The sequence below is a fragment of the Podarcis filfolensis genome (assembly GCF_964270895.1).
Source record: "Podarcis filfolensis genome assembly, chromosome: 1".
Lineage (NCBI taxonomy): Eukaryota > Metazoa > Chordata > Lepidosauria > Squamata > Lacertidae > Podarcis > Podarcis filfolensis.
The window spans coordinates 10433728-10554404 of record NC_139604.1 but is presented as its reverse complement, the minus strand read 5'-3'; the positions used below and the strand labels follow the sequence as shown (position 1 = coordinate 10554404).

Genomic DNA, 120677 nt, shown 5'->3' with positions numbered 1-120677 from the left:
TCCAGTCTGTAAATCTCAATGCCAACTGGAGAATCACATTACAGTACCATTTTTATTAAATTGTGGGTGGAATAAAATGGAGGTAAAGGGGAAGTTGATAGGAACCAATAACTTTTAAGTATGTATGGTACCTTCCACAAAGCTGTAACTCACAATTTTTTAACAGAAAAACCACCTTGGAGTGATTAGTGAATAGCACCCAAATGGAATTTGTATTAATTGCCACAAAAGAAATCACAGAATTATTCTTTATTATGAAAATTGCTCCATTTACAGCCACTGATCCCACCATATATTTTTTTTAAATAAAGGAGCTACACAAAAGCCATGATTCAGATTTCCAGAAATTATCGGCATTGTCTGTATTAACTTGTTAATTCAACTAGAATATTTTTCATATCTCCCACATCTGTGACAGACATAGTGAAGGACAGCACCTGTTTTATCCAAGATGTCAGCTAACATTATCCACATACACCAAAGGAAAAGTCACAAGAACAATGGCATGAATGTTTTGTGGCTCTCTTCTTTAAACAATACTTCAACAAAAAAAACATTTGAACAAAAAAAAAAGTGTTTCCTTCCAGATACTCTAGGTCCCTGCATACTAAGCCAACATCTCAGGCATGACCAAGTATATACTTATTCCGACAGACCACATTGCTAGCCTTCTGTAATCTGTGTAATGAAACTGCTCCAGTCACATGAATTGTATATTCAGTACATCTTAAGTCTTGGACTGCCATGGATCAGAAGAAGTAGGAAAGCCATGAGTTCTGTAGACAGATCTTAGTGGATACATAGACCCAGGCAGTTTAACTTAGAAAGACACTGTGTGGTTCCATAGTGCACTTCAACCCTCCAGACAGTCTCTATCAAGCAGCATACTTCCGGACTATGCTTTTATATGAATTCCATGTAGATGCCACACTACACATTGCCTTTGTGAAGAGATGGGAAAAAACACTTTGCCACTTTGAAGGGCAAACATTTTTTCTCCCAGAGCTGCCTTGAAAACCTTATTTTTGCTTCTTATAAATTTTCTTTTCCCCCATTAATATTGGCCTCTGCTTTTTCTCTTTTTTAAAGGCCTCAGAACTGCATCCACCGCATAAAGATTCTCAGTCCATCGTAAGTGCATTTCTGTGAAGAAGACTAAAGTTGTGTTCATCAGGGTCTTCTATATTTAGGTGAATTATTTAGGTGAGCTTCTCGTGTTGAATCTGGTAATAACATGCCTGCAAATAAGGTTTTTTTAAAAAATGACAATTAGCATTCTTTTATGTGGGTTGGATCCAGATTAAGCTACTTTATTATTTTTATTTAACAGGATTTACAGTGGTACCTCGGGTTACATACGCTTCAGGTTACATACGCTTCAGGTTACAGACTCTGCTAACCCAGAAATAGTACCTCGGGTTAAGAACTTTGCTTCAGGATGAGAACAAAAATCGTGCAGCGGCGGTGTGGCAGCAGCGGGAGGCCCCATTAGTTAAAGTGGTGCTTCAGGTTAAGAACAGTTTCAGGTTAAAAACAGACCTCCGGAACGAATTAAGTACGTAACCAGAGGTACCACTGTATATACATCTTAATCATCAAAACCTTTAAGATGTTTACATGAAATACAATATTACCAATAAAATCAGTTATCAGCAAGTTAGCACAGCTTTGTGGTTTTCAGATTTCCTAGTTAGCAGCTATTGCTGATTACAAAGATTAAGGACGTTGTATTTGCGATCAAAGCAGGTGAGAGATCTGACTGATAGTTCAAACAAGTCTAAATATAAATGGTGTATACAGAAAAAAATAGATAAACAATTAATGTCTTAAATAAGGATATTATTTATAGGCTTGCCTTCAGAGTAGTGAACATAATGCCTTGCTCCCCATGTTGGAGATATGGATCCATGAGGTCCTCAATCAAATGCACTTCAGAACCCAAATTCCTGATCCTGCCACAAAAAGCGAACAGCTGTTTAAGTCAACCAGCCACTATTTCACAAGACTTCACCAAGAGTACAGAGTGCACACCTAAAGTAAAGGGACCCCTGACCATTAGGTCCAGTCGTGGCCAACTCTGGGGTTGCGGCGCTCATCTCGCTTTATTGGCTGAGGGAGCCGGCGTACAGCTTCCGGGTCATGTGGCCAGCATGACTAAGCCGCTTCTGGCAAACCAGAGCAGCGCACAGAAGCGCCGTTTACCTTCCCGCTGGAGCGGTACCTAGTTATCTACTTGCACTTTGACGTGCTTTCGAACTGCTAAGTTGGCAGGAGCAGGGACCGAGCAACAGGAGCTCACCCCATCGCAGGGATTCGAACCGCCGACCTTCTGATCAGCAAGTCCTAGGCTCTGTGGTTTAACCCACAGCGCCACCCACATCCCATACGCCACCCACCTATCACCATTGAAATACAAAAGGCAGGGTAACAAGATAGCTATTCCCCAGAGCAAAGGTATACCCCCCCTCATGTAACAGATGAAGAAGTATTGTGCTACTGCCACTGGATCAGAGCCAACAGTGGTGTTATCTCAGCCCCATGTAATCAATAAAATGTGAGTGGGACACACTGATTTAGTCCACTTAGACCCAGAACTTTGTTTAATTAAGCATTTCACCTATCTTGGCTCAGTTGCCAGAACATAAGATTCTTAATCTCAGGGTCATGGTTTAGAGCCTGACTTTGGGCAAAAGATTTCTGCATTACAGGGGTTTGGACTAGATGTCCCTTGTGGTCCCTTCTAACTCTACAATTCTATGATTCTATGAGTATTCATTGCAATTGCAAATGACAAGATTCACTGCATTTGCAAAAATTAAACAGTTGCCCACCTGGCTCGTAGCACCACATACAGAAAAACAGGAAACAAATCATCCATCGACCAAAGGAAATCCTCATGAAGACTCTCAAGGACGTTCTGTGAGATTTCCTCAAAAGTCTGCTGGATCACCTTCAGTTTGTCAGCAGGTGTAAAAGTTGTACTATTAGGAAGACATTTTTTTTAAAAAAAGCAAAATTAAAGCATTTGTGATGCTGGCAAGGCAAATTCTTGAAAGATTTCAATAAGGCAGTAAAATAGTTGCGAGCGAATTCTGTTTTACCCCATTCTCTAACAAGAAAATCAAACACACAACCCAAGTTTCCACTTTGAAGAAAACAGTAGTTTCTGATACCTTGATGCACACAAAGGATTTACCTATACAGAGAGGAAGCAGTCAAAAAGCCAGTACAAGAGAACTGCACCTTTTAATTTGGCACATAAATGAAAGCAAGAAATAGGCCGAAGAACAAAACTCTGGTGCTTTTCATAAGCTTTGGACTACAACTCCCATCAACCTTATCCGTAGTGGCCAATGATCAGGGATGTTGGAAGTGGCAGTCCAAAATATCCAGAGGGCTCCAGTTGGAGAAGGCTGCTCTACACAGTGACACATTAAATTGTGATACATTATATGCTTCGAACTCACTTGGCAGCAAGTCCCTCTGTGTACAATGGGGCTTAAAGGTAAAGGTAAAGGGACCCCTGACCGTTAGGTCCAGTCGTGGCCGACTCTGGGGTTGCGGCGCTCATCTCGCTTTATTGGCCGAGGGAGCCGGCATGCAGCTTCCAGGTCATGTGGCCAGCATGACTAAGCCGCTTCTGGCGAACCAGAGCAGCGCACGGAAACACCGTTTACCTTCCTGCCGGAGCGGTACCTATTTATCTACTTGCACTTTGACGTGCTTTCGAACTGCTAGGTTGGCAGGAGCAGGGACTGAGCAACGGGAGCTCACCCTGTCGTGGGGATTCAAACTGCCGACCTTCTGATCGGCAAGTCCTAGGCTCTGTGGTTTAACCCACAGCGCCACCCGCGTCCCTCACAATGGGGCTTGCTTCCAACAAATGTGTTACCACCGAAGCCTAAGACCAGAATCCTCAGATCACCAAGTGGAAGTAGTGCTACTGACTTGGACTAAAAGACAGGACAATAAAGAGTCAATGTTCAAGATTACCTGATCTGTTGTAAGCACTCCACTGCTGAAGCAAAACAGGCATCTTTTGTATTTGGCAATACCTAAGCATAAGAATGAAAACCTATGATTATGATTTCTAACAGCGTATTGGATAGAATAATTCATCACACCAATTTCAGAAGTAATCAGAGATGCTGGATTATGACTGCAATAAATTTCAACTTCTAGAGCACCACAATAGTTCAGTTTCTGCATGAATTCCAGTTTCGAGAAGGCTACTTCAAATGGGGGTGGGGAGATGATATTTTCAACAGTGCACATCAGGGCTGTGAGCTTTATGCTTTAGTTTGTCTTACATTTAGGGATGCTTGAGGAATTTGATTTCTGTGAACTGCAGTGCAAACAGACCCGATCCTCACCTCCCAGATTAATGTTCCTACTAGAATGTGACATAAGTAAAGTTTCAATTCTGAACACCTCTGAATTTAGCGACTCAATTCTTGGTTTCGGGGGGTGGGGAGAAGTGTTTTCACATGCATAGGTTAGGATAAAACCTATTTTAGCCATGGGTACATTGCGAGAATTTTTAATACTTTATTTTATGATAAAATATGTACTGTATTCAAACGGATTGTTTGTAGGGTTTTTTTTTAATGTGCGTAACGTGAAAACAAGACAGAACAGACTTATGAATGAACACATGCAAAACTGACAGGGAGTTTGATTGCTCTGCCCATCCCTACTTCTATATCGTCACTATATTAAAAATAGAATTAAAGTTGTGATTCTGGCCATGTGTAAATTTGATCAATTAAAATGAAAGAAGAGGATCAACTTGAACAATTATCTAGTTAGTGATGGACATCTGCACTTGAGAAATGCAACTCTCAAAATCCTTCAGTGAATATTATCATCTTACAAAATACTTTGGGTCCCCATTTTATGAGAACCAAGCCAAGATATAATTGTGGCTAGGAATATCAAGTTGGTGACATGCTGCTGCCCTGTTCTTTCTGAGCCATGTCCAAAAATCTCAGCTTCATCATGGTTGCACACTGGTGCTCTACAGACGCAAGCAGTCAGGATGGGCACAAAATGATATCATCAGGCTGTGCTGGCCCAAAGGCACCTAGTCTGCAAAACGAGCCAGTGTGGTGTAGTGGTTAAGAGCAGTAGTCTCGTAATCTGGGGAACCGGGTTCGCGTCTCTGCTCCTCCACATGCAGCTGCTGGGTGACCTTGGGCCAGTCACATTTCTCTGAAGTCTCTCAGCCCCACTCACCTCACAGAGTGTTTGTTGTGGGGGAGGAAGGGAAAGGAGAATGTTAGCCGCTTTGAGACTCCTTCGGGTAGTGATAAAGCGGAATATCAAATCCAAACTCTTCTTCTTTCTCACTTTCTCCCTGTTTAGCAACAGCACTGTAGCCTGCCTCTGGTGTGCAGAATGTACCAACTGGACACCTGCACTTTATAAATTCCATACGGAAGGATTATTGCTTTTGCTTTAATAGAGAAAGTGCAGCTTAACCACATGCAGAATATGAACATCTAAAAGGAAACCACAGAAAGCCTCTACCCAAATCAATGAATAATTAGATTGCACTGTATCTTTTAATGAAGCAATGATTTGGGGATCATTAAAAAAAAATCACTTAAGAGAAATAATGACAGAAAAGATAACGATAAATATTACATGTCCTTGGAGCCATGCATCTAGAAGAACTGTACACTGTAAACTGTAAAAATGATTGACATATAAATGTCAAGTGCTAACCAAAACAGCAATGTATTAAAACTGACACACACAGTGACTGCAGTCTAGCTTTATTCAATTCAAAGGCTATCAAAGATATGCAGTTAAGAGAACTCCAGATGAAATATAGCATACCTTTTTATTTTCACCAAGAATACAGGTTTTCGTTGGCCAAAATTTCCTGAAAGAAGTACCACGAGTATAGTTAATTATTCCCATCATGGAAGAAAGGATGTTAAACAAAAGAATTTGTTTTCTAACACAGTTCCTTACAAATATATAATTGAGGTTTCAGGTTCTTAGTAAAGGTAAAGGGACCCCTGACCATTAGGTCCAGTCGCGGATGACTCTGGGGTTGCGGCGCTCATCTCGCTTTACTGGCCAAGGGAGCCGGCGTACAGCTTCCGGGTCATGTGGCCAGCATGACTAAGCCGCTTCTGGTGAACCAGAGCAGCGAACGGAAACACCATTTACCTTCCCGCCGGAGCGGTACCTATTTATCTACTTGCACTTTGACGTGCTTTTGAACTGCTAGGTTGGCAGGAGCAGGGACCGAGTTCTTAGTATAGTGGAATTTCCTCATATATCTGGATCAGTCAACTCCGGGAATCAAAGCAAAAACTTTTTGGCTCATCTTAATGCAAGCTTCCTGGACCTGGTGCCCTCCAAATGCCATCAGACTGGAACTTCCACTGATGCTGCTGGGAATTGCTGTCTGAAACATCTGGGAGGACACCAGGTTGGGGAAGGTTGGCTTAAGAGCAAAGATAAGTGAAGAATGCACATTTCTTTGTGGCATGGCCATAAGAAAACCAGCCTTCTGCCCAAAAGACTTTGGAAAACTCTAAATCTCCTTTGTGAGAGGTGACAATTAATCCCCCGACAGTAACAAACAAGAAACAAATACAGTGGTACCTCGGGTTACATACGCTTCAGGTTACAGACTCCGCTAACCCAGAAATCATATCTCAGGTTAAGAACTTTGCTTCAGGGACTTCCGGGTTAGCGCGATCGACTAATGGCGGATTCCCTCCGAGCTCCGGAGGGAATCTGCTCAGTAGGGGACGGGTCCTGCCACAGCGGCGACGCGGGGACCCTCAGAAACCACAGGCGCTGAAGCCTGTGGACTTGGTGACTCGGCGGGCACCATTTGCGCCCCCCGACCCGCGAAGGAGCCTTTTTAAAGGCTTCGGAACGGGGGACAGGGAGCGGCGCGGTGCTGTGAGTTGACTGCTTCCCCTACGGAGTGAAGCCGCATGCCATGGTCGGAGAGCCCTGACTTCTTCCTTTGAACATTTGGACTAAAAGTAACAACCCGTGAGTAATACGGAAATTGGACTTAAAATTTCTTTTTTGGATTTGGCACGATCGGGGAAGGCACAAAGAGGAAGTCCGTCTCCCCGCCTTGTAAACATCTTAAAGCAAGGACTAGATAACTAAGGTTGAGAGAGCACCCTCTTCTCAAGAGGATAAAAGTAATTAATTTCACGTTTTGGCAGTATAAGTGAATTTGCTGGAGGATAAGAGTTAATTTTGAGAGTGGAACCGTCACCCCCCCCCCAGGACCCGGGTGCGATCCGTGAAGAACTTTGCTTCAGGATGAGAACAGAAATCGTGCTCCGGCAGCAGCAGGAGGCGCCATTAGCTAAAGTGGTGCTTCAGGTTAAGAACAGTTTCAGGTTAAGAATGGACCTCCAGAACGAATTAAGTACTTAACCTGAGGTACCACTGTACTGCATTCTCTAGCCAGGAGAAACACATTGAAGCATGCTTACATTTGCACCCCCAAAAAGCTCAAGAGAGCCATGTCTGGTTGTTTGTTCAGACGCAGGACACACTCCCAGTAAACATCTTCCTCTCGCTCATTGTCTAAGGCGTACAGCATGAACAAAGGGGGGTAGAGTCGCGGTAGCAACACAGGAAGCAGCAACCCAGAGCTTGTGACCACATAGCTGAAAAGCACAAAATGAAGGAAGAGCTTTGGATGAACGAGGGGCAGCTCACAGAAATCTTTATTATACGGCTCAGCTCTCCTCAACCTGTCCTATCTTCTTTTTCTTTTTTTAAAATACTTTTATTTTGCTTTAAACACATTGTTGGGGTTCCAAGGGAAATGCCTCCCTGCTCGGCTGTGAAGCCTTGCTTTTGATGCCAAAATAAACTTTATCTGTCCAGAGTGGCACTCTCCCGTGTCTTGCTCATTCACCGGCAGAATCTGTGAGTGGGCGGTCCTTAAACCTTCCCCAGCAAAGTAGTTTCTTGATGCCCAGTCTGCGCCTCTCCTCTCGGTGCAAAAGCTTATTGCGCAAGGAGGGTGTGGGTAACGGAGGACCTCTCTCCTCCCCGCTTTGCCCAGGCACCGCCTCGCCTCCTCCGAGCCCTGAAGCTCCTCTCCACTGGAGGCGTGGTTACTCTCCTCCGCTGAGGAGGAGCTGCTTCCCACAATCTTTGGGGGCTCTCTGTAATCCCTCCGGCTTTTCCCCTCTCCCCCCTGAGCCGACGGCAGTTCCCTGACACAAATACATATAAATATAGAGAACCAAAATTACAAAAGAAAATTCCTTAGTAATAATAATAATGAAAAAAGCTAAAAATCTACAAAAAATATCAAAGTACATGGCGTAAAACATAAGTCATAATGGGAAAGAAAAAAGAAAAAGGAAAGAAAAAGAATGAGGAAAAAAAGAAAAAGGAAAAAAGGAAAAAAGAAGGGGGAAAAAGAGAGGAAGATGAGCCAAAACAAGAAGGCTCATCTATTGTATGCTTCCGTCAAGGTCACAACAGATCATTTATTCTTATCAATTCTCTCTATCTGCATTCCAAAGAATCCTTCATCTTGGTATCAGGGAACATTTGTCTATGCGGTATCATTCTAAACATAACCAGGTCTTTATTGTTGAACCCTCATCCCCTAGATAATTATCAACCTGTCCTATCAACAACACATGTTGAGGAGGAAAGGCAACCAGCCCAAGGAATGGTGGGTGGGTGTGATAGGAAATTCACTCCCCAAACTTTCTGCTCCTCTTTCCACAAAGAGCAATCCCTTCTTCAGTTCTTAAGCTCCTGAGCAGCTTAAATGTTTGCCCATGTTGGATGACATCACAGCCCCTAAATATGGAACAACTATGTTCCATATTTGTGTGTGAGGAACAACTGACACTATGAGGTGTGCACATGCACACACGGAGCTCAGGAATATCAGCACAGCAAGGGAGGACTAGTCTGTCAAGTTTTTAATTGAAAGAATCAATTAGGCCTAGGATTAAATTGGGATTAAATTTATAAATAAGAAAATGCACGATAAGGAAAGTGATGTAATATGATTATGACTGTGATTTGGTTTTTTGAAATATTGATATTGGAAACTGCAACAGATAATTACTAAGAAATTCAGACGGAAGAGACTCGAGGAAGTCGAATACTATGTTTATGAAGATGGATGGTACTTAATTGTAATTAATTAAGTGGCATTATGCTGTATTGTATGTTCTTATTTTTCCCCTTTTTTCTATCTTTTTTCTGTTCTATTTTTTTGTTTGTTTTTGTTACTGTTAATTCTTTTGTATTATGCTTATTTACTGAAAATAATAAATATTATTTGGGGGGGGGGAAGAAAAAAAGTGGAGGACTAGTCTGGACCTAGCCATTGATGAGAGAAGGAGCAGCTGTGGAGAACTTCCTTCCTGATCCTACCACCCCATGTCAAGCATTTCTAAACAGATTTTTATCTACATACCCTGGTTCCGGAGATTCCGGCCTGGAGTCATTTTTTCCACTACAGAATGATCTCCTTCCTTTGGTCTCAGTCACCAAAAGTGGGATTGAACTGCCCTCTTCAGGAAGATCAGGGAACAGGAATCTTAAAACCAAAACGTGTGTAAAATTAACCACAACTCACCAAACTGTGTCAAAAATTCTTAACAAGGGTTGTTGTAACCATTTTTTCAAATATAATTCTCTTTGAATATTTCTCTTTGATTTTCTTTTTTGCAGGGGAACCTAGCAACAAGTCAACAGCTGCTGGATGATCAGCTTTTCTGCACAAATGCATTTCTTTTTGCATGTTTGTTAAAAGAGAAAGGTGGAAGTATAAAGGTTTTACACTAAATGAGAGACAAAGTTCATTGGTTTTTTCTTACCTGACTAGCTGGAAGATGCGTTTGAGGTAGGATTTAATTTCCCTGACTGCTTCCTGCAACAGCCGCCGATTAGCTCCCACGCCTACATACGTCATTCGGTATACAGCAACTAGGGTCTCAACAAGTTTTCCCAAAGGATGTAGGGGAGTATCACACGCCTAAAAAGAAAAGAGTCAGAGAATTAGGCGACTACATAAAGAAGCAGAGTCTTGATTGCAACACTCATATTTATTTAAGGCTCTTCGTTTAAAGCAATGGCAGTTCAAACAATATACATAACCTACCCATCTTATGGGACGTGGGTGGCGCTGTGGGTTAAACCACATAGCCTAGGACTTGCCGATCAGAAGGTCGGCGGTTCGAATCCCCGCAACGGGGTGAGCTCCCGTTGCTCGGTCCCTGCTCCTACCCACCTAGCAGTTCGAAAGCACGTCAAAGTGCAAGTAGATAAATAGGTACCAGCGGGAAGGTAAACGGCATTTCCGTGCACTGCTCTGGTTCGCCAGAAGTGGCTTAGTCATGCTGGCCACATGACCCGGAAGCTGTACGCCAGCTCCCTCGGCCAATAGAGTGAGATGAGCGCCGCAACCCCAGAGTTGGTCACGACTTGACCTAATGGTCAGGGGTCCCTTTACCTTTACCTTACCCATCTTATAGAAAAGAAGAACATTTACTCTACAATATTAGAGTACAGTTAGATTAGCCTCAACCAGAGCCAGGGCCTTCTCAACACTGGCTCCGGCCTGGTGGAATGCTCTGTCTCATGAGACCAGGGCCCTGCAGGATCTGCTTTCTTTCCGCAGGGCCTGTAAGACAGAGTTGTTCCACCTGGCCTTTGGCTTGGAGTCAATTTGATTCCCTCACCCTCTTTCTTTTTTCCTTTCTCCTCCTGTGATGAGGCTGCATTTTAATGTTTCAATGTTTCAATGTTGTATTTTAAGCTTGTTTTTAAGTTGTATTCATTCAACTTGTTTTTATTATTGCTTGTTAGCCGCCCTGAGCCCGACCTTAGCTGGGGAGGGCGGGGTATAAATAAAATTTATAATTATTGTTGTTGTTGTTATCAATGCTCTAGTCTAGTACATGGGTAGGCAAACTAAGGCCCGGGGGCCAGATCCGGCCCAATTCTACATGAGCAGAATGTGTGCTTTTATTTAAAATGCATCTCTGGGTTATTTGTGGGGCATAGGAATTTGTTCATTATTTTTCTTTAAAATATAGTCCGGCCCCTCACAAGGTCTGAAGGACAGTGGACCGGCCCCCTGCTGAAAAAGTTTGCTGACCCCTGCTCTAGTATCATCTGAAAATTATACCAAAGACTGCAATCTGTAGGAGTTTATAGAAGAGCTGGGGGAAGAACTGGAAATAGTGCTCTTACAAATTTATTATTTGTGGAAAAAATCCTCACTTTATAGTAGGAATGCATGCAGGTCCCGTTTACTGAACACAATGTGTTCCCTGCTTGCACCCCAGCTTATAGATAAGAACTTATTTAACAACAGTCACAATACCTTTATGAGATATTTCTTAATGTTGTCGTATTTTTCGAGTGTGAAGGCACCAACGTGTTTTGGAATGAACTCCAAGCTCTCCAAAGTTTGCGCATGAGATCTACTTAACAGTTCTGGGCTGCAACAATGGAAGCGATAGAGTTATAAGCTATATAGGAAACATGCATGGGTCAAGTAGCTACAAACCAACCAACTGTAAAGAGCTAAATAATAAGAAAGTCTAAAAAAAAACCACACAAGAAAAGAAAAAATAATTACAAATCCTGAAAACCAGAGATACTGAAAAATGCAATAAATTATACTAGCAAAATGTTCTTAGCTCTTTCTGTCATCTTACTATTACAGGACCCATTATATTTGCCACACTCATTCCTTCCTCTCTCTCCAATAACTACACTATTGTTTCCCAATATCCCACAGGTACAGATTTTCTTAAGTGTACAAAAATAATACTTTTCTGCTTCTGTCACAGGGCTGCCCATGTAGATATCTCCCTTCCCTATTTAAAGTATAGGTGAAACTCGGAAAATTAGAATATCATGGAAAAGTTCATTTATTTCAGTAATTCAACTTAAAAGGTGAAACTAATATATGAGATAGACTCGTGACATGCAAAACGAGATATGCCAAGCCTTTATTTGTTATAATTGTGAAGATCATGGCATACAACTGATGAAAACCCCAAATTAGCAATCTCAGAAAATTAGAATATTAAATGAAATCAGCAAAACAAGGACTGCAAATAGAGCAATATTGGACCTCTGAGAAGTAGAAGCATGCATATGTACTCAGTACTTGGTTTGGGCCCCTTTTGCATCATGACATGACTCCCCAAATCAACACAGACTGTGGAAACTTCACATTGGACTTCAAGCATCTGGCATTGTGTGCCTCCCCATTCTTCCTCCAGACTCTGGGTCCTTGGTTTCCAAATGAGATGCAAAAGCTGCTCTCATCAGAAAAGAGATTTGGGGAGCCATGTCAACAGCTGGTGTTGGTCCACTGTGCTTCATTAAGTCCAGGGTCAACACAGCTGTCTACTAGGAGATTTTGGAGCACTTCATACTTCCTTCCGCAGACAAGCTTTATGGGGATGCTGACTTCATTTTCCAGCAGGACTTTGGCACCTGCCCACACTGCCAAAAGTACCAAAACCTGGTTCAATGCCCATGAGATTACTGTGCTTGATTGGCCAGCAAACTCGCCTGACCTGAACCCCATAAAGAATCTATGGGGCATTGCCAAGAGAAAGATGAGAGACATGAGACCGAGCAATGCAGAAGAGCTGAAGGCTGCTATTGAAGCATCCTGGTCTTCCATAACACCTCAGCAGTGCCACAGGCCAATAGCATCCATGCCATGCCGCATTGAGGCAGTAATTGATAATATATTAGTTTCACCTTTTAAGTTGAATTATTGAAATAAATGAACTTTTCCACAATATTCTAATTTTCTGAGTTTCACCTGTATGCCACTGTATAATGTGCTTGCCTTTAATTCTTGCCAATTGAAATGGCTCTTTCTAGCCATTTGTTCTAACCTGCTGAAAACCTTCCTATCTGCTCTGAAACATTTCCTCCTTTTTTACATCCCTCTCCTCTCTTAAGAATTTTTTCCTATAGTTTACTAATTTAAAAATAATCCTGGGCAGTATGTGATCAACTATGCTAACTAAAGGCTCTTTCTACCACACTAACATTCTGTCAGTACCTCATAGATTCATAAAACACTAGAATTGCAGAAGTTTCCACACACAAAATGGCAGATTTTTCACATGTACACTTTTTTTTAATGTACACAAAAGCTGTGAAATTACATATATTACAATATATATCCATAGCAAACTTCAGTAAGCTGTTTTTAAAAATCTTAATGTAAATTTAAAATGATGGCCAAACTTCACTTGATATTTTTTTCTGCTGTTTCTTGAAGTACAAGTGTCCCTCACTACTAACCTGTCTTTGTGTTGACGCCGATTGGTTGTCAGGGCAACAGCAATGTTATCCCAAGCTTTCCACCTGTCCCCTTGGCCTGGTTGCTCACAGCCTAGCTGATGCCAGCATTCCTCAAACACCGCCTTCCATTTTTCATCAGCAGGTACAGCAAGGTTTCCAAGCTTCCGCCTGGGGACATTTTAACCACAAGAATCGCAATTCTCAATGAAACACCTTAAGAGAGGTGTGGATCAGCAATTTCTCCTAAGAGCATGCAGATCTAGAGCATTATGGGGTGGTGCAGGGCAGAAACATTCCCCCCACTCTTCAACATCTCAAGCTTGCTGTTAATTAATAAGACACATTAGCTAATGTTGGCCGTCTGACAATTGCTGAAATTGTTTTTACCGTCCATCACTTGGGGGCGTTTCATGGGAGATGATTCATAATTGAATTGTTATTTATTATATCAATAACCAGGACAGTTAATAGTGCCCAAGCTGAAAAGATGAGGTGGTAAGGATCAAAGGATTGTGGGATAAAGACCAGAAGCATTATTTTAATAATATCTTACGGTAACTTCAAGGCCTTTGCTTAAAAGCCGAGAATCTGATTCTCTCTATGCTGCATTAGACAAGTGAGCAGCATTAACTATTTCTTAGAAAAAAATCAAGCAATAAATTCTGAACTTAAGACAGCCAACAATCCTCGCTTCAGAGGCACCTGCATACATCTATTCATGGACCCCCTAGTGAGGTAAAAAGCAGCTCCCTAAGAAGTTTGTTAAGTTTGGCAGCGAAGCCTGATTCACAGTCAGATTTGGGCATCAGTGATGTCAAAAGTAATTAACAGCATCATAAATAAAAGCCAAAGCGGGTGGGGCGGGGAGAAATAGTCTTATGCTGTCCATAAATATAAAATAGACATACATTTTGTTTAACAATTTAAAAACAACCACAGCTATGTATAATGGGTACTGTATGACTTAAAACTGACAGCCACACCAGTGCTCTTCAGAGATGACAATCATGTACTGTTGCACAAGTCTGACAGGCACCTATTCCCCAACAGCATCTCTCTGATGACTTATAAAAATGCCTGAAAACATCCATTATGAATCAAAATGGGCTGTGCAGTCCAACCACTCCACAGATGCATTTCCAGTTGTGTTTATGTAAAGGTAAACGTAAAGGGACCCCTGATGATTAGGTCCAGTCGTGACCGACTCTGGGGTTGCAGTGCTCATCTCGCTTTATTGGCTGAGGCAGCTGGCGTACAGCTTCCAGGTCATGTGGCCAGCATGACTAAGCCGCTTCTGGCAAACCAGAGCAGCGCACAGAAACGCCGTTTACCTTCCTGCCAGAGCGGTACCTATTTATCTACTTGCACTATGACGTGCTTTCAAACTGCTAGGTTGGCAGGAGCAGGGACTGAACAACGGGAGCTCACCCCGTCGCAGGGATTCGAACCGCCGACCTTCTGATCGGCAAGTCCTAGGCTCAGTGGTTTAACCCACAGTGCCACCCGTGTCCCTTTCTGTGTGTGTGTGTGTGTGTGTGTGTGTGTGTATATATATATATATATGTAAAGTTAAGTTCAGTCGTGGACGACTCTGGAGTTGCGGCGCTCATCTTGCTTTACAGCCCGAGGGATCCGGAGTTTGTCTGCAGACAGTTTTCCCAGGTCATGTGGCCAGCATGACTAAGCCGCTTCTGGCGCAACGGAACACCGAAACCAGAGCAGGGCACGGAAATGCCATTTACCTTCCTGCCAGAGCGGTACCTATTTATCTACAGTGGTACCTCGGGTTACATACGCTTCAGGTTACAGACTCCGCTAACCCAGAAATAGTACCTTGGGTTAAGAACTTTGCTTCAGGATGAGAACAGAAATTGCGCGGCGGCGGCAGGAGGCCCCATTAGCTAAAGTGGTGCTTCAGGTTAAGAACAGTTTCAGGTTAAGAACGGACCTCCGGAACGAATTAAGTACATAACCAGAGGTACCACTGTACTTGCACTTTTGGGTGTGCTTTTGAACTGCTAGGTTGGCAGGAGCTGGGACCGAGCAATGGGAGCTCACCCTGTTGCGGGGATTTGAACCACCGACCTTCTGATCAGCAAGCCCAAGAGGCTCAGTGGATTGGACCACAGCGCCACCTGCGTCCCACATTCTGTTTATAGGAACCTATATTTCTACTCACTAGAGGCCCTCACTCTTTAAGTGCCAGTGACCAATTGCAGCCCCCAAAATACAGCTGCTACGTTTCCACTTTCATTACATTGGTCACCAGCTGCTCAGATATCATATGACTTACAGAATTTTCACCACTTTTAGCCTTTTCTAAAGAACAAGCATTGTATCTCTTGACCCCGTTGTCTTCCAAGCACCTCAGACAAAACCTGTAGTGTTGCACTCAAATCTGAAATCCGCATGAGGACTTGGCAATGATGCTGTACTATTCCCCATTGCCTAACCAAGCAGAGGAGCTGGAAATAAACAACTAGAGTTGGGCAAACAAGGCAATACAGGCTGTGATCTGCAACCTACTTTGCATTCAAATCAGTGCTAGGGCTCAGGTACACGATACAATCTAAACAGAAGCCAACTCCCATTCACTCACAGGGTTTTGGGTCGCTCCTTCTCATGATCATACAAACTGGGTTTGAAATAGGTTCCAGCAATCTTTATCCCAGATCCCCACTCGCCACTGAAAATACCTTCAATAGTGTCTCCATTTGGCAAAGTCAGTCTTCCCTTTGAAGAAGGGATGGAGGGGAGGGGAGAGAAGAGAGTAAAGAAAGAATGAAATCACTCATTTTTAAAAACTGCTCTACTCAAAAAAAGCAATCCCCCAAAATATGATTTACCAACCTTTCCATTAAGGGTCCAATTATCTGAAAACTCTCCTTCATACACTGTGTCATCTTCCGAAAGCAAGACACCAGTCCCCTGCATAAAGCAGTATCACAATCATTACAAGCTCTGTTCTGAATAATTCACATAAGCACAGAGAAGTATTAGGGAAGAAAAATGCAGGAAGATGTATATTTTTACATTAGCCGTAACACAAAGATACAGAACAGTCAATGTGCTGGATCCAAACTTGTCCTTAGTGGGAAGGGCAGAGATCCAGTGGAGACTCACAATGGAAAAAGGTGGAGGAAGGAAGAAGGCAATTTTCACCTATTCTTTTTTCCTTCTGCACCTCATAGCACTGTTCTCCTCAGTCCCCCAACCCTGCAGAGCAGATTTTCATTGGGGTATAGGGGGTTGGAGGAAGAGGAGGGGTAACTAGCAAAAATTGCCTCCTCTGCTCTTCTACCATTGAGAGCACCTCAAGAGAGGAACTGCTCACAGGTAGTCTGGATCCAATCTGGCATAAACGCTATGATTACGATTACGATATCTTTATTGTCATTGTCCCTTGCGGAACAATGAAATTGAAAAACTACATAAAACTACATAAAAATACCACAAAACTACATAAAACTACATCAAAACTACATAAAACTACATAAAACATTCAAAAACCCCTAAAAACTCTAAAACCCCATTTTAAAATACACCATACTACAGAGACCCCTTATGCTGCGTTTAGAACCAGAATTGCATTAGCGTAGAAACTGTTTCTCAGGCGGCTAGTCCTGGCCTTTATAACCCTATACCTTCTTCCAGAAGGCAGAAGCTGAAAGAGATCATTTCCGGGGTGCGTACTATCATGTGCTATCTCTGCCGCTTTCTTGTGGCACCTGGCAGCATAGATTTGATCTAAGGTGGGAAGAGTGCACCCTTTTGAAAAAAGGGAGTGAATTTTTATTTTTATACGTTGAGCACCAAACAACAGAGTAAGGTTAGGGACAGCTCCTTCAACCGTAAGACACTGGTTTGTACAGTACTCACCATCATTTTATTGCTGCTAAAGGCTCCTTCATAATACAGTCCAAACTGTGTAACCACAACACCGTTGCCCTGGCCAAGGTCATCTTGCCACATTCCCATATATTTTTCTCCCCTGACGAGACAAGAAGGGATTAAGGGCCAAAGCAATCTAAATTTTAAGAAATAAGGCTCACCATACCATCTCCTGTTCTGTGACACTCTGACAACTAAACAACAGACATACTACCCTACCAGTTGATAAGCCTTTTCAGCAATTAATAGCATCACACCAGAGCTCTATAATGGGGTTGGGGGGAGGGCACAAACTAGTGTACATCTTAACTGCAGTTTATGTATCATTTTCGTATGTTTGCCATTATTATTTTTAATTGTATGTTATCACACTTTTCAGTATTTCCAAAGAGGACTTATATGAAGGTTTATGAAACATGAATGCTGAGCTAAAATATAAATTAGTAAGTTCAAAGGCAGGTGAGAGATAATTGAGATAATTTATTACGGTCAAAGACCAGCTCACATAACATAACACAATAAAAACAGCACTCATAAAATATACAATCCGAGCAGATTGCAGCAATAGCTCATGAATTAAAGCAATAGCTCACGAGTTAAACAAAGGCAGGTGATTGATGGCTGACATACAAGTTTTAGATTGCATTCCATGTCATCTTGTTAGTGATTTTATTCAAGTAAACTAGAGGGATAAGCAACTACTTAGCATAAGTTTTTAGAATGCTCAGAATCTATTTACCTTGTGATATCGTCAAATACTCCATATCCAGTCTTCTTATCCATCACCCACTGGCCAATGAACATACTGGGAGAGGTAGATGTCAGTTTCCCACTGCGCAGGAGACCATGCCCATGACGCATGTTATCCTGAAAGCTCCCTTCATACACTTCTCCAGTGGCATAGCTGAAATAAAAGAGTGTTATCTCTCTCCCCCTCTGCACACAGAAAACAACATTTTTGGCAGGAATGTGAAAACAGGACAATTATTTCCAGTGATGAGTTTAGGGGGAGGGGGGGAATGGAGATGTGTCGTATTGTGGATTATGTAGTTCTGTGCAAAAAGAGCATGAACAGATATGGTATCACATCTATGCACTGATTGTCGTGTGAAGCAACATGGGCACATGTATATTTCACTGCATGGACACAAGGCAAAATGCAACTTCCCAGGAGGTGTTCACACAATGAAATGTGTTTGTGAGTGACAACTGTCTCACATCTTCATAGGGGTTTCATGCTGTTCCTACCTGGAAAGGTTTTGCATAGAAAGCAATGGTTTGTGTGTGTGTTAAGTGGCCCTTTGAAGTGCATTGTGGGTTAAATGCTGCTCTCTTTTGGACCACACACGATGACCTTTGAAACAATCCACATGTTGTTTTGGACACTACCTGTAGATGCCTTGTCCACACATTTTGCCCTCCTTCCAGTATCCAACATAGCGGTCACACTTGTTCAGTATTTTGCTTGGTATTTTGTATTCACCGTACCTGCCAATATGAAAACAACAAGAGTCCTGAGCAACTAGAAAACAAGAATATAATACAAAGAGCAGCAATCCCATACACATCTACTTGGCAGTAAGACCCATTGAACATTGTAAGATTTACTTCTCAGTACATGTACTGAATAATACTAAAAATGTACTATGTATCTGTGAATTATGTGTAAAGGAGTAACGTTTAATGAATTATATGATATGCAATTATAAAACACCTATATATCACTTTTCTATACATGTATATCTTAAGTTGTATCTATAGAAATTTAAGGACACGTAACAGATTCAGCCAACAATTCCAAGCATGCAGTTCAAACTGTGACTGCTTTATTTTTGACACTGCACTGACTTCATGAGAGAACAAGTTCACCTCTCCAGAATTTCATAGAAATTTTGAATTGAAGGTAAAGTGATGTAAATCACTTGAGAAACAGCACTGGTATTTTCACCTGTCAAATAGAAGGCTAAATAGAAGTTTTAGGAAAGTGTCTTACAGACAAATCCCTAATACACTGTTTAAAAAAGCACACTACTACATAATACAGTAGAACTCTTCAGTTTAACACCATGGCTGTCTCAGACCGAACCCCAACCCCCACCACTGCCTGGCAGTGCACAGCTACAATCTTTCATGTTCAGGAGCTTCAGCTGCAAAGGATTACTATAACGCAACAGTTGCACAAGCACTGTATGGACATACAGTGGTACCTCGGGTTACATACACTTCAGGTTACATATGCTTCAGGTTACAGACTCCGCTAACCCAGAAATAGTACCTTGGGTTAAGAACTTTGCTTCAGGATGAGAACAGATATCGCGCGGCGGCGGGAGGCCCCATTAGCTAAAGTGGTGCTTCAGGTTAAGAACAGTTTCAGGTTAAGAACGGACCTCCAGAACGAATTAAGTTCTTAACCCAGGGTACTACTGTACTTTTATTTTAGCACCATCCAGATTTCTAACATGCCCACAAATCTGGCAAGGTGTTTGAACAGAAAAAAGCACACGGGGGGTGAAGGAGAGGGTTTAATTTTACATTGCAAGCTGCTTGTTACAGTGATTAAAATGAAACCCTGAGTACCTGAGACTTACTCCCAGGTAAGCATGGGTTGAACCCAAGTTGCACTTTGAGCAGATCCATTGAAATTAATGGATATAAGTTAGTCATGCCCACTACATTTCAATGGTTCTACATTGTAAGATCAACACTGGATATAACCCAATATATGATGTGACAACTTAAGTTAGTTTCACAAAACTCCTAAAAACTATTTTGACAGCTAAATAAATCCATCAGCCAAAGGGAGGTTATCTAACACCTTGTTGGTGGTAAGAAAATTTTAAGTAATAAACAGACTTCTCTTTCTCCAACCCCAAATTTGGTTTAACTCTTTGTACCTACCCATCTTCCAAGCCACTTCTGAACATGCCAGAATACATTCTTCCATCTGCCCATTTCAAAACTCCCCTGAAATATACAGAGTGCCATAATTAGACCAGTTGCTCATTTGAATTAGCATAACACGTTTTATGCAAGACTATTACATCGTTCAAAGGACTACTGCATTTTTTCTGGCTAGGTTTTAGAGCTCAGGGTTAAGTGGTCATAGAGTTGGCGGATTTTCATTTATTGTACTCTGCTTTATTCAGATTTACCGTATTTTTCGCTCGATAACACGCACCTGACCATAACACGCACATAGTTTTTAGAGGAGGAAAACAAGAAAAAAAAAATCTGAATGAAACAGTGGATGTATCATTTTTGTGCTTCATGCTGTGGCCACAGACATGTGATTTGACGGTGAGTTTGGGGTAGCCCAATGCAAAGATCCTGAGGATCCATGTGGATCTGTGCTTTGTAACCACATTTTTGCAACATTGCAGCCCCAGGCAACAGTGGGTGCGTGATTTTTTGGGTGCAGGCTGTAGCCATGGACATGCTATTTGATCTGATGGTGAATTTGAGGTGACCCAATGCAAAGATCCTGAGGATCCATGTGCACCCGTGTTTTGTAACCACGTTTTAAGTGGGGAGGGAAGGAAAAACACAGAAGGGACAAGGAGCACGAGAGGGGTGTGTGGAGAAGCAGCTGGCTAACAATGCAGGAGAGGGATTTAACGGGAGGGAGGAAAGGAAGGCAAAAGTTTCCCCCCACCCACCCAAGCCAGCCCTCTCTCTTTCTCTCTCTCCCACCTGCATTTTCCGGCTGCCTGCGATGCTGGACGCAGCAGCAGCAGCAGCGGAGCACGGAGAGGAGGAGGTGGTGGCTGTCGGCTGCGCTCCTAGCGAAATCAGTGGGCAGTAAGACCCTGAGGCGGAGTGCAGGAAAGCAGCAACCTCCTCTTTTTAGCCTTCCCTCCTCCGCGATCTGATTTTTGCCCCTGTACTGGGGCCACTCGGCTCCATGGACCACACATTCACTCAATAACACACACAGGCATTTCCCCTTACTTTTTAGGAGAAAAAATGTGAGTGTTATAGAGAGAAAAATACAGTAAATACTTTTTACATGCCTTTCTTCACTTGTTACCTAGCTTTAAGCAAAAAGAAAGTGAAGAAGATGTAAAAGAAGAGAACAGGGGAAAACTTCAGGTGCTTGAAATGATTTATTGCAAGTCCAATGTTAAAGAAAAAATCCTTCCTCGTGAGGCGTGTTTTTAGCAGCAATTTTCACCAAATGCAAGCGATGCTGTAACAACAGAAGTCAGTACATTTTCCATGCAATTAGTGAAAATCTCTCTCTTTTTTGGCCTGTTATTATTGGTGCTTTTCTGTTTGGTTTTAAGTAAACAGGACAGCCTCTTAACTAGTGAGCATGTACATAAGAACATTTGCACAGTTTCACCTGCCGTGTGGTTTCCCAGAAAGCCATCGACCATTGTAAGTGGCGTCCTTAAGGCGAGGATCTTTGTAAAAGGTGTATTTGGCACTCCGTGAGATAGGGGGCTCTTGCCTCTGAATGTTCCCGCTAACTCCAAAAGGAGGCAAGTCAGTCGTCCCTTTTAAGGCCTGATCCACTGCTTGGCTTATCGCTCTCAGCCATTTAGTCTGAAACAATTACAGTAAAAGTATTCAAGGTTTTGCCTACCCTTTGAGTTCCTCCTCTCTATTCGTAACTACTTTTATGGGAATACAGTGGTACCTCGGGTTAGATACGCTTCAGGTTACATATGCTTCAGGTTACAGACTCCGCTAACCCAGAAATAGTGCTTCAGGTTAAGAACTTTGCTTCAGGATGAGAACAGAAATTGTGCTCTGGCGGCGCGGCGGCAGCAGGAGGCCCCATTAGCTAAAGTGGTGCTTCAGGTTAAGAACAGTTTCAGGTTAAGTACAGACCTCCGGAACGAATTAAGTACTTAAACTGAGGTACTACTGTACTGAAGGAATCTCTTGGAGTTAGTCTGATAAGACTTATTGGTGCCACAGAATCAATAAATGAATAATATCACGGAACTGCAAAAGTTCATCTGCTCCAGCAATCTTAACCTTTTCAGACTTGGGGCCCCATTTACCTTCTGCTTGGAACAAAGGGTGAGTTTTTAATACACCACCATTTTATGGTCATCATTCTCTACGTCACTTAACAACAAACTAAACTTAAATTTAAAAATAATAATTGGCAATGAATGCACTGGCATGAACCATCTTTGGGCCAACTATGGATCACAAGTCACTATTTGAAGACCAGTGATCTAGTCCAAGTCTTCTTCTAAACCAAGATGCTACATACTCAGCTACAGCAATGTGGACCATACTTGCATGTCTTCTATACCATGGGCTACCATCTACGAGCAAACAATGTCAGTTTTGCTCCTCCCATTTGCACAGACAGGAAACAGACCACAATTCCTGTCTTAGCGTTACATTTGATCCATGGATGATTTCACTCCCAACAAACTATGATCAGCCAAGAACAAACCTCGGCTTACAGACTGTGTTGCAAAATGAACCACCATCTCTGATTTGGATGCAACACTAAATTGTGGCTTGTTTCATCCACATGCAACCAGCAAGGAGGTGAACAACTCAGATAGACACGTTTGCGGTATACCATTAACTATGGTTTGCCGTGCTGTGCAAGCAGGGTCATTGTATGTTGATTTCTTTTAGGTTACAGAGTGAAATAAGCAGAGAAAATAAGCTTACAAAGTACCGTATTTTTCGCTCTATAGGGCGCACTGGACCATAGGAGGGGGAGAACAGGGGAAAAAAATTTTTTTCTTGTTCTCCCCCTCTAAAACAAGGTGCGTTCAAGGTGCACTCACCCGAGCTTGTGGGGCTGGCGGTGGGGGGAAGCGCTGCTTTCCCCCACCGCCAGCCTCAAAGATCCCTGAAGCCTTTGGAGCGAAGCGCCCCGCTGCCCTGCAGAGGCTTTGCACGCAGCCGTCCCCAAGCTAGAAGAGCGAGACGGAGCCCTCCGTCTCACTGTTCTGGCTTGGGAACAGCCTTCCTTTGCGCGCAGCCATCCCCAAGCTAGAACAGCGAGACGGAGTGCTCCGCAGCGCTCCGTCTCCCTGTTCTGGCTTTGGGCTTAGCCGTGCAGCCTGCATTCGCTCTATAGGATGCACACACATTTCCCCTTAATTTTTGGAGGGGGAAAAGTGCGTCCTATAGAGCGAGAAGTACGGTACTCTATGTAGCTAAGGCACTTAAGATGGCTCTCAAAAGTAAGCCAAGCCCACATTCCTTGTGGGGAAGTAATGGAGGAAGACCACAACTCATGCACTAGGTATAATCTCTGGCATCTCCAAACAGGACTGGGGATGTATGCTGACTGGAGCCCTAAGAAATGCTGCTGGTCAGTGTACACAATAGAGTTAAACAGACCAATGGTTTGACTCGGTATAAGGCAGCTTCCTATGTTCCTGCCATTAACCTACCCGGCAAGTGGTGCAAACAGGGGAGGAGAGGAGAGAATGCAGTTTCTGTGCCTGCCTACCTTTTCCTGTGGTGTTGATGAAACAAGAATGAACTGTTCTTCTGGTGTAGTGACCCTCAAACCATTCCTAGTATGAAGAAAGACCAAAAAAACAAAAAGGTTCATGTAAAAAGAACATAAGAAAATAAAAAATAATTGAACAGATAACTGTAGCTAGCACAGGCAAAAATTAATACCAAAGCAAAGGGGAAAAGTCGCATTCTATTTTCTGTCCTTTTCCTTCTAGCCTCTGGCTTAAAGAAATGTTCAACCTTTCCCTAAATTCATGAGAAATGGAGAATCTCCATCTGCAACAGTAAAGTGCCACGTAATCTAACACCTTCCATCCTATTTCAGTCTCTTATCGCTAGCGATTATAAGGAAGACTGTACTCTGTACCAAAATAAAATGAAGACGTTCCAAGTTATGCAAGTTAAGTAAAGTATTTATGCTTATCTGGCATCTTTTACTTTACCTATGCCAGATCCTCAAAACACTAGATTTATTCAGCCATCCTTTTGTTTCATAAGAAATTACCAAGCTGCCAAGCCTACACAGTAATACCTCCACGAATGTCCGCCTTGTCTAGCGTCCATTCCGCCGAATGTCCGCGGCAAACCCGAAAGTACCGGAACAGGTTATTTCTGGGTTTGCTGCTCACACATGCACAGAAGCGCTAAATCACACTTCGCGTATGCGCAGAAGCGTGAACCGCTCCACACGTGTGCGCAGACATGGCGCTTTGCCCTGCGTCCTTTCCGGCTAGCGGCCGGGGCTCCGGAATGGATCCCGGCTGCAAAACAAGGTACGACTGTACTCACATCCATATGGACTAGAAAGCCTGCTTCAAGCTAAGAAAAAAGGTTGTAGGAAGCTGAATTCTGTACCAGTATCACATTGCATAAATATTCTTACCTGTCTAAACACAAGAAATGCCACAGCATTCTTCCTTACAAAAGTACACTGGAATATTTCTTAGGGGTTTAGTCTAGTTTTAAATGTATTGACTGTTTTATGTTTTTAATTATCTTATATGTAAAATGCCTTGAGATGGTAATCTAGAAGGCAATTAATAAAACAAAAATGATGAGGATGAGAATAATAATAATAATAATTACAGATTAGACTGCACTGGTTTGGATGATTTCATCATATCTGCATTTACAAGACATAATGTCCAGCCAATACGTGCTTAAATACATGCTTCACGGCCTTGGACCCTCGTACCTACGGGACCGCGGTATGTCCCACGGAAAGCCTCAAGGTCCATAAATAGCAACACCCTAGTGGTCCTGGGCCCTAAAGAAGTTAGATTAGCTTCAACCAGAGCCAGGGCCTTTTCAACACTGGCTCCGGCCTGGTGGAACGCTCTGCCTCATGAGACCAGGGTCCTGCAGGATCTGATTTCTTTCTGCAGGGCCTGTAAGACAGAGTTGTTCCGCCTGGCCTTTGGCTTGGAGCCAATTTGATTCCCTCCCCTTCTTTTTTCTTTTTCCTTTCTCCTCCTGTGATGAGGCTGCATTTTAATATTTTAATGTTTCAATATTTTAATTGTTGTATTTTAATCTTGTTTTTAAGTTGTATTATTGCTTGTTAGCCGCCCTGAGCCCGGCCTTGGCTGGGGAGGGCGGGGTATAAAAAAATTATTAAAAAATTATTATTATTATTAAAATGACCAACATGTACACCTGTGATAACTTTATCTCACTAACCACAAGCATGATAATCACATTAATGTGGGGATGGAGAACCTGTGGTCCTTCCAGCTGCCGCTGGTTTATGATGAACATCATCCTTAGCCATTGGCTGGCTGAGACTGATGGGAGCTGGAGTCAAAAAGCAGCTGGACAGGCCACAAGGTTCCCCACCCCTGCCTTTAGGGGATGCAAGTCAAGTATCACTTCAGAGACAAAGAGCACAAAAGGCCTGGAGTACCCAAGACGTTTCAAAAGAAAAACTCATCTTGTCAACAACAGCAACAAAATAATTTCTATTTGAGGGATGGACTTGACATACTTACATATTACCAGACTCTTCTGAAACAGGTTCTACCCACAATGTGGACAAGGAAAAAATATGATGAGTTGAAAACTGCAAAGAAAAGCAAAAGAGGAAAAGCATCAACCTTCCTATTAGGATTAGATTCACTCTTTGTCTGTGTTCCTTCTTCAGTGCTTCTTCCCCTTTGGAAACAGCATGACGTTAAGCCACACTGCTGAAATGCAACTGCTATATCTCTTAATGAGTTCCGAACCACCCCCAATTTGATAAGTTCAAATTGCACAGCTTGCAAAGCTGCAACCATATTTATGCCAAATAAACCAGAGCTCAGTGCACAGGATACCCTGTTCCTACCGTTCGTTTAAGGGGCAGCAAATGATAGTGCTGCTGTGTGCTGGTGATGGAAGATATTTTCCAGTTTCGCCAGAAGACAGGGAGAAACTGCACAACTATTTTTTGTCTTTCAACTTTTTTTGGCAAGTGAGAGGCAATGCGGTTCAAAGACCCAAAACATAATGTTCCAAAACCTAATGCCGGCAATATCAATGGCACTAATGAGGTGGTGGCTGGGCAGGTGGAACAGACCCAATTCTGAATTGTGTTTCGGAACCCCAATAGAGAGAGGTGGGGAGTGATCTACATTGCATAGAAGACAGAACAGGCTTGGTATCCAAGGCTCTTGTCACCCATACAAGACCCAGTCACGGAGGAAGGGGCTTCGGTACCCGGGGCGGCGGGGGTGTGGCTGGCACCCAGGGCAACCCTCCCCTCGCCCGCTTCCTCCGCCGCTGACTAGACCTAATAGACCTCCCAACAACCCAAATGGACCTCAGGTTGTCTTTGTGTGTGTTCTTCTGAAGAACATGGGGAGAGATCTGACTGCTACAGAAGTCTGAAAATAACCTTTTACTGTGAGGTGCCCCATTCAGATATAACGGGAACAATTCAGCTCTAATCATAGCTGTCAACCTTCCCCTTTTTGCGGGAAATTCCCTTATTCCAGCGCCGTTTCCCGCTGCTATCCCGGATTGTTAGATATCCCGTAGACTGTCCCCGGGACAGGTGAGGCTGCTGATCCCTTATTTTCAAATCTGAAAGTTGACAGCTATGGCTCTAATCCCCAGTACGCGCTTACCTGAGCATGGACCAAGGCATCGTTAAAGAGGATGAACCAGTTTACTGAGAATCTCCCAGCATGCTGCAGTGACAGTCCCCGATTGCTGCTCTCACAGATTAGTCGCCGTTCGGGTTTCCTCAAGGAATCCTAGAATTGAGGAGTGAGGCAGGCACACAAATTAGGTCGACTATGCCTATTATCACATGTTAATGTGTCATTAACAGTAGTGCGCACTCGTCACAGATGGAGTCTGAATTTGCATGCATCTCAGCCGTAACGGGAAATTAGGATTATTTGCTAAATGCAATACTTTCTGAAATTGGAAGCACCGCAGCCATGAAGAGAGGGGAAGGGAAGGGAAGGGAAGGAAACTACGGTGACATCACTGTGGGGAAAATGGAATCCTACAGTGGAAAGAGTTTTGCTAGCAGAGACTACAGCAATCCCCACGTACTGTCATTTTGCCAGGAAAGGTCTTCCAGAAGCCCAGCGTGTATTCAGCTTCTTTCCTTTTCCTGCTAAGATGGACAGCAAGGGTTTCATAACAAGAACTGGCATCCTGAAGGCTCTGGTATTCTGGAGATGCCTGTAGAGAAGGAACAAACAAAACAAGGTTAGCAATTCGACAGTTGCTTCCAGAGACCTATTGTAATATTTCATTACAGTAATTGCAGTTTCTGAAAATGTTATATTTAAATCAACTGAAACAACTTCTCCTGTGACTGAACACTATGAATAATATTTAAGTAACTAAAAAGAACACTAATACAATGAAGAATAAACCGCTTAGTTATTATAACAAATGCAACTGCATTTGTACTTTTTTTTTGAACTGATTAAAAATATTACCCCACCTGGAATGATTATGTTAGCAATGAGATCAAAAAAACAAACAAACACAAAATGTCTCCTGTTGAGCGAAACTTTCTTATCCAGCAACTTACCACTTCAAAACACGTAGCAAGCTTTAGTAAAGTTCTAGCGTAATTATGAAGTCGTCGGATTGGCAAGAAAAACAGAGTATTTAACACTTCTATCAATGGGAGAGCCTCCTCATTTGTCTCTGACAGATCCTGAAGCAATGCCTGGCTTTTAGTTAAGAAATCCCTACAGTATAAAGACAGATATGTGTTAATGTTTTGACAATGCTTTCAGTGCAACACTTACTATACTTATGCCTGACTCTTCTTCTGTGGAACTCAGAACATATTTATATATGGTTTCCAGGTGTCCTTCCACCCAGGCAGCTTGCAAACTGGTTTGGATCTGCTTAGCTTCAGCTGCGGAACACCACCATGTGACTTTGGGCCCAGATATACATTGTTACCTGCCCTTTCACTGATACAGAGGTCAGGCAGTATGAGTTAGACCAGGCTTCCTCAACCTCGGCCCTCCAGATGTTTTGAGACTACAATTCCCATCATTCCTGAACCACTGGTCCTGCTAGCTAGGGATCATGGGAATTGTAGGCCAAAAACATCGGGGGGGGGGGGCGAGGTTGAGGAAGCCAGAGTTAGACCTACCCCAGGTCTACTGCACTTAAAAAATACTCAAGGCTAATGTTTTGCATTAATTTCAAGGAGTCCTTAGAGCATCAAGCTTCACTTGTATAAAATCCTACAGTTGCATTCACGCATAAAAGGTAAGCCAAGAAGCTTGGCTTAATAAACTATACCGTGCAAAAGCTGCATTCTTTGTGCAAGCACCTGAACATCCCTACTCTGCATAAACAAACCAGCAAGAAGACGACTTAAGTGCTAGGTTCCAAACCAAAACTGTGGTTTGTTTCTCTCTAAAACAGGCCATGATCCGTATGTAAACAGCAAACCATGACTTACGGCTGGGCTAAGGATCACAGCCTGTTTAGGGAGCAGCAAACCACATACCTGAGCTCAAATGTAACACTAAGCTATCACTTTCCTGGCTTGTTTCCTGCTTGCACACAGTTCAGGCACAGTGTGGTTTATTACACCAAGCTTCTTGGTTTATAGCTACTTGAGAATGCAGCCTGTGTATTTTGCTATCTCTTGTTAGAAGTGATATGGATTTACTGGGAATCAAATACATAAATTACTACTTATTAACAACACTAGTTTCTTTATTTAAACTAGAGGTATCTAACCTGTGGACCATATACTACCCCCGCAATACGTTCTGGGTGTCCCCTGCCCCACCCTGTGGCATGTCTTTGAAATTTATTTTTTATTTAGATTTAAGCCATTTATATCTCTCCCTTCATCCAAAGATCGCAGAACGGTAACAGCGAAAGTCAATAAAATGTTATATCCATACATACCGTATTTTTTGGCCCATAGGGGGCACTGGCCCATAGGACGCACCTAGTTTTTTGGTGGGGAAATAAAGAAAAAAAATTTATTTCCCCCCCAGGCGCGGGGCTAGGGCGGGGGAAGCCCGAGCTTCCCCCGACCCCAGCCCCCAGAACAGGCAGCTCTCCACAAGCCGTGGGAGAGCTGCGCGAAGCCCGAAGCCTGGAGGGTCCTGAGCTCAGCGCGCCCCCAGGCTTCGGGCTTCGCGCAGCTCTCCAAAAGCTGTGGGAGGGCTGCGCGACTTCGCGCAGCCCTCCCATGGCTTGCAGAGAGCTGCCTGTTCTGGGGGTTGGGGTCGGGGGAACCTCGGGCGCAGCTCTCCCACGGCTTGTGGATAGCTTCCTGAAGCCTGGAGAACGAGAGGGGTCGGTGCGCACCCACCCCTCTCGCTCTCCAGGCTTCAGCGAAAGCCTGCATTCGCCCCATAGGACGCACACACATTTCCCCTTCATTTTTGGAGGGGAAAAAGTGCGTCCTATAGGGCGAAAAATACGGTAAATATCATAGTGTCATCATAAGCAAAGCCTCTACTATGGACATATGAATAAGTATCAGTAACAATACCCAAAAGCCTAGGTCAAAAGCCATGATTGAGTTGGCATCTGAATACCATCAGAGACCATGCTCAACCAAATTCAGTGGGCAGAGAGTTCCAGAGCTGACTGCTGCTGACCACTAGCCAAGTTTATTTCCTGCATCACCGAAGGAAGTTGATACACCCGTTGCCTATCAGCTGCATAGTGCCTCCAAAAATAGTGCCTTTCAAGTTTTCCAATGCAAATTTTAAGTGCTAAATTAAGGGTGGTGGAAAATCTAGTCAAATATTACACAAGACTGCATTGGTGAATGCAACCATTTACTGCTTTTGACTTCTTCTGTGTTGCTGTCTGCAATGAAACATCGAACTTGCAATGAATTTGTACAGCTACGAAATAAGTTAAGGTGGAAATTTGGAAAGGAAGGCTTGCAAGGCAGAGAAGAGCGACACATCAAAGCTTTGGGAACAAAGGAGTAGCTTAGTGAACTAAACAGCAGGGCCACTCTACATGATTAACGAGGTGCTGCCACAGAAGCATCAAACGCATCTACCTTGCCTAGTTCCCCGACTTCTCATTTTCGAACGAGCTTCAAGGGGGGGAAAGTGCTCTCTCTCTCTTTTTTAATCAGGAAGCTCTTTTTCTTAGCCACCAGACTAACCATCTGGATGGTTTGCATTTTTAAAGTGCTTTGAGAGCAACACTTGGAAGTCACAATACACAAGCATCAAGGAGTATCAGAACTATCGTAAGACCAAGTCTCGGCTAATGTCTCAAAGGAAATGCCGCTAAGTTGCCTGACAATGAGGAGTCCTGGTGAGCTGCTGCTTCCCTTTTATGATGAATTACTTAAAAGGCTGTACAAAGGAATAGTCACAGAAGACCATCTCATATCATTAGCCACTGACATTGGTATCTTGCTGCAAAGATCTCATTTCCTGAATCAGTCATTCTAAGCATATAACCGTTATCTGGAGAGACACAGTCCTACATCCTTTGATACCCATAATGGAAGAAATGACTAATGCTTCAATGGTTTTCAACACAGATAATAAGAATAGAGCTACCTAATAGATTCTGACCACCATATAAGGCCCTTATTACCCCACACAATACCTGACATTAGGATCCAAATGTTATATATGCTTATTACAGGCTGGTTGTTTGGGCCAGAATTTGGGATGAAACTTGGACTTCTATTAAATTTGTCTCATTTCACCTGTTAAGGGGCAGGGTCCTTTCCTGTGAGCAAAGCACTGATAGCTCACAATGACATCCTAAAAGGGTTTTCATTATTCTAAAGCGTAAGAAACTTTATTTCAGGGATTCATCTGACAAAGGGAAGGTAAGCAAGCAACTTTCATAATAATGAAAAAAACTAGGAAGCTGGGAAGGTATTATTACAATTTGTTTCCCGTCCTTCACCCTATGATTCCAGGGTGTGTTATAACAATTAAAACATAAGATTAACATTAAAATGCAATATTGGGTAAAGGTAAAGGTAAAGGGACCCCTGACCATTAGGTCCAGTCGTGGCTGACTCTGGGGTTGCGGCGCTCATCTCGCTTTATTGGCCGAGGGAGCCGGCGTACAGCTTCCGGGTCATGTGGCCAGCATGACTAAGCCACTTCTGGCAAACCAGAGCAGCGCACGGAAACGCTGTTTACCTTCCCACCGGAGCTGTACCTATTTATCTATTTGCACTTTGACGTGCTTTCAAACTGCTAGGTTCGCAGGAGCTGGGACCGAGCAACGGGAGCTCATCCCGTCACAGGGATTCGAACCGCTGACCTTCTGATTGGCAAGTCCTAGGCTCTGTGGTTTAACCCACAGCGCCACCCGCGTCCCTAAAATGCAATATTACACAATACGAAGCACAGTCTAAAACAACTTAAAATTGCAAAACTAAGGTGGGTCTTAAAAAATATACACCTCAAGAGCCAAAAGTCAGTGTGAACGGGTGCATTTTCAGGTACTGCAAGAGACACCAACCTCAGACACTAACAGACCACACCTACCTTCCTCCCTTCCTCTCTCTCTTTTTCTGTAGAACCCCTGCTAAGGATTATACAAGATTCTATGCAGCTGCACTACTAACCATTATCTTAGCACTCACAGTAAGCAGAGCTACCAGATTCACACATGGGTACATTGGTAATACACCAGGATTTGCAGACATTACTGTAACATCAAATCACCAGACTCAACATCTAGAAGGACTAACTTACATTGCTGGTTTGGAGAGAAGCGTAAATCCTCCCATCACCAGAAAGTTTGTCAAGGAAGTGCAGTACCTAAATCAGAGACATTGATGAAGAAAAGTGAGAAAGCCTAGGCATTTCAAATGTAAATCAACCTGATGAATTTGCTGGATGGAGGATCTAAGGGGCGAGTGTGAACAACCTCTTTTTGATTAATGGAAAACTGACATCACCACCCTACAGTCTCACATTGTGTTTGCAGCATGATCTTTCTCTGCAGAATAGTTGCTTCAATAACCATTAACACCTTGTCCACACTCCAGCTTCCTCCCACACTAGTATTGCCACACACACCACAAAAAATGGGTGAAAATCTATTATAGGAAGACTCACAATGTGGGACTACAAGGGTAACACAAGAACACACAATGTGCCCCCTTTGAAATAATGGTGTTAGCTTATACAATGCACCCTTCCAAGAACTTTTTGCACAATGCCCATTTCAACAGGGCTTGCACAGTGAGCATCTGCCACAATGCATCAAAATGAACAGCAATTTCACACCACGAGTTCTGGTGGATTGCACCTTAAAGATTAAATGACTGGCAAGCTTTAACATTCCATCATATCCACAATAGTACATCAATGATGCCTGAGCATTTAACATGCCCAATCGTTCCATTTCAATGTCAACTCAGCCACAAATGTGGCTGTGTGACTTTTCTCTTGAAATTTTACATGAGGGAGAATTCAGGGAGGCTTGCAATCTGAAGTGGTACAGTCCAGAACAAGCACTTGCCAACTTTACTGAATGTGTAAAGTTCAGCCCTACAGTACAAGTCAATAATTCAGGTGATAGCAAGTGTGCTGTTTCAATTCTGTCTTTCTTTGTTTCATCTTAGTTTTTCCTTGTAACACGTCGTGCCTGAAACAATAAATCTCCAGAGAATAAAAATGAGATACTTGCTCAGTGTAACTTTCCAAAAAGAGGCTTGAATGCTTCAGGACAGCCAAGTTCTTTGCCTCTTTTGACCCTTGAATAAAGCTTGTCAAAGAGGCTCCATGCTGACCGATTAGGTAACACAGCTTGCTGAACGTACTAGCCATTTCCTGCAACAGCTGCACTGTTGATGAAGCACCTAAATTATCTGCAGAGGAGATGAGCAAACAATATGCAGTGAGCTATTTGAAGCTGGGGTGTGCACTAAGGAGTGGAAACTTTTTTTAGTTCAATACATCATGAACAAGAATTAACCCAGGCTATCAAAACATGCAATAAATTTAAAGGAGATGCCAACAAATGTCATTAACAATTTTTCCACTCTCCTTGCAAAACAAAACCACACAACTTTCAAGGCTGCAATTCCTAACCCCCTTTACCTGAAATTAAGCCTTACTAAATTCAATAGGACTTGCTTCTGAGCAGACATGGTTAGGACTGTGCTGTTGTCAATTAGGATTAGAATTACAGGTAGCGACAATTTTGTGAACGACCAGCTGACGCATGGCCGTCGATGCATGGGTACTTTTGGACCTGGAAGAGGTCAGACTGGGGTGTAACAGGGCGTCGTAGGCTTATGCATGCTCTGCCAATGCGAATGGAGGGCAGGAACAGAATCCCTGCACAAAATGGTCACCACCAGTATTGATAATCATTGTACTACTTATACAAGCTCAACATCAAGCAGCCACAACATTGTGTCCAGTCTTCCCTCTAAGTTTGCCAAATGTTGGTCTGACATTATGCAAGTTTTTTCCACTATGGAATCATGGGTTTATGAATGTGTACTCTTAAAGAAGAGAGATCTATTACAGTTCTGAGTAATGCATCTGGTGTACTATGTCCAAGTTGTCCCATTTCTTTTCTAATGTTATTACAGGATATTTCTGACATAAGATCCATTTTGTTGATGATGCCAAAATGGACATTGTATTCTCCATATATTCAAAGTTATCTGACCATAAAAGGACTACTTACTTGTGGAAATTAACCCGCCCCCCATTATACAAGCATTTACGCAGCTTAATGTTCAAACTACACCCACCAAATATGTGACTTGAATTTTTTTTAAAGAAGCCAACAAACGATTGCCTTTGTAAATGTGGATCAGACCAGATCAAATACATTGTGCATTGTATCATGTTTTAAATCTTGTGCAAGCTTGCTAGGGCAGGTGTGCTCAGCTGGTGGATGAGCCCATTATTCAACTAGCCTAGTAATAGATTCCTCTATTCATTTCAGAATTTTCTAGAAGGCCAATTGGATGATGTCAAAATTAGATGCAGACAAGCCTGGCCTGAGGCAAGGGGGGGTGGGCGGCAATGGCAACATGATGGAAGGCAGTCAAAAGATAGGACTACTGCTTTATAGATACAGTGTACCTCAAGATGCGAACGGGATCCGTTCCGGAGCCCTGTTCGCATCTAGAAGCAAACGTAACCCGTGTCTGCGCGTGCCACGTTTCAGCACTTCTGCGCATGATGTCATTTTGAGTGTCTGCGCATGCACAAGCAGCAAAACCCGGAAGTACAGTGGTACCTCAGGTTACATACGCTTCAGGTTACAGACTCCGCTAACCCAGAAATAGTGCTTCAGGTTAAGAACTCTGCTTCAGGATGAGAACAGAAATTGTGCTTCAGCGGTGCGGCGGCAGCAGGAGGCCCTATTAGCTAAAGTGGTGCTTCAGGTTAAGAACAGTTTCAGGTTAAGTACGGACCTCCGGAATGAATTAAGTACTTAACCTGAGGTACCACTGTAACGCGCTCCATTACTTCCGGGTTGCCGCGGAGCGCAACTCGAACCTGCTCATCCTGAAGCACATTCAACCCGAGGTATGACTGTACAGTCAGGGCTGCCGGCTGAGGCGCACCTGGAAGGGGGCTTGTGGTGTATTAAGTATTAAAAGAGCAGTGCTGTGTCTTGAGAAACAGCAGGAGATTCATTTTAGCACAAAGACAGCTTGCAGTGCTTTCCTTATCTGAACCTCTCAGCAAAACATCATGCATATGGGCAGAGAGGGGAGAGATATCTGATTACAGAGGTTTGGGTGCATAATGAAGCAGAAGACAAGATCATGGCAGGTACTGCCTTCCAGGAACATACAAACATCAAGAGGTTGTGTTTCTAAAGAAGTCACAATCAGAAAAGTGATGCTGCTTACCTAATCCCAAGAGGGGTCTGAGAACTTGAGATTTTATAGCACTCAGTTTGGAATAGAACTGTCTCTCCATCGAAGCCAACTCATGCAGACTTGCAATGTAGCCCATAATGTTTTTGTCCACTAAAGCCAAACAGTTATTCCCACCAGCCATCACACTGCTAATGTACCCTAGCTGGAGGGAAGACAGACTGTATTAAAAATCCCCTAGAAAAGGGGTTTACAAATAACCATGACTTAATATAGAAATCAAGCTCTTCTGAGTTACACACCTTACACAATGGAACGCTCACAAAACGCAGATAGGTTTCATTAACATGGGCTATGTATACATTCTGCCGTCTAATCGGAAACCTTGTTGTATAGCCAGAAATCAAGATATAAAAATAAATATAGCAGTCAAATGACTTATTAGATTGGCCCAATTCATATGCCACAATCTTGGACTGATAAAATATGCTTTATCAGTCCAAGAACAAGCTGATGTCTCTGCCTAAACACTCTTCCCCCACCCCTGCAACACATACTCAGTTTGAGCACCAATATCCTGACTCGTTATACCACAGTTTCCTGTGATATCCAGTGTGATCACATCAGCTCCTTCAAATTGCTGCCCTCCTTTTCTTATTGCCCTGCATGCTTGAAGCAGCCTCCTGGAACACCTTTATGAAGTCTCCTCTCTTACTGTACTATAACATAGCCTGTAACGAAGCCTAAAACTTGACTAGTGATGGACAACACCTGTTCCTCAGCATCATGTTATCCCAGCTAATTTCAAAGTTTGCCATGCCATGGTCTCACTGACAAGACCAGGAGTTCAGCGAAAGTCCAGAGACTTCATCACCTTTCTTTTTTTATTTTAAAACCCCTGTACCTCTTAAAAGGAACAGGAAGGTGCAAGGAACTATGGGAAATGCAATTTCCATCATTTGTGGTGCCTGGCATACTGCTGCAGCAGGGTTGAGGGGCTAACAAGAGCCCCTTCTCAAGGCCTTCCTGCTGCTGTAAGGTTGGTTTGATCAGGAGAGAGAAGGGAGCAGCTGGAGCAGAGAGGACTTTTGCAGGAGAATTTGAATTTTTTTGGGGAAAGGGGCTTGGGCTCACTGGGGAGATGAACTCCAGCTTACACTTTTCCAAACCCTACCAATTAAGATGCCACTGCTAGGCCCTAAAGTTTTCTAGAACACAGAACTTAATTCATACCTTACTACAGTTTAGCAACAGTGTTGAATTTTTAAAGCAGCTATCTTCAGATGAAACATCACTCTCTTTCTTTTCTTCTCGACCACTATAGTATAATGAAGGTTGAAACTCTTCTCCATCTACTAGGAATAATGAATAATCTGGACCAGCTGCTATGTTCCAGATGCTTTTGTCATCGCACACCTAGAAGGAAGTAAAACAAAAAAAAAAGACATAATAATAAAGGGAAATCCTTCTTGACAATCAAGAATGGGCTTCTAAGGGGCTTTCATCAAAGGACTTTAGTGTTTTACATGCGGAAATTTGACACCTGCTTAAAGGAACAGGGGCAGGTTTCAATCAATTAAGATGCTCTTAGCTGTGCAAGAATTTGGGAAGAATTTAAAATGTAACCCTGTACAGTTTCAATAGTTAAGTGCTATGCAATGGGATTTTAACAGCCTGTATGATTTCAGTTTTCAGGCTTATTTTACCTATATCCAGCCTTCCAACATTTTCAATGGTCATGGTGAGTGCACCACCATCGTCTGATAAGAATGATGGGATTCCAGCCTTCTTCCCAACTTTGGGAGCTCCAAAGGTGTCTGGAGATCATCACCTCAGTTGCACAGACCTTTTGAGGCTCTCAGAAGCTCAGAGCAACTATGGGGATGATCCATAGTTTTGGGTAGGAGGGAATCTGGGGGTTATTTGGCTGCTGCGAAGGTATAGGGTCAAAACCACAAAAGCTTCTCCTTTCTGGCTCAGGAATTAGAAAGAGTGGTAAAAACTTGTTTGGCTGCTGTGTTTCTCAGACACGCAAATACCTGGCAAATGCTGAACCCAAACAAACCCCAGCCTTTCTTTTTTAGAGCTTAAGAGGGCTGGGGCTTATTTTTAGTGCTGTGCTTCAAGTCCCAGCTTGTTTCAAAACCAAAGCTGCAGCGGGAGGGCAAGGATCACCCCCACATTTGCCTTGCACTTCCAAGGCCCTCTGAACTGCAATGCAACTGCAGGGTCATTTCAAACTCACTATAGCTGCAAGCTGGCAGAAGCTGTAGGGAAGATTCTGCACCTTCTTCTGCTCAGCTTGCTGCTTGAAGTTGGGGGTTGTTCCCGATTTGCACTGTTTGGGAGCAGGGAAAACCGCAATCCCTATCAAGAGAAACACAGGGTGCTAGAGCCTACAATTTTTTTCTGTCCACAAAGATGAGCCAACCCCCCTACCAATATACACGATGCAAAGAGGAATAACTGCTAGTGAAGATTGAAGTCCACATAAATAACCACAAATGTCACAAATAGTACTGATTTTTTTTATATAAAAAAGACACATATAGTACCTTTGCAAGGCGAGGGACTGTGGTTGGAGAACTTAAGTGACTAAGCTGCCCAAAGGTATTGCTGCCCCATGAATATACCTGTGTAAAAAGATCAAGGGGAAGGGGTGGTGGGAAAGGATAGTCATTTTCAAATAATTAAGATTACAGTATGTTAGGAGACTACATGAATTAACAGAAGTCCATCCAGATATTTTTTCCTACCTTTTGCAGAAGCAAATCTCCTTTTAGGAGCAGGATGGTAAATGCATGAAGCTGTACAGTTCAGCATCCTATAGATCAGAGGCCAGTTCTATTGCCCACAGAAGCCATGGGCAGAATGCCCTTTCCTCACCACCCAATACTGTAACCTCAACCAGTGCTTCACAGTAGCAGGACTTAGTTCTAGAGCCCCCATCTTTGGAAGAAGAAGAAAGAACACTAAAACTGTCTGGCTTGGTCCAGATGCAATAGGAAACCATGAGCTTCTCATTGATAAACATGTGCAAACCTCAGCAAGTTGTGGGCTCATCTTTCCACTTTTGATTTTGACTCAAAGCTTCCACTTTTGATTTTGATTTTAAAGCAAACCACGGTCACATCAGAGCTGAGGAACCTGAACCTTCCAGATGCTGTTGAACTCTCAACTTCCAGGCCAGCATGGCTAACGGACAGGGATTGGGGACGCTGCAGCATCTGGTGGGTCACAAGTTTCCCATCCCTGGTTTAAACCTCTAGTTAGCGGGAGCAAAGTAGGATCAGATTCCTTAGTCTCTCCCACCAGATATATTGCACATGTTTGACTTTCTGTCTCCATCTCTTCCCACTCTGCCCTTCATTATTATATGTGTTGGGGGAAACTCTTGTGCAGCCTCTCTCTTATTATCCCCTTTCTCCCTCTCCTTCTCTTCCTCCCCCGCCTTTAAACTACTGCCACTCTATTTCCTGGCATTTCTGCCACTGTTCCTTATCTGCCTGTCATTTCCTTGCTGCTGCCCATTCATACAGGGGAAGAATTATACCAGCGCTGATCCCAAAAAACACTGAGGCATGAGGACAAGCCAGAACAAATCTGGTAGTTCATATCCTACACACAATTCACTAGCTAGTTACCTCTGCTTTTGGAGGGGTGTACACCAATTTTTTTCTACATTTCAGGAGAAGTATTGAAATAGATGTGCATGCTTTTTAAAAAAAGTTTAAGCTCAGATGCACACATTCATACAAAATATATACACCTATGTAAAAAGGCCCCGAAGTCCATTATGCGTGCTGCTCAAGTTTCCTTTTCCGAAAAGTGAAATGAGAGTTTGACCCAGGAAAAACAAGCAGATCCCACTATAACCCCTTGGAAAAGAAGCAAACAGTATTTCACCCTCATACCTGCGATTTGGCAGTGAGTGCCAAGGAATGGTGGCCACCAGCAGACAAATGAATTACTTCCTTCCCATCGAGACTTTTTACACAAAGTGGTTGGAGCCTATGAACCCACAAAACAGAATCAGGACCCACAAGGTAAGCACACAGGAAATCTACACACATTAAATGATATATTCCATAGGCTTAATAAGGAGAAAGATTTCAATGCATCTAAGGTATCGGCAGCATTATAGATGAAAATATCACGCAAATCTTGATCCTAAGTTGTTGTGTTGTGTTTGTCATCTAATGATTGCAGAGGGTTGGACTAGATGGCCCCATGGGGGTCCCTTCCAGCTCTATGATTCTATAATATAATGAAGCATTCAACAGAACATAAACAGCTATAGAAGATCAACCCCAAATATCACTGCCTATTGGCATGGAACAGATTTCCTCAGTGAAAGCTTACCTTGGCAGAGTATCACCATGTCCTAGCTGCCCTTCTTTTCCTTTACCCCAGCTCCACACCTCTGTTCGCAGAGATGGGAGAAGGGCATCAGCTTCACCACTGTAAGTTGGTGTGAGGGCCACGGTCCTCATTTTGGCTCGTCCAACTTTCCTCAAGAGCCTTGGAGAAACTTTTAACACGGGAAACAAAAATAAATCCTTAAGTGTACAGACACTAAAATAAAATATTTCAGTCAAACAAAGAAGGCTGATTCACAAAGTCATTTGGGAACATCAGGATGTTATGAAGATGTTGACTAAGCAATCTGCAACAAGCATGGCTTGATCAAACAGTGCCGTTTCATTTTAAACTGAAAAGGCAATATGTCACCTTGCAGCACCTTCAAGTTGTCACCCTGTCAATCCAGGTCAACAAACCCAAAATAAACTCCAAGATTAACACAGACACATACACTTAAGGGCAACTCACACCTGTAGCTCAGAGCGCACTGGGTAGTTAATTTGAATGAGATCTGTCATTTTGTTCTCAGAGAATGGAATGTGATTGTGAGGACAGAAGATGCACCATACTTCCTAAGTGCCACATAAGGAGGAGGAAACTGCAGCTTAACAACAAACTAGTCTTCTACAAATTTCAAGGAAGATGACGGCTGGTCATTTTCCATGGTACTTAGTTCTGTGTCTGAAGAAGAATTCTAACCTAGGTAATACCTTAAGGCTGTTTTTGGACTACAATTCTCATCATCCCTGACCACTGGATGATGGGAGTTCTAGTCCAACAGCAGCTGGAGCCAAGTATGGCAAACCTTGCCTTAAGGTTATCCTAGGTTTGCGGAAACAGAATTCAGAGACAAGAGTCAGGGCAGTAGAGTATTATTAGACCTCTTGTTTACCTACTACATGCTTAAGACTAAAGGGAAACATTAAGGAACGTTGCAAACACAGGAGACTGCATCAATACTTTTACAGCAACCTCTGCTTTACATAAACACTTGCTTTAGGTAGGAAAGGGATAATGTTAAGTAGCTTTCTTCCTTCCTCTTTAATTTCTGGCACAAGATGGATTACCAAATTGATTGTCAACCTGCCTTAGCAATTCGTAACGCAAGGCAATGCACTTGGGTAAATATTTTAAAGCACTCTGCAAATTAAAAGTGCTGCATAAATGAATAATCGTGTGCAGAATACAAGAGGGAAGTTCCTGGCCCCCTGCCCTTAGACTGCACTTGTCCCAAGAGTTCCTTAAGTTAGGGAAACTCCTCTTTAAGGGTGCAAGTGAAAAAAACTCTTACTGTTAAGACAACTGCTTATCTAAAAAATGCATGCACTGCTGTTATTAGTGCACCACAGTTTTGAGATCAACAGTTGTCTTAACAGTGACAGTATTTGCACTTGCAGCCCCTAAAGAGGAGCTTTTGTGATTTTTCTACAGCTATATGAATGATGTGCAGGTTGCAGCAGTTGGTGTTTTGTGTGTGTTTATGTATCTTTGGGAGCTCAATGTGGTGATTAGACCTATTTCAGGGGATGGATGAGTTGTTTATATGATTTTATTACCTTGCATTGTGCTTTGCTTTTAATTATTTTGGCTTTTGCATACTGCACTGTGTATTTTACTATATTTGTGAACAGCTTTGAGATGCTTGTGTAAAAATGAGTGACAAGCTTAATAAACAAGAACAAAGTAACACTATGCGTTTTAAAAAATTGATAGACAATCAATGTAAGGAAAAATATGTGTGCCCTGTCACACACAGAAATTACACATCAAGAAAGAACCAAAATCCCCAAGATGTATAACGCTGGAACCACCTGTGAGCATCTCACCTTGGGAGAGCAAACCAGGTAAGGAAAGCCTTCGACAGACTCCTTCGGATTCCTCTTCTCGAATATCCACCAAGCTGGAACTCTTCTTTCCCTGCATTGACTCCAACCTGACCTGCTCCTCTCGGCTGTCCTTCACCCCATCCAGGCTTGGAGAGCCAGCGCTTGGTGGGGATACTGTGTCACCTGGAACTGTGCCATAGAAGTTCATTACCTTCTTCAGTGACAAGGCCCCAGCTTCGCATGTAGCAGCAACTCTTACGCCAACTGCTGATGCACAAGAAACTACCAGGCTGTTAAGGGCAGATGTGCCTGGGCCTGGTGGACTGGGTAGGCAAGCGGTGAGTTCTTCTTCTTGAGATTGCTGGAAATATAGTAACAGAAACCCCACAAAATCTAATTAGAACAAGCAAACCCAGAGTAAGGAAGCTTTAAAACAAGATCATAACCTCTAGTCTTCTGCTTGATTACCATCCAAACCTGGTTTGCATGACAAGGTAAACCAAACTATGGCTTACAGGGACTGTGCAAACATGAGGGCTCTTGGGAAGTAGTTTGTTTCGCTCCTCCCTGGTTCTTTTTGGTCCCACACTGAAAGGAGCTAAGACAAGGTTTTGGCCAAAAGGCTACAGCTCATAGTGAGGAGGGACTTGGGTTCAGTGTGGGAGCAAGTAGAACCAGGAAGAGCAAAATGAAAGCAAGCTCCTTTCTAAGAGCTTGCATTTTCGCGCAGTTCCAGTAAGCCATTGTTTGGCTGACTGTGCAATGCAAACCAGGCCAAAATCATATTGAGCGTGTGTACTTTTCATAATTTTATTCAAGCCTGAATCGAGGATTGGTTATTCGACTTACATTGTTTATAACATTACATATTTGGTTAGAGTAAAGGTCTGTTCGCATTAAATTTTTTGACCTCAGTTTAAGACAACTTTTCCTTCAGGCCTATGGAAGTGGTCAGTTGAAAGAATCTGTTTCTCTGCTGCTGTATTAGTGCTTTAGGGTGTCTAATGGTTTTATTTTATATTTTTAATGAAATGCTGTGCACCACACTGAAAGCCTTGTGGCTGAAGGGCAGGTTATAAATATAATAAATCCAATTATATTAGAAAGCCAGCTATTGCAGTCACTAGCTTATTTAAGACATTAATAACAACAATAATGAAGTGAGTTAGCCAAGGATCAATACTTCAAGGGTTGTACAAGATTCAGACCCAGGTTAGAAGAAAATATGGCACAAGTTTAATTAGGAAAGAACAACAACTGTGAAATTACATCTCTGAATTCATTTCAGAGCAATTGTGCAATTGTGAAGCATTCTTCCACACTCTCCAAAGAGTAGCATTACTTTAGTATGCAGTTCGTGACTCAATGCAGGGCTCCTATTTCTTAGTACTCACATGCTATGCTTGTTTACCTCATTTGTTTTGGACAGAGTAGGTGTTAATATGATGTGTTAGGAGTCTAAGGATGCTGTATCTTATGTTTCAAGGGAGACTAGGTTAGAAAACAACTAGGTTTCCTAACAACTGGGTTAGGAAATATATCTTCCAAGGATATTCTAGGTAAAGTGGGTTATTTCCTCATAACTAATCTGAGACAGGGGGAAATGCTGTCTAATGCTCATTTTCATGAGATTGCACTCCCTGATAGCTCCCCATTTAAAAGTGTCTTGGGCTGCTTTTAGGAATGTAGTTTTAGAGCTTTCTCTAGAACGGGGCTGCCCAAAGATCTCTTGCTGCCTGAGGCAGAGCAGTAAACATCCCCTCTCCCTAAGTCAAGGTGTGCAGCATCCAAGATCAAGTAAGCTATTCTGGCACCCAAGGCAAAAAGTCTCAGAAGCACTCCTCCACCCCTTTGGCATTAAAAATACAATGATGCATTAACTAAATTTGGCTGTCCCTTCCATTGCTCTATCAATCAGCTGCCTGAGGCAGCCACTTCACTATGGTCAGCCCAGTTCCAGGAGTATATATTACACATAGAAGGTAACCATGGCTGGACTATGACTGGGCTTAGCTTGGGATTTTGAGAGGTTTTTCAAGGCTTGGCACTCAGGCCACATGTACATCTTATCCTGAAAGATTTTCCCTTTTTCTAATAGAGAAATGTTTTAGATGTGTTTTCAAGGTTTTTAGATACAGCTGGTGTGTGGAACCTTTGGCCCTCCAGATGTTGCTGAACTCCAACTCCCATCAGCCCCAGAAAACCTGACCCATGGCCAGGGAATGATGGGAGTTGTAGTCCAGCAACATCTGGAGGGCCAAAGGCTCCCTACATCTAGGTTACAGGATAAAAATCACAAACAATTTCTGGTGGTTGATTCAAGTGATTATAAAAGTAGTCCTGCTTAAATAAAACAACAACCTCTCAACAATTTCTGAAGTACACGTGTGCAATTCCACCCCCCACCCCACCCAGAATAAAGTGCTAAGGAACACTGAGCTCTAAATTCTCAGCTGGATGCCAAAGCTGAAAAACAAGAACTGCTGGGGACTGAACTTCAGTGCCCTTTATATGTAGTCAACTGCACATGTGCAGCCCTGGCTTGAAAAAGCTCTCAACTGCACACAGAACAGCAGTTCAAAACTCTGTAGTATGAACTGAAAAAGGGGTAAATGCCTTGTTCACAAAGCAGGGCTGTTTTGACCAGTCACAGGAAAAGTCAGCATAATTTTATTTGTTACAGCCAAACGGGAAATATTTAGACACAGACTGCTTGGACAGTGATCTTTTCATTATAGAAAAATCAAGATTGGCACGCCACCTAACACTGCAGCACAAAAGTATCCAGAATACAAAAAAACTAGTTTTGAGCATTACTACTGAACTCCTGGGTTTTTGTTCATTATCAAGAAAGGAAACAATCAGACATCATCTTAACCTCCCATAATACTGAGTAGCAACCAAATGACACAGGCCAATTTAGATGAGGAATCGATTCTGCTTCTCCCACTTTTGGCACTAAATGAACTCCTGGTGATTCCACCACCCTTACGAGAGTGGAAGAGGACTTTCTGTGGAAGCTGCTAAACGGGGGAATTGCCTGCCCACAGAGGTGCAGTTTCATGGTACAGTGGTACCTCGGGTTACATATGCTTCAGGTTACATACGCTTCAGGTTACACACTCCGCTAACCCAGAAATAGTGCTTCAGGTTAAGAACTTTGCTTCAGGATAAGAACTGAAATCTGGCTCCGGCGGCGCGGCAGCAGCAGGAGGCCCCATTAGCTAAAGTGGTGCTTCAGGTTAAGAACAGTTTCAGGTTAAGAACAGACCTCCGGAACGAATTAAGTACTTAACCTGAGGTACCACTGTACTGCTTATGCAATAGACTGAAGGTGCTCCTCTTTATTCTGGCCTCTGTCAGTTAAGGTATTTTATTTTGTGAGACTAACCTCCTTTGTTAAATTTATGCAATTATTTCCATTTGGAATGGCTTTACTTGTTTTATCATAGTAAAGGTTGCATCTGTTTTTATAATTGTATATGAAATTGTCAATCAGATCATAATAAAAGAACCAATACCAAACGCTGCATGAATCCTCCTGTCTACTAAGATGTTTCTGGCAGACCCCTCTCCAGGTCTGCCTCTGCAAGTGAGTTTGATGAAAACGAATAACAGGGTCTTCTCAGTTATGGCACCTTGACTCTGGAATACACTTACCAAAAAGGCTCATTTGACACCAAGTCTACATTTTGAGTGCCAGGTGAAGGACCTTTTGATTTAATAAACAAAACAATAATCCGGAAACCCCGCACAGTTTAAAAGGCCATATATTGTTTAATTTGTCAAAAGCCTGGGGGAAGAAGAATTTATTTTTCTGCTACTCTTGCTTTTCTTATGTATTTTTTCTTCTGTTTAAATTATGCAGGCTTTTGACCGCAGCTTAAGGGGCAGACGGAAGCTATGCCTCCTTCAGAACTATAGCTCTCATTTAAAGTCACAGTTCTCAAGAATCATCAGAACTTTGCAGGACAGCGTGATCATACAGCAATGAAAGCACAGCCTAGTGACTGTGGGTACCTGCTCAGGTTGCTGATCCATAGGCTTCTCATTTAACGGATGATCTGGAAGACTTGACAAGTGCTGCTTTGTTGTCACCTTGTCCATTATCAAGAGATTTCCTGGGCTAGAAATGCCACTGTCTTCCTGGGCATCGCTGTTTGAAAACACACTTGCTGCATCATACTCTGCGGCAGTGAGTGCCTGGTCTTCTGTAAGCGTTTTCTGACAATCGTCACCTTGACTGCTTGTTATACTCTTCCTCTCTAGAGTTTCTAGCGAGGAGCAAGAGATGCGGCATTCCAAGTGGGAGTCAGCTAGAACCACCCCTAATGGGCAGCAGTGGCTATCAGAGATAATGACATGGTCTTCTTTGTCGGTCATGGTGATCAGGAGTTGGCTGCAGTGATTGCATCTCTCTGGAATAGGCTTTATGTCTTGAGCAGGGAGGCACTGCACAAGAGCCAGGCTGTGAGAGGCTCCGCATGCAATCTGAAGCACAACGCGGCCTGCCAGGTACTCGACCTTCTGTGGTTTGGTAACTGGGAAAGTGTTGGTTATGAGCCCCAGCTGACAGCCACTTCCCCATGCCCATATCTCCCTGCTTAGGGAGAGCGCCAGGGTGTGCTCCTCTCCACATGCCAGCTGCAAAATCCGTATTGGCAAGGGATGGCTAGCTTCAGAGTCAGAAATACTGATGGGTTTGGGTTCCGGCACAAAGGCCTGGTTGGCCACTGCACATTGGCCGGCAGAATTTCCACCCCACATGTACACGTCGCCACCTTCAGTCACTGCTCCACAATGGAAGCTGCCAGCTGCCACTGTAACAACATGTTGTCCATTCAAAGCCTTTTCCAAGATGGGACAGCTGATATAAGCATCTTCCAACTCAACCCTCCAGGGAAGCTTTCCAAAACTGTAAACCTCACCATCTGAAACAAATACACACACACACTGAAAATACATTACAATTACTAGAGAATCAGGCTATTAATAGGCTAGTTCTCATTGGTTCTGAAGGCAAATTTACAGAGAAATCTGCCCACAAAGCAAGGTCCTACATATGAAAGAATTGATCTAGGACAAAAATCTTGAATAAAAGTTTTAAAGAGTTTTGACATCATCTTTCTTCACGAGAACATGCATGGCTCAGTTCTTGCCTTTCTTTGGCTATACCAAATTCTTCAAGTGGTAGAGAGGTATAATCCAAACGTGCAATTATATATACATTTTTTAAAAATACTGAAGACCTCTGTTTCCATCCTCATAAAATGCAATTGTGGAAAATCAATAACTTTGAAATTTAATTTTACAAATGCTATCATCATCATCATCTTAAATATTAAATAATGCTCTTAGGACCAACATTCCATACCTTCTGAGAGAAGCACACCATGGTTTATGCCAACTGCTGCCTGCAACACTATCTTCCCACTCCAACCTGGAAGTCTTTCAGGATCTGGACAACAGCAACCAGCCTGCCACGTATAGACCAGGCCTCTCTCTCGCGCTCCCTCTTGGTCTGCTGAACTATGTAGCAAAATAAATAAAATGCTGATAATGTAAGCTTAATTTAAAGTCTACACAAGTTTAATTCAGAAGAAATTGTTTTGCACATATGCATGATACATCAGCTGCACTTCATTCTCAGAATGCAGGTTTTATCCATTTGTAATATCCAGGAGGGCAACTCATTGTTAAATACCAAACACCAGTAGAAGGAAATCTTAAGAGCATGTTTGCACACCCTCAACATCGGTCTGCGTAAGTTTAAAGCATGCCTATTCCCAGTATCCCTTGTACAGATAAGACAGGGAAGCAGTGCAGCGTGAATTATATGATAGTGACTGGATAATGACCAGGGAGACATAGGTTCAAACTCCCACTCAACCATTAAGCTCAATGGATGGCTTTGGGCCAGTATCTCTGTCTGTTTGTTCACTACTGGGAACAATTAGAAGCAAACTTTTATACTTTAAAATGCTGTGAACCAAAAATGGCTATTTGTTTTCCTTTTTCCCTATCCTCTGGTTCCAAAGAAGAGTCAGAGTTTAAATAGGTGTGCTGGAATACCATCAATTATTATTTCCTTGGCTTAATATGTTATACTGGTTTAAAAGCATATTAAATCAGATTTGTGAGTAAATTCAGAAACCTTACTAGCCTGCAAAGGGCTTTTACTCTGCCTGCCTATATACAGGTAGCCATTTTTTGCCATCTCAACAGTCTGAAATATTCACTTGTTTCCAATTTGTAAGATGCCCCATGCCTACTGGATCAAAGGCGATTCTTCCTTGTCACAGGCAAGTGGATCCAAAATTTTATTAGTTTGAATTTTTTTGCACCACCCGTCTAGATGTAGCATCAAATACAAATAGGCTTACCTTTCTTCTTTAGGGTCCATCAGTCAGCAAGAAGAGGCCATTACCAAATCATTCCTCTTTGAGATAGGAACTGTTAAGACGAAAGCAAAACACAAGTTTAGTAGCTGAAGTACATGTGGAAAAGCATCTGGCCCGCCGGTTGGTTTAATCTGGACTCTGTGGCAGTTTATTTCCTGGGGTAAAAATCCTAAAAAACGCTCAGCTTCAATCCTAAAAAAAAAGCTCAACAACTTTGGGGTAAAATCATAAAAATAACCTTGGTTGGCCCTTTGGTCGGCCCTCACGGCCCTTCACTTCATCAAATCTGGTCCTCTTTGAAAAAAGTTTGGACACTACTGTCCTACAGGGTGCAAGAAAGTGCAAAAAAAAAAAGGTCATCTCAGCTTTGAACATCTACAGAAGACTGGAATGCGTAAAAGTTTCTATGCTATGCCATTAAAAAAAATTAGAAACAAAAGCTCAACAGAATTACTCTGCCCACATATTTCATGAAAGGCCTTTTCACTGCAAGTTTTTTAAAAGAACGCTCCTTCAAAACAGACCTTTTCAGCTAGCACCACTCTTATGACCAGCTGTTAAAGTGTCCAATTAGGACAGTCATAGCCCTCAGGAGAAAGTTGTGATTATTCAACACTTTCTTTCCTTATGATAAGCAAGTTTTTAACATACGTTTTCAGTTTCTAGAGATCTCTTGCATACACAGTTGCAGAACAACCACCATGGCTGCTTCTCACACTTCCATATACAAGACTATACTGTACTTACAAAGCTGGAACTGTGTGTGTATTGTACGAACCCTCTCCCCAGCAACTTGCCATGATAAAAGTAAGAAAACCATACAAGTGTTACCTCTTCCCTCATGATACACATATCCTGCTGCTGGGCAGCCATAAACACATGCCATGCCAAGAAGCAACAGAATTTCCCTATAATTCAGCGTCTCCGTTTCCTTACTTGTGAGAACACTAACATTTAGAAAAATCTGATATGAGAAACAATTCTACTGGATGCTTAAAAACAAAAAATTCTATTTACTAATGATCTCACATTGCCTTGAATATATAATTTAGCTGCTTAAGTATATAGTACCCAAAACAAAGACTCTTGTAGCACCATAAAGACTAACAAATTTAGTATGGCATACAGCAGGCATGGCCAAACTTGGCCCTCCAGCTGTTTTGGGACTACAACTCCCATCATCCCTAGCTAACAGGACCAGTGGTCAGGGATGATGGGAATTGTAGTCCCAAAACAGCTGGAGGGCCAAGTTTGGCGATGCCTGGCATAAAGCTTTTGTAGATTACAGTCTACTTTATCAGATGCTTGGATTTTAATCCTAAATACTGCTGCTCTGTGTCACTGTGGTGTTTGCACAGTGAGGTCAGCCCAGCCTATTCCCAGTACTTCTATATTCTGCTGCCTCTGGCAAGATACACACTAGTGACCATCATTACGTTTGTGTAGCTGTATTTTAAACCCAATTTTAGTTTTGTTTTGTAAGAGAATGTCTGGTTATTTTCTCTCATGTTGGCTTACTGCTTCGATGATAAAGGAAGTAATGCACACAGAACCATCACCTGAACATCGAAATTGTGTCATATTCCCCGAAGGCCTTTTAAAAACTTCCAGTACCACATTATAAAAAGAATCAAGACAACAAGCAGGAACCAACTGGCATACCTAATAAGTGCACAGTGCACCAGTTCAATTACTTGTGACTCTCAGGAAAAACTAAAGGGTTCTCATAGCAGCTTTACTCCACTCCTCCTGGCTCTCATAGGTTCTTAATCTAGTTCAAGTGCCTGCACTTGCTTCACTTCCTCCCAAGTAGCTAGCTCTGGACTTCCAATTTCACACACCACTCTTGGGGAAGTTGTGAGAGAATCCAGAAGGAGGCTGCAGAATCATCCAATATTTCCACTTCCTCAAACGGGGTGCCACTCAAGGCTGCTAGCACAAGTTTTGTTGGCTCCAGGGGTTCCCACTTGTGTTCATGGCCACCACAAGATCTTGTTCCTCTCCGACAGAAGAGATTTCCTTGGGATGAATGCTCAGTTGGACCCCTTAAGTACACATTTTAGAAGTTTAGCCCCACTGAACCCATGGAAGTATGGAACATACTTCTGAGTAAATTTGACTGATGTTGCATTGACACTGGAGAATGCAAAACCCATGGCGAATGAAAGTAGGAAAACTGAAAACTTAACAGCATTCAGAATTAAAGGAACAATGAATGCAGATTTTTAAAAAAGTTATAGGAAGAAAATGTAACCAAACATTAGACCAATTAGAGCAAGACATGTAAACTACTGGAAGCTCTTCAAATGTTGCAGTTGTGTAACACTATTCCAGAATTAAAGATGCAAGACTTCACCAGTTCCTGGCCACTTCCCTATACACTTTTTAAAAATGCTGCGCAAGGAAATTGCCTCCCATCCCTGTCTTCAGACTGAAATAAAAACTAAGCAAAAACTGCTGACTGGTCATTTAACCATGTCTTTATTCCCATGAACATCTCATTCAGCAATATAAAAGAAAACAGGATACAACATGAAGGTGCCACTAGCCTCCCTTAAATAAAATAAGGTGTCACATTTTCCATTATGGGAGCCAATCTTGAAAATCAGAACTCTTATTCTTAAGGCAATTTGATGGCAACTGCAGGCAATTTAAGAAGCTTGTAAACACTTCCAATCCGTTTTCATTCCCTTGAAGGTAAGATTGGATATACTTAATGTTTAGTTTTAATGGCTCCCAGGTCTGTATGGCATTCATTCCCAAAACAATATGGCTGCCCTTGAAGAGAATGGCATCAGTCAAGACATCAGACCAGCAAATGCTTCCATGGGGAATGGGAAGGAATCACAGTTTCTCCAGTAGCTGCAGAAAAATGCTTCTTTTCCAGCAAACAGGACTATTACACCCACGGTGCTGCAGGAATGCCTCTGGAACAGTGTATTGTTCTTATTGTATGTGAGGCAGGACAGAAGCAACTTTCGAACGTAACACTGAGATCTGCATCAAAATGTTGCAGCATAGTAGGCTCTTGTTCAGGATTCCATGCGTTCTTCAGGGATGCTCCATTACATTTTAAAATAATTGCAAATCTTTGTCCCTGTTCCTTGGGGGCCTCTTCAGTCATCTGCTCGATGCTAGCTTCCACATCTTTGCAAAAATATATTTGAAGGAGGAGGGTGGGGAAAGACTATCCCTCAGCAGCAAAGCTGGCCTTGTTCCATTTAATAAAGCAGGAACAGAGATATCACTAGCCGCGACTACGGAGAGCAAAGCAGTAGCAGCAGCAAACGCAATCTCCCCCTGGAAAAGCAAGCTGTTTGGAAAGGCCCTAAGCCACAGCTGGTAAGAGGGACCAATGCCATCACACATTGATACCTTGCCAGATAGTTGTTTTTCCACACACACAAAAAAGACCTGCGCAAGGCACAGAATGAAACATTATCTAGCCTTTCTAAGAGGCAGGCAAAAGCTGTATTCTGAGTGGCGGAGGGGAAAAGGACCAAACTCCAAAATTCAACAGGTTCACACTTGATGCTAGTTTTAAGTCTCTTGACGTTTATGGAGGAAGGAAGGGAGTGGAATCAACATCCCCTTCCCTTCACGACGGGAAAAGGCCACAGTGCTTATGAGGTGAGGGACTACATATATACATATATATATATATATATATATATATATATAGTCCCTCACCTCACCTCGTAAGCATATATACATACATACATATATATATATATATATATATATATATATATATATATATATATATATATATTTGTGGAAACGAAAACAGATAGATGGAGGTGCCCACTACAGAAAAAAGAAAATATATTTCATGCTGGTTTATTAAAGGACAGGCAGCCCGCAGCAACGATGCCAATGAGAGCAATGACGACAGGCAGGTGAGGCTGGTTCCAAATGTGAGGCGGGCGACGGCCGTTTTCTCTCATCCCTCCCCCCCCCCGCCACCCCGCGCGCCAAGCACGTGACTGAAGTTTCACTCACCCCTCGCGCGCCGAGGGGTGGGGTAGAGGAGGGAAAGGGGGCTAAAGCGGCGGTTGGGAGTTGGCGCGCGCGAGCCGCTCGGAACCCGGCGTCGTCGTCGTCGCCGCCGTCATCCTCCCTTACTAAACACTCTCTCCCCCCCCCCTCCCGTGCGTGCGTGCGTGTGTGGCGTTCCGCCCCCCCCCCCCCCCCCGCTTCTCACCTGCAACCGCGCGCCTTACGCTGTAAGCCGCCGAGCTCCCCGCCGGCTTCTAGGGACGCTCAAAGCAGCTGATTCACGTAAAGAGCGGGCGGGCGGGAGGCGGGGCCTGGTGGGCCCTGGGGGCGGGGCCAGTCTTTCGGCCTCTGCTGAGGGAAGATTAGGAAAAGAGGCTGGGAAACAGAAGGCGGGGGCGGTAGGCCGGGCGGAGAGAGCGCGCGGGGACGGGGCCTCGAGTGGGACAAACTAGTGCGAGGGGCGCTAAGAAAGCGAACTTCGGCCAAGCTGGGGTTTTTTCTCACGCGCGGCGAGGCACCGTCCTCTCACTCTACACACACACAGAGATATTTTATACGCGCATGTGAGGTGAATGCTTTAGCTGAAATTCCTGCATTGCAGGGGGTTGAGATAGATGACCCTTACTGGCCCAGAAATGGAAACAACAGGAAATACCGACAGTGGAAGAATGGAGAATGAAGCTGTTAGACTATGCGGAGCTGGATAAATTGACAGGAAAGATCAGATACTTAAGAGACCAAAAGTTCATGGAGGACTGGGGGAAATTTGTGGAATATCTGGAATATATAAGTGAGGGACAGATAACGCTAATGGGATTTAAAGAAGCACTGTGAAAAATTAAGAAATATTGTCTAAAGGGAATAGAAAAGAAAGATATAAATAATGTCAATATAAAACTAAGAAATGCGTAATTTAAATAATAACTATGGATGATTTACGGAAAAGCTGAAGGAAGTCCAGAAAAGGAATAAGTTGTGGAAAAAATTGATGTGAAACTAATATGGTTTTTTTTTGTTTTTTGGTGTAAATTAATAAAAATTTATTTAAAAAAAAAAGAGATAGATGACCCTTGGGCATAGCTGTCAACTTTTCCCTTTTCTTGCGAGGAATCCTATTCGGAATAAGGGAATTTCCCTTAAAAAAAGGGAGACGTTGACAGCTATGCCCTTGGGGTCTCTCCCAACTCGACCATTCTATTATCCAGTGCCAGATTTACCTAAAAGTTTAACAAGGTATAGTTTAGGGCCCCCAAAAAAATTAAAGGGGAAAAACAACAACTGGATGTACATTTCCAAAATATAAGATAGAAAACAAATAAAATAAAACATATACAGCAACAGTGTTTTGTGTTGTGTAGGTTCCTATGATGTAAGTAATGCCTGCTAGCTTGCTCCCTAAAATATCACTCATTTCTATATATATAGGGTGCCTACACTGCATGGACTGGTTGCATGGCAACATGTGCAAATGGCTTTAGATACCTGTTAGGTCCATAAATTACCATATAGCATATATTCAACACAGAAAAGAGCGACAATTTGTTGTTGACAAAGGATAGCTGGACATATAAAGGGCCCCATTATCTTCAGTAGCATAGGGCCTCATCAAACCTAAATCTGGCCCTGCTATTATCTCTGTGGTACGGAGGAGAGAGCTGACTGGAGCGCCCTAAGCATCCCCTCAGATACCTGTCAAGGTGTATCATTCTGCCTTTTTTCTCTGTTGTGGGAAGATTAGCGCATGAAGCAGCATGACAAGAAATTTAATAGTCCCCTCTGTGAGCTCTCAGCGTAGAATTGTAGGGTGTCAATGCAATGCAGGGGTCTCAGCTAAAGCAACCAGGGCAAATGGCCACCCAAGCTCTGCTTTAAAACCTCCAAGGGAGGAAGAGTCCACCACCTCTCGGAGTCTAACCGCTCTTAGTGTCAGAAAGTCCTTCCTGATGTTTAGTCTGAATCTCCTTTCTCGTAACTTGAAGGCATTGGGTTCAAATCCTACCCTCCGGATGTAGGGAGCGGGTGGCGCTGTGGTCTAAACCACTGAGCCTCTTGGGCTTGCCGATCGGAAGGTCGGCGGTTCAAATCCCTGTGACGGAGTGAGCTCCCATTGCTCTGTCCCAGCTCCTGCCAACCTAGAAGTTTGAAAGCACACCAGTGCAAGTAGATAAATAGGTACCGCTGCGGTGGGAAGGTAAATGGCGTTTCCGTGTGCTCTGGTTTCCGTCACAGTGTTCCGTTGCGCCAGAAGCAGTTTAGACAGGAAAGCTGTCTGTGGACAAATGCCGGCTCCCTCGACCTGAAAGCGAGATGAGCGCCGCAACCCCATAGTCGCCTTTGACTGGGCTTAATCGTCCAGAGGTCCTTTACCTTAACCAACCCCCTGAAGCAGGAGAAAGAAAGCTAGCCGCAGAACCCACCTGGGCACTGTGCTGAACACTAAAGAGTCCCGAGTTCAGAGTTAAAAACCATTGAAGCAGTCAGAGTTGAGGCACTGCTTTGAAGAAGCCCAGATTTAAAATTAACTTTAAACAAAGGGTTCAGTAAGCCAGGAGTGTGAAGCTGGCACTCACTCAGAAACCGAGTTTGGGGAATGCTGGCAGCAGGTGACTGACTTTTAAAAACACCACCTGCTCCACCGACTCAGCATTTTAAGTGGCTGTGATAGGTGAAATTATAACTACCCATCTTCAAAAACACCCTCTCACTTGGGATTTTGGTCAGTATGCAAGACAGCAGCTTGTGGGTAACCTAACCTAGGTCCTAGCACACTTGGCTTCAGGCTGTCCAGTAGGCCAAAGAATCGTTCAATGTCTCTGGCAGGTAGCGCACCACAATAAATTCAAGTGCTATCCTGGGTGGAATCTACATGCACATTTAAAAAAGTTCTGAAAATGTTTTTTTAATTTTTTTAAAAATACATTGAATTTTCCATAAGGTTCACTATCGCTATCTGGTGTCACCTTGTATATTGCACTTAAAACATTTTGTTTGCAGCCGTGTAGCTGAGTCCCGGGTTGGGGACTTCTAGGTGCAACCACAGACCCCCAAAGCCCACATTCCCAGTCCATTAATGCTGTACAGTTTCTTCCTTTTCCAATTTACAGTTCAGTTCTCCACATTTCTGCATCAGTTTCCTTTTTCATGCTGTGAAAATTCATCAGCATTTTAGTATGAGTCTTTCCTAAAATACACATTTTAGTATGAAATTCTACCCAATATACACATTGTTGCAAAATGGTTTCCCCCCAGTTAAAAAGTGCATTGTGTGTTGTTTTCACAAATAGATGCATTTTTATGAACACTTCACCCTAGTGTATGCATTTCTGTACACATTTGTACACTGCAGCATTTGAAAGACTACAGATTTCAAAGAATGGCTTTACAGTGGTACCTCAGGTTACAGACGCTTCAGGTTACATACGCTTCAGGTTACAGACTCTGCTAACCCAGAAATATTACCTCGGGTTAAGAACTTTGCTTCAGGATGAGAACAGAAACCGTGCTCTGGCGGCGCAGCAGCAGCAGGAGGCCCCATTAGCTAAAGTGGTGCTTCAGGTTAAGACCAGTTTCAGGTTAAGAACGGACCTCCGGAACGAATTAAGTACTTAACCCAAGGTACCACTGTATTTCAGTTCATGTATTCTTTTGGAAAGTATGAATTGGGTAGATTTGCCTTTAAATGCAAGCAACATCGAATGTAAATATCTCTGCTATCCCTAAAAGAGAAGAGCTGTCTCTTCTCCTGCCTTGGCAGACCACAGACTTTGTTTCAGCCCATTGCCATTTTCCAAGTGGCATTCAATCTGTAAAAATTGGTTTGCAAGGCTTGCACAACATTGCCCCAAAAGAACAGTCTTTTTTTGATCATGCAAGCACAGTGGTACCTCAGGTTAAGTACTTAATTCGTTCCAGAGGTCCGTACTTAACCTGAAACTGTTCTTAACCTGAAGCACCACTTTAGCTAATGGGGCCTCCCGCTGCCGCCGCGCCGCCGGAGCACGATTTCTGTTCTCATTCTGAAGCAAAGTTCTTAACCTGAAGCACTATTTCTGGGTTAGCGGAGTCTGTAACCTGAAGCGTATGTAACCTGAAGCATATGTAACCTGAGGTACCACTGTAACAGGAAAATGCAATAGAAAATGTGGGACAACACTTGCTTTGACATGTTGTCTAACCCAACAAACACAAATGCTTAATAAATAGCTGGTGTTTAATTTTGTTGCAAACAGATCAATAATAAGTAGATCACCTGGAAATTACCTGAGCATGCCCGCTTTCAGAAGCCATGTTTATTAAATCAAGAGAGCTGCACAAAGAATGAATTTGACAAACTGGGTGGTAGGTGGGAGAAAAAAGGTTTCTGAAGTCATGAGACCAATTGTGGCGGAGACCTTATGCAAGTCATATGAACATTCATGCCTTTCCAAGCTCTGGCAAACTGAAGGGGAAACAGATAACAAGAGAAAGGAATAAAATCAAACCGTCGGAAGACAGGAGAACATGGGAGAGGTACTATGCGGAAACGCTTTCAAGTCTAATTGCAGATGTTGCCATGAAGAGATAGAAGACTCATCACAAGACACTATTCAGCCTAATGGAGCAGATTGTGTTTTGAAGGTAAGTGGTATTCCAGTCAGGCTTTGGGAGAAGGGAAAGGGCTCATATTTTCCATGGGATGTATACGGAAATCTCTGGAGTAGAGTCTCAGGGTACACCCATTAAAATTAATTGATCCAGGTTTATTTATTTCACATTTTAAAAATACCATCTGTTTATATATAAAAACCCCTCAAAGTTGTTAGGGTTAGTAATTATTTTTAATGGTTCTACTCTGAGTAGGACTCTCAATAGCAATAATCCTAACAAAACAAGCATGAGAGAAAGCAAAATGATGCAAATTCATTGGCTTGACTAATAACGGTCGACTTACGTGCATTCTACTCAACACAGCCACGTATGCACACAGCACCAGTGTAAGAAATTGTGCAGAAATGAAAGATGTGGGCAGGAATATTTATATTTGGGTGCCTTATCTTTTGCCTTTTTGCCCTGGCCAGGCAAGAGAGCCAAACAAGATGCCAAAGCCAATGGATTCAACGCAGCCACAGTGGTTCCAGACACTTCCGGTCCAAAAAGCTGGAAGACGACGGCAACGCCGTCTCAGTGATCCTTCTCAGGAGCTGGATTTTGCTGCGAGGTTCCAGTGGGTAAGCTTGTACTGCATAAAGTGATTAATAAAAGGCATTTATTGTCATGTATGCGTTTAAATAGGGACACAGGTGGCGCTGTGGGTTAAACTACAGAGCCTAGGACTTGCCGATCAGAAGGTTGGTGGTTCGAATCCCCGCGACAGGGTGAGCTCCCGTTGCTCGGTCCCAGCTCCTGCCAACCTAGCAGTTCGAAAGCACATCAAAGTGCAAGTAGATAAATAGGTACCGCTCCGGCGGGAAGGTAAACGGTGTTTCCGTGCGCTGCTCTGGTTCGCCATAAGCGGCTTAGTCATGCTGGCCACATGACCCGGAAGCTGTACGCCGGCTCCCTCGGCCAATAAAGCGAGATGAGCGCTGCAACCCCAGAGTTGGCCACAACTGGATCTCATGGTCAGGGGTCACTTTACCTTTACTTTATGTGTTTAAAGGTAAAAGTAAGGGATGCGGGTGGTGCTGTGGGTTAAACCACATAGCCTAGGGCTTGCTGATCAGATGGTCAGTGGTTCAAATCCCCACAATGGGGTGAGCTCCCGTTGCTCGGTCCCTGCTCCTGCCAACCTAGCAGTTCGAAAGCACGTCAAAGTGCAAGTAGATAAATAGGTATCGCTCCGGCGGGAAGGTAAACGGCGTTTCTGTGCGCTGCTCTGGTTTGCTAGAAGCGGCTTAGTCATGCTGGCCGCATGACCCGGAAGCTGTACGCCGGCTCCATCGGCCAATAAAGTGAGATGAGCGCCGCAACCCCAGAGTCGGTCACGACTGGACCTAATGGTCAGGGGTCCCTTTACCTTTAGGCATTTAAATGTGCAGTCCAACCCATTGTAAATATATTTGACAATAAATGTAATACATGAGCCAATGATGATCACAGAATCATAGAAATGTAGAGATACATACAACCATACAACCTCTGCTAAAAACCTCCAAGAAAGGACAGTCCACAACCTCCTGAGGGAGACTATTCCACTGTCTTAACAGCTCTTACTGTCACTTGTTGGTGACATGCAAGTCAGACTGTGTTCGTTCCCGGCCATCTTGAATCCCATCACCTCTCTTTTTGGAAACGAACAGCTGTGGATTTGTTCCACATCATTTAATCAGCTGAAGATCAGCTGCTTATCCAGTTTGTCTGATGAATAATTTTGGGTAACTTCAAAAGTGTGTTCACTTCAATACCATACCAAATTCATCCAGTAATAAGTATCATCCGTTTCCCATTCATTGACAATAAGCCTGTGTTTCTGCTGGGTTTGAAACTCCTTTGTTAAATCTAGTACTGAATACAGGCTTTCTCTGTGCTCACCCTCATCTAAACAGAGAAGAGGTCTCCCGTTTGGAAATGCCTCATCCTACCTGAATCTCGAGAAGCTGGGTGGGAGTTCTCATTCCACAGTATACAAAGGAATCAGCAGGTGAGTGATATTTACAGAGTAAACCTTGGGTACTCTTGCACTAGTTGAACCTATAATGATTAAAATGGATCAGATTAATTGAGCACCATCAACTTAAGCATCACATGATAGATGAAGCATTACAAGAAACATTCCAGAATGCAAAGAAAATGTTTGCAGAGGAAATGAAAAGTCTGACATTTGTGCGTCTGTTCTAGGCTATAAAAAAGGTAGCTTGAAATAGTCATACTGAAGATAAGTGGTTTTGGGTCTAATTTTAGGCATTTGTAAACATTTGACGTGGGTGGTGCTGTGGGTTAAACCACAGAGCCTAGGACTTGCCGATCAGAAGGTTGGCGGTTCGAATCCCTGTGACGGGGTGAGCTCCCGTTGCTCGGTCCCTGCTCCTGCCCACCTAGCAGTTCGAAAGCAAATAAAAGTGCAAGTAGATAAATAGGGACCGCTCTGGCGGGAAGGTAAACAGTGTTTCTGTGCGCTGCTCTGGTTCACCAGAAGCAGCTTGGTCATGCTGGCCACATGACCCGGAAGCTGTACGCCGGCTCCCTTGGCCAATAAAGCAAGATGAGCGCCACAACCCCAGAGTCGGCCACAACTGGACCTAATGGTCAGGGGTCGCTTTACCTTTTTAAACATTTGCAAAATGTTTTCTGAATGTTTATTTTATTTTTGTAATATTTTTTAAAAAGTTTTCTTACACAATTATCTGAATATGATGCATACAGCAAAGTTTGCCTGACCTGGATTAGAGGACATGTTTCAACTGCAGACACTGGGAGGGAAGATTTGTTTGTGAGTTGAAGGTGGCACATAGACAAAGGTGTACCAGCTGGGCCATCAGGGCAAGGCTTTGGAGCAAAAGTCCACACACACACACGGCAATTGCAGCAGGGCTGATGACATATATTTTGAATTAAAGGAAGTAATGCACATGACCATATGGAGAATTCTCACCCTCTACAAATAATAATAATAATAATAATAATAATAATAATAATAATAATAATAAAGTAGAGACATCACCTTGCCTACAAAGGTCCGTATAGTAAAAGCTATGGTTTTCCCAGTAGTGATGTATGGAAGTGAAAGCTGGACTGTAAAGAAGGCTGATCGCCAAAGAATTGATGCATTTGAATTCTGGTGCTGGAGGAGACTCTTGAGAGTCCCATGGACTGCAAGAAGATCAAACCTATCCATTCTGAAGGAAATCAGCCCTGAGTGCTCACTGGAAGGACAGATCCTGAAGCTGAGGCTCCAATACTTTGGCCACCTCATGAGAAGATAAGACTCCCTGGAAAAGACCCTGATGTTGGGAAAGATGGAGGGCACAAGGAGAAGGGGATGACAGAGGATGAGATGGTTGGGCAGTGTTCTCGAAGCTACCAGCATGAGTTTGACCAAACTGCGGGAGGCAGTGGAAGACAGGAGTGCCTGGCGTGCTCTGGTCCATGGGCTCACGAAGAGTCGGACACGACTAAACAACTAAACAACAACAACAAATAAGACCATTAAGTTCAGGCTCTAACATTACCTAACAGAATCACTGTTTAACTCCACTGCTTCCCTGCTGGAAAACTGTGGATGTATGTTATTAAAGCACATATAAATATATTGGGCAACCTTTAAAAGTAGTGGGTGCTCTATGCAAGTACTGTTTTCATGTGTCTGTAAAACTACATGTCATATAATACTATATAACCACAATGTGGAGAACAGGGGAAAGTTTTTTATCCTGTATTCTCAAAACTCGCAGAACATTGGGTTGCGGGAGAAGTTTGATTCAATTCGCATTTAAAGGCCAACCAACCTAAATCACACTTTCTGAAATAATTCACGAACCAAAATGCAGCCGTCCTTCAAAATTTGTACTTTCAGTGCATCTATCAGTAGAAGTATCTTGCAAAAATGAAGAATATTAAACAAAACTGCTTTGCAGAAAAATGTGTATGTTAGAAAAAAATTGCACTACAATGTTGTTGAGTTTCCATGACTTCTTTTCCAATAATAATTGGAAACTGGTGTGAGAAATGTGGACCTCCTGCAAAACTCTACAAATGAGTAAAACAACTTTTAATTTATGGCAACACAACAGCGTCATATTTCCCTGACACAGTAGTCACTGATTGTTCTTTTTCTTTTCTCTTTCTATTATTTTAAATTTTATTCATTGTTTTTTGGTTACAGGTACACCAAATACACCGTTCTGTTTATGTCAAATTAAATAAAAAGAATTTTTTAAAAATGTTACACGCATTAGTATGTAATGCACAACTTGCTTCGTCAATGGTACTAAATCAGTTGACTGAACTAAACCAGTGGCTGAACTAGGTTGAAGCAGTTTTGTGTGTGCCTTAAATAGTGGATCCAGTTGTTATGACCAGGGTTTCATCAGCTGTGCTCTGTCCCTTTAGGATATATGGACAGCTAGTAGCTTTGAAAGTCATCAGCCTGAAGACTGAGGAAGGAGTCCCTTGTACAACCATAAGAGAAGGTAAGATATTCAAAGTGGACACCATCTCTGGCAGCAGGGCTCAGTTCCTGAATCCACTTTCTGTACTAGGGCCAAGCCCTACAATATAGGAACTAATAAAAGTGAGTCTACATACATGCAGAGTACTAGTTCCTTGCCTCCAAACTATCTCATCTAGCATTGCCATGCTGCCTCAGGCATCTGATTTGGGGGGTGGGGGAAGAGAGAGATGCATGTGGGATTTTCTGTCTCAGGTGCCTAAATAAACCTCATCAGCAGTACTATGCACCTTGACTTGGGGAGAGGAAACAATTTCCTGCTGTCTCTCAGGCAGCAAATTATACCTGGCAATTCCTGGCACATTCATACAATTAAGGAGGAATCCCCGCGACGGGGTGAGCTCCCGTTGCTCGGTCCCTGTTCCTGCCAACCTAGCAGTTCGAAAGCACGTCCAAGTGCAAGTAGATAAATAGGTACCACTCCGGCGGGAAGGTAAACGGCGTTTCCGTGTGCTGCTCTGGTTCGCCAGAAGTGGCTTAGTCGTGCTGTACGCCGGCTCCCTTGGCCAATAAAGCGAAATGAGCGCCGCAACCCCAGAGTCGGCCACGACTGGACCTAATGGCAGTGGCGTAGCGTGGGTTGTCAGCTCCCGGGGCAAGGCAAGTAATTTGGGCCCCCTAACCCGTGGATTTGCGCCCCCTAACCCATGGATTTGCCCTAACCCCCAGATGTTGCGCCCGGTGCGGCCGGCCCCCCCTGCACCCCCCACGCTACGCCACTGCCTAATGGTCAGGACCTTTACCTTTACCTAGCAGGGTAAAGGTATATTCCAGGGACGTCCAACTTCCAGGGGACTGTGATCTACTCACATGATTAAAATCACGTTTTAGGGAGGAACAACCCAGTTTTTTGGGGGGGGTTTCAGGTCATAGGAAATATCTGTTTATCTGTTTATTTAGGGGTTTGGGTAAAATAAAATATAAAAATGCTCACAAACAGATCGATAATGGCAGTCTGCCATGCAGAGGAAATTCCAGCTTTCGCTCTAGCAATCGAGACGATGGGGCGAGGGGGCAGGCCCGGATGGAGGAGCCAGCGATCTACTGTGATCTACCTTAACCTACTGGGGATCGATCGGTCGATCCCGATCGACCTGTTGGACATCCCTGGTATATTCTCACTAGAAGTGACTGGAGCTGCTTGGGAATTCTAAGAAACCAAAGAAATTGCAAGTTAAAAGACAGTTCAGTCCAGTCATGAACGAGTCTGGGGTTGCGGCGCTCATCTCGCTTTACTGGCCGAGGGAGCCGGTGTTTGTCCGCAGACAGATTTTCCAGATCATGTGGCCAGCATGACTATGCTGCTTCTGGCGAAACCAGAGCAGTGCACGGAAACGCCATTTACCTTCCCACTGGAGTGGTACCTATTTATCTACTTGCACTTAGGGGTGCTTTCGAACTGCTAGGTTGGCAGGAACTGGGACCGAACAACGGGAGCTCACCCCATTGTGGGGATTCGAACCACCAAAATTGCAAGTTACTCAAGGGCAAAAAGTTACTCCTTTTGTTGGTGTGGTGCCAATACCTATTTTGAGAGTGTTTTCCCTCCATCATTGTTTTCGTTGATCTTGTACTGGGCAAAATGTCCAGAGTTTTCTTAGTGTCTCTGATTTGATGCATTAGATTAAGATTTTAATTATTGCCTTCAGGCCTTTAGATGCTCCCACTGATATAACATCCAAAAGCAGCTTGTTTAATTTTCCATTAAGACTGTTGCTTTAGTCTGCCTCTGAGTCCCAGTGGAAACATATTATTTTCCCTTCTAAGGGGCAGATAAACAATTTAATGCCAGCCTCTAGAAAGAGCAAGACCTGCAGAAAGAATTTCTCATGGTGCTCCTAATTTTTTGTTCTTTCCCCCACTCAGCTCTGCATTTCCTAATAGGGGTGAGCAAAAAAAAATAAAAATGATCAAGATTGACAGTTAGATCTCTGGAGGATTTAACAATAGTCACAATTGAAAAAGGTTTTCTTTTTCTTTTCTAAATTTAGTTAGTGTGATTTAAAAAGTTTGTGGGAGGGAGAAAAGACTTACAGTGGATTTTTTTGTGAACTGTGGAAGGGTTATCTGTTCAGTTGAATTTCTGAACATAAATTGTGCATTGGGATAAGTGAAAAAGACTAGATTTTGTCCAGCTAAGTCAGTGTTTTCCAAACTTGGGTTTCCGGCTGTTTTGGACCACAACTCCCATCACCCCTGGCTAGCAAGACCAGTGGTCAGGGATGATGGGAGTTGTAGTCCAAAAAACAGCTGGAGACCCAAATTTGGGAATCACTGAGCTAAGTCATACTCAGAATAGAGGCAGTGCAATCAACAGACTTTTCAGTCATGATGATTAATAATTTAATTGCTTTTAGTGGCTCTTCCTTTAATATGACTTAGGTACGTTCACATTAGTGCTGGCATGGCCAAACTTGGCCCTCCAGCTTTTTTGGGACTACAACTCCCATCATCCCTAGCTAGCATGACCAGTGGTCAGGGATGATGGGAACTGTAGTCCAAAAACAGCTGGAGGGCCAAGTTTGGCCATACCTGCATTAGTGGCTTGAAACGCTGTGTTTCATGACAAATTTTTAGAGTTGTTCACATCAGAGAGGGGGCAGTGATGCCTTCACCCAATGTACATGTCCTTTACGGTTTCTGTCATCTGTGCTTGCACGAGGACTGTCAATGTATGCTCACATTATGCTCTTATTCTCATGGGATTGAAATGTGTCTGAGAAAAAAAACCCCACATTTGTCAAGAAACTACAGGACTGATACGGATTGTTGCTAACATCGTGTGAGTGAGGCTTCAAAAATTACTGCATTTACTTGAATGTAATGCGCACCTTTATTGGCCAAATTACATCGCAAAAATTAGGGTGCGCATTAGATTTGATGGCACATTTACATTCGCCAGCAAAAGCTTTCTGGGTTTCAAGGTTTTGAAAATCAAGGTGCGCATTAGATTCGATGGCGCATTTGTTGTTGTTTAGTCGTTTAATCGTGTCCGACTCTTCGTGACCCCGTGGACCAGAGCACGCCAGGCACTCCTGATTTCCACTGCCTCCCGCAGTTTGGTCAAACTCATGTTCACAGCTTCAAGAACACTTTCCAACCATCTCGTCCTCTGTCATCCCCTTCTCCTTGTGCCCTCCATCTTTCCCAACATCAGGGTCTTTTCCAGGGAGGCTTCTCTTCTCATGAGGTGGCCAAAATATTGGAGCCTCAGCTTCAGGATCTGTCCTTCCAGTGAGCACTCAGGGCTGATTTCCTTCAGAATGGATAGGTTTGGTCTTCTTGCAGTCCATGGGACTCTCAATAGTCTCCTCCAGCACCATAATTCAAAAGCATCAATTCTTCATAGATTCGCATAAATATGGTAGGAGTGGGAATGTACTAGATGTGGAATAAGCAGTAATGTGAACATATACAGAGTCGCATACAACCCTAAATTAGTAGGAGAGGGTAGTGTTCTATTATGCCAGCATCTGGGGCTTTGCCCTATGCTATCATTGAGAGAGACCAATATCTAGGCTGTTTTGGCATCTTGGTTCACCTCTAATGAGAAAAGCATGGTGGGAAAGGTTTCTAATTTTTTTAAAAAAATATATAAATTTTTATTAATTTTCCAACATATATTAAAACACAATACAACTGACAATACATAAACAAACAAACATATAAACACGTATAATTTCATAACCTCTTTTTCTTAAACCTTATTTCAACGACTTCCCCATACCTCCCTTTTCTGCATCCCTGTTTTAAACTTTTCCAGCAACCCCTAATTTCAATTACTTATAATTCACTTTCTTTAATCCTTTTTCTCTTACCCAATTATTTGTCACTGCAATTCTGTTTTACATTACCCATGACATTTTAGCACTCATTAATTTCGCAACAGTTCTTAAGATAAACTTTAAATTTCTTCCAATCTTCTTCCACCGTCTCTTTTCCTTGGTCGCGGATTCTGCCAGTCATCTCGGCCAGTCCCATATAGTCTATCACCTTGGAAAGGTTTCTAATTTTAACTGTTCTATCACTTCTGAGGCATTCCTTAAGAAGAACACAAAACGGGACCAGCCAGTGTGGTGTAGTGGTTAAGAGTGGTAGACTCGTAATCTGGGGAACCAGGTTCGCGTCTCCGCTCCTCCACATGCAGCTGCTGGGTGACTGAAATATACTCAGAGTCGCAAAGTGATTTCATGCTCTTTATTCAGCTCATAGTGGTGAGGAGGAATGAATGAAAGTCCCCTCAAGGTATCTGCTTTATATACATTATTTACACAATGGGCTGCACATGATTGGCTAATTCCGGAATTCTACTGTAAGCCAATCAGGTTGTGGATTCACTTCTATCTGGAGCATGATTGGGTGGTTCCTCCCAACCAATCATACTGCTGCCTTGTTCTAGGACCAATCAGACTGCTGCATTCTGAATCCTATTGTTCTAGGACCAATCAGACTGCTGCCTTTTGGATCCTATTGTTCTAGGACCAATCAGACTGCTGCAGTTTGGATCCTATTCAACTCAGTACATAACAGTGACCTTGGGCCAGTCACACTTCTCTGAAGTCTCTCAGCCCCACTCACCTCACAAAGTGTTTGTTGTGGGGGTGGAAGGGAAAGGAGAATGTTAGCTGCTTTGAAACTCCTTCGGGTAGTGATAAAGCGGGATATCAAATCCAAACTCTTCTTCTTCTTCCTGCTCAAAATTCCAGGTGTGGAAATTATGGGCAGTTGAATTTGAAAAGGCAGCCTTGCCTTGCTTTTTGTGCTGTTAAATTGTTTCCCCCTCTCACAGACAGCAGGCTGACCCCTATTTATGTGTCCTCCTTTAGCGTCTCTCCTCAAGAGCTTGAAGCATGCCAATATTGTGCTCCTTCATGACATCATCCAGACCAAGGAGACCCTGACGTTAGTCTTTGAGTATTTGGTGAGTTGATTTTCTCAGGTTTATTTAGGGGTTTGTGAGCTTTCTCACAAGCCGGTAAACAAACACTGGGTCCTACTTTTGCAGTGCTACAAAGCGTTTTATAGCAATGCGTAAGAGTCCATCATGGTGACATATGTTTCTGGCTTGCTTTCCCTAATTTCCTTTGAGAGCTATCTTCTCAGATCCCTAACTTCTCTTAAGTAACACCTGCGTTTTTAAAACATGCTTCATTTGCAGAAAAGCTGGTAGGAACTGATTACTCTTGCAGCTGCCATGACAACAGACTCATAAAACCACTGGTTTGTTCGTTCACAAGCACACACGCAAAAACCTTTCCCTCCCTCACCATTTGAGTAATGATCCTTGTAAAAGCAGCACAAGCAGAGAAATACAGTGGTACCTCGGGTTACAGACACTTCAGGTAACAGGTTACAGACTCCGCTAATCCAGAAATAGTACCTCGGGTTAAGAACTTTGCTTCAGGATGAGAACAGAAATCATGCAGCAGCGGTGCAGCAGCAGAAGGAGGCCCCATTAGCTAAAGTGGTACCTCAAATAATAATAATAATAATAATAATAATAATAATAATAATAATAATTTATTATTTGTACCCCGCCCATCTGGCTGGGTTTCCCCAGCCACTCTGGGCGGCTTCCAACAAAGACCAAAAATACACTAAAATATCACACATTAAAAAATTCCCTGAACAGAGATGCCTTCAGATGTCTTCTGAATGTCAAGTCGTTGTTTATCTCTTTGACATCTGATGGGAGGGAGGTTAAGAACAGCTTCAGGTTAAAAACAGACCTCCAGAACGAATTAAGTTCTTAACCCAAGGTACCACTGTAAAGTCGTCAAGCTATAAAGGTAAAGGGACCCCTGACCATTAGGTCCAGTCGTGACCGACTCTGGGGTTGCGGCACTCATCTTGCTTTATTGGCCGAGGGAGCCGGCGTACAGCTTCTGGGTCATGTGGCCAGCAGGACTAAGCCGCTTCTGGCAAACCAGAGCAGCGCACAGAAACACTGTTTACCTTCCCGCTGGAGTGGTACCTATTTATCTATTTGCACTTTGACGTGCTTTCGAACTGCTAGGTTGGCAGGAGCAGGGACCGAAGAATGGGAGCTCACCCCGTCACGGGGATTTGAACTGCCGACCTTCTGATCGGCAAGCCCTAGGCTCTGTGGTTTAACTCACAGTGAGGTATATGTAAATTCTCCTACCTTCTGTGTACAATCTTCTGGTGATACTCTGACAAACCTTTTGCGGGATTAATTCAGTCGTGGTGTGGGGACCCTGAATTCTTCAGATGTTGTTGGCTAGTTCTCTCTTCAGCCCCAGCCAGCAAGGCCAATAGTCAAGGATGATGAGAATTGTTGTCCAGGAGCATAGGTAATGCCATGGGTTTCCCATTCTTGCATTAATCCTACAGAAGGAAGTGCAACCTCCATTAAGAACAGGCCAAACAAACGGCGAGACTTTTATATGCCCAAAGATGGAAAAACTCATTATTACCAACAGTGAGGGAACGCTGGTTAAAATTAATGGACTTAGCTGAGGTGGCGAAATTGACAAGCTTAATTAGAGAAAAGTCATTGTTAACATTTACTAAGGATTAGCAGACTTTTTGCATGAAAAAGAAAAAGAAATAAAGACATTTGGATTTGAGGATTGAAGAGAACAATCAATAGAAAGTGGCTTTATTAGGTGTTATACTGGAGTGGATGACATGAGTAATGCTTATATATAGCAGTGAGGCAAAGAATCAAAAGTTCTTTAGTTCTTAACTTTCTTCCTCTCTTGATTCTGGATTGTTTTATTGATGTTTTAATATGCTGTAAACCGCTTTGAGATTTTTATTTAGAAATATAAAGCGGTACAAAAATGAAATTATTATTATTATTATTATTATTATTATTATTATTATTATTAATAATAATTAATAAAAGATCTTTTTCTCTCCCTTTATATCTATCTCTTTCTTTTCACCTTTCTCCTCTTTTCTTCTTTTTGCCTTTAAATTAACATTTTAGTTTGGACAAAAAAAGGATATTTGATAATAATCTTTGTATTTTTATTTCCAAACCCTAATAAAAATGTATTTTAAAAGAAGAAGAAGAAAAACAGGCCAAACAACACCTCCACAGCCAGAAGGGCCACCTACCAGCAGCCTCCATAGTGTCTGGATACTGCCTCAATTTCGTGGCTCTCATCTTAATCTTCTGTTGACTCCAGGCGTAGCTTTTAATTATCAAAATTGCAGAAGGCAGAGAAGGGAAATGTTCCTTCCCCTGCTGAGATCCTGTAGAAACATCTCATCTGAAGCTAATATTTGTTCTGGGACGACATGCACACATACACTGGCTCAGAGGAGGGATTTTCCTCGGGACCTCAGCAGGGGTGGAAAGGGTTAAATGACCCCTCCCTGGTTGTTCTCATTCCGCTGATTGTCAGCCGCTCTCCAGCAGATGCAATTTGCCCTTTTAAAAGACTCCTACATCATGAAAGTATTGCAGCCCATGTTAATATACTTTATATATCATGATATCTTGCTCGCGTGGTCGACACACTTTTAAATGGCTGTGTGTTGAAAGTAAAGATGGATTCAGAATATGCTCTTTCGGCTCAGCATAGTACAAGGAACTGGCATCGATCGGTGTAGTACCATATTTTCCGTTCTATAAGGCGCACCTAGTTTTTGGAGGAGGAAAACAAGAAAAAAAATATTCTGAATCCCAGAAGCCAGAACAGCAAGAGGGATCTGGCTTCTAGGATAGCCTCTGGCTGTTCTGGCTTCTGGGATAGCTGCACGAAGCCTCTCCCGAGCAGCGGGATGAAAGCACCCCCTGCCTGGAAGAGGCTGCCGCGGCTAAGACAGAAGCCAAGAGAGGCGCTTTGCTAAAGGGGCCCGTTCCTCCTTCTGCTTTGCTGAAGGGGCGCTGCGCAGCTCTCCCTCTCTGCACAGCGCCATTCGCTCCATTAGACGCACTCACATTTCCTCTTACTTATTAGGAGGGGAAAACTGCATCTTATGGAGCGAAAAATACAGTATTTGTGTGTCCCCAAGGCACACACAAAGCTCTAGGAGGAGAGTTTCCATCTCCCCATACAATGTCCTACTAGTTTCATCAACAAGGGGCTGGCGGGAGGCTTGTGCAAAGCACACAACAGGTGGTTGCAGAAAGTATCTAAGAAAATTGGGTTCACCGCCCTCAATTTCATTTCCTGTCTATTTATTTAGCACACAGACTTGGCACAGTACATGTCCCAGCATCCTGGTGGGCTTCATCTTTATAATGTTAAGGTAAGTTCTTGAAGAAAAATGTGCTGCTCTTAAGTGTGCAACAGTTCAATCCTATGCATGTCTACTCAGAAGTAAGTCCCATTGGGTTCAATAGGAGGTGCTCCCAAGTGAGTGGACATGGGATTATAGCCTAAAGCTCATATGCCAAGAGCAGCTCTGGTTATTAGATAGATTGTTTCACTGAACTGAGGAGATTTGGGACTCAGCTACACAGGTCAATTATAACATTAAAAATGTGACACCAGATGGCGCTGTAGAGCAGCAATCCAAAGTCAATGGTAAATTGCATTGTGAGCTATATATATTTTCATAGCGTTTTTTTATATCTGTGTAGATCCAGCCTTGGTTCAAATCTCTGGTTGGTTGGTTGGTTGGTTGGTTAGTTGGCTATATATTTATTTTACAGTTTCTATCCTGCTTCTAAGCCCAGACATGGGTGCTCAAAAATTATCAGTTGCAAAAAAAAGAGGTTTGGGTTTTTCTTCTTCTTTTTCAAAGAAATCAGTTCCATTCATACATAAATACAACCACGAAGCTCATTTAGCAAGTCTTTCTCTTGCAGCTGTACCTATCTTGCAGAGGTCTTGCAATAAGTGAGACCTTGAAATGGTTTTTTTGAAGCTGTAGACAGGTATGTCCATTGGTGCCAAACGTAAATAATTTGATTTGCTCTGAAGCAAAGCACCCCATAATAGTCTACTGCCTCAACCTGTGCTGTTGATTATAAGCGGCTTTCAAGGGTTACCGTATTTTTCGCTCCATAAGGCGCACTGGACCATAGGGCGCACCTAGTTTTTAGGGGGGGGAATCAAGGGGAAAAATCTTATTCCCGCCCCCCCCCAGCCCCAAAGAGCAAAGAAGCCAAGACAGCCAGCGGGATCCATCCCGCTGGCTGTCTTGGCTTCCTCTTTAGCCGCGCGCAACCTCTCCAGCCGGGAAAGCTTTGCGCAGCCATCCCCAAGCTAGAGCAGCGCTCCGTCTCACTGTTCTGGCTTCGGGGACAGCCTTTCTAGCCTCCTCAGGGCAGCGGGGTGCCTTCACCCCGCTGCACTGCAGAGGCTTTGCGCAGCTAACCCCAGGCTAGAAGAGCGAGACGGAGCGCTGCGCAGCGCTTCGTCTCCCTGTTCTGGCTTTGTGCTCTATAGGATGCACACACATTTCCCCTTAATTTTTGGAGGGAAAAAGTGCGTCCTATAGAGCGAAAAATACGGTATATGTATTTGCTTACTTTTCTATCAAGGGTTTATTCTTTTGCTTGAAATGCAGCAGTAAAACTGATCAGTCATTGACCAATTATGTCCTGTTTCTGTCTGCCAGCTCTTTATGTTCCAGCTTCTGCGAGCCTTGGCTTTCATCCACGAACACCGCATCCTTCACCGGGACCTGAAACCTCAGAACCTGCTCCTCAGTTGCCTGGGAGAACTTAAGCTAGCTGATTTTGGTAAGCTATCATAGTCAGATTGCTGGACAATAGCCAGACCTTCTGGCAAAGGCCAGCTTTCCCATCTTTATGAATCCCAAACTGACAGGTTTTTTTGCTTTCACTGATCTTTTGGAGGAGCACATTGCTGTACGATGTCTTTTGTCATTATCCCTCTCCTACGTATAACATAAAATAAACAAAGAATTTAGAAAATATCCCTGGATGAAACCAATTGACTTCAAATGAGAATTCTCTCCAGCTCCATAGGGAACGCATGCCTGCCCAACAGTTGAAAATTAAAAGTAAGGGGCAGAGATCCATAGTTCATTGGCAGGGCATATTGTACAACCGTCAGCATTGCATTCAATACTAAGGTTAAAAATTGCCTTTTTGTATGCATGGAATGGCCCAGGGGTGGCGCTGTGGGTTAAACCACAGAGCCTAGGACTTGCTGATCAGAAGGTCGGTGGTTCGAATCCCTGTGACGGGGTGAGCTCCCGTTGCTCGGTCCCTGTCCTGCCAACCTAGCAGTTCGAAAGCACATCAAAGTGCAAGTAGATAAATAGGTACCACTCCAGCGGGAAGGTAAATGGTGTTTCCGTGTGCGGCTCTGGTTCGCCAGAAGCAACTTAGTCATGCTGGCCACATGACCCGGAAGCTGTCTGCGGACAAACGCCGGCTCCCTCGGCCAATAAAGCGAGATGAGTGCCGCAACCCCAGAGGCGGTCACGACTGGACCTAATGGTCAGGGGTCCCTTTACCTTTACCTATGTACGGAATAGCCCTCAGTGAAAACAGTTGACTTTAACTCGAACCCACATGACACATCTTGTGTGCGTGTTCTTGCAATTGCTTGTTTCATTCATTGCAATTATTTATTTCATTGGCATCTGTTTGGCTGCATTTTCATAGCTGGCCTTGTATCTTGGGTTTCCATCTTTGCACAGGGACGAGTCCGTTTCTGGAGAGGGCATTAATGTTAAATCTACACTTGTAGGAAAGTAGCAAAAAATAAATGTAATAAATTTAGCTCCCTAACTAATAAGAGTTAAATGAGTCTGCTGTTCCATGTACAGAGGCCCTTGGGCTCTTTGTACTGCTGTGGCAATTATGTACACTTTAAGGCCCCTTCATGTAATGTCCTTGTCTATTAAAATGGCTCAGAGACATCCAGAATGTTCAAACTGAACCATAACATTGGGCACTTAAACTCCCGGTAATGAACCAATTAAGTGGCAGCACTCGGAAATAATCTACTTTAATGCCCATGAAGCTACTGGGGGAAATTATCTTAAATCCAAGTGCTTTGACTTAAGCTGAATTGAGGAGTTGGGGTTGGTTGCTCACTTTATGTTGACACTAGTGGGAAGTGCCCACTGCTGCCCAGGAATTTGTAGACCCCCCCCCAAACCCAGTGATTTTAAAATAGATGTTGTAATTTGTAAGCTTGGACCCGTCACGCTAACAATTGGGTGAAGTCACACCAAAGTCATGTTTTGGTTCACCATTTTAATTCAAAATGGCGCCTTGTATCCAAACGTTGATGAAGGCTGCCACCCCCATTTTGGGAACCCATTGGCGATGATATCTCAAGAGGCGGCTGAACGCCTAGTGATCGAACAGACAAACCACTTTCTTTCCAAAATACACAGTAGATGAGTTAGCTTTTGGAGCCTCCGTACGACCAAGCTGAAATGGCTCTCCTCCTCGTCGTATCTTCGGAATCCATCTAGGCTCTCCTCCGACGGTGATTAACGACCTAAGCCGTTGAATGAGGCTTCATGCACGCTCCCTATTACGCAGAGTACCCAGATAGCAGAAGGAGCCAGAAATATGTGCTACATTGCTGCTTTTATTTCTAACTATGCAGGACAGAAAAGAACATGTGTCTGCTCTCTGTGAGAGACAGAGAACAACAGGGAACAAAAGAAACAGGAAACCAGTAACTTCAACATCCATCTCCCATCTCCAATGAGACTTCCAACGGTCTGGAATGTCAACAGAGTCTTGTGACTCCAAAAACTGCACAGTGGTGTTTACAGAAATCTAACATCCTCCCCCTTTCTGTGAGCACCACTGGGCAGTGTGTCAGTACAATCTCAGTACAAACCCAGTTTCTGTACATAGGTACTGTGCTGGTCCCGGGGGGGGGGGGGTTACCGTGCGGCGTGGTCTGAGTCCGGTCCTAGGTCAAGGGTATGGAGGCTGTCCGTCAGGGGCGAAGTGAGGTCCAAAGCGAGGAGTCAGGCGTGGTTAGAACTCTGGCAGGAGAGCAGGTCAGGGTGCCGGCAGGAACAGGTTACCAATGATGTTGCTCCCACACCCTGGGACTGGGCTGGCTGGCCTTTATCTCCTCTGAGGCATAGGGCGGCCCCAGTCCACAGGTGACTCGCCTCTCCTGGCCTGAAGGTGAGCACTCCTCCTGTGAGAACTTAGTTTCCTCCGCGTCTCTGCCCTGAGCCTCTGCAGCTCCGAGAGGCTGGAGGGTTACTGGACCCAGAGGCAACCTCACCTTCCCCTGACAGGGCTGAGAGAGGTGCCTGCGCAAGGGGTCCTCGATCACCTCCAGAGCCAGAGCGGATTCCGCTGGTGTCTGCTCCTGAGGATCCGGCACAGGTGAGGGCCCTTCAGGTTCAAGCCCCAGCCGCGGCTCAGCTGGCCCTGGAGGCGGGGACTCCTGTGCAGGCTGGGATTCCTCAGGTTCAGCCTCTGAATCCGATTCCCAGGCCATCACAGGTACAGTGTTGATCCCTTGGAACAACCTTGGACAATAAATCAGCAGGAATTAGGCTTATGCTCAAACTTGCTGCAGAGGAGAATCTACAGGTTTCTCATCACGATGTGAATACAGTGTTGACTCCGGCCAATAAGTGTAAGATACTGAGAGTTTAGTTATTTGGGTCTCTAGGTTATTCAGAAACTGAAAAGCCACCAAAAAGTGGCTGTATGTTCAAGGCTATCCATACTGGGAACTCTTTTGATATCATTCACATCAAAAAGATGCGAAATAATAGTAATGGGTTGATGTTGCAGTTAATTGTAAAAGAAAACTTCATAAAGGCGAAAATCCTAATCTTGTCTATTAAGAAGTAACAAAGTGTTGTAGTTGTTTTTTAATTTACTGGGGCTTATCTCCAGGTAGGAATGCAGGAGAAATTTGGCTCTATTTGCATTTAAAGGCTAACCTACCTAATTTTCACTTTCTGAAAAAATGTGTGAACCGAAACAGTCATCCTTCAGAATTCACATTTCTCTGAATTTTGCAATGCAATTCTCCCACTAAGTGACGTCCATAAAAAGGCATGTACTGGGGTAAAGTGTGCATTAAATGTATATATGAGTGAAAATAACATACAGAAATGCATTGCATTAGGGAAAATCACACTATTAAATGTGTTTATTAGGCAAAATTACATGGTAAAACATTAGACGTTAGTACTAAATTGCTGATGAATGATTTTTCAAAAATTCTGCAAGCTGATGTGGAACTGAATTTGAAATTTGAATAATTAGAAACTGAGAGAAACCAAAATTGACAGGATTGCATATCGCTTAGGATTGCAGCCTAACCTTGATAGAAATGGCTGTGATATTTATGCTATAGAGAGTGGATTGGAATTCTAATTTCATGCATGGTTTTAAATGACTTGCTTCTTGGCAGGTCTTGCTCGTGCCAAGTCCCTTCCCAGTCAAACGTACTCTGCTGAAGTGGTGACATTGGGGTACCGACCGCCTGATGTGCTGCTGGGAGCCACTGACTATTCTGCTGATGTGGATATCTGGTGAGAGCCAGCTGTGGAGATGCTGTAAATCGCACTGAGCGTAGCAATCTTCCCCTTTCAAGCATATACAGAACGTTGGCAGGGTGCAATAAGAGCACTTTTTGAGACCATCATTATAAATCACTTGAACTACATAAAAATTAAATTTGCAAGCATAATAAAAGGAAGAACTTTCCTTGACTTTCAAGGCTGACACAGAAGTGCGGTGTGTGGAAAGTAGATCCCTACCCCCAAGCCAACTGATACCACCAATTTCTAGACTTGAATTGGACTTGAGCCCCTATGAGAGTAGATACGGAGATTCTTCCCTCTTTCTTACTGAGACAGGTCCAGAAGAACATAGAAGCAGAAGTGAGATATTTTACCATGCCCTTGTGTTCATGGTACGCGGGTGGCGCTGTGGGTTAAACCACAGAGCCTAGGACTTGCTGATCAGAAGGTCGGCAGTTCGAATCTCTGCGGCGGGGTGAGCTCCTGTTGCTCGGTCCCTGCTCCTGCCAACCTAGCAGTTCAAAAGCACATCAAGGTGCAAGTAGATAAATAGGTACCACTCCGGCGGGAAGGTAAACGGCATTTCCGTGCGCTGCTCTGGTTCGCCAGAAGTGGCTTAGTCATGCTGGCCACATGACCCAGAAGCTGTACGCCGGCTCCCTCGGCCAATAAAGCGAGATGAGTGCCGCAACCGCAGAGTCGGTCACGACTGGACCTAATGGTCAGGGGTCCCTTTACCTTTACCTTTACATAAAAAGTAAATTTGCAAGCATAATAAAAGGAAGAACTTTCCTCGACTTTCAAGGCTGACACAGAAGTGGGGTGTGTGGAACCTAGATCCCTACCCCCAAGCCAACTGATACCACCAATTTCTAGACTTGAATTGGACTTGAGCCCCTATCAGAGTAGATAGGGAGATTCTTCCCTCTTTCTTACTGAGACAGGTCCAGAAGAACATAGAAGCAGAAGTGAGATATTTTACCACGCTCTTGTGTTCATGGTGAGGAGCACCACACATGCCACCACTCACTCAATATCAGCATGGTAAATGCACACCTGACAGTGTGCTGAGAGGAGTTTTTATCTCTCTTCAACTAATATACAAAGTCCCTTTAGCAATGATGGCAGGAGGGCTAGAGCCAGTGTGGTGTAGTGGTTATGAGTGGTGGAGTCGTAATCTGGGGAACCGGGTTCGCATCTCCGCTCCTCCACATGCAGCTGCTGGGTGACCTTGGGCCAGTCACACTTCTCTGAAGTCTCTCAGTCCCACTCACCTCACAGAGTGTTTGCTGTGGGGGAGGAAGGGAAAAGAGAATGTTAGCCGCTTTGAGACTCCTTCGGGTAGTGATAAAGCGGGATATCAAATCCAAACTCTTCTTCTTCTTCTTACGTCCACTTCAAGGCAATCACACATACGTCTGATCCACATAGCATTTTATTTCTGAATTATTTTTGACATTGCTGCTGCTTTTCTTCTTGTGAGGCATAGAGAGACAAACTTAACATACTTGAAACAGTGCAGGTGATCACTTCTGCTCATGATTAGTTCCTGTCCATTTTAGTTATTTAAGACCTGTCAGTGCTATTTTTTTCTAGGAAAAGAGGTGCGGAACTCACCATTAACACCTTGTTCACCTTGTCCACCTGAGAGGAGCTAGAAACTGAGTTTCAGCAAGTTCTGGCTGAAAAAAAGCCCTGTAATTATTATCTGTTTTGTTTTGTTTTGTTTTGTTTTGTTTTGTTTTGTTTTGTTTTATTATTTTATTTTATTTTATTTTATTTTATTTTATTTTATTTATACCCTGCCTATCTGACTGGGTTGCCCCAGCCACTCTGGGCAGCTTCCAACACATATGAAAACATCATAAAACATCAAACATTAAAAATTCCTGATACAGGGCTGCCTTCAGGTGTCTTCTAAAAGTTGTATAGCTATTTATCTCCTTGACCTCTGATGGCAGGTCCTTTCTTGCATTATGCTCACTGAGTGGGAGCCATTGCAGAGTAGCTCCTGCCCAGGTCACCACTGAAACATGATACGGCCAGGGGCATATGGGAGAAACCTGTACTGCAGCCTCGGCCAGTGCCATCCCAGAAACTGGGATGCGTGAAGGAGGTGCCATTTTCTGGACTGACACCACCCCCTCCCTATTCCCGGAAGCTGCTCATATACCGTATTTTTCGCTCCATAAGACACACTTTTTTCTTCCTAAAAAGTAAGGGAAAATGTCTGTGCGTCTTATGGAGCGGATGTGTGGTCGATCGCTGGCTCCCATTCCGGCCTCGCCCCCTTGCCCAGGCCTCCATTGTTGAATGTTCTGCAGATGGAGGCTGTTTCTTCCCCCAGTGACATGTGACTGGCTGATTAGATTATCTGTCTGGAAACTGTAGGCTACATTATTACATGAGCACTGTTCCACAGCATTTGATATTTTCATTTACATACATTCATTTGAAATAAGATGGGTTTTGGTTTATGAAGCAATTCTATATCCTCCCACCACGCTGACAAAGAATTCTACAAAACAGTAGTCAATATCCGGAATCACTGTTCAGTGTTGGACATCATATTTGCTGAATATACATAGCTTCACAGCTTGTCTTTCATCGTACAAAGTCTGGTACCTCGCTTCATTTAAAGATTTTCATAGACTTTGAGACTAAAGATTTCATTTTGTACTTGTTATGGTTTGAAGGAATTCTATAAAGAATGTCTATTGCGTATGTACATGGTCATCGTGTTGCCTAGACATTGCTAATGGAAACTGTAGAAACGGCTCCCTTTCCTTTCCTAAAGAAGCTGCAGAACTGTGAGTTGCACCCCATAAAAACAGGATTTTTCCCCTTTGCAAAGTAAGCTCAACAACTTTGAACTGATCCTCAAAAAAATGGGGCTTTTCCCCTTTGCAAAAGAAGCTGCAAAACTGTGAGCTGACCCCCCAAAAAATGGGGCTTTCCCTCTTTCCCCCTCTAAAAACTAGGTGAGTCTTATGGAGCGAAAAATACAGGTACAGGTACCTCTGGTTAAGTACTTAATTCGTTCCAGAGGTCCGTTCTTAACCCGAAACTGTTCTTAACCTGAAGCACCACTTTAGCTAATGGAGCCTCCTGCTGCTGCCATGCCGCTGGAGCACGATTTCTGTTCTCATCCAAACAAAGCTCTTAACCCAAGGTACTATTTCTGGGTTAGCAGAGTCTGTAACCTGAAGCGCATGTAACCTGAAGCATATGTAACCCGAGGTACCACTGTAGTTGCATTGCACCTGTCTCCCTCCTGCCCGCCCCAATGACCAATATAGCAGCTTTGGAGAAGTGATTCTGATTAGGAGCTCAACGTGGTGCGTGTGTTGGGAGCAGCAAAGAGCTGGGCACCCCACTGCTCAAACCATATTGAGCAATCCTATTTAGCAACGGTCTTTAATTGGGAGATCCATTGAATGTCCAAATCAGGCGAGAGGGTTTGATGTTTTTGGGAAACACTTTACTTCTTACTTTGAATAGAAAGTGTAACTGAGGATGTAGTGCATGTGGTTTTCTTCCACCTAGATCTGGACTTGGGCATATTTATCTGTGTATTTAATATCCGCGGTGTGAGGCTGAGTGAGTGAAGAGAATGTATGCCTTTTCTCCAGGGGTGCAGGCTGCATATTTGCTGAGATGCTTCAGGGTCAGCCTCTGTTTCCAGGGGTTTGCAACACCTTTGAACAGTTGGAGAAGATCTGGGTGGTAAGTATAATGATACATCTGGGAAACTGGAACAAAGATCATTAGCATCTCAAAAGGGTCAGCTTCTATCCATCTATCTATCTAGTCCCAATGATGGATGCAACAGAAAAAAGGCAATTTGATTGAAAGTCTCACTCACTCCCAGTGTGTTAAGTTTGGGGTTGTATCCAATAGGCTGGTCTATATTTGGCAATTTCCCCACAAACACTAAGATAAATCAAAGTGACTTCCCTTTGATGCCTCTCTTGTCTCATCAAAAATTTAAAGCCAATTAAACGGATAGCAGGTTGAAGGAGGCACACAAAAATGGAGTTGCTGCACTTTCTGTTCCCTCTTGTTAAACTCTTGTATTTCTTTGTGTCGTGTAAAACAGCATTCTCTTGTGTGTGCGTTTTGGTTTTTTTTGGGGAAGAGTATCGAAAGCTGCAGCCCTGTGTTGGGAATAGGAGCAGTGCTTTTTTGTGGTGGTACTCAATGGTACGGCATACCGCAGGCATAGGCAAACTCGGCCCTCCAGATGTTTTGGGACTACAACTCCCATCATCCCTAGCTCACAGGACCAGTGGTCAGGGATGATGGGACTTGTAGTCCCAAAACATCTGGAGGGCCGAGTTTGCCTATGCTTGGTGTAAATGCTCAAAAGAAACTGATAGGATAAATATTAATTTTGAAAATCCTTAGCATTTGCTAAGCAAACTCTTCAAAGTATTGGTCTGAATCACAAGTTTTGAATCAGTTTGAGCTTTGCTTGTGAATTGGTTCAAGTTTGGAACCACAAATTCGCCACAAAGCAGAAGGGGGAAATCTATACGTTTGGGGTTGTTGTTTTTTGTGAACTCAAAATTTCAAAAGATACCAGTCGAAAAGAGAAAGTGTGATACGATGAATACTCATTTCATTATTAGCATTTTCTGATGCTTTTAAAACAGAGCTATGTAGCTGCTCCAATTGCAAAGGCAAATAAGGATTTAGAAGCATCTCTCACTCAGCCAGTAACAAAAAGCTTGCTTTGGTGGGGAGGACGTATCACATTTTCGTTGGCACAGATTTGTTTGCTTGCGGGCAGAATCCTAAGGTGGACTCAGACCACCTCATCAGGATACAGCGTACTTGAGGCCCAGAATGTCTTTGAATTGTGCCCCGGATGGGTTTTTTGAACACCTGTCAGAAGATTCGTTTGCTATCTATTCCTTTTCATCTCAAAGCAGCAGGGATCTCCATCGCAGCCAGTGTACGGCTTCGGAATGCCTATCATTTGGGGGGAGCTACTACCATCAGGAGTCGCTCATCAATGCAATCCTGGTCTCTAGGGGAGCACCTTGGCTGTAAAAAAAAGACGGTACCATGATCCTGACTGCTGCTGATATATTTGAAATGGCACCTGTCTTTGCAGTCGCGAAAGCACATTTGTATTCCCGGCTACATCCTCGTAAGAAAACCTTGCTGGGCACCCTTTTCCAGGAGCAAAACCGAGAGTAGAATCTAGTCTGCATACATGTATTTGGAAAAGACATTGGGTGTGTGCTGAGTTGTTCTTTTGTTTCTGGTTTGTCTCTTGCTTTATGCAGGTACTGGGAGTCCCAACCGAAAGAACATGGCCAGGGGTTTCCAGGCTTCCGCTTTATAAGCCAGGTATGATCTCTCTTCAGATGGCAAATATGCCACAAATGCTATTTGAAGCTGATTTTCATATGAGCAAAATCCATGGTTGCATCCTGAAGGTAAAGGTAAAGGGACCCCTGACCATTAGGTCTAGTCGTGACCGACTCTGGGGTTGCGGCGCTCATCTCACTTTATTGGCCGAGGGAGCCGGCGTACAGCTTCCGGGTCATGTGGCCAGCATGACCAAGCCGCTTCTGGTGAACCAGAGCAGCTCATGGAAACGCCGTTTACCTTCCCGCTGGAGCGGTACCTATTTATCTACTTGCACTTTGACGTGCTTTCGAACTGCTAGGTTGGCAGGAGCAGGGACCGAGCAACGGGAGCTCACCCCGTCACGGGGATTCGAACTGCCGACCTTCTGATCAGCAAGTCCTAGGCTCTGTGGTTTAACCCACAGCGCCACTCACGTCCCACAATCCTGAAGGTGGCAACACTTTTAAGAGCTTTTGGCTCATCCATAAAACAGTTCAGTGTTAAGCAAGAACCAGAGAAAGATTGATAATACTATGACTGATGAATAACGCTATGGAAGTTATAGGCTTTCTCCCTTCTGGCTATTCTCTCTGGTTATAATAATATAATAATAATAATTTATTGTTTGTACCCCGCCCATCTGGCTGGGTTTCCCCAGCTACTCTGGGCAGCTTTCAACAAAGATTAAAAATACATTAAAATGTCACACATTAAAAACTTCCCTGAAGATGTCTTCTAAATGTCAAGTAGTTGTTAATCTCTTTGACATCTGATGGGAGGGCATTCCACAGGGTGGGCGCCACTACCGAGAAGGCCCTCTGCCTGGTTCCCTGGTTGCCCTCTCTTTTCTGTAATGATGATGATGATGATGATGATGATGATGATGATGATGATAAGTACCCCACCCATCTGACTGGGCTGCCCCAGCCACTGTGGGCGGCTTCCAGCATATCCTACATTATTTCCTTTCTCTCTTATGCTCCTGGTTTCCTCTGTCCCTCTACTTAATCATGTATTTTACTCTCTTTTTTCTGCTTCCCTTTTCTAAGCTTTCTACTTCTGTCCCCACCCTTGGACTCCTCTCTGGCCCAATTCCCCCTTCCTCCTCTCCTACATTTCTGGGCTCCCCGGGTGTCTTCTACCATTCCTTTTTTAAACATCCTTTCCCTCAAAGCTCCTTTGCTGTTTGTCAGAAACCTCCTTCTTTGGTTTTCTTCTGCCTCTCAGTCCACTCTGTTACCTTCCTGCAGGAATTCGCACTCAGGGCTCCATTTCCACCCAAAAAACCTGAGGATGAGGGTGTTTGGAATTGTAGCTCTGAGAGGGGGAAACAGCCATTTCCCAGGTGATTGAAAGGTGTTTAAAATGTGCTCTGCGCATGGGCGTAGCCAGGATTTTTGTTGGGGGGGCAGAACCTTAGTTTGCTATGTATTTTTATTTATTTCTTAATTTAAGGGGGGCAGCTGCCCCCCCTGCCCCCCTGGCTACGCCCATGGCCCTGCATAAGCAGCCTTCCGAAGCTCACCTCTACTGTTCGTTCCGTCTTTCTTTTTTTCCACTCGGTATGGCAGGCCTTCGGGTGCATTGCCACATGGTGGCAGTGTGGGACAGCACAGGCTAGGGAAATCTGTAGGTGGGGGGCAGCACCAGCAGGATGGATATGTGCCGTCTGCCCCTTTCGTCAGCCATGCAGCCATTGTGCTAGACACTGTACATGTACATCAAAGTCCTTCCTCAGAGTCTGCAAGAGGTGGAGACAGGTGGAGGCCACAGACTGAACAGTGACATGATCTCTGATCAGCCTAAAGAGATCCCTGTGTATGCTAATCATGTTGGCTTGTCAAATTTGAAATACACTGGCTGGTATTATATTTTGTCTTTGGTGCTATAAAACAGATTGTGGCTATACAGTGGTAAAGGTCAGTGGTGTAGCGTGGGTTGTCAGCACCCGGGGCAAGGCAAGTAATTTGCGCCCCCTAACCCATGGATTTGCGCCCCCTAACCCATGGATTTGCCCTAACCCCCAGATGTTGCGCCCGGTGCGGCCAGCCCCCCCCTGCACCCCCATGCTACGCCACTGGTAAAGGTAAAGGTAAAGGGACCCCTGACCATTAGGTCCGGTCGTGGCCGACTCTGGGGTTGAGGCGCTCATCTCGCTTTATTGGCCAAGGGAGCCAGCGTACAGCTTCTGGGTCATGTGGCCAGCATGACTAAGCCGCTTCTGGCGAAACCAGAGCAGCGCACGGAAATGCCGTTTACCTTCCCGCCGGAGCGGTACCTATTTATCTACTTGCACTTTGACATGCTTTCGAAATGCTAGGTTGGCAGGAGCAGGGACCGAGCAACGGGAGCTCGCCCCGTCGCGGGGATTCGAACCGCCAACCTTCTGATCGGCAAATCCTAGGCTCTGTGGTTTAACCCACAGCACCACCCACATCCCTATACAGTGGTACCCTCAGTTTAAGAACAGTCCGGTTTAAGAACGATTCAGTTTACAAACTCCGCAAAATCGGAAATAGTGTCCCAGTTTGAGAACTTTACCTCGGTCTAAGAATGGAATCAGAACGGTGGAAGGGCACCAGCAGCGGGAGGCCTCATTAGGGAAAGCGAGCCTCAGTTTAAGAACGGCTTCTGTTTGAGAATGTACTTCCGGAACGGATTAAGTTCGTAAACCGAGGTACCACTGTTTTGTTCAATTTTTCTAGAGATGGGCTGGAGGGTCCCCTCTGCCTTTCTGTCTCTGATTTAGATGTGGGCAAGGCAAGAAGCGTGTGTGAGAGAGAATGTGAGCGAGAGAGAGAGAGAGAGAGAGAGAGCGCGCATGCACAGCCGCACATGTGATTTATAAAGCAAGTTTCTTTTATTCCCATGCAGACTGGGTGAGACTTCTGTGTCCTGAACTTCAAAGGGCCAGTTGTCTCTTATTTTGATGTGGGCAGATTGAGAAGTGCGCTTTGAAAAGAAGGCTCCCCCCCCCCCACCTCCTGGTTTTCCTTTCCTTCCCCCCTCCTCTTTTTTTGTTTAATGTTTTCTCGTGGGATATCTTTCAGAGCACTATACCCAGGTGCCAGAGAGGGCTGGGGTTGGGAAATGATCAACACCAATTCTCTAACTCTCAGCAGGATCATTCTTTTGGAAATATATATATATATCTCTGTAAAAGTGAAATATTTAAAAGCCTGAAATGTGAAATCCATCCATCTGCGTGTTAGCTGGTGTGCCTCTTATTTGCACTTGCAGAGATTGAGGAGGGAGCAAGATCTGTTTGAAAACCAGGAGTAGCAAGAATTGTGATGATGGGGGGGGGGAGAGAATGCTTTCAGCCAGAGGTTTGCAGGTTTAGCAGAGCATAGTAACATCTCTTCAAAGAAGTGGGTGTTGTTCTGTGACTTGCTCCAAACTGCCCTTTCTCTGGCTCCAGTGCTCGGAAACTAAACATCTCCTTATTTTCACATGCTAGCCGTGATTGGCTAAACAATAACCCAAACTTGCATTGTAAAGGTCTGGAATTTTTCACACAATTAGCCGAGTCTCATTAATCAAACTGGCGTGAAATGAGAATGTGTCGCCTTCCTCTGCAGACGTAAGGGTCGGCATCCCATCTTCCCCACATAATAACCGGGGGTGCGAAGGGCAAGTAAGTTTGCTAGCCGGGGTAGCTGTACTTACTCCAGCGAAGTACTTTAAAACAAAATTGGAGAAGATGCACATTCTGACACTGGGACGAGAGAGCACATCACTACAAAAGAAATAAGGAACAATTTTTTCTTTTTGGTAAGCGAAATGTTTACCAGTGATGGATAGTCACTGCTGTGGTGAGAGTTGCTCATATTCGTTGTTGTTTTTAAGAGAGACCTTGATGAGTTCTATAGATGGGAATGATCTAAATGTCTGAATAACAAGCTTTTTAAAAGACCACAAAATCTTGTGGGTCTGAGAGACATGACCTGGGTTGCTGATTTTTAATTTTTTTTTTAATACAGCAGAATAATACAGTTCTGGAAAGCAAGTGAAAGTAATTTTTTTCTGACTTCAGTGTGCTTTATACACACATGGCATAAACCTACCCCAACATCTGGGTAGGGGATTTTTTTTCCTCCCAAGCCATATAACCAGGAAAAAAGCAAAGGGGAAATGTGTGTTGTTGTTTTTCGGAATGTCAAATAAAACACTGTACATTCCAATTGTTCTGAAACGATGTAGAAAGAAAGGGAAAACTTTTAAAAAGCCAAGAAAAACCACAGATAGGAAGGAAGGCACTCTGATGGGATGGAGGGAATGGGGCAGGTTCATGAGTTGCCAGATGCTACATAAAATGAGGTTGGGGCCATGGGCTGCCCACCTGTGTTGTAGGTGCACAGGTGAGTGGACAGGTGAGAGTTGTTATATGGTGGAGATGCAGGTGTTCCCCATCCCCACTAATACATAGAGGTAGAAGCTTGTGAATTGGACACAATAAGGTGATCCCATGGGACCTTTGTTGTTGTTGTTGTTTAGTCGTTTAGTCCTGTCCAACTCTTCGTGACCCCATGGACCAGAGCACACCAGGCACTCCTGTCTTCTACTGCCTCCCGCAGTTTGGTCAAACTCATGCTGGCAGCTTCGAGAACACTGTCCAACCATCTCGTCCTCTGTCGTCCCCTTCTCCTTGTGCCCTCCATCTTTCCCAACATCAGGGTCTTTCCCAGGGAGTCTTCTCTTCTCATGAGGTGGCCAAAGTCTTGGAGCCTCAGCTTCAGGATCTGTCCTTCCAGTGAGCACTCTGGGCTGATTTCCTTCAGAATGGATCGGTTTGATCTTCTTGCAGTCCATGGGACTCTCAAGAGTCTCCTCCAGGACCATAATTCAAAAGCATCCATTCTTCGGCGATCAGCCTTCTTTATGGTCCAGCTCTCACTTCCATACATCACTACTGGGAAAACCATAGCTTTAACTATACGGACCTTTGTTGACAAGGTGATGTCTCTGCTTTTTAAGATGCTGTCTAATGCTGAATTCATGCCTAATTCAGGGCGACATGTCCACCACTCCCATCACTTGAAGGCTTTGCCGGTTTGATGAATGTATAAATCTGCCCAGGCAGTGAGTATCAATCATGGTTTAATTAGCCGGCATCTCCTGCGTTCCAGAGCAGCGTTATCAATAGAGTTCCTTGACAGCTGCCTTGCAAAACAGTTATTTCACATTCAAGTGTACACTTACGTGCTGTGTTCACAGTATGGAGAACATTATGCTCCAAAGGCTACTGAGAACAAAGACTCCGCTTGGCAAGAGCAATATAAATGCACGATTTAAGATTGGATTCTCTGCTTTCACCCCTACTGTTCTCAATTAGTCACCACTTGATACTCTCAAGCTATCGTCCCTTTCTACGTGGTGGTTGGCACATTTACACAAGATCAACTGCTGCTCAGTATTAACCTGACCTGGGCTATAAAATGCCGTAAGACCAAGTGAATCATTGACAGAGATGTTTCCAAATTCACTGGTTTTAAGTTCATTCCCTGAGACACATGGCAGATACAGTGTGTGATGGCCTGGGAATCTGATTCAGAAGCTGAACCTGAGGAGTCCCAGCCTGCACAGGAGTCCCCGCCTCCAGGGCCGGCTGAGCAGGGGCTTGAATCTGAAGGGCCTGCACCTGTGCCGGATCCTCAGGAGCAGACACCAGCTGAATCCGCTCTGGCTCCGGAGGTGAGTGAGAACCCATTGCCTGCAGGTGCGCCTCTCCCAGCCCTGTCAGGGGAAGGTGAAGCTGCCCCTGGGTCCAGTAACCCTCCAGCCTCTCCTGAGCTGCAGAGGCTCAGGGCAGAGAGGCGGAGGGAACTAAGTTCTCTCAGGAGGAGTGCTCGCCTTAAGGCCAGGAGAGGCGGGTCACCTGTGGGCTGGGACCACCCCTGGCCTCAGAGGAGATAAAGGCCAGTCAGCCCAGTCCCAGGTTGCGGGAGCAACGTCGTTGGAAACCTGTTTCTGCCAGCACCCAGACCTGTTCTTCCGGAGTTCCCGACCATGCCCGGCTTCTTGCTTTGGACCCCGCTTCGCCCTTGGTGGACAGTCTCCAGATCCTTGACCCAGGACCGGACTTTGACCATGCCTCTCGGTAACCCCCCCCCCCGGGTCCAGCACACAGTGTTACACTTTTGCTCACCCAAAAAGGAACTGAGCACAGCCCCTACACTGAAATCAACACAGTGGCAAAACCTGCCAGTTTTCCTTCCTCCTTTGATTGGTTGGGGAGATCCATACATTTAAAGCACATCCGCTGCACATTGTGTGAAGTAGTTCCGCAGGCAGTTTTATATATAAAATTTGGAGTGTATGTGGTGTTAGGAGACGAGTAGTAGCACCTCTGGTGGAGGGACACATCGTGCTCCTTCTGGGGTAGTTTGTCCACCTTTGGGTCTGGAGGCGGTTGGAGGATGGATGGCGGCTAACAGATTGAGGTTGAATCCTGACAAGACAGAAGTGCTGTTTTGGGGGGACAGGAGGCGGGTGGGTGTGAAGGACTTCCTGGTCCTGAATGGGGTAACTGTGCCCCTGAAGGACCAGGTGCGCAGCCTGGGAGTCATTCTGGACTCACAGCTGTCCATGGAGGCACAGGTCAAATTTGTGTCCAGGGCGGCTGTTTATCAGCTCCATCTGGTACGTAGGCTGAGACCCTACCTGCCTGCAGACTGTCTCGCCAGAGTAGTGCATGCTCTAGTTATCTCCTGCTTGGACTACTGCAATACGCTCTACGTAGGGCTACCTTTGAAGGTGACCCGGAAACTACAACTAATCCAGAATGCGGCAGCTAGACTGGTGACTGGGAGCGGCAGCCGAGACCATATAACACCGGTCTTGAAAGGCCTACACTGGCTCTCAGTACGTTTCCAAACACAATTCAAAATGTTGGTGCTGACCTTTAAAGCCCTAAACGGCCTCAGTCCAGTATACCTGAAGGAGCGTCTCCACCTCTGTCGTTCTGCCCGGACACACCCGCCCTGTGGAATGCCCTCCCACCAGATGTCAAAGAGAAAAATAACTACCAAACTTTTAGAAGACATCTAAAGGCAGCCCTGTTTAGGGAAGCTTTTAATGTTCAGTAGGTTATTGTATTTTAGTGTTTTGTTGGAAGCCGCCCAGAGTGGCTGGGGGGACCCAGCCAGATGGGTGGGGTATAAATAACAAATTATTATTATTATTATTATTATTATTATTATTCCCCACCCTACACTCGGCTCCCACCTGTGGCTCCTAGAAGCTGTCAGCATGTGACGGTGGCCACAGCCCAGGAACAACTTCAACTGGCCAGCTAAACCAGGTGAGGGTAGCCAACGGGTCTCAAACCCTCAGTGGGTTAGGGACTTCTCCTGTATGCAAAGACAGGCTTTGGCGTGCAAAGATCCCTCTGACGCCCCCCCCCCCGCCCCCGGTAACTCCAAAACAAGGGAAGGGGCAGTGGAAAATGTCCTCTGCCTCCCCCACCGCCCCGATCCCCAGCGTGAAACTCCCATTTCTTTAAGAACTTGCCATAGTTTGCTGTAGTCGACACAGTCAAAGGCTTTTGCATAGTCAATGAAGCAGAAGTAGATGTCTTTCTGGAACTCTCTAGCTTTCTCCATAATCCAGCACATGTTCGCAATTTGGTCTCTGGTTCCTCCGCCTACCTGCTGCTAATGCTTTAGCAAGAGTTTTGCCTTGTGCCTGTTCAATTGGTTGGGCTGTCTTATTTTGCTGCTTCCAACGAGGAAGTTGTAAACTCCTTTAATACAATGCTACCCCCACCCCACCCCCCACCTCACGCTGGGTGAGCTTAAATCCTCGCATTAATCTACTGCTGTGTTTGTTTCACCATGCTGAAAAGCAAGACATGTAAATCCTCTCTCAATTCCGCTTGTGCACCTAAAGGCCAGCAGCCTGATCTTTTTCTAGATATGTTAGAATGAGGCAGTTAGACTCTAGATACATCCTGAGTTCAAGGATAGGAAAGGATTAGGGATGACAGGACAGCTCTAGCCAAAATGAAATTGCTTCCTGCTGCGTTGAGGGGTTTGGGGGTCACTTAGTTTAAAATCTGCATCACACTGAAACCTGCATCCCCACAGGGGACTGCCTTGCCTCTAAGCACTGCTTTTTTTCATTTTGAATCGATGTGGCAGCACATTCATTTTTAATTTTATTTTCTTGGTATTTTCCCCCCAGAACCATTGCATATACTGTACATTCTAGAAGCAAAGGTCACCCATACTAAAAACAAACAAACCAGGACGTACTCTGGTTCTGGGGTATGATGAGGCTTCATAGACCTGGTCAGTGTCTCACGTGAACCACTTGGGTACTCTTTATCTCTCAGTTCCAGTCTTTCATTTCTCTAAAAATGCTGTTTTCTGCATGTTACACAGTTGTATAGATCCTCAAACTATTTAGCTGATTATTATCAATAAAAAGTTTGTGAATGTTTATTCAAAACCAGCCGAGGAGTCCAGTTCACTTTGCTGCATCTTCAAATACTTTGTAAAGGGTTCCCATTCATCTTCAAAGTCACAGTTATCCTTGTCCCATAGCTTGTATGTCAGTTTTGCCAGTTCTGCATAGTCCATCAATTTTTCTTGCCATGATTCTTTAGTTGGGGTTTCTTCAGTCTTCCATCCTTGTGCTATTAAAACTCTCGCGGCCGTTGTCACATACATGAAGATGTTTTTCAGCTTTTTTGGCAGATCTTTCCCTACAATCCCTAATAAAAATGCTTCAGGTTTTTAAACAAATGTTAAATGGAACATTTTCTTCAATTTGTTGTATATCATTTCCCAAATTTTTTTAATTACCTTACAATCCCACCACATATGATATAATGTCCCCTCCTTTTCCTTACACTTCCAACATATATTTGAACTAGTTTTGTACATTTTCCGTAACTGCACTGGTGTTGTGTACCATCTGTACATCATCCTCATGTAATTCTCCTTCAATAGGGAACAATCTGTAAATTCTAAGTCAGTTTTCCATAATTTTTCCCAATCTTCCATCATAATGTTGGGACCTACATCTTGTGCCCGTTGAATCATAACTGATTCTACCTCTTCATCTTTCCTCATCTTTCAAAAGGGCTTATTCTCAGCGCTGCTCAGTTGATGGGCAATGTGAGAGTACGCCTCTGAAGTCCACATGCAGACTTCATATGCATTCAAAACTCTGCCTGCAAAATGTCCATTTGCAGGCATGGTTTGAATATATACCGTGTCTGGAAACAGCCTTCGGAAAATGGGAAGACCCTGTCCCTTACTCTAAAGCACAGGAGCTTTCTTTTTATTTTATTTCTTGCTTTTTCACTTTCTGCCAGCAGATGGAAGCAAGAAACAAGAAGCGCAGTCTTGCCAAACAACAGAATGCATTTGTTCGATAAATGACGTCCAAGATCTGGAATGTGTATTTTAGTATTTTGAAAGCTTTTTCTTCCCTTTCCCAGTTTGGTTGATTCCTTTAAAAAAATAAATCTCTACGGGGCTGAAAGAAACAGAATTCTAAAATGAAGGCAAATCTTCCTTGTCATAGGAGCTCTTAGATCTAAAAGTAATCATAGCTGCTGTGTGTGTGTGTGGATCAACAAGGGAGTTTGCTGTCTGCACCATGGCCTGAAGGAACTCTTATTGGCAGAGTCGTCTTCTGCACTGACAAACCGAGAGTGCCTTCAGCCTCTGTAATTTAAGATAAATAGTTCAAAGTTCAGATGTGGGAAATTCAGGGTCAGTTCCCTTCCCACTCAGCCATGAAACCCATTGTTGGGCAAGTCATTGTATGCCAACTCTAATCTCCTTACACAGTCCTTCTTAAGGCAAAAATTAGCCAAGTTTGTGCTATGTAAACAGGATCTGATTAAGGGAGTTCACGCAATATATGTGGACTTAATAGAGCCATGCAGCGTTTGACACTCAGCACCGAAGCAGCCAAGTGATTGCTCAAACATGCACCCAAGCCATAAATCAGATCAATCCCAACTCACATCCAGCAGCTTTGCGGATTTGACAAATGGCAGGCTCACCTTGATGGAAGGTTGGGCTATAAATGTGACAGACAGATAGGCAGATCAGTGTAAATGCGTAGCCAGGTAATCGCTCCCAATGCTACTGCAAGACTTTGGATCTGTCACCTGGTGTGTAAATGTTTGCATCTGCAATCCTGAGAATAGGTGGGCTGTTTGAATTCCATTGGGTTCAGATGGTGCTTAAGGCATTCAAGTACACAATGTCAAACTGATCACCTCTGTATGCTGATTGACAGTCTCAAGGAACTCTTAAAGGTTCATGAGAAAGGACTGGCCCTTGCAGAAACCATGCTGACTTTGCTTCAGCAAGGCTTGTTCTCATATATTTTTGTTGTTGTTTAGTCGTTTAGTCGTGTCCGACTCCTCGTGACCCCATGGACCAGAGCACGCCAGGCACCTCTGTCTTCCACTGCCTCCCACAGTTTGGTCAAACTCATGCTGGTAGCTTCAAGAACACTATTCAACCATCTCGTCCTTTGTCGTCCCCTTCTCCTTGTGCCCCCCATCTTTCCCAGCATCAGGGTCTTTTCCAGGGAGTCTTCTCTTCTCATGAGGTGGCCAAAGTACTGGAGCCTCAGCTTCAGGATCTGTCCTTCCAGTGAGCACTCAGGGCTGATTTCCTTAAGAATGCATAGGTTTGATCTTCTTGCAGTCCATGGGAATCTCAAGAGTCTCCTCCAACACCATAATTCAAAAGCATCAATTCTTCGGCGATTAACCTTCTTTATGGTTCAGCTTACACTTCCATACATCACTACTGGGAAAACCATAGCTTTAACTATACGGACCTTTGTTGGCAAGGTGATGTCTCTGCTTTTTAAGACGCTGTCTAGGTTTGTCATTGTTTTTCTACTTGGTTACTTTTATCTTTAACAATACATTCCCCCCAAGTTTCTTATTAAGGAACCCTCCCCAATCCCCTTTTAAGAATAGGTGTTGCTTTGGTTATTTTCTAGTCCTTGGGCATGGAAAATGAGCTTACGGACAAGTCACATATTTTTAGCAATTTCACATTTGAGTTATATGAGAACTCTCAGGTGGATACCATATGAACCTGGTGATTTGTCAGTTTTTATTTTTTCTATTAGGCCTAGAACTTCGTCTCTCCTCACTACTATCTTCCTAGGTTTCTCAAACTCCCTTCCTGCAAGAGTTAGTTCAGACACTGAGATCTGCCCTATATCATCCATTGTGAAGACAGATGTAAATAAATTGTTTAGATTCTCTGCAGTCTCCTTATCTTCCTTTAGCATACCTTTGACTCTCTCCTCATCCAGGGCCCAACTGCCTCCCTGCTACTAATTTTTTACAGAGTTTCTTGTTGTTGATCTTAATGCTTTTAGCAATGTATTCCTCAATATATTTTTTTAGCGTGCCTTTCTGTCTGCTTGCACATCTTCTGCCAAAATTTCTGTTCTTTTTTTGTCTTTTTAATTTTTCAAAGGAAGACTTCTTGCCTCTGATAGTTTCTTTGACTCTGCTAGCTAACCACGATGGCATCCTCTTGACCAGTGATGGCCAAACTTGGCCCTCCAGCTGTTTTGGGACTACACCGTTTTGGCCATCACCGCTCTTGACTCTTGTGGTGCCTTTCCTGATCTGCATTTATACATTCCACTTGAGCTTCTAATATTGTTCTTTAAACAGCTCTCACATATTTTGGAATGATTTAACCCTCCTGACTTTACCTTTCAATTTCCTTTTTAACTTATCCCCTAATTTTTGAGAAGTTTCCTCTTTTGAAGTCAAATCTGACCATGTTGGGGTTTCTTGACAAGTGGCTGTTTACATGTAAGGTAAAGGTAAAGGGACCCCTGACCATTTGGTCCAGTCACAACTGACTCTGGGGTTGCGGCGCTCATCTCGCTTTATTGGCCAAGGGAGCCAGCTTACAGCTTCCAGGTTCATATGGTATCCACCTGAGAGTTTTCATATAACTCAAATGTGAAATTGCTAAAAATATGTGGCCAGCATGACTAAGCAGCTTCTGACAAACCAGAGCAGCGCACGGAAACGCCGTTTACCTTCCCGCTGGAGTGGTACCTATTTATCTACTTGCACTTTGACGTGCTTTTGAACTGCTAGGTTGGCAGGAGCAGGGACTGAGCAACGGGAGCTCACCCCGTCGCGGGGATTTGAACCACCGACCTTCTGATCGGCAAGTCCTAGGCTCTGTGGTTTAACCCACAGCGCCACCCGCGTTTTGTTTAAAAGCACTATGGTCACTGCTCCCAATTGGCTCAACAACACTTGCATCTTGCACCAAGTCCCTCAAGATTAAGTTCAGGGTCCCTGCCTCTGTTATGCTATGCTATGCCTACGCAGACCCTGCCCCACAGGAAAGAAGGGCAAGTAACATGCAAGATAGCTAGAAATGCAGAGGGGTTTCTTTTCAAGGTTCCCCAATGCAAACGGGGATAGGAGCCCATGCCACCAAATGTCCATCAGACCAAACACCCTACCAGACACCTGTGCCTAACATGCAACAACTATTTCCTGAACAATTGGCAGATTAGATAGATATCTATGGGTTTGGCCATCTCCCTGAGCACTGTGATGCTCAGCGACCTTACATGACTCTTCTTTTAATCCTAGGTCAGGAGTTGTCAGTAATGGACCTTACCCGTTGAAGATCCATGCTTCACACACACAGAGAGGGAGCTATCGGCACACCTCCGCCCCATTCCAGCGAATATTTACAAATGCCAGAGGTGTGATGTGCTTTCATATCAGTAATTTTCAACTTACAGCTTTAAGTCATCCACCCAGTCTGGGAATTATTATTTTTATCACTTATCTCTAATCAGTAGTCACAGCGTCTTGCATTCTGGCGGTTACGAAAGAGCTACTTCAATTACATTAGACAGCTCCAAGGGAATCTTGTTGTCATTGTAATCAAAGTACCAGTTCTCTCTTGTCCCTCCTCCCCTCATACACACATGTTCGTATACTGCAAATCAGCATGTTTATTGGCACTGAAATTATAGAAAGGCATGGGCATGGTGACAATTATTAACACCTCTCTTAGGCTTTTTTAAAAAAATATTTTTTAGCAAGAATCCAGAGTGGTGAAAATATGAATCAAGGCTATTAGGTAAAGTGAGACTGTGGATGCTGGGGTTTGTGAGATGTCAGAGGACAGAGAGATAGGTGTGCCATGTAGCTTGGTGTGTGTGCCCCCTAAGTTAGCCTGATGCCTTCAGGTGAAGTGGAGGACGTCAACGTTGCCAAGACGGAAGGACAATTCAGCTGCCAGTCCAACTGGCTTCAGTATGTGGAGAGGGGGTCCTCAGGTGGCAAAATGTCTTGGGCCAGCCTTGGCTTGAATGGAGTGCAGAAACACCCAGATACGCTTGGGGAGGGAAACCAACAGTTTATTTATTGCAATTATTTATAAATTGTAAAAAGTAAAGGGACGCGGGTGGTGCTGGGGTCTAAACCACTGAGCCTCTTGGGCTTGCCCATGAGAAGCTCAGCTGTTCGAATCCTCACCATGGGGTGAACTCCCATTGCTCTGTCCCAGCTTCTGCCAACCTAGCAGTTTGAAATCACACCAGTGCAAGTAGATAAATAGGTACTGCTGCGGCGGGAAGGTAAATGGCGTTTCAGTGCGCTCTGGTTTCCGTAACCATGTCCTGTTGTGCCAGAAGTGGTTTAGTCATGCTGGCCACATGACCCAGAAAGCTGTCTGTGGACAAACACCGGCTCCCTCAGCCTGAAAGAGAGATGAGCGCCACAACCCCATAGTCGCCTTTGGCTGGACTTAGCCATCCAGGAGTCCTTTACCTTTTACCTATATATTGTAAATACTGACAAAGGCAAGGAGACTATTTATTTATTTACTCATGAAATTCCTATGCCACCCTTCACCCAAAGGCTATTTTTGTGGGCCTTGGGGTGGGGTGGAGAAGTTCTTTGAAGGCTTTCCACCTCCTCCCCAGTGTTTGCCCTGACTGACTGGACCGGTGGAGAACAAACAGTATCAGCAAGGTTATCCACAGTAGCATAATACAGAAGTGGAATGTTTTCCGCTGGTACTGGATTGAGGTTAGCGCAAGTGTGGTTTAGGGAAAAGAATCCTTTTCAAATTGTCTAGGAAAGTCTTTAAAGCCTGCCTAAGTGTTGTTACACACTGTGAATTCTCCTCTCTATCGCGGCAACGGCCATTGATGTGGATTGCTGACAGGGAAACTCACCATGATACCCTTTGATTGACACTTTGAGTTGTAATAGAGCGCCGTGTGTGAGCGTGTTTGAGTGTGCACGAAACTCACCGCAAAGATGTTGATAACCGATGGCAAGGGTAATGTCTAGCCCAGGATAACATGACATCTCTTGATCAGAATTTCTAAACCACTTAAGATTTTTAAATTTCTAACTGGTATACAAAAACACTTAATATTACTGTACAGTGGTACCTCAGGTTAAGTATTTGATTCGTTCCAGAGGTCCGTACTTAACCTGAAACTGTTCTTAACCTGAAGCACCACTTTAGCTAATGGGGCCTCCTGCTGCTGCCGCGCCGCCGGAGCACGATTTCTGTTCTCATCCTGAAGCAAAGTTCTTAACCTGAAGCACTATTTCTGGATTAGTGGAGTCTGTAACCTGAAGTGTATGTAACCTGAAGCATATGTAACCCGAGGTACCACTGTATTTTATTACTGATTATTTACTTATTGTTCATTTATATGCCATATTTTTCTCCCAGGGAGCTCAACAACCCTGTGAAGTATTTTTAAAATCTCTGAGTGGTGTATCTAGTCCACAGGAGCAGTGCCAAAAGGATAAGCGGGTGGGTGAGACTCCAGTTATTTAGGACAGAGGACAGAGCAATGGCCAAGAAAAAGAGAGGGTGTAAGACTCCTGCCTATTTTAATCTAGGAAAAGTTGTATCTCTTCAATGAGACACTGTAAGGCAGTGACAGATTGCGGATTTTGTGCCTCCCTGTATAGTTGTAGCAGGTCATGTGAGAAAACAGATGGTCGCACATAACATATCAGCTGGTTTTCATGGCTCCTGTTACATCTCCCTGTCTGCCTTCCACTATTTCGGCAATCCCAACCCAGTCACTTGTACCCACATACCCTGTTTCAGTTGCGGAATTTGGGAGTCCAGGTTGCAGAATCTGTATTCTTAAAAAAAAAAGAAAAAAAGAAAATTCAAGCGTTGGTGCCTATATTCTTTAGCAAATGGGTAAAGAGCTCTACAGAATCGCTTTATACCAGTACTCACGCTTTATAGAAGCAATGTAGCTTTATAAATACACCAACAGCAAATTTTATAGCAGGATTTGAAAAGCTAAGTGCATGGTTTGGACTGTTTCCTTGGGTTTTGTTTAATCTGCTGATTGCATATTAACTTTCCAGAGAGGTTCTTCGCCAGCAACCCTCGGAGGCTCGGAATGATCTGTGGCAGGTAAACTACCTATGACAGCGTTATCATGCTTTCCCTTAGGGTCTGTTTGTTTTTATCTGCAAGCTTTTAACTCCAGACTTGGAGTCAGAATAAGGCAACTCCAATGTAGTCTATGGAAGCAGCAGAAAAAGGCATCGTTATTGGGCTATTTGCATGAACTACCTAAGCAGCCGCAAGTGAACCATTTCATGACAAGTCATCAGTATGAAGCAAGAGGTCTCTGAGCTTATAGTAGTCACTCTGTAAAAACCCAGGCTGAAATACTTACCAGCTTGCCCAATGCTTACTAAATACACACATCTCAAGGGGTTGGGGTCAGAAATTCCTGCATTGCAGATGGCTGGGATGACCCTCAAGTTCCTTTCCAACTCTACAATTCTGTGATAACTGCTATCAGACAGGGTCTCTGTGATGAGCTGGGTTCTTCCTGAGCTCCGAATGAAAGGATAAGGAGCCTCCATGCCTACTCTGAAGTAGGGATAACTGCATTGAACTTTAGTGCAGGCTCAGCAATATATATATATATATATATATATATATATATATATATATTAGTGTTGACAATAAAAAAGGTAAAGGGACCCCTGACCATTAGGTCCAGTCGTGACCGACTCTCATCTCGGCGCTCATCTCGCTTTATTGGCCGAGGGAGCCAGCGTACAGCTTCTGGGTCATGCGGCCAGCATGACTAAGCCGCTTCTGGCAAACCAGAGCAGCACACGGAAGCGCCGTTTACCTTCCCGCCGGAGTGGTACCTATTTATCTACTTGCACTTTGACGTGCTTTCAAACTGCTAGGTTGGCAAGAGCAGGGACCGAGCAACGGGAGCTCACCCCGTCATGGGGATTCAAACCGCCGACCTTCTGATCGGCAAGTCCTAGGCTTTGTGGTTGAACCCACAGCTCCACCCGCGTCCCGTTTGTTGACAATAGTTTGCAAACAAAACTTCTGCACAAAATCCTGCCAGTCAGTGTGGACGAACCTCAAGTAGATGGGCCAATGGACTGACTCATATCAAGGCAACTTCCTAGGTTCCAGGCTGTGTGTCTGGACATGGGAACTTCCTTTAGCCTTGTGCATTGGGACCTTGCTGCTTGGTCAGGGACCGCTCAGTTCCAGGGATGTCTGTCTTTTTTTCATGCCCAACCATGAACTTTCACCCATGTTTGTTGGACAGTTGAAGAGCGGAGCCAGCCTTGATTTACACCCCCCACATGTTTCTACCTTTTGTGCAAGTATGTAAGGTAAAGGGACCCCTGACCAGTAGGTCCAGTCGTGACTGACTCTGGGGTTGCGGCGCTCATCTCACTTTATTGGCCGAGGGAGCCAGCGTACAGCTTCCAGGTCATGTGGCCAGCATGACTAAGCCGCTTCTGGCGAACCAGAGCAGCGCACAGAAACGCCGTTTACCTTCCCGCTGGAGCGGTACCTATTTATCTACTTGCACTGGCATGCTTTCGAACTGCTAGGTTGGCAGGAGCAGGGACCAAGCAACGGGAGCTCACCCCGTTGCGGGGATTCAAACCGCCAACCTTCTGATCGGCAAGTCCTAGGCTCTGTGGTTTAACCCACAGCGCCACCCGTGTCCCATATGCATGCGCAAGTATGTAGACACGCATAAAAGCACCGGGTTCATGAGAACATCAGAAAATATCCCTCTATGCCACAGGAGTGGCAAGGATCCTAATTGCTAAAAACTGGAAAAAAAGAAACCGCCAACCAAAAAGGAATGGCAAGACAAACTGTTAGAATATGTTGAACTGGCTAGATTAACGGAGGCAATTAGATATCACACTAGACAAGGGTTTCAAAAAGCATGGGGGAAATGCAGAGAATACATCACAAAACAGTGCCCTAAAATACATACCTGGACTTGTTTTGATTAATGTCTGCAGGAGACTTTGTGGATATTTAAGTTATAGTTATTCATAATCTTAATAATTATTCATAAAGGAAACAGTTTATAAGAAGTAAATAAGGAGGCCAGATACAGGATAAAGGAAGTCTTTTATTTGGTTGTTTGTATTGTTGTATGTTATGCTTATTGTATGTTATGTTCACGTTTAATGAGGGTGGATTTGTGTATTGGGGAGTGGGGGTTTATGTTATGTTGTAAATAAAATTCCAATAAAAAATTATTTAAAAGAGAGAGAGAGATCCCAAACTGAGGTGTATTCCCAGGGCAGGTGGGGCAAAGCGTTGCCCACAGAAAACTAAAAAGTGGCGTTGTTGTTAAAATTTGTACATCATCCTATACCCACAGATCTCAGGGTGGTTCACAAGATAAAAACACAAAATACATTAAATAAAAATGGAAACAACCCAATAACCCTCCCTCCCAACACATTTTAAAAGGGCATTGGATGTCAATCAACCAAAGGCCTAGTTTAAGAGGAACATTTTTTTTTTGCCTGATGCCAAAAGGCGTCCAAATGCCCCAGCAGACTCTGGGAATTGTAGCGCTGCATGATGCTGCTTTGAATGTACAGTGGTACCTCGGGTTAAGTACTTAATTCGTTCCGGAGGTCCGTACTTAACCTGAAACTGTTCTTAACCTGAAGCACCACTTTAGCTAATGGAGCCTCCCACTGCTGCCACGCCGCCAGAGCATGATTACTGTTCTCATCCTGAAGCAAAGTTCTTAACCTGAAGCACTATTTCTGGGTTAGCGGAGTCTGTAACCTGAAGCGTATGTAACCTGAGGTACCACTGTATAGGGCAGATGGAACCTCAGTAATAAGGCATTCCTATCTGCACTCCATTGCAGTTCTGGTAGAATTTGGCCCTCAGTTCTGTGCGTGTAAATGGCTCCCGCTTCTTTTCGCCCCCCCCCACCTCCCCTCTCCTCAAAAGGCGTTGGCAGCTGACATGAGATATTCACGCTCCGAGCCCAGTTCGTTTTATGGGTATGTTTTGGTTGGGGCTCCAGGCTGAGAATGAAAGTGAGCAGATCCCAGCGGCGTGATGTCATTTGGAAGGGAAATGCCCGGCTGGGGAGGGTGTGAGGAGAGACACAGCAGCCGGGGCTCTAACAGGCCACCTGACGCTCTGAATAAGCAAGCAAATTAAATGCTATAAAACTCAGGGCACTGTTTTTGTTTGCTTGCCGGCGTTTTCTCCTTCTTCTTCTGTTTTGCTTCCAACACTCCAAACTGTCATGTTTCCCAGGAGTCAGCCACTTGGCATTGAAGTCCCCCGCCCGCCCGCCCAGACATAGCTGTGGGGAGTAGAGAGGGGAACCGCACAACTTTGTGACATGAAAGTGATTTACATCAGACCATTGGTCTGTCCACACGGAATGGCAGTGGCTCAACAGTGTTTCAGCTAGGAAGTCAGAGCGCTTATATAATAAAACGTTCTGATGTCAGATCTATGGAGCATCTGAAGAACATTCTTCGCGTATGATGAAGTGATTAACGGGGCGGTTAAAAACACCCCACTGCCCTTTTAATGCCACAATGACACAACCAAGTTTCCATGCTTAACTTTTCTGGCAAAGTTAATGGAACATGTCACAAATTTCACAGGTTTGCCCCTCCACTCCGCCCCGTGCCAAAAAACCCAACCCAGGGTGACTTTGCTCCCTTATAAGCCTCCCCAGGGAAGCTTTGGCTCGGCTTTGGTAGACAGATAAATGCCTCAACTCTCTTGCAGGATTATTTGGAGTTGCATGTACTTGTGTGTTGGCCAGGACTGGCCCTCTCATTGCAAGGAGCAAGGCAGCTGTTTCAGGAATATCCTTTTCAGTTAAAGGGCACCAACTGATTTAACATAAGTGGTTGTCTCTATCTACAAACCCTTACTAGTATGTGTCCTCACTCTGGTGTAGAGATTTTACTTGGGGTATTAAGTATTAAGTCTGCCATCTCCTATTCAACCATCATTCAACTTCCCTAAAGGTAAAGGTAAAGGGACCCCTGACCATCAGGTCCAGTCGTGGACGACTCTGGGGTTGCGGTGCTCATCTCGCTTTATTGGCCGAGGGAGCCGGCGTACAGCTTCTGGGTCATGTGGCCAGCATGTCTAAGCTGCTTCTGGTGAACCAGAGCAGCGCACAGAAACGCCATTTACCTTCTCGCCAGAGTGGTACCTATTTATCTACTTGCACTTTGATGTGCTTTGAAACTGCTCACCCCGTCGCGGGGATTCGAACCGCCGACCTTCTGATCGGCAAGTCCTAGGCTCTGTGGTTTAACCCACAGCGCCACCCGTGTCCCTCAACTCCCCTACCCCCAAGTTCTTGTGCCTTTCCTACCTCATCATTCCCCCCAGTGATGTAATCAATTTCCTAAGTTCAGCATTTGACTCAAAGCAAAACAAGCTGTTTGTCACCCACTTATTAAGGAGAGCTTGGATAACCTATCACTACCCTCATTGATCTTTACCTTCAGAGTACTCAGTATAGTCTATTCCTACCAGAACATTATACTTTTTGGTCTGGGTCTTCATTTCATAACCAGAAATTTAGTAAAAGAATTGTGTGCAGCTTGGAAAGAATCCTGGCTGTTCAATCAAATGTATACATTTATTCTTAGGTTTTGGGTGAGTGGGGACAATGTTGGACTGGACCCAAGTATGACCATTGCAATTTCAAGCCAAAATTTAATGGTAACAAAAGCAATATGCATTGCATTAGTCTGCTATTGGTCCTTCCCATGCATTTAAATCCTTTGCTTGCAAAGTAGTGATTTTGCTTCACAATGGATGGCTTTGGAGGAGGGGGGGGAGCTTTCTCTGGAAACGAGTCTAAAGCATTCTCCAGCAGTTAGGTCCCTAACTTGGAATAAATTTGGAGGAGATGCAAAATGTATTGACCCATTTATATACCTTTAACTGGCATAATTCTGTGGCTGAGTTGTTAACACACAAATTTCTCTGTCTATACCTTCGCCCAAAGGGACGTGGGTGGCGCTGTGGGTTAAACCACCGAGCCTAGGACTTGCTGATCAGAAGGTCGGCGGTTCGAATCCCTGGGACGGTGTGAGCTCCTGTTGCTTGGTCCCTGCTCCTGCCAACCTAGCAGTTTGAAAGCACATCAAAGTGCAAGTAGATAAATAGGTACCACTCCAGCGGGAAGGTAAACGGTGTTTCTGTGCACTGCTCTGGTTCGCCAGAAGCGGCTTAGTCATGCTGGCCACATGACCTGGAAGCTGTATGCCGGCTCCCTTGGCCAATAAAGTGAGATGAGCACCGCAACCCCAGAGTTGGCCATGACTGGACCTAATGGTCAGGGGTCCCTTTACCTTTACCTTTCACCTTCGCCCAGCTTTGGCCAGTTCGCTCGTGAAAGATCCCCCTGTGATAGCCTTCCTCAAGCTGATACCTTGAACTGCAGCTTTCTTCAGCCCAAGCTGACACAGTCATGATGTCTGGGGCTGGTGGAAGTTGTAGTGCAAAAACATCTGGTGGGCACCAGGTTGGCAGAGTCTCTCCTGTGGCTAAACCTATGGCTCAAGGTCTTGTTTTGGTGTTGGTTATTTTTCTCTGTTTTTTTTTAGGCTGGGCAGAGAATCTGAAGCTGAAGACTTGGCAACGAGAATGCTAAAACTTTGTCCACGGGACAGGATCTCAGCACAGAAAGCATGTCTCCATCCTTTTTTCAACTCTTTACCTTCTCAGCTGCACCAGCTTTCTGATGGTATGTCATTCTATATTCTAACTGCCTCAAGAAGGTGCCCTTCAGATGTTGTTGAACTACAACCAGTGCTTTTCTCGCAAGAAAAATAGGTGCCGGAATTCACCATGACGTTGTTAAAGTAAGTCACTGGGCAGCTCAGGGCAGCCCTCAACAGATGCCAGTTTGACAACAGCCACCGTCACCACCGCAGAAGTGTGAAAAACTACAGCAAACTCTCTCCCTAGCTGTTTTGGGGGTGGCCCTGGTTTTGGTACAGGTCAAATAAATGCGCCCTACCACACTCGTTCTCCTAGATTCAGGCAGATGGCTAGGGCAGTTCATAAGGGCCCTCGTGCATGCAGCAGTAGAGGCCTCACTAGAAAGCTTAAAGCTCGCCGCCACTACGTGGGAGATGGACTGAGGAAAAGGAAATGAGAATTGGCCCTGCCCTGTGGCTTGACCAGTCATGGCTAGGAGTGGGTAGGAGCTTTTGTTGTTGTTTAGTCGTTTAGTCGTGTCCGACTCTTCGTGACCCCATGGACCAGAGCACGCCAGGCACTCCTGTCTTCCACTGCCTCCCGCAGTTTGGTCAAACTCATGCTGGTAGCTTCGAGAACACTGTCCAACCATCTCATCCTCTGTCGTCCCCTTCTCCTTGTGCCCTCCATCTTTCCCAACATCAGGGTCTTTTCCAGGGAGTCTTTTCTTCTCATAAGGTGGCCAAAGTATTGGAGCCTCAGCTTCAGGATCTGTCCTTCCAGTGAGCACTCAGGGCTGATTTCCTTCAGAATGGAGAGGTTTGATCTTCTTGCAGTCCATGGGACTCTCAAGAGTCTCCTCCAGCACCAGAATTCAAAAGCATCAGTTCTTTGGCGATTAGCCTTCTTTATGGTCCAGCTTTCATTTCCATACATCACTACTGGGAAAACCATAGCTTTTACTATACGGACCTTTGTTGGCAAGGTGATGTCTCTACTTTTTAAGATGCTGTCTAGGTTTGTAATTGCTTTTCTCCCAAGAAACAATGACAAACCTAGACAGCATGGGTAGGAGCTAGGTGGAGTCATTGATCTAAAAAAAAGTGTAGACTCACACATGCTGGCCAGCTTCCGTTTTGACTTGAAATGTTCGTTTTGGGCTTCTCATAAGTTCATAAAGGCAAGAAGCGGGGGGGTGGGGGGACCGCTGGCCTGCAATGGCGCCTACCTTCACTCCAGATGAAAAAAAAACCACTGACTACAACTCCTAGCATCCATGACCACTGACAATGTTGGCTGGGGCTGATGGAAGTTGGAGTTCAGTTCAGTTGGAGGGCACCAAGCTGGGGAAGGCACCAAAAAGTATCCAGGGCTAAAAAAAAATCTCCCTGCGCATGGCATAATTATTATTATTATTATTATTATTATTATTATTATTATTATTATTATTTATACCCCGCCCATCTGGCTGGGCTTCCCCAGCCACTCTGGGCGGTTTCCAACAAAATATTAAAATACTGTAATACAGTGGTACCTCGGGTTACATACGCTTCAGGTTACATACGCTTCAGGTTACAGACTCCGCTAACCCATAAATAGTGCTTCAGGTTAAGAACTTTGCTTCAGGATGAGAACAGAAATCATGCTCCGATGGCGCGGCGGCAGCTGGAGGCCCCATTAGCTAAAGTGGTGCTTCAGGTTAAGAACAGTTTCAGGTTAAGAACGGCCCTCTGTAACGAATTAAGTACTTAACCCGAGGTACCACTGTACATCGAACATTAAAAGCTTCCCTAAACAGGGCTGCCTTCAGATGTCTTCTAAAAGTCTGGTGGTTGTTGTTCTCTTTGACATCTGGTGGGAGGGCCTTCCACAGGGAGGGTGCCACTACTGAGAAGGCCCTCTGCCTGGTTCCCTGTAACTTGGCTTCTCGCAGCGAGGGAACCGCCAGAAGGCCCTCGGTGCTTTCTGGGAAACTTTCTTGTCAGGAAGATGTCTAAGACTTTTGCAGACATCGACTTTGTGTTTAAAGCCATCCTCCATTCAGGGACACACCTATAAGGTTACCAGATTTTTTTCAACGAATCCAGGGACACTTTTCAACTTCAATGGAGTTTCTATGGGGACTGATTTGTAGAAACGGGGACTGTCCCCAGGAAATGAGGACGTGTGGTAACCTTATCCTAGGGGTTTCTCAGATTCGCCTCTGCCAAGGACGAAAGGCCCAGGGGGAGGGGCACGAAAACCCACTCCTTTCCACTCCGGCTCAGAGTAGCTAGGAGCCCACTTGCCCATCCATGCGCTCCCTGGCACATGCCTCTGCTGCTCTGGGCTGCTGGGCATGCTGGGCATGTTCACTTTGCTGCAGGTGGCGCTGTGGGTTAAAACACAGAGCCTAGGACTTGCCGATCAGAAGGTCGGCGGTTTGAATCCCCATGACGGGCTGAGCTCCAGTTACTCGGTCCCTGCTCCTGCACGTCAGAGTGCAAGTAGATAAATAGGTACCGCTCCGGCGGGAAGGTAAACGGCGTTTCCGTGCGCTGCTCTGGTTCACCAGAAGCAGCTTAGTCATGCTGGCCACATGACCCGGAAGCTATCTGCGGACAAATGCCGGCTCCCTCGGCAAATAAAGCGAGATGAGCGCCGCAACCCCAGAGTCGGTCACGACTGGACCTAATGGTCAGGGGTCCCTTTACCTTTACCTTTTATGATAATATGACAGCAACAATCGCAGATTGATGGCTCTCAAAGTGAACCATTCACAGTGGGATCAGGTGTTAATCAGGGTTGTGTTATCGCCCCAACTCTATTCATTATTTTCGGCGGCCCTCCAGGGCCCCCTCCCCAGCGAAAGGCGACAAGTTTTTGATTTTCCAGTCCTTAATCTGAAATTTGACTCCTACAGTTGACTCCTACAATTTCACTTTTATCGTTTTGATCACTATCTCTGTTTGGTCCATAGTCCTCAGGCTCATGAGGAAATCTCTCATCTGAAGGTCTCCATCCCTCCCAAGAGGTCCACGGTTTGGACCTCTGTTATCTCCCTCATTGAATTCTCTGGGGTCAGGGGGGAAAGGTGGGACTGGACCACCCCACCTCCACTTCTCTTCTTGGGGTGGGCCTCTCTGTCCCTCAAATTCACATAAGCGATGGCCAAATCGCTTGTCTGGATGGAAGTCTTCACGAAATTCAGTCACCATGGAACTCTGGATGAGGTCCCCTTCTGTCTGGCACGCCCCTATTTTCTCTACCATCACTCCAGTCTTGGCCACCTCGGAAGGGGTCCCTTTCAGGGCCGTGATCAGGACCAGCAAGGGAGCCTAGGACTCCTCTGCCTCCATTAACGTGATAACTGACAGCAGTAGAAATACCTCAGAGCGAATTAAAGCTGGACCTCACAGACAGGGACGCAATATTCTTTGCGTACGAAAACAACTCTTGACAGGCTTTTCCTGTCTTGTTATCGGGCCCGGGTTGTGGGTGGGTTGGCGGGTGGGAAATAAATGATTTTGACTTTGGAGGCATGTCGCAGGCTGGGCAGACGCCGCCAAAGGCCGTGAGATTCATGGGCGGAATTAAACTAAGTTGTTGCATGCCCAGAACAAGGTCCACATGTGCGAGGGGACTCCCCCCACCCTCTCTCTCTCTCTCTCTCTCTCTCTCTCTCTCTCTGTGTGTGTGTGTATAGAGCAAGGGAGAGAACTGCATCCCTTTTCTACCCAACCAACCGCAGAGCACAAATCTACTTTGACACTTTTAGAAAATTGAAAAGATGGAATCTCGTAGGAGCCTGCCTATACCGGGGGATGGGGAGGCCGAGGAGGAGGAGAGGACTCTCAGCAGGGTTGGGGGGGAGTTGACTTTTCTTTATACATATAGGTTTTTTTCCATGCAGAGTTTAAATTATGCCTGATAAAAGGAGTTTCGTGGATGTTTCAGTTCTTTCAAACCCTCCTGGCTTCCTCCCAATTAAATGAGGTTTGTCAAAGCCACAGGGCTCTGCCGCTGCCTGAGATGCAGACAAGCACTTCCTGCAGTGACATCTCAAATCCCCGAGGGAGGAGATGAAAGTGCCCGTGCCAAAAGACAGGAAAAGAAGGAGAGAGAGAGAATGTGTGTGTATGTGTGTGTGGAGGGGAGAGGTGTGGGGGGGGGGAGAGCAAAGAGACAGAAACGCAGGAGGGAAAAAGGTGGGGAGGGAAGGAGGAAGGCAACAGATTGGCGAACACAACATGTCACTCCTGGAGAGGAGATGGATCATTTCCATATGTGGAATGCAATTCCCATTCCCCTGAGTTGGTATATCGGAGTGTTTCTTACAATGGCTGATATTTCACCCCAATTGGAGCCCATGGGGCCTTGGTGGACTGGGGGAAAGTCCATGATGTCATCATGGCAACCCAACGTGTTGGGAAGCCAACCAGAGTCTTTCAGGCAGAAATCGTTGCAGTTTACGACCCAGCAAGCTCGTATTCTCAAGTGAATTCGCTACGATTGCAATGATGATAATAATAGGTGGTACCCAATGCTAGTCATGGGGATGCGGGTGGCGCTGTGGGTTAAACCACAGAGCCTAGGACTTGCTGATCAGAAGGTCGGCGGTTCGAATCCCCACGACGGGGTGAGCTCCCCAATGGTCCCTGCTCCTGCCAACCTAGCAGTTCGAAAGCACGTCAAAGTGCAAGTAGATAAATAGGTACCGCTCCAGCGGGAAGCTAAATGGCATTTCCCTGCGCTGCTCTGGTTCGCCAGAAGCGGCTTAGTCATGCTGGCCACATGAACCGGAAGCTGTATGCCGGCTCCCTCGGCCAATAAAGCGAGATGAGCGCCGCAACCCCAGAGTCGGCCACGACTGGACCTAATGGTCAGGGGTCCCTTTACCTTTACTAATGCTAGTCATAACCAATAAAATAAACGGGCTGAAGTTACTGAAGCCGATTGATTTCCATGGGTCTACTCAGAATATAGCTAACATTCGATATCACCCAACAACAACATGATTTCGAAAACAAAGAACTCCTAACAAACAGCTGCCTGTACTTTCACAATCAAGCAAGACATTTGGGTTCCAGGGTCACTGCAGCTAATTTAATTGAATTCTATAAAATTTAGCATTCTGAGTGCATACAAGATTGTGTTCTGGCTGTAGCCTAGTCTAGGGGATGCTGGTGATTAGCTTTCGTATGCTCAAGTACAAATTTGAAGTGGCAGTGGGTAAAAGAATCAGCTTGTTATCTTCATCCGAAAAGATACAAGAGAGAGAGATCCCCCCCCCCCCGGACATTGTTATGAAATTGTTATAGCAGGGACCACTCTTTCCTGTAAATTGCCACAGGGGGTGACTAGGTGGGTGGGAGGGAGATAAATGAACGATGCAAAGATCGCTTTTTTTATTTAAAAAAGGAGTTTTGATGATGACAACAAGAACAGCAAGATTTTAATGATTATTGAAAAGAATGCGAAGGATCAGATGTTAACTGCGTCGGATTGCGAACTGCCGGCAGAGGAGGCTGCTTTGCTTCGGTTCAGCAAAAAGGAGGCGGGAGCGAGGTTTGCAGGAAGCGTGGGGTACTTCTTGTCCCCTTGTACCACGGGTGGGAAACCTTTTTCAGACAGAAGGGCCATATTCTCCTCTGGCCAAACTTCTTGTTGGGCAGGGTCAATGGCAGAAGCAGGTGGAGCTACAAATGCATACATTCCAAGTGTCCTGATTTTCCAGGGACAGTCCCGGAATTACAAAAGCCATCCCAGCTTCTGATTTGATCCCAAAATGTCCCGATTTCCCCTGCCAGTGCCGCTGCTACTGAGCTCGGGGAGGAGGGTGAGCAGGCGCTTCTCCCAAGCGATTGTGGCTGCTGCTTTGCTGCTGCGAGGGAGAATCTCGTTACCTCTCCTTGGCCACTGCTTTGAGTAAAGGTAAAGGGACCCCTGACCATTAGGTCCAGTCGTGACCGACTCTGGGGTTGCAGCACTCATCTCACTTTATTGGCCGAGGGAGCCGGCGTATAGCTTCCGGGTCATGTGGCCAGCATGACTAAGCCACTTCTTGCGAACCAGAGCAGCGCACGGAAACGCCGTTTCCCTTTCCGCCAGAGTGGTACCTATTTATCTACTTGCACTTTGACGTGCTTTCGAACTGCTAGGTTGGCAGGAGCTGGGACCGAGCAACAGGAGCTCACCCCGTCACGGAGATTTGAACCACCAACTTTCTGATTGGCGACCTACTGCTTCGAGTAGCTATGGCCTAAACGTGGTGAGGGATGCATATATGTATTCCTGTAGAAAAGTAAGCTTCATCTGACAGTCAATAAGTCCAACAAATTAAAAATGATTGGAAGAAGTTGACTTCAACAAATAGCCCACAATCGTAGAATTCAGTCAAGAGTCTGCTAATAATTGCAATACAGTCGTACCTCGGAAGTCAAACGCCTTGCGAGTCGAACGTTTTGGCTCCCGAACACCACAAACCCAGAAGTGAGTGTTCCAGTTTGCGAATGTTCTTTGGAACCCAAACGTCCAATGCAGGTTCCGCAGGTTCCGATTGGCTGCAGGAGCTTCCTGCAGCCAATCGGAAGCCGCTGCTTGGCTTCCAAATGTTTTGGAAGTCGAACGGACTTCCGGAACAGATTCTGTTCGACTTCCGAGGTACAACTGTGCTATTACTATAATCCGTGACTAATAAAAGCAGTAGGCACTCAACATGCAACTTGTATCTGGTGTCCAGAGAACCACTGGGGCTGCAATCCTATACATAGAGTAAGCCCAAACTCAATTATGGTGGGGCTTACTTCTGAGTATACTTGTATAAAGATTGCACTGAACATCTCTTAAGGTTTTGGCATCTCCAGGGATGGCAGCTTGTCCATACTGAAGTTTACTGCGTGTGTCTAGCTGTTTAATCTGCATAGCCCACAAATCACCCTCAGACTATACCAGTCACCACGCTTTTCACCCATAAATTCCAGTTTGCCTGTAAGCCACTCGGGGAGCCCTTGTTGGCTGAAGAGGCAGGGTAAAAATTATTTAAATAACTACGTTTGTGGAAAAATGACTTCCATATATCGACTGGCCCACTGAAGGCTAATTTCTAACAGCTGCTAAGCAAAGTACACATCCAACGGTACAGATACAAAACACATTGGGCCGCATGCACACTGCTGGGCACATAGAGTTGGAACCAAAGGCAGTTAAAGAAAACCAAGGTTTGTAAGCCAACAGTAAACCATGGTAACAAATTGAGGGGGGGTTTTTTGGCAGCAAGCAAACTATAGTTAAACTGCTGGGCAGGCTTCACACATAACACTAAGCCACAGTTTAATAAACAATAGTTTAATACACCATGGTTTAGCCACGTTATTGGGTTGTTGTTTTGATTTTGATCATATATATTGTGGTTTTTATGTTGATCTTTTCTGTGAACCGCCCTGAGACTGCTGGGTATAGGGCGGTACATAAATTCAATAAATAATAATACATCGTGGTTTAGCATTTCATAAGCAATAGCTCAGTACACCATGGTTTCGCATGATGTGCAACCCAGGTCTATAAGGCAAGGTTGCTGCATTTTCCCATACATATTAATGGAAATATATGAACCCTAGGGAAAGTTACTTCCATTCGGTAACTCCAGTCTCGTATTGCCGGACCATATTGGTTCTGGTGCACAATAGTTTAGTGATAACAAGGGTCCCTTCTATCCCTTCTTGAATAGTTCTTCGAACCGTAATTAATTCCACTCCCTGTCAGAATTTAAGCTGACCTCAAATGGTCTGTTCACCAGAGAAGCTGACTTTGATGTGAGATTTCCTTAAGTAAAGACCGGGGAAAACAGTAAATTGTGGCTGTGAGCTAGAGCTGTTGATATTGCATACTTAAGAATCTTCTTACTCTTTGGGGCGATTGCAGCGTTAACTTGCAGGAAAGTGCTTTGAATTTCATTCATGAGATCCGCACTCCCATCCCTGCCACCGCTTTAATGATTTTGGAGCTGTGGTTGGTAAAAGGTAAAGGGTAAAGGGACCCCTGACGATTAGGTCCAGTCGTGGCCGACTCTGGGGTTGTGGCGCTCATCTCGCTTTACTGGCCGAGGGAGCCGGCGTACAGCTTCCGGGTCATGTGGCCAGCATGACTAAGCCACTTCTGGCAAACCAGAGCAGCGCACGGAAACGCCGTTTCCCTTTCCGCCAGAGTGGTACCTATTTATCTACTTGAACTTTGACGTGCTTTCGAACTGCTAGGTTGGCAAGAGCAGGGACCGAGCAATGGAAGCTCACCCCGTCGCGGGGATTCAAACCGCCGACCTTCTGATTGGCAAGTCCTAGGCTCTGTGGTTTAACCCACAGCACCACCCGCGTCCCCCAAGAGAGACAATTCCCCCCTTAAGTGGCTTGGGCACTTGCTAAAGGAAGGAAACATGCCTCCCTGAGCCCTCTCTCATCCATTTTGATCTATGTCAATGTGCAAACAAGTACACCTCCTCTTGTGCGCTAACAGCACAGGGAGCTGTCCGTCTGTTCACTCGGTGTGATCACTTTTGAGCAAGCTTCAAACCTTTCACATAGCTGTGGGGCCCTAAAAAGGACTAATCTGATCTATCCATTGTAAAGTTTCAGCGCTAGTGAATGCAGACTTTGGAAATTTTCACATATGAAACTTGAGTCAGTGGTATGTTATATAACTGATTTTTTAAAAATTCACTACAACGATAATGTGCAAGTTAATTTACACACTGGATTTCTCTTCTGTGGTATGTCCTGAATTTATGAAAACAGCTGTTTAAGTATTGGTACCAGAGTTTGATTTCCTTGTCCCTTTCCCCTTGTGTGTTGTGTTTTTTAGTTTGTCAGCCTGTAGGCAGGGACTGTCTTGTTTTTATTGACTGCATGTAAGCAAGCCACTCTGGTAACCTTCTTGGTTGAAAAGTGGGGTACAAATGCTCTAAACAAATTAAATAATAAATAAGATTATAACATGCATGTGCTAGGCAAGTAGGTGAGAGAGTCTCAAGTCCTGTCAGTCGTTGACAGGACTTCACACTTGAGGAAGAAATGAAATGGGTTTGCACCACTGCGCATGTGCTAACATCTGCGCATGCTCAGTGGCTGCCTGAAATGTACACACTTCAGCTGAACTGGATGGAAACTGGTTTGAGGGAAAGCACATCAAACAGGAGTATTTTTCAAGAAGCTATAGCAGAAGATCCCAATTGGTGGTCTGTGGACCCCAGGAGATCTGCGTAACCCATGTCACATACCCATCAACTGTCCAGGACATCCCGTTTTTTGGAGGGCCGAGCACGGTGCCCAAAAATGCACAATATTGTGGCACTGAAAAATGCATGTTTTGGGGTGCTGTGCTCTTGCGCAGGTCATGTGAGTCATGTGGGAGCGCAGCCCGGAAGACGCATGTCCTGGTTTTGTGTTGGGACATCTTGGAGCGTATGGTGGCACCATTCGCATAACAAAAACCTCACCACATACATGTCAACATTTTCAAAAGTAGGGGTTCCGAGAGACCTGTCAGGAGTAAGCATGGACCAATGTTACCAAATAGTATGGGAAACAGCCCTACTAGAAAAATTAACCAATAAACTGAAACTGACACGGGGACAAATAGAAGAAGACACCTTCACCCCGGTATGGCTCCCCTTTATCAGATACACAGCCCAACAAGACAATGACAAAAATCCACCAACAGCATACAAATCAATATGGCTAACCTGATCCAAAACACCCACCCACCTCACTCACACACGAAAACAAAGATCACCACAGCCAACCACAGATGAATAACCACACCCTAGGCCAACCCCAACCTCTCTCACCACCAAAGGAACACAAGTGAACAGCAAAGAACCTGCACAAGCAACACTGACACCAAACCCTAAATATAGTAAGTAAAATAGAAACATCGCACGGCGGCAGCGGGAGGCCCCATTAGCTAAAGTGGTACCTCAGGTTAAGAACAGTTTCAGGTTAAGAACGGAGCTCCAGAACGAATTAAGTTCTTAACCCGAGGTACCACTGTACTTAGCTTTAAACACCACCAGTGAGAGTGTGCTGGAGCCAGAGTAAGTGGTAATTTTTACACAACCTAAGAATCCCATTCCCGAGCTACTCATACCGATGATATATATTTTTGTAGTGGAAGTAGAAGCATCTGCAGGGGAGGGGATTTCTAGCAGAAAAAACAGTGTGAGGAGGAAGGGCACAAAAATTACTCCCGCCCCCCAGACTGGTCCTCTTCCTCTAAAGCAGCTACGCTGTAGAAAAGGAAAATTGAAAAAGACTCAAAGGACTACATAGATTGTGGTTGTTGTTCCAGCAGCAGAGGCAATATTTAAACCGGAGCGCTTGTAATTCCCCCCCTCCTCCCACTATACTTGTGCCCCCCTCCCCAAGACAGAAATAATTTAAAGAGTAGCTGTGCTCTGCAATGTGCCACCGCTGCATTTTGCTGGCTGGGTTGCTTTGCAGCCAGGGATGCTGTGGGAGCTAGGAAGAGCCGAACCCTGCTGCCGCCCACAATCTCAGAGGAGAGAGGAGCAAAATAGAGATGCAGGTTTCACAGGGAACAAAAGTTTAAAAGTTAAAGCTGGGGATGGTGACAACGACAAGCAATCATCCACCAAGTGAGGAACTCAATTAGTCTGAAAGACAACTATGGCACTGTCTTTCCCCCCCAAATGCTCTAAATATGTACGGATATAAAAATTTAAAACAAACTATCTCTCTCTCTATTCACTGCCTGGATGACGGCCCTTTCCCTTCTCGTTTTTCTTTAAACATCCACTTTCATATTTATTTATTCTAAGCGCAAAGCAGCTGCGATAATTAGACTGTCAGATTCGGTAAGTTAATGAGGAGTCAGTGGAGTGGAAGCGTTTGCATTTGTTAAGATTGCTGAAGAAGGGAACCACCATGCTTTTGGTTTGCTCTGTCTTTTTGTCTCTCTTCTTTTCTCTCTCCCCCCCCCCCCTCTCTCCCCTTCCCTCCCGCCCTCCACTGGGTGGGAAGAAGAGAGCTTGGCAGCACATAGGAAGATTTGAATCCTTTTGATTAGCAGGCTGCATTCCCACTACTGTTATGCCAAATTATTTCTTTTCTGGGGCTCCTGGCATTTTAAAAAAAGAGAATTTCCAGATAAGAATCCTACGAGGGCAGGAAGCTGTGCTAGAGAATCCTAGCTTCACTCCACACACCCTCCAAATGGAAAAGGGAAACTTGTCGAAGTTTCTGGGCTTCTTTTTTTATCATATTAGGAAAATACTAACACACATTTCTACCTCTTTTTTTAAAAAAACAAAGTAACTATAAAGAGAATTGGGGTTTTTTCTGGGAGGATTGTTGTTTAGTCGTTTAGTCGTGTCCGACTCTTCGTGACCCCATGGACCAGAGAATTGGTCAATTTCAGTTTCTTCAGCACCAGTAGTTGGTTTCTTCCTCTTGACATTTTTTAAAAAGAACAAAGTACAGTGGTACTTAGGGTTAAGTACTTAATTTGTTCTGGAGGTCTGTTCTTAACCTGAAACTGTTCTTAACCTGAAGCACCACTTTAGCTAATGGGGCCTCCCGCCGCCGCGCGATTTCTGTTCTCATCCTGAAGCAAAGTTCTTAACCCAAGGTACTATTTCTGGGTTAGCGGAGTCTGTAACCTGAAGCGTCTGTAACCTGAAGCGTATGTAACCCGAGGTACCACTGTAACTATAAAGAGAATTGGGTTGTTTTTTTCCTGGGAGGATTAAAGGTAAAGGTAAAGGGACCCCTGACCATTAGGTCCAGTCGTGACCGACTCTGGGGTTGCAGCGCTCATCTTGCTTTACTGGCCGAGGGAGCCGGCGTACAGCTTCCGGGTCATGTGGCCAGCATGACTAAGCCGCTTCTGGCGAACCAGAGCAGCGCACGGAAACGCCATTTACCTTCCCGCCAGAGCGGTACCTGTTTATCTACTTGCACTTTGACGTGCTTTTGAACTGCTAGGTTGGCAGGAACTGGGATCGAACAACGGGAGCTCACCCTGTCGCAGGGATTCGAACTGCCAACCTTCTGATTGGCAAGTCCTAGGCTCTGTGGTTTAACCCACAGCGCCATTCTCCTCCCTGGGAGGATTACTGGGACTGAAATGTAGAAATGCTGGACAACTTCACATATTGCCCGAAGTGCTGCACAGTAAAAGCACAAGTGTCCGGGATAAGGAGGGCCGGCTCTGTCATTGGGCAGAGTGAGGCACCCATCTCAGGCAGCAGATGCTGGGGGGAACTGGGACCGGTGGCAAGGTGTTGGAGGACAGACACACACAGGAAGAACATAGGAAGGCTGCTTTGTACTGAGTCAGACCTATAGCCCATTGCATTGGCCTCAATATTGTCTACAGTGACTGACAGCAAGTCTCCAGGATTTCAGACAGGGATCTCTCCCAGCCCTTAAGCCAAAAGAAAGAGGCTGGGGAATGGAAAACAGTCCATTATTGGGACAGGTTAGGAATCCAGGCTGCAAAGTATGGTCTGAGAGAAAGATGGAGTGCCAAGCCAAGGCTGATGGTCAGACAAAGTCTAGGCGTGACTAGTTGTTGTTTTTTTAATCTCCCAGCATCCCATCAAAAAAGCCATCAAAAGAGGTGACCTGGAAGACTTGTCAGGGGGGGGTGGGAACCCCATCAGTTTAGTCTGATAAGCAACTGGCTAACTGGAGCCAAGGATAATGGCTCAGGAACCATTCCCTGCTGTGCAGCGATAACAAGCAACTGACTCATCCACTTTGTGTGCTTCCAGGCTCATGTAGGATCAGGGAACATGTATAATCTGTGCCCACAATCAGATCTTGCACATCTCACAGGGAGGAAGATGCGCGCACACACAACCTCAAGATTACAAAAAAGTGGATTCATTAGTCACTGGGATGTTGGCTCTTTGACACTTCTTGTAACGTGCAAAGCTACCCCATTCCTTGCTTGTTAAATAAGGGGGATGTGTGACTTTTTGCCAGTAAATCAACTGATTGCCGGTTTACTACTAGAACTGCAGAGTGAACATGTTTCTTTCCACGGTTGTAGTTTCCAGTGGTGGTTTCGTGTTAAAATTACTTTGGGAAGGAGTCCAGGAATAGTTTGCTGCTGGTCCCTATGGTATGTTTCAGTCTGTGAATGAATTTCTGGAGCAGATTGCCTGACTCCCTTCATTAACCTGGTGTTTCCCAGATACTTTGGAGTATAACTCCCACCAGTCCCAGCTACCACAGCAGATAGGAGTTGTAGTCCAAAATATCTGGAGGGCTGCTGGCTTGCAAAGGCATAGCTACTGGGGTTTTTTTTATTTAAAAAAAGTTATCATAAATGTTACTAAAATGATAGATTCCACTAGAAGAGGGGTTGAGAACCTACAGATGTTGTGGGACTCAAGCGCCCATCATCCCCAACCATTGGCTATACAGTGGTACCTCTGGTTAAGTACTTAATTCGTTCCGGAGGTCCATTCTTAACCTGAAACTGTTCTTAACCTGAAGCACCACTTTAGCTAATGGGGCCTCCTGCTGCCGCCGCGCCACCAGAGCACGATTTCTGTTCTCATCCTGAAGCAAAGTTCTTAACCCGAGGTACTATTTCTTGATTAACGGAGTCTGTAACCTGAAGTGTATGTAACCTGAAGCGTATGTAACCCAAGGTACCACTGTATTGGCTGAAGCTGATGGGAGTTGGAGTCCACCAATATTTGGAGAGTGATTGGTTATCCATCCCACTTGCATTGGTGTAGAGGCTCTCCAAGAAATCTGGGGAAATTCACCCAGAAATGACCCTACTCCTGTGTCAAGCAGCATCACATAGGAGCAGTTTTCTTTCAAGACAAGCAATGTGGGTCACCATCAAGGACAGATTTGACCCAGTGCAGGCTCCCCAGTATTGCTCCCCTGTAACTGATAGTTGGCTTCTTTGTTTCCTTCATAGCACAGTCAATCTTCACGGTTCCTGGAGTGAAGCTGAAACCAGAAATGTGTGATCTCTTTGCTCCATATGAGAAGGGTCATCACAAAATCAGCTCTAGCAAGTTTTGGTGAAAAGAACAAACGAAGTGTGGACTTCTTTTCTTCTGGGGCGAGGAAGTCAACGGATGCAGTTCATCGTCACTATTTCAGTCTGGGCTTGCCATTAAAACTAAGAAGTGATCATAGAATATAGGAGCAGACTGTATTATAGGCATAAGTAAAAGGAGCAAAATATTTCCTCCCTTTAGGTTTCAGGATTAAGTGCAACTATCAATGTGTCCTGGGGCCATTTGATTAAGGGTGGGCTATACGAACAGATTCCTGCCAACCTAGCAGTTCGAAAGCACCTCAAAGTGCAAGTAGATAAATAGGTACCACTTTGGCGGGAAGGTAAACAGCGTTTCCGTGCACTGCTCTGGTTCACCAGAAGTGGCTTAGTCATGTTGGCCACATGACCCAGAAGCTGTACGCTGGCTCCCTCGGCCAATAAAGTGAGATGAGCACCGCAACCCCAGAGTCGGTCACGACTGGACCTAATCATCAGGGGTCCATTTACCTTTACCTTTATACGAACAGATAATAATGTAATAGATTGGGGGGAACCCCTCCTAAATCCTAGACATTAATAAATGGTTTGTTGTTGTTTAGTCGTTTAGTCGTGTCCGACTCTTCGTGACCCCATGGACCAGAGCACGCCAGGCACTCCTGTCTTCCACTGCCTCCCGCAGTTTGGTCAAACTCATGTCGGTAGCTTCGAGAACACTGTCCAACCATCTCATCCTCTGTCGTCCCCTTCTCCTTGTGCCCTCCATCTTTCCCAACATCAGGGTCTTTTCCAAGGAGTCTTCCCTTCTCATGAGGTGGCCAAAGTATTGGAGCCTTAGCTTCAGGATCTGTCCTTGAGCACTCAGGTCTGATTTCCTCAATAAATGGTAGGATTTTGATTATTTGGAATGTGAAGGGAGAAATACAAGCTGCAGAGGAACTCCTGGGCCAGCCCATGCAAAATGACCTGGCCAAGCTAGGGCCATTAAGAAACAAAACAGGGCCACTGAGGGCCATTGGCAATGCAAGAGAACTGTCCTCCCCACTTGTTCTGAGGTGTGAACAGAGACTGTGGAGCTGGAAGGTTGCCAGGGTAACTGGGTGTGGGGCGACAGGAAAATAGCGTTTAAAGCAGGGTGTTCTGGGAAGAAGAAGCAAGACTGGGATCCATCTTGGGCAGGCTGGCTGCACTACTGTGGGAGACATGCCCCTCTTGAAATGACCATGCTGTAAGATCTGGACTCCCTCCATGCAGACTGAAGGTGTAAATACAGTGGGTGAATAAACCATATTTCTTAAATCTACAACAGTCTCCAGTATGTCTCAACTCTCCAAAGGAACACAGACCCTGGAATCCCCTGGAATCTTGCAGAGAGTGGGGCTTGACACCCAACTTTTGTAACAATAAAATAGCACCAACACTCTACTAGCCATACTAAGCTCTCCAGATGTAGTCGCATAATGACACTACAAAGCATGCTTTCCCGACTGCTGTGTTACTCCAGCAGGTGCATTCTACCAGCATATACGGTAACTGGATGAAAGTTTTTCAGTGCCTGTTTCTCTATTCCAGTGGTGGAAGCTGATCTTGTCCACCATGGACCGAAGTGAAGGAAACAGCACCCATTGTTACTGCTGCCATTTTGGTTCAAGACAGCTGGGCAGGTGGCCCTCTGCCACTTTCTTAATGCCATCTTAAGATCCCACGGCCAGAGTGAGCCATAACAACAACAACAACAACAACAACAACAACAACAATTTATTATTTATACCCCACCCATCTGGCTGGGTTCCCCCAGCCACTCTGGGCGGCTTCCAACAGAATATTAAAATACAATAGTCTATTAAACATTAAAAGCTTCCCTAAACAGGACTGCTTTCAGATGTCTTCTAAAAGTCTGGTAGTTATTTTTCTCTTTGACATCTGGTGGGAGGGCGTTCCACAGGGAGGGTGCCACTACTGAGAAGGCCCTCTGTCTGGTTCCCTGTAACCTCACTTCTCGCAATGAGGGGACCGCCAGAAGGCTCTCGGCACTAGACCTCAGTGTCCGGGCAGAACGATGGAGGTGGAGACGCTCCTTCAGGTATACTGGACCGAGGCCAGCTGGCACCAACACCAATCAAGGTTGGCGAGACTGGATGTATATATGAAGGCCTACAGAGCTGGGCCTCAGATCCAGCCTGAATCATAATCTGGTGCTCTTTCATTGGTCAGAAGACCAAGAAAGAAGGTAGATAAGGGACTGTGGTTGTAGGGAAAGGGCTGGGGAAAGGGCTTTGGCCACACTGTCGCAACACTGGAGCAAGCCCACAGCTCCTAAATCCAAGGTCTGCACTTTGTGTTAGCTATGAGTTATAAGACGGACATTTTCCCTTTGTTTTGAAGAGGCTCACCACTCTCAACTTTATTTTTACTGAGTGCTACAGCAAAAGTTTTCACAGCACAAACAATACTGCACACAGCAAAAGCAACAGCGAAAGACAGTTTGAGCTGCAAGTTCATTTGGGTCAAGCAAAAGCCAAGCTTTTTTCCATTTTTAAAAAAGGACATTTTCTATCACAAAAAATAAATTGAATTTGGCCGTGCTTTTGTAATTAGCGAATCTCTGATGTTTACATCAATCTATGGCTGACTTCAAAGGGATGTGGGTGGCACTGTGGGTTAAACCACAGAGCCTAGGATTTGCCGATCAGAAGGTCGGCGGTTCGAATCCCCACAACAGGATGAGCTCCCGTTGCTCAGTCCCTGCTCCTGCCAACCTAGCAGTTGGAAGTGCAAGTAGATAAATAGGTACCACTCCGGTGGGAAGGTAAACGGTGTTTCCGTGTGCTGCTCTGGTTCACCAGAAGTGGCTTAGTCATGCTGGCCACATGACCCGGAAGCTGTATGCCGGCTCCCTCGGCCAATAAAGCGAGATGAGCACCACAACCCCAGAGTCGGTCACGACTGGACCTAATGGTCAGGGGTCCCTTTATTTATGGCTGACTTACACCAGCATAGATGCTAACAGAATCTGGTTACGGGCCATGTCTTCCTTCTCTGACGACACATCTCAGCAGTAACAGAGGAAACAGATGTCCTGAGTTGCGTATTATCTTTTGTTTAGAAAGCAGTGTCAGTAAGATTGACTTGGCAACCGAGATGTTAACAGTGTGGTCTGATTTCTGTTTTTTTTTAAAAAAAGATATTTATTGAAGTTTTACAAAAACATAAATTTAAAAAATCATATAAAAAGAAAGAAATACAAAAAAAAACATAGAAAAATACATAAAATAAGAAAAAGAAGAGTAAAAACAAATCCATTTTTGTAACCCTAACTCATTATCTTATTTCCTTGGCCTCCTCACACCTCCCCTTTCCATATCCCCATTTAAATAATCAAATCAGCAAATCCTTACCCTCTTTCGTTTATCTTAACTCTGTATCTTAACATATTATAACTCTATATTTTCATCCATTATCAGTTCAATTTTGCATACTCTTGTTAACTTTGTTGCTAATGCCACTTATTTTCAATCCAACATCATTTTAACATTCATTAATTTTACAGTGTTTCTGCAGATAGTCTTTAAATTTCTTCCAGTCTTCTTCCACCAACTCTTCTCCCAGGCCTCGGATTCTGCCAGTCATTTCCGCCAATTCCATATAGTCCATCACCTTCATCTGCCACTCTTCCAGGGTGGGTAAATCTTGTGTCTTCCAATACTTTGCAATCAGTATTCTTGCTGCTGTTGTTGCGTACATAAAGAAAGTTCTGTCCTTCTTTGGCACCAATTGGCCGACTATGCCCAGGAGAAAGGCCTCTGGTTTCTTCAGGAAGGTATATTTAAATACCTTTTTCATTTCATTATAGATCATCTCCCAGAAAGCCTTAATCTTTGGGCACGTCCACCAAAGGTGAAAGAATGTACCTTCATTTTCTTTACATTTCCAACATTTATTATCGGGCAGATGATATATTTTTGCAAGCTTGACTGGTGTCATGTACCACCTGTATATCATTTTCATAATATTCTCTCTTAAGGCATTACATGCCGTAAATTTCATACCGGTGGTCCACAACTGTTCCCAGTCAGCAAACATAATGTTATGACCAACATCTTGTGCCCCAGTGTGGTCTGATTTCTGGACTCTTAGGATAAATCTGACTGTCCCTTGATAACGAGATCGCCAGACCAGGGTCTGGGTGGACAAACAGAACAGATGGGAGCCGATAATTTCAAGAATGTATTGACTGATCCAAGGCTTAGGGACAGACTTGTCATTCCTGGGGTTGGTTTCCGATCTTTCCCAACAAAGGGATTCCTGGTGGAAGAAGAGGATTAGATTAAAGTCAAGTCTCTGGGGAAAGATGGCTCATTGGATGAAGTCAACAAAAGGAATTGTTTAATATTTGTCACACTGTCCTAGAGAGACCTTCCACCATCGCTAATGGGATTATCATTATACCAGTTCCAAGCCAACGGAGTATTCAAAACGTGTCGAGTGGGTGGATGACTTCGCTAAATTCAACTGTTCCATCCCAAATATGTCTGCTTTTGAAAAAGAAAAGGATGGCAAGTGAGCTTATATGGATTCAGCCAAGAATTTTTTGGTGATGGAAGTTTTCAGCGGAGGCCAGTGATATTCTAGTGAGTCACAAGCACATGTGTAATCTCCTTGATCTCGGCATTCTTGACAGAATGACAGAATGTCAATAGGAAAGGTGCTCTTAAGCGACTTCTGATGTGGGAGAATCTTTTGAGTTCTTTCATAGACAGCGCATTCTCCCAGCGTTTCTCATCAGAATTCGTTTCCAGAGAGAACAAGAAAACTCAAGGCTTGCTCTTGTGTTTTCCTCCAGCCAGCCAAGACAAACTTGCTTATCTCCAAATAATCAGGCCCACAACTGAGGGAAATAAATATAGAGACGATAAAAGTCATTAGCAATTATATAACTAAGTCCATGAAAGTTAATTGCCCATCTGCCCACACAGATCTGTATTAGTCATTTGTGGCCTAAAAGAAATCTTTAAAAAAAAGATTGCCTTGAGGTGATTCTTACTCACCACAGCTGGCTAGACAACTAAAAACCCCAGCCTGTTTGCATGAGTACGCTCCTAAATCATGCCACAATTAGTCAAAAGGATTATTCTGCAAAGTCTGAACTAGATAGCCCTGTGCCTTACAAATTAACCATAGGTATCCATACATTAAATCATAATGCACACAAGGAACCATGAATACCAATAGAAAGTGGTAGGGAAAATTAGGGTCCGTGCTCCACTTTTACCAGTAATTTAGCTTTGTTGTTGTTGTTTAGTCGTTTAGTCATGTCCGACTCTTCATGACCCCCTGGACCAGAGCACGCCAGGCACTCCTGTCTTCCACTGCCTCCCGCAGTTTGGTCAAACTCATGCTGGTAGCTTCAAGAACACTATCCAACCATCTCGTCCTCTGTTGTCCCCTTCTCCTTGTGCCCTCCATCTTTCCCAACATCAGGGTCTTTTCCAGGGAGTCTTCTCTTCTCAAGAGGTGGCCAAAGTCTTGGAGCCTCAGCTTCAGGATCTGTCCTTCCAGTGAGCACTCAGGGCTGATTTCCTTCAGAATGGATCGGTTTGATCTTCTTGCAGTCCATGGGACTCTCAAGAGTCTCCTCCAGCACCAGAATTCAAAAGCATCAATTCTTCAGCGATCAGCCTTCTTTATGGTCCAGCTCTCACTTCCATACATCACTACTGGGAAAACCATAGCTTTTACTATACGGACCTTTGTTGGCAAGGTGATATCTCTACTTTTTAAGATGCTGTCTAGCTACCTTGTATATTATTTTATGCTATTGTGGGCTGTGTGAGGTAAAGTCACCTGATCGTTGACTTTATCATGCCATTTTCTCATTTCTCATTTTCTCATCAGGATTAATCCAAACCCCAGCCTTTCACAGAGGCATTTTTTGGGTACAGGTCAACCACAAAAACCTCACAATGGGATCACAGCAAACCCATCCTCTGACAACTTTGTGACACCTTCAAATAATTTTAGAATATACCAACATGAGGAACTATGTCATGCATGAAGATGGAGGGAGTAAGGAGCGAAATTGTGGTGAAGGAGAGAGAAAGTATGCGTTAAGATGTACCAAAGCAGGGTTTTCTTCCGTTTAAAAAAAGGCCTTTATCGGAGCAAATGCTAACATTT

The 120677-nt window shown here is 44.3% G+C and overlaps 2 protein-coding genes and 1 long non-coding RNA gene across 7 annotated transcripts; 1 reads left to right on the top strand and 2 right to left on the bottom strand.

Moving 5' to 3' along the window:
* Window positions 1–234: 234 nt before the first annotated feature.
* ALS2 (alsin Rho guanine nucleotide exchange factor ALS2) lies at window positions 235–51843 on the bottom strand. 5 transcript variants are annotated; one of them, XR_014551226.1, is made up of 35 exons: window positions 51724–51828; window positions 47502–47571; window positions 46493–46647; window positions 45139–46049; window positions 41119–41479; window positions 39293–39461; window positions 38845–38941; window positions 37486–37563; window positions 36164–36346; window positions 34964–35135; window positions 32770–32950; window positions 31830–31895; window positions 27683–27845; window positions 27193–27324; window positions 26757–26885; window positions 25641–25711; window positions 23642–23708; window positions 21548–21750; window positions 20104–20169; window positions 18595–18693; window positions 17945–18109; window positions 17194–17305; window positions 16165–16242; window positions 15914–16047; window positions 13315–13482; window positions 11360–11477; window positions 9849–10006; window positions 9446–9568; window positions 7482–7658; window positions 5842–5887; window positions 5647–5689; window positions 3994–4055; window positions 2832–2981; window positions 1856–1952; window positions 235–1238 (listed from the first exon to the last, which is right to left on the bottom strand). XR_014551226.1 is itself a non-coding variant. In XM_083626073.1 (34 exons), the coding sequence occupies exons 2-34, from the start codon at window positions 47519–47521 to the stop codon at window positions 1200–1202; spliced, it is 4950 nt and encodes a 1649-aa protein (XP_083482199.1). In that variant the 5' UTR covers window positions 47522–47571; window positions 51724–51843; the 3' UTR covers window positions 235–1199. The 5 variants fall into 5 exon arrangements, 4 of the variants coding, with proteins under 4 accessions (XP_083482199.1, XP_083482200.1, XP_083482201.1 ...); XM_083626073.1 differs by lacking the exon at window positions 5647–5689 and having other exon boundaries at window positions 51724–51843; XM_083626074.1 differs by lacking the exons at window positions 5647–5689; window positions 51724–51828 and adding an exon at window positions 51522–51661.
* Window positions 51844–55818: 3975 nt separating this feature from the next.
* On the top strand, window positions 55819–115104 carry CDK15 (cyclin dependent kinase 15). The gene is given in 14 exon segments (XM_083631257.1): window positions 55819–56010; window positions 56013–56135; window positions 56576–56733; window positions 58048–58137; window positions 60546–60625; window positions 65490–65584; window positions 68827–68889; window positions 70207–70330; window positions 73974–74094; window positions 77718–77811; window positions 79380–79443; window positions 94838–94886; window positions 100385–100524; window positions 114417–115104. Coding segments are annotated over 14 exon segments (1398 nt in total). The 5' UTR covers window positions 55819–55923; the 3' UTR covers window positions 114527–115104.
* Window positions 75929–98951, bottom strand: LOC310743685. The gene is made up of 3 exons (XR_014539167.1): window positions 97374–98951; window positions 76227–76459; window positions 75929–76183 (listed from the first exon to the last, which is right to left on the bottom strand). It is a non-coding gene; the product is annotated as an uncharacterized lncRNA (long non-coding RNA).
* Window positions 115105–120677: the final 5573 nt, after the last annotated feature.

Coding starts and splice junctions, on each gene's coding strand:
- ALS2 (XM_083626073.1), bottom strand. CDS start 47,521: ATGGACCCTAAAGAAGAAAG. Junction 41,480..45,138: donor TGGATCAGCAACCTGAGCAG/GTACCCACAGTC, acceptor CTATATTTCCAG/CAATCTCAAGAAGAAGAACT. Junction 18,110..18,594: donor TGTGGACAAGGCATCTACAG/GTAGTGTCCAAA, acceptor CTTTTATTTCAG/CTATGCCACTGGAGAAGTGT.